General features: G+C 38.8%; 2 protein-coding genes across 2 annotated transcripts; one reads left to right on the forward strand and one right to left on the reverse strand.

Moving 5' to 3' along the window:
- Window positions 1-49367: 49367 nt before the first annotated feature.
- On the forward strand, window positions 49368-88842 carry SLC44A3 (solute carrier family 44 member 3). The gene is made up of 16 exons (XM_021525783.2): window positions 49368-49412; window positions 49570-49677; window positions 52220-52362; window positions 52790-52926; window positions 54385-54478; window positions 55846-56015; window positions 56495-56584; window positions 57202-57326; window positions 58983-59169; window positions 66795-66960; window positions 72822-72978; window positions 75458-75535; window positions 84794-84931; window positions 85399-85635; window positions 87408-87503; window positions 88599-88842. Exons 1-16 carry the CDS (start codon window positions 49386-49388, stop codon window positions 88602-88604), a joined length of 1959 nt encoding a protein of 652 aa, XP_021381458.1. The 5' UTR covers window positions 49368-49385; the 3' UTR covers window positions 88605-88842.
- Window positions 88843-92503: 3661 nt separating this feature from the next.
- Window positions 92504-115833, reverse strand: CNN3 (calponin 3). Its single transcript, XM_021525744.1, has 7 exons — window positions 115622-115833; window positions 97463-97584; window positions 96946-97012; window positions 95617-95754; window positions 95041-95157; window positions 94164-94310; window positions 92504-93613 (listed from the first exon to the last, which is right to left on the reverse strand). The coding sequence occupies exons 1-7, from the start codon at window positions 115676-115678 to the stop codon at window positions 93266-93268; spliced, it is 996 nt and encodes a 331-aa protein (XP_021381419.1). The 5' UTR covers window positions 115679-115833; the 3' UTR covers window positions 92504-93265.
- Between the last annotated feature and the right edge of the window lie 1380 nt (window positions 115834-117213).

A 117213-nucleotide genomic window follows, 5' to 3' on the forward strand; every position in this document is an offset into this window, starting at 1 on the left:
CTGTGTTTGTTGCTGTGCCTGAAATCTCTATACCAATGAAAGTCCCAGTATCATGAATTCCTTGTGAATCCCTGATTTTCTTATTATCTAAACTATTATAAATTATTCTGTGATTCTAAAGCTACCCTCTGATTTTATAAAATCACATGTAGCTTAACAGAAAACATTCAAGTTTCACTGGGATAGAACTAGTTAAAAATTAAAATCCAGTTCTGACATTAATGAATCTTCCTTTCACTTGTTGAAAAAAAGTAATGAATAATAAAATTGATAGAAAAATTGAAATTACCAAAAATTTAAAAAATTTAAATTAGGGGAATCATTTGTTGATAGTAGAAATCCTGAAGTGAGTATTTTTATGTTTTTCTGATATTCTGCTTTCAAAATTTGTGTTGTTACCACGTTGGCCATACACACATCTCCTTACTTATCATATGGATATGTTAGAAAGAGATACTAGCTCAGCAACAAGTCTTCTAGGAGTTTTTGGGTCTGGATGGGCTCTGTGTGGAAATGATGCCTGCTTGGGAGGCAGGACAGGCATCCCAGGGAGGGAGGCTTTGAGCCTTTTCCACTCTGAAAATTCCTGTCAACATTGCTTTGGTGTCAGATGCAAATTCCTGTTTCTCACTCACAGAATGATGTGTGATGCATTTATTATCCTTTTCAAAATCTTGTTTTGCAGCACTATTTCATGATATTTGGTGCATTTTATTTCTCTGATCTTCAGCAATGCCTTGGGGTAAATAAGATCATGTAAATGAAAATTTAAACCAAACTTTGGTTGATTTGGTGCGTGGAGGATTTCCGGAAGTGAGCAGCTGCAGCAATAGCACAGCTGTGCTGTGAGGAGTGCCAGGGTGCTGCTTGAGTACTGTGAACAGCTGGGTGTGTTTACTGGTGAGGCTCTCCTGCTAGAGGACAAGCAATTACAAAAGTAGTAATAAATGTCAGTGGAGCACAACAGAAACTATGGAGATAGAGACACTAAATTGTGTTGGTTCCTTCTGTGCTCAGAGGCTTTACTTTAGCCAAACCAAAGTGTTATAAGATTGAATCTGATGTTTGACACTGTCTTCCCTTTATTCCAGGTGTTCCATCCCAACAGTGAAGTATCCTCTTGGGGTATTTAGCTTACCCTGTGATATCTTAATGACATAAATTAATCTTGCAGTTATTATGCATCTCCCTCATAAGATTTCTTTTTCCCAAGTTTCATTAGACACAAGTGAAACTAACGGACCTTATTTACTTAGTTTTCTTCTCATGCCTGAGTTTGTGAGGAAGAGACCAAACTGAAAAAAACACCCCAAAAAGCAACATAAATATTAAATAAAAATAAATAAAACTTATTTTCAAAGAGTCAAGTACATTAAGAGTAGCCTCCTTTCTTTTCATATTGAATCCAGTCCCAGCTCATGACTTTAAATTTCAGGACTGAAATAAATCCATTTTACTAGACAGGTATTTGTAACTTTTAGTAAAACTTACTCTCCTTTCTTATAGATTGTTAAAAATATGGACTTATTAAGATTTGATGTGGCATATATAACATCTCAGTGAAGGCAGTGCTAGTTAAATTCAGTGTTCTTTAAAAATATTTGGTATGATCACACCTTGAAGGTTAGGCAATTCCATGGATAAAGTAAACAAAGCTTCAGTTTGAACAAATGTGGTCTCTAGGCTGTCATTAAACCTATTCTTAGGAATGGTGAGAGAGGAAAAGGTAAATAGCACTCCATTTGACTTTGCTATTGGAATGTTTAATCTTCATGTAAAATGGCTTTCTCTTTTGGAGAAAATTGATACAACAAAAGCCCCGTTCTTTACTAACCATCAATATGAAATTGAGTTTCTTTAATATCCTGCATCTCTGTTTGACATTACATTACTTTGTTGATGCTGTCTTTTTTTGCTGAGGTGGGAGTCAGAAGATTAAAAATAATTAGCTATTGGAGAATAATACTGTATTTGATAATGGGACATAATCAGCCTGCTACACTAATAGAACGCTATCCAAATGCTACAAGAATGATTTAACTTGACATAATTACTCACAGCTTACTGAATAATTAAATATCACTGTAAAGTGACATTTTAAAAAAACTGTACAACAATGTAAACAAAACATAGCATCTACTCAAATCAGTATACTTGTGCCCCCAGTGTCAGACTTGAAATTTTATTTTCAAGGAACAAAATAAATATTAAAATACATAAAAGGCTAATGCAGCATGATTTTAGCTGAGTTCATCATCATGACAAGAAAGAGTGAATTTTACTTCACTGTAAAATGTGAAGCATTTTACTGTGAGATAAAGAGGGATTTGGTTCTTACTGTCCTTTGGTGCCAGTTAATGTGGACAAAATACTGGCAGAGATCATATCACTTACTAGATATTTTCTGCCACTTTGTGCTACTTGTCAACTCAAATCATACGTCAGTGTAAACAACTTAAAATTTTAGCCCTGACAAAAAATACATGCAAAGGGGTATTACTGCTGCTAATCAGTTTTCTATCTGTCCAGTACACTGGTAAAGAAACATATTAGATCTGATTTAACAGCAAGGTCTGAAGGAGTTTTCTCAAATATCTCTACACTGTTTTTTACAGACATACTCATTCTCTGTCTTTGAATGCAAGAACAATTTTAATTCAGCCAGTTAAAGGGCAAGATGAATAGAGCATAAACTGGTGCTAGCTAAGGCATTACATTCCTGTGTGTGGAGCAATCCTCCCGTAGCAGCCAGCACCCAAATGCATTCTTTCACCGTATCGGGGCACAGAGAGCACAGAGTGCACTTCTGGTGACTGTGTGAATTGATTTAGGAGTTAGTAAAAAGGGCTGAGGAGAAACGTCCAGTAACCAGCAGTTAGCGCTAGAAAAGCGACGTGGTTTGTAGCAAATGGCTGAATGTTGAACCCTGAAAGTCTCAAAGATTTAAAAACAATTGTGTCATTATATTTTGTATTCTGGTGTGTTGGGAGTCAAGTTAGGGTCTCTTGAAAAGCTTGAATGCTGGCATTCCAAACTGCTGTCTTTGAACATGTAGCTGATGGATTAGCAGTGCTTAGAGCTTTGTGAGTGTATTTGAAAAGAATGTTAAGTACATAGAAGAAATATGCTCCTACATTGAGTGTTTTCCTTAGAACAAAAAAAAACAACAATTAATAACACTGATCAATTATTATCAGAATGTATATTTTCAGCTTATTTTATTAACAGCTAGGTAGTCTAGGATTTTAAGTTTGAAAAACTGATTTTATTTTAGTCCAGTTATCTTGTTCTTTCCCCATGATATTTAACTTCAAAATAACATCAGCCCAGTTTTTGTTTCCTGCTATCTGTCTCCATTATCTAAACCACACTCACTCCTGCTGATACCCACAGAAACATCTTGGACTAACCACCTCCAGACTTGGTTCCAAACAGTGTGGTTGGTATCTGATTTGTAGAACAGTTGTTAGAATAGAAGGAAAAGTACCTTTCAAATGAAGAGCAAATACTCCTTTGCAATCTAAGACATCTAGAAAGTCAAAGCCATCCTTCTGTAAGATTCCATTTACAAACTTAGGCTCCTTGGTGCTTTTGTGAAGCAGTAGTAAGAAGTATTTCTTGGTCTACTCTACCATGTACCCAAGTTAGTGCAAAATCTGAAGTACTATTGCTTTTCCAAACACACTTTAAGGAGTTTTATAAACTCAAAGCTAACTTGCATTTAGACAAAAATCAGAACTATACACCTTTAAAATAGGAAAATGTAGTGCAAGACATAAGAAAAATGAAAATTATTTTTAGATTAAAGTTGTTTATTCATTCTTTCCTACAAAACACATTGACTCAGGTATATAGATACAGTGCAGCGTGCCTCATGCTGAATCACTTACCTGCATGTCCAGAACATGTAATCTTATTGGAGGTAATTCCCATTTTCTAGTGCTAGTCCTAGATGCAGGGGAAAGAACTGACTGCACAACTTGCATTGTTTCTGCATAGAAGATGTCTTTGTGCAGATAAAGGGTCAGGGTGTGTATTGGGTCTCAACTCAATCACTACTCCCCTTGCAGGCAGCACATTAGTTTTTGAAAGATATAGAAAGATTTGCAAAGATTTAGCTAAAGATAGGTAGCTTTGCCCTTGTTTGTGAATAATCTGTAGCACCTGTGCTGATCTTTTCTTTTATCAAATACAATATTGTGCAATATTGCAAAACACTGAAGGCAGATAACTGTGTACTGATTCATTAGCAGCCCCAAGAATAGTAAAAAATCTTTGGACCCATTGGTGCAGTCCTTGTTAGTGTTTCTATTTTCCTGCATTTTTTGTTTCATTATCAGCCCTGATCAATTTCCTGAAATGCTTTAGGAAAAAAAAACCCTGTATTATCATCTAGATTATCCAGTTTCAATCATAAATATGACTTAATTTTGTTAATAACTGTTGGAGCTTTAGGATCTTCGAAATATTTCAATTAAACCTGAAGCTTGGCTAGGCAAAAAAATCTTTGATCTGTGTTTTTCAGATGTTTCACTTGATGCTTTCCCTCCCTCTCTCCTCTTATTCTGAGAAGCAAGCTTGACATAGGCACCTCTTGACAAACAGCAGAGGCTTCAGCTGAGATTGTATCACCTTGGAATTTTAAAATCTCAAGAGGAATTTGAACTCGAGGTGTTACCTTTTCAAACATGCAGTACTGCCAGGCAGAGGCAGACATTCAGTGGGGGAGGTGGAATTCCAGCGTTAGAGGACAGAATTGCTGAATTTCAGCTTCCAAACTCTTTTAATATATTATTTAAACTCTTACTGCACAATTCTGCTTAAATCCAGACTTTGCTATCTTGTCTTGAGTCCAAAGCTATGTCCCCAGAATCTGAAAGATTGTATCCAATTCTTCTGTTCTTCTGGCTTCGATATTTCTGAATACTTTATAAATTCTTGTCCAAACCCCAAACTTGTTCAAAGTTCAGTATTTATTTTTGTTACTTTTTTGGAAAGACTGGATGAATTAATTGGGAATTCATGTGCAGTGGTGTGCAAAATACATAACTAACAGTTTTGATTCTTAGCAAGGTTTTTTAATTCATACACTAAGAATTTTCTTTTATTGATTGTGCTAATTACTAAGCTTTCTTACAATAAAGTTTATACTACTTCCATTGTCTGAGAAAGAAGGGTGGAAGCACTAAGAACTGGAACTCAGACACTTTCAGAATATAAATACAGCCTACTTTGCCCATGAATTGATTAATGCATTGCTTGTGATTCACTTGAACCAGGAATCTGAGAAACAAAAAATACTAGACTGAAAAGGCTTTTATGTGCTACTTGAAAGGAAGATAGAGGTCAGACACTTTTTTGGACTAAGCCTTGATGACACAGGAGAAATTCAGTCAAAAGAAACAAAGTATGCAGGGAAACATATTTTCTTGCTGCCAGGAAAGAAACAGGCAAGTTCTGTTCTGCCTCTTTGGATATTTTGCCAGCAATCACTGGTGTAGACTCCCTTTTGAGAAAAGCAGGCAGGAGACTAGCTTTTGTTAGTCTCTTTTGCTACCTCCCCCTTCACTGTCTCCTTTAATTTACATTTATAACTTCATCTAATTTAATTCTGAAGGAACACTGTTTTAAAGAAGGAAAATTGCAGCTAGAATGCTCTTAGGCTAAACTGTCACTATAGTTGATGTCCATAACAGCTCCGTATTTTGCCTTGATCACTTGACAAATACAGCATGTTTTCCACTTTTCCATAGTTGTTGCCCAGCAACTAATTCCCTTACTAGTTGTGGGTTTCAATTGCCTTCACCCAGCTAGGTTCTCCATCTCCTTTCAAGTTTGTTCCACCAATCCTCTCAGTTCTATCTCTGTCAGTAGCAAAGGGGCAAGTAACAGAGACTGCTAAGTGCAGTGGAGATATTGTTAACATGATGTTATTTTTGTATTCTTTATTTATCCTTCAGAAGAGTAGTCCCAGGTGAAATGCTTTATAAGCACTTGCTTTCAGAGACAGGGGTAATTATTATAGGAAAAAATATGCCAAATATATATTTATTACATATGTTTTTAACCTGTTTTTTTCCTGTATAGCTTACTCATGCCAGATAAGTGAACTGACCTGTAATAGCAATATGGCTGGAGTATGCAGAGAACTATACAGAAGTCCTTTGACCAAGAAAATTACACAGGTTTTAATTACACAGGTTTACAAAAATTTTCAACATAAATCCAGCTTCACAGTCAAAATATTTGTCTGTTCATAGGCTTTGTTTTCTCTCAAAAACATTTTCTAATTGCAAAAAATATATTTGAATTGATATACCCAGAGACCCAACTGCAACTTTGTAAATATTTTTGTCGTCCATCTTGGAATTATTCTGCAATGTATAATGGCCTTTTTTATTTTGTTTTCTTTCAAGTGTCTTTGATTTGAAGATGAATGACCCAACCCTTTACTAATTTTTATGTTACACAGCTGGCTGAACGCTAAAGTGTTTACTACTGGGGCAGATCAAAAACTACCATCCATTAGTAAAGGCGCATTAATTCTCTCTAGATCTGAGAGAAGTTGCCAAAAGATTTTTCGTCATTTATAACAAGTCTGAACCTGTAGAACCTGGAACGTTTAGATCATTTATTTCTAATTAACGTGCATTTATTTGTAATCTTTGTGTAGTTGTGCAACTCTATTAAAAGCACATATATTCTAATCTTGTTTACACTGTCTGTATAGTGGTTTAAGCTTTATGGATTTAATTTCATGATAGAAAGGAGAGGAAAATCAAGTTCAAAGTGTATGAGATTTAGATGTGTAAGATGTGCATTTGCCAGCAATAGTATCTGCCTTGTTAGCAGGCTTAAAGCAGGCATACATTGGTTTTGTTTCCTTCTCAAGAACAGTACCTCTGTGTCAATATTATCTTCTGACAGGCAGCTCAGTGGATATCACATCAATCTTGCTTTAAATTTGCCAACAAAACTTTTCTATTTATATCTACAGTTAAAATATTAGAGCATGATTATGTCCATGCAGGAAATAGCTGCACTCCCAACTGCCAACCCTTGTGGGGTGGCAGGGTAAGACCACACAGCACAGTCTGTATCTTGCAGACTTTCCAAGCCTCGTGTTGTCTTGTTTGTCTCTGTGATTACACAAAAATACACAAACCTGCCTGTGCATTTTCATGTTTGCTACTACTAGTAAGGATGCACTGCTACAAGTGAAAAGGAAGGAAACTTTTGTTCTCATTTATTATGGGCTTAATTATGAATCTGTATTTACTTTGGGACAGAACCTGACCCAAGGACCAGCTCTTTTCTGTTTCCTAAGTGGGTACCTATATTAACATAGATTGCACTGAGATATTGCTAAGTACCACTTTCAGCTTGACAGAGGAGCTTGGTGCAAAACATCAATTTCAAATGTTCTGATATTGATACTCTGAAATTTTACAGCACGTATTTTAATGTATTTGAAGAACCACATTTTCTTGCTTTATTCTTCTCAGATTCTAGCCAACACCAGTAATCAATGCCAGAACTGTATAATAGAGTTTTGTCTCAAAACTCTGATGGTTTTTGCTTGTCATTTGATCTCTATTTGAGGCCAAGTAAACTTTTCCTTTCTGTGCCTTTTTTAGAGCTGCAGTGTTGCTTGATGTGCTTCCTCATGTGTAGTAGCAGGTCAAAAGTACATGAGAGGCAGAGACAGGATTTCTGAAGAAGAGGATGTGACATCAGAAAAAGGGAAGTTTGGAAATTGTAACTTTTCAGCACATTAAGACACTTTGTCATGCCTTAATGCAATGCTGGATCCTAATTTAACCTGATTTATGCTATTCCTATTACCATTCCCTCGTGTAATCAACATGCTCTCAGAAACAGTAGTGCATATGCAAACTGCCTATTACTAACTTTTGATCATGAAATTTATGAGTTTGATTCTGTGGTGTCATCACCTGCTTTTTAATGTATAAATGGCTCTACAAGCAGTGAGACATAGAAGAAAGGGCTGTGAAAATTAGCAAAAAAGTGTATCTAGCTGATTGAGCTTGAACTATTTTATGTTTTGCTTTTCTATGAAGAGGAATAGAAGCAGGCTATGAAGTCACAGGAATTTTTTATGTGTTGTGTTGGTGAAAGTCATTTATTTGCAGCATGATTTTATTCCTTCCTTATTTTTACTTCTGTTTACTACTAGTAGTCCTTTTTCTCTTTTCTTAAAAAAGCAGTTGTTAAAAGGCAAAAAAGGGGGGGCTCCTCATGAATAACATCTTGATTTATATGGGTATTTCCAGACGTAAAAATAAACTGATAGAATTCAAAGGCATGAATTCCCAGGAATATATACAAAAGTGACATTATCAACATGTGTGATCAATATTATTTAGCTTAAGACTGTCAAGACCAAACTAATCATTCTCCTTTTAGTAGTACTGTGAATACACAGCTAAGAGCTTCCCTTTTCTTGAATTCTGATTTGATAAAAACAAAGAAAATGTTTTTTAGTGGTATGGTTCATGTCATTGTATTTATCCCACTGCTTTTGGTCTTGCACACTTCTCCAGACTCATGCTCAATTAACAATGTTATTAGCACAGGGCCTTAAAAACCTGGAAGCTGAGCTCATGACTGACTAGGTCTGTACCTGCAGTAGAAGGGATACAGGGAAACCACACATTTTTCAGAAGTTCTTTTGCTAAGAATTCTTGATTTTGAGACAAGTTCTGTTTTTAAATCACTGAGCTAAATATATTAATTTATAAGAGCTTAAAAATCTTTATGTAATATGACTTGTAAAACTCAACCCATTAATTTAGCTATTATTATAGCATTCAGTTTTGAAGAACACACTTCAAAATGAGACAAAAAACTCAAAGAAGAATACCATCACTGAGAATTTTAACTGAGGAATATGACCCCCTTATTAAAAAAAAATAAACTGAGAAATGTGCAAGTAATTTCAGAATGTAATCTGCCCAAATTAATTCTTGCATGTTTTTAATATTATATGAAATCAGTAGGGACACGTTTTTGCAATTATAGCAAGCCTTTACAGGAAGCAATACTTGCATTAAAACAAGCATCATGTTTTCCCTTGTGAGCACTTGATCTCGTAGATTTTGTAGGGATCTTAAGGAATGACTTGCAAACTGCAGAAGCCGTGAAGGGAACATCTTGTGTGCAAATGGAATGATGGATCTGACCCAGCTTTTGCTGACTGCTCTCTCTCAGCATTCCTACTTCTGTGGTATACTGTAGGACTTCACATCACTGGCAAATTTTCTTAGCTCCAAATCTGCTCTGCATTTAACTTTTTTTTTTTGTTTGGTTGGGTTTGTTTGGTTTTTTTTTTTTGTAAAGAATGCCTATCCTATAATATCCACTAGCACTCTCCTCACCCTCAATTTACTGTTAAAATATTAGAGCTCAGTCATATCAGTAGAATTTTCTTGCTTCACTGAGTAAAATGACACAAACTTAAATTGGATGGTAACTTCAAATATTTCACAGTATAAGGAAAGAGCTTCAGCCAATACTGCAGTTATAAGGCTTTTGATTACTTCTAATAAATCTAAATGTTATGTAGGGCAATTTGCTTCTTGAGTGACATTTGTAGTTCCAGTCTTGACATGTTGATAAAATTGAAAACAAAAATTTTCATGACTCTAATGGAAATTGTGTGTTTGTAGTACGACACGGCCAATTGAGCCATGAGATCAAAGTAGCCTGAAGCCCAAGGAATTCCTGATCACCTGAGATAAAATACTAAAGCAGTATGACAAAACAATGAGATTGTGTCTCCCTATGCAGCAAGACAAATAGACTAATAGGAAATGTCTCATCTTAGTAAGATAGAGAAATTATATTTACTTAATATAATGCTGATTTGGATTCATAACTCCAGTGAGACACTTCTGGGTGTGTATTGTTATAATAAATAAACACATTCCATTGAAGAGATTAAAGCTCTTGACACTAATAAAGAAAGTGATCAAGGTAGCATTTATTGCTTAATGACTTGTGCTTGCTGCATCTGTTCAGAGGTACTACCTTGCCCTTCAGTAAAACTTGCAACAGACACTCTAGAGATAAGGGTGGGTGGGTACACGGAATGAGTCTCTCCAGGCTTGCTTCATGACTCGCACAAGGACATGTCACAAAGCCAAGTAGAACATTTTTTTCCAGTGAACAAATAAATTTTTTTTCCACTGAACAAAGAAATGTACTCCAGACAGACTAGGGCTTGTCAAATCCAACTACCCGAGCTTCCCTCACCTTAGGGGACAAGATGAGAAGTAAGGGCTAGTTTCAGAGTCTTGAAAAGATTATGCATCTGATGGTGTGGTGACAACTGCTTGATAAAATGCAGCAAAGTCACACCCTCAACACAGACCTCTATGTAAATTGTACAGTCTAGCCCAAAATGCCTGGTTGCAGTTTGATAACTTAGATTCCTTTTAGCTTTTATTTCCTGGTGGTTTGTTTGTCATGCAGCTCTCTCAGCATGTCTTTGCCTCTCTTTCTTCAGAATAATGTGTTTTGTTGCTTGCTTTGGCACTGATCTCCATAGTTAGTGATATAATTTTCTCTGTATTGGTATTTATTTTTCTTGTACGTATTGCAATTGCAGTAGTTGGTCACGTGTTTAGCCTTCCCCAGAATGATTTTTCCTGTGGGATGAGGGTGTGATGAGGAGATACAGCCATGTTGTGAATTAAAAGCCTGTCTTTTTATTGGTCTTCTTATACATAGTCTGTAGTATTGGTAACTCAGATTAATAGTAGATACTGTTTAGTTAGCTTTATCGTGGTATGTAAACATAAGCAGTCACACCAGCTTATACACCAAATAATCAAGTAGCAAGTAAGGAAAAAATGTAGTATCTAAGTATCTCACCTTTCCTTGAAGTACCTCAGAGAGACTGATAAAGATAGATGAAGAGTTAAAGGGAAAACCAATTAATCTGATGACTGATGAAGCACTGGAATTACAACTAAGGCCCTGAAATGGGCTGTCAGCAATCCAAAACTTGACTAGACTAATTGTAACAAGAAAGGACTTAATGTAATCCTGCTGTTGATTTGATTCCTAATGTTGCCTTTTTCTGCAGTAGTTTATGAATTACCTTTCAGCTTCAAGTATTCAAGTATTCCCTGTTCTTCAGCATAGCCTAATTGTGATCATATACACTTAAGTTAATTAATGACAACATTTTAAAGACACATATTGGAAGTCTAGCAAATGAAATTTTGTTATAACAACACTTTTTCCTTGATTCATAATATCATTTTAATCCTATGTATATTTCCTCTAAAAGCTTTTACAAAGGCAGCAATAAGTATACTTGCTATGACTATGAGCTCATGATGAATATGCTGTTACACAGTGTTAGTATGCTGGGATGTATATCAAAGAAAAGTTAGAGCACAGAGCTGTGGGAATTTGCGACTACTGCAGATACCAAATAATGTAATCGCCCATAAAATACTTAATTATTTGAGGAGCATTTTGTTTGGAATTTTTTTTTCTCACTCTTGGACTGTTCTAAAGTGTGACTAATAATTACTTAATTCCCTTGAGAATCAGCCTAAGAGTACTGATAATCACCTTGTTCTCATTGGCTCTTTTACTCAAATTTGGTTTTAACCTGAACAGCTTTTTTTTAAGTTTGTGTTTGTTTTGTCTCTATGCATGTGGCACAGAGATCATAGTTTGGGAGTTTCCATGTGTTACTTTTAAACAAGGTAAGCTCTCTGAGGTTTTGCTCTCAGCTGGGATCTCTGATTCCCTGATCAAACTATTAGCTCTGTTTAGCACCTGTGGAACCTTCAGCTCTACTGGTGTTAATGTGGATGGCAACTTGCACAAAGCTAATAATAATTGATAATTAATAATTGATAATTCTCTGTTGGAAATAACTCTTCTCATACATCACAGCATCACACATAACTCATCCAGACTGGAACAGTCTGGGAGCCTTAGAGTCTGCTTGCCAATCTGCGATTAGTAAATGTCCTAGAGCTTTTTCATCCTACAGTTTATTTCCAGTAAGACCCTCTTTTCTGCCAAAAGACTGGGCATTTGGTAGGACAAGGATAATTAAACGTCTGTTGGTGATTATGTTTGTTTCTTTATTTCTACAGGTGTTTTTCTTACTTTTTTTTTGTCTACTCTAAAACCATAAAAAAGATTAAAGTAGGATTTAATGACAAGTACTTGTCAATTTACCATTTTATGTAGACATAGTGAAACTGTAGTAAAACCCAATAGGTTTGCTAAAACTGTTAAAAATAAGTGAGATATATTAGATTGCTTTGTCAGAACATTTTTTTTTACCTTGCTTATTATACATTACTTGAACTCAGGACAACTTTTCTGGAGTTAAAAGCCAGTGTTTCTGACAAGGCAACTACAGCATACAGAACATATAAAACTCTGTGACCCTTTTAAATCTAATTTGGGTATTTTCAATTGCTGTTGAAATACAATGTCTACAGTGAATGAAAAATGAAGAACAAATGTATGTTTAAAAAGTAGTGGACCAGGATGGATATGAGGAACAATAATCAATGTACCACAGTCATGAGGATCAGAGAATATTCATGTGGTTTGTCTTTATATTTTAAATATTGAGATTAGGACTTTCACCTCAGCCCCTTTTCAGTCAATGGAGGTAAAACACACTGTGCTCTCAATGGCCCTCCAGAGTAGCCCAACTTAATGGTTATACAGGAAGACAAAAGAGAGAAGCCTCATAATTTAGGCTAAAGTTGAATGCTAATTAATCTAAATACACGTATATGTTAAATCCACTGGTTGTTACTGTAATATTGACTTTGTAATGTAAAGCAGGGCAGAGGAGGAGTGAGTTATGATTGCGATTTTTTGTGTGCAAACCAACTAACTTGGCTAGATGTGTAAGGCATGTAGAAAAGAGTGGGATAAGAATTCAGAAGTTTGGTCTGAAGTTTTCAACGTCAGAATTCAAATACATAGCAGCCAAGAAGGGACTTATTTAGGTAAGATACAAAAAATAGTATCACTATATTGCTAGAGTTGCATTTGTCTTCGAGAAGTATTTATTGTTACTCTCTTAGGTATTCTGGGGAATGTCCATAGAAATTACCTGGAGAGCAGACAGAACATAACATGAAAGCATTTGAAACTAAAATGGACTAAAGTTCATTAGTCACAGAATTTGCAATTTGCAATTTGTCATCACTGGGAAAATTACATCACTTCAGAAATGAGGGAAAGAGAACAACTGCAAGAAGTTTCAGGAAGTTTGCACGGAAAAGAGTTCTTGCTTTTCTTGTGATGATGTGACACTATGAGTGTGGTCCTTCTGCAGGGAAATTGGTTTAATTCTGAAGTTTTTCAGAATTTCAGGCAGTGAGGGACACACACTAGAAGATTTATTTACTAATTCTGGTAACTGATAATAGTTACTGCTATGAAAAGCACTGTGGAAATAATGAAATTGATTTTTAAGCATCTTAGGTAGACTTGCTGCAAGATGCAGTGTGTCTGGTTGTAGACAGAATTCTCTGCTGTAAGTGGTGATTACTATACTGTGACTGATATGCTTCATTGTCTAATGATAAGGAGAGACACAGAAGACAAAGTTTCACTGACTCAGTCTTGGAATATACAAAGAAAGAGGGATAGTACTAAAAAGTGAAATGAAACAGAAATGGGGCTGTAGATATGACTACATGTGCTAAGTGGACTGGGGTTAAGCGTGGCAAGACACATTCAGCTGCTGTCTAGGGAGCACAGTGGGCTCAGAGTAGAGGAAACAAAACCAGGGGATTTAGCAACTGCACAAAAACTTCCTCCGCTACAGAACCTGTGACCCTGCAGCTTACACTGGACAACTTTGTTCTGGTGACTTAATGTGGCAAAGAGAGAAAGCTGTTCAAATATTTAAATTAAAAATGTCTAGATTTTTTTTTTTTAAACTCTGCTAACCTTGGGAGGAGGCTTATTGAGAGAGGTTAGTATGCCTGTAACACTGATCAATTTTTCCTCTAATTAAAAAATTGGAGGCCTTAGAAGTTATTTTATAAACAAATAGATATATGAACTTTTTGATTTTTCCACTTGAAAACAGTAATTTTGCTGAAGGAATTTACTGATCCTCAGATTCCTTTGTTTATAATTAGAAACTAGATTCTTACATGAAGTGTAAACTGTGCAACTGCATACATTATACAAAGGCAATGATGACACTGCCTGTGAGCATTGAGAGTGCTTCTTCTGGGGATAGTTTTCCAAGACCAAACTGAAGACAATAATTTGCTTTCCTGAAAATTATGTCTTAGGGATGGCCAGATCAGTGGAGTCACATCTCCAAACAGAAGAACTGTCAGTTTGACACATAGATTTCTAAATGGGGAAGATGACACAATTTCTTCAGAAATCATTTCAATAGCCATCTTTTACTTTCTTGCAGTATTCTGTCACATAAAAGCAAAATTCTGTCACATAAAAGCAAAAATATTTCAAGATTTTGAAATTTCAAATTTTTTTTAAATTCCCCAATTTTGAAACATCACCAGAGTAGAAAAATGACATAAAATTGAAATTGGTTATTTCCTCATATCATTATCACCTTACTCTCCAGATGAAGTGGTAGTTCCATTGTATTCTGCAGTTATACAACTTCATATGAGCTGTAACTTTAATTCAATATTTTAAATTTAAAATGTCGCTAGAATTTTAAAATGGGTCTGTAGTTTTGTAGTCCTTTGAAGTTCTTGTTATTAAAACATTGGCCATTATTTCTCTTTAGACCTTCCAACTGTCTCAAACACTTGTAATTACTACTGCTAATATATAAGGTATTATGTATTAACATAATGCATAATTTTAACGTATAAGGAAAAATACTAAAAAATGTTTAAATCAAAACACCGAGAACTTTGAAAGAGATATGTCTATTTACCTAATAGTGAACAGATGAATATTAAATGGAGCAGTTAAAAACTAATTGTGCTAAGCACTTATAGCCTTCCACTACTTTGATCTGTTCCATACATGTTCTAGATTAAGGGACGTGTGATGTACAAATGTGTGTAGTGAATATTTTGTTTAGTTTGGATCAAAGTCCAGTCTGACATGACATACAAATTCTGTGCAGAAAGATTTTATGATATTTTCTTTAGTGGATAGTTTGGGCAGAAATCCAAACTGTGTCAGTAAAAACCCAGTGCCAGCCAAGCTGGGTTTTGGTTTTCCCTGTCTTTCTGTGATTTGTGTTGAGGCTACAATCTCTCTGTGAAGCTTACAAGGGCTCTTTTGGGCTGCAAGAATTCCCCTGGCTTGGGCACTCAGAGCTTTTAGAAACGAGTATGGAATGCTGTAAGCAAAAGAACACTAAACCAAATTGTCCCTGTTCTGTTTTCTGTGCCTGGGTCTTCCACGGAGCTGAGCAGCTGCTGACATGTGGCATGTGAGGACAGGAGGCCTCTGAAAGGGAGCAGGAGAGCCTGGTGAGGGGTTCTGAGGAGCCACAAGAGGGACCCCAGGGCCTGTGCTGTGCCTCCTGTTCTCCCACTGGAATTGTATGAATCCTCTCTGAGCTGGTGCACTGTACATTGCATACAGAGCCATTTTTAAAATAATCGCAAGCTTCAATGTGGCTGGAAGAGTTCCTTGCTTCCCGTAATGTCTCACATGTTGTTGAGCATGGAAGAAGCCAGAGGAGGAAACACAGCAGAGCTGAGCCAGGCATGGGGCACCAAGGAGTGAAGTGCTGCAGTGCTGAGATGGAGGGAGGATAAGACAGGGGCATGGTCCTGTACTGAGGTCTGGAGAGGAGGAGGAGGATGAGGAAAATGCTGGGAGGCAGCAAGGTAGGGTGGGAATCCCTATTCAGTCACAAGACCACAGCCACCTCCACAGTTACACAGTTCATTGTGAGTCTGTGGCAACATCTGAACCTCCTTCTCCTGGAGAAGCTTTGTCAACCTTTGTCACCCCTGTGGCAACCCTTAGCATGCCCCAAAGACTCCATTTACTGCATCAAGATTGTTCAGACTTGGCTAGCCCCTCAGATTCATTCTTGGAATCTTCTTTTCTGCCATTGCAAAGCTGAATGTTGCTTTTCACCCCTGAGGCCATAAGAGTAATTTTGACCTAACCTTTTTTCTAAAGTTTTAAATTTTCCCCAGTATGCTATGTTTCTTTAGATTCTATTACATCACTGCTACAAGTACACCAAGAAACAAAGTTAGAATGAACTCACACATCTCTAGCTGCTTGCTGGCTTTGTCTTTCTGGAAAGAACCTAGACCGTAAATCATTTTCATCTGCGAGGGCATTCTTGTTGCATAGAGTTAATAGATTCATAAGAGATGCTTTCATTTGCAGATGTTAGATTCAGATCAAGCCTATAGTGAAACTGCAGCTCCAGAATTACTTCAGCCAAGTTAATTTCGTTTTGCCACAACCCTATTTACTTGCATCTTTTGACATAAACACTTGGTGTAACAATTTTGACAGATAAACTGCCAGAATACTGATAATATAAAATAGTAATTTTCTACTAGCTTAGCTCCTAGAGTTGACTCACCATATATCAGAGCATGGTACCACCATACATTTAAAATATTTTGGTTCTGCACTAGAGGCACAATTAATGCAAGTGATTGTTTGTATAATAATCGTAGTCCTTCCTTCCAGCCAAAGAGTAAAAGAAAAAAGAACAAAGCATTTTGTTTTGTAATACATTCTGTCTCTTTCCTGGCTAGACATATTAACTGATTTGAGTCATAGAATCAGAAAAATTATTATCTCTTTCAATTGTTTTACTTTCTCTAATTACTCAATTATCCCAATTGTTTTTAGCCACAATCCAGTGTCACTTTTAGAAAAAATGAGCAATAAATGGAGAGTTTAACTGTTTCCTTTTAGTGTAATAACAAAAATAATTAGTATAATAACAGAAAAGTTTGGAATAGAAAACTATGCCTTCCCTTGATAGTAACTTTAATGATAATAACTTCTACCTGTTTACTTGTTGATATGAAGGACAAGAAACAGCTGCTGCTAACATAAAAGAAACTGCCTGCAGAAGAAGTGACTCTTAAGTCACAGGCACACTCATGATGCCAGGTAGTGCTTGAAAATTAAAGCTAGACAATCTAGAGATCAGTAATAAGATGCAATTTTTCAATGGCCACTGCATACCAGAACATTAAATATTACTATGGGATTTTTAATGTTTAAGATTATTCAAAATGGCAAAATTTCTTTATGATGCAGATGCTATTACTCAGACACTTCCTTAAGCTGCAACTTTAAAACCTCTAGGATGGTCCAGGCTGCTACCTTCACAGAAATGGCTTTAGAGACACCTCTCATTCAGATAAATGAAAAAAAAATCTGATCATGCATCTTTGCATCTTCTCTATGGACCTAATGAAATTTGTGTTGTTTGGGCAAAGGTGCCATATACAAATAACAAGGCTTCACAGGTTATGGGCAAATCACTCAAAATGGTGTAGAAAGGCAGCTTGTAAAAACAACTGTTGTGGTTTAAAGCTTCATGACCAATACTGAGATCTTGGAAATGTAATTAGTCTATTTTAATCAGTAAGACTAAGTGTGAAAGACTTATTCTTGAGTTAAGATGGCTCAACAAGTTAGTGAATTAGAGTTGTAATGCCCTTTGGCATCCCAGCTGTTTCCTGTGGTAAAGCCCATTAAGCTATAGGCTTTCATCAGTACCTCTTTTTCCTCAGAGTTTCACTCTTCTCTAAATGGGGGTCATTTGTTCAATCTTGGGCAGCCTGAATCCCACCAACCAAGAGGAAGGACAAGTCATTGGAAATCTTTTCTTTGCACCATCCTTAAGAAAGAGCTTAAGACTTGATTATGCTTTGCTGCCTTCTTTCTGCTCATTTTTCCTCTACACTTTGGGAAATGTCCCAGTGCATGTTTCTGTACCTTCTCATAGGTGGGTACATTTTGTTCCTTTTGCATAACTGCTTCTGTGGAATGCTCCTTGACCTCTGATGGGTTTAGTTTACCCATACAGATGAGCTCACATCAGTTCAAGGGATTATACGTTCCAGCTGCATTTGAAGTTGTTTGCTGTATCAGGTTCCTGCACTGATGACTGATGTATGTATTGACATAGTAAATGCCATTCCTCTTGGCATGATCAAGTTTCTTGTCCTTGGCCACATTAAATCTTTGTGTAACTCTACTGTTGAAAATCTGTGGAGTGAATGTATCACAAGATGTCCTGTTCACAAGGATCTCTTCCAATTACTTAATTTCTGCTGAAATTACTCGTTGTGGTTTTAGTTGTTATTTGTGCTGCTACATCTCTCCCAAGATCAAGTGTTCCTCATTAGAGTAAGCAGAAATAGATGGAATTAAGTTTTTCTTCCTGTAGCCTGTGCAATGACAAGGTGGAAAAAACTATAAAAGAACCAACTATAACAAAACTCCCAATTTTTGTATTCCTGTGATCAAATTGGCTGTGCGAGGGCAACAAGGCTCAGAGCTGACAAAGTGTTAGGAGAAGACCAAATCTGGGTGTTAGCAGTCCAGCTGATGAGGTTTTGTATTACTGATGACAAAGGCTTTCAAACTGAAATACAATTTGCTTCTCTTTTCTTCAAAAGTGATCAAGATCTAAAAGAAAGCCATAGTAAAGGAACCAAAGTTGCTTCACTGTAAAAATGAAATCAGATAAATACATGCAGATTTCAAAACTTTTCTAAAATGCATTTGCATTTTTCTGATTAAATAAATTAGTTCACTTTTTGTGCTATTACAAAGAATACAAGCTGAAAACTCTCTTATGGTCAGATATGAATTCATTAAGATTTTTTACACACTTTCCTGTAATACATGTCTTGAATGATCAGTATGTAGTGATACTTCCTTTTCATTCTGCTGTGAGCTTGTCTTTCAGTGCCAGAATTTCCATTTCTCATTTCCTTCTTTTATCATTGCATCGCAGAATTAATGGTGAAAGGCTGACTGCGCTAAAAAAAGGTCTGGAATTTATTATTAATACTGAAAACAATTCTTTCATGTTTGTGAGTTTAGTAATGCAATGGAATTATCTTGAATATTGTTACATATGCAGCAGCTCAGAATTCCTGGGGTACTAGTTCATTAAGGGGAGGACAAGATGGCTCTTCTTCAGGTGATTGACAAATCCACTTTGACTAGTACAGTCTGTAGTCTTATCTTTTCAGTATGCCACAGAACATCCCCCTGGGTATAGAAAATAGGAAAACACAATATTAAGCTCTGCCAGTCAGAAATGTGAGGAGGACCTGAGGCCCTTCCATGCCACGTCTGCCTTTTCCTTTAAGAGAGGTTGTACATCAATAGAATTGTATATCACTGGCTATACAAATAACAAACCAGAAAAGTGTGAATCTGTAATAATAGAAAACACTGTTTTGCTGTGTTTTGCTCCTGGACACTCCATATCTGCCCAACTATAGTGGGTCTTTTTGGTCACAGGACTACTTGAGAACTTGTCTGTAAAACCACTGTAGATATCTGGTCTGCAGGACCAACTGAACAGGTCTGCTCCTACCTCACATTATCAAAGCTGCCTTCTATGCTTGACGGGTCATACTGGCTCTAGATCTGCTCCCTGCAGCAGGTCTCCTGGTCTACATGGTTTCTCACTGTCTCCCTCTCGCTGCCCCAGGCTGTACCCCAGCAGCTTTTCCACTCTGAGTGTGCCCAGTTGCTGTCAGGATGCTCTCTGCCAGGAAACAGGCAGCTGTTCTTCATCTGGTCACAGGACTTGTTTAACAGAATGCTTGGTATGCCTCTCCTTAAGTGAACCCAGAATTCAGATATTACTGCCCTGGAAGCTTTTGGCATTTAATGTAGTTCATAAGCATGGCCAGCAGATACCTCAGTGTTAAGGGGAAAAGTGTGATTTTGCATGCACCTGTGTCTAGGCATGGCTGGAATGGGAATAATGGAGCCTTCTTTGCAAAAATGTTATGGTATGAAGGGGGATTTGGGACCTATACAGCTGTCTTCCAAAATATGGCATTACTATAAACTAACTTGGCAACACCCTTGAACAGAAACAGTGGGGAGCAATGACTAACACCTCTGCCTATAAAGAAATGGACTGGAAATTAGTCAGCCTGAAAGGTTGGAAGCTGCTGACTTTTCTTATACAAACTTCCATAAAATAACATTATATCAGAGGATTTATTGGGCAACTTGGATATTTCATTGTATCTGGGGAAATGAGCAAACATCAGAGAAGAAAAGCACATCTGAACAAACAGAGGATTGCACAGTTGGATCCTTTAAGACAAGGATCCAAACTGTATCTTTAAGTTACATGCCTCTTCTGTGAAGTTCAGCTTTGATGCTGCTAGGAAGTGACTGATTAAAAGGAGAACTGGTATAGGGGATAAAATTTGGATTATACCCAAGGAAATAAATAAAGTCAGGAGATGTTAAGAGTGACCCCACTGGGGCATTTAGGCTCACTGGCATCCTCAATCCTAAGGGACTTTCTGTTTCAGATGCTATAATAACATTCTCATTATCTTGTTTACTGAAACAAATGGAAACATTGATGAAGATGCAGTTTTCCTTTCTAATTCACCATTTAAAATTTCAGGATTAAAATGTTTTGAAGCCAACAGCAGTTGACACAAGAAGTGTCCTGGCAACATAGAAAACATGCTGGAAATGGCAAAGTGCTGAACTGTTAAAACTATCACAGGTACAGGGCTTTTTTCACACTAAAGTGTTGTCACATCAGGAAGGGTAATTTCCTGCTTTTCAAATTCCTAGTCAGGACTGTCTCATTTAGCCTGCTAGCTCTTTTCTGGAAATTATAGTTGTGTGCAACTACATTGAAAATTGATCCTGAAAGCAGTGTGGTCCACAGACATTTCATGTTCCCCATTGTCTGGATGCCAGTTATAAGTGTAGAAGCTTTTGCTGACTATGGAACCAGGGTAGAAACATATATTGATGGTTTTTCTTTTTTTCTTTTTTTTTTTTTTTGTCCTTTATAAAAGTTTGCTAGGGTTGCTCTTAACAGGAGCATTGAAGGTAACTGAAAAACAGGTATGAGGTCTTTGGACTGCAGCACTAAATCTCAAAGTATTTGAAGTACAAGTTTTCCTGGTAGTCAGGCCATTCTAGAAGCAGCTTTGTGCAGATTCCTATTAAGAGAGAAAGGGAGCAGGTTAAAAAAGACTGGGAGAAATCAAGGACTGTGTGGGGGAAGAGAGAAGTGGCTCATGGATGCTTAGGAGTAGGGATGAAATTCTACTAAGAGGGGAAGTTCTGCTGAAAAGGGGAGACAGTAAAGGAGAAGAAGAAACACTGAATGGAATGGACAAGGGAGACTGGAGGACAGAGGGAATGATCCTAGAGCCCAGAGATTAATGGGGAGAAGATGAACAGGAGTCCAGCTGAACAGCTCTAATCAGCAAAAGGGCAAGAATATTCAGAGTATAAATATGAAAAACTGTTAAGCATTGAAGGTGATTTGTGAATTCTGGCATATTTCTGTATTCCACATATGGTATACCCAAGTCCAAAAAAATCAAGGCCACCATTGTCCTGCATCTCATGTTCCTATATATTGCTGTGGAGATGGTGTCTCCTTCCTCCACAGTCTCATTTACACCACTTTTTATAGCTGAGGCATCCTTTTACAGCTGGTTTGAAGGCACCACAATGAGGTCTTGGTGTTCAGTAGGATAATTAGGCACTTAAAAAAAAAAGTAGAAATTATACAGAAAGGGATAGTGTATGGTCAGATGAACCTATGCATATATATGGTATAGATAAAGATATTTTTAGCTATCCACTAGTTATTTACAATGAGATATTTACTATGATATTTCAAGATGTCACACCATAGACTGGATGAAACAGCTCTTCAGAACAACAGAAAAATATACTTATATAGGAGTGTAATTAAAGTATCCTAAAGCAATAGGAGTACATTAGGAAGTACAGGCTTTGTGGAAGTAGTTTTTTTTACCTTCTACATTTTATCCATAGTTACTACAACATATAGCTAAAATCTATAAACCGTGTATTTGTGCTTCTTCAAAGGGGGGTTGTTCCCCAGTTTGAAGGGTATTTTTACTTGGCTTATGCAGACTCTGACTATAATATGAAGCAGAAATAAAGCTTTCATAGAATCCCAGAATATGCTGAGTTGAAAGGAACCCATTACAACCATCGAGTTTAACTTCTGCAGGACTCCCCAAGAGTCACACGCTGTGCCTGAGAGCTTTGTCCAGGTGCTTCTTGAGCTCAGGCTGGAGCTGTGACTACTGCCCTGGGGAGTCTGTTCCAGTGCTCAGCCACCCGTGGGGTGAAGAACCTTTTCCTGACACCAACCTAAGCCTCCCCTGACACAACTTCAGGCCATTGCCTTGGGTTCTGTCACTGGCCAAGAGAGAGAAGAGATCAGTGTCTGTCCCTCTGCTTCCCTCCACAGGGATGTTGAAGACCGCAATGCTGTCTCCCCTCAGTCTCCTTCTCTAGGCTGAACCTATGACTCTGTTTATCCTCAAAAATCTTTATTATTCTCATTAAGTGAAAAGATAAAGACTCAAGAATCTCTCATAGCAAACCAAATTAAGCCATGTCACTGGAGACTACTGATAGCTGTTTTTTTTAGTTCCTGTGTTTATAACCCTACATCACTTAATCCCTGCAAGCATTTTCCTCATTGTACATCTGCAGGTTTTGGATTACTTAACTTTTTATTGTGTGGAAATCATGCAAAACCACCTCAGAAAAATACGCTGAAGAGCCAGCCAGGGCAGTACCTTATAAGGCATTTAATAGCAGTTCCAACATGTGTCACAGAACCCAGCTGTGAGCACAGAGTGCTTTCCACTCATCATCACAGTATGGGAGTCAAATCTGCAATGTCATGGGAGAGGAGCTGCTTCTTAGTACACGTATGAAATTAAAAGGGATTTGAGAGAAACTGCCCTCTAAAATGGAGTTCTTTGTCACTATGAAGATGATTTTACAAGTTTCATTTGTAGCAAAACCAAAAACCATACAGAAAATTCAAACTGGTGTTTAAACATTAGCAAAATATATTCAGATATTTTGTTATGCTACTTGTCTAGGAAAATTCTTTTTCTTACTTAAAAAGAAAAGGGATTTCAGAGATGTCTTTTTTTTTCTAAACCTGAAGGTTTCATTTGAACAAATTGAATAATGTATCATTCCATAATAACAAATTTTGCTTTAGTCAATTGGAATTGAACTGTTACTGACTTGGATTTTCTTTTTTTTTAATTGCAGGCAAGCCATTGGCTAAACTTTTTAGTTCACAGGTGACTCTCCCCTCTCCCCTCCTTCATTCCCCTCAGTGCATTATATGTATGGCAATCAAGTAGATTAAGCTTTTAAAAAGGCACAAATAACCTATACCCTTAAGGTGCCTATTAACTGAGGTGATTGATTCTGCCATTAGTGTGGGGTCAGCTACACAATTCAGACCTCAGTTAGTACATCCCCAAAATATGTGAAGAATTTGGGACTGGAATTTAAGTTTCAGTCCCTTTCAAATTGACGATTTTTCAGAAAAGAGAGGAAGGAATCATGCACTACAGGGTGAAAAGAACACTTTGGAATTGGAAACCTCTGAAGTTAACATTAGTCTTTTTCCAATTATTTCTTCAATGAGCTTTAGACCTTAGTATTTTGTGGTCATTTGACTATGAAATTTTTCAAGGTTTTCTGGTAAAACCACAGTATAACAGAAATGTGATCTCATCAGTGACATGCTGAGAATAATGCAGTAAGCACAGGGTTAGGAGAGGCTCCTTTCTGCTGTTTTAAGAATCATTCCCAGCAGAATCCATGGGAATCTGATACAGAAACCAGAGTTTTTTCTTCAGAACTGTAATTATTAACAGATTTTTGCAATAAAGAATACATGTGGCAAGTTCCAAAAGAAGGTAGAAGGCCAAAGGGCTGAAACTTTGACTAGAAATTGTTACCATCTCCTTCCTACCATTGCCTCCCACACCAACCACTAAAAGCTAAATTTCTTTGTGGGAGCTCAGGGCAGCAAATCTATTTTTATTTTTTTGGGAACTACTTGATTTACTTGCATTTTTTTTTTAAGATTTAACAAGTGCTATTTGAACCAGCCAGGTGTACAAGCTGTTGCTAATTCCTTGAGGAAGATCTCCCTCTGAAAGTGGCTGATAACTTTTGCTGGTTTAAAAAAAAAAAAAAAAAAAAAGTAGGAATTAGATTATTTATAGCTCTAGTGACTCAGGAGTTTTCAGAACACATCTGTAGGCCATCAGGTCATGCCTATACCTTCCAGAAGGAAGAGCTGCTTTCCTAAAAATTGCATGAGGCTTTGTTTCAAAAATGAATGTTATGTTATTTGATTGCTATCCACATAGGATGTTTTATCTATCTGGTAGCACAGAGTTTGAGGACAGGGCTTATTTCTTTTAAAAAAGGTTTAGAACCAAGTGAATTTGTATATGTCCTTAAAATAGAGCACAAATTAATATTAGCAATATATTCCTTACATTTATAGCATAAAGTCAGTAGATGTTGCAGCCTTGATGTGTGCCTATTAGAGATAATCTATTAGAGATTAATAGAGTAAAAAAATTGATGATTTTGGTTTCATAACACTTGAGAAAGACATGGAATATGACATTTCTATTCCTTTCCATTAATCTGACTAGGTTTTTACTGCTTTAGATTTTTAGCTTTAGTTGATCTTATTTTGAAAGGCCAAGTGGAACAAATTATGTAAGAAATAATGTTTCTTCCAACTCTGAATGAAGGCCTTATAAAAAGCAATAGTAGGAATGGTCATCAATTTTGTATCAGATTGGTTTTCACTGGTAAACTGTGATTTATTTAAATGTGTAATTGGCAAAGAATATATATATATATATATATATATATTTAAAGGGCGTGTGATACCATGCAGTACCTTGTTGGAGAACCTTGTCTGCTTCCTTTCTAACTTTTTCAGTTTGTTGCTATGGAGCCTTGGCTTTCACAACTTCACATCTGGGGAATATCTGCAATCTGTTTCAGGAGTGGAGATTGCTAAACTGCCAAGAATGTCTTACTGGTTTTAGTTCCCAAGCATGAACTTTCTCCCACAGGTGTGGTTCAAAGTATGTCCTGGTCTCTAGGACTCAACTTCTCAGCTGATCATGCTTTCGTAGAGGTGAAAAACCATAGCCAACCTTGCACTCTAGTTTGCTCCATTGTAAAAGCAGCATGCACTCCCCAGTATTTCTTCTGGGTATTCTGTTTTCCTTTGGTTCTTTTAGGTGTACAATAGAAATGGCAGGAACATCCATCAAATCACAATGTTTAGCTCTCAAAATTAGGAGGAAGAGAAAGTTTTCTTTCCACTTAATTTCTGTTCTCTTGCTTTTGAATTCTAGATGGTATAGATGGAATTCAAATTCTACTTAGACAAAAAAGTAAAGCTTGTAGACAAAAGATGCACTTTTATTTTATTCATTTAAAACAGTTCCATTTAAACTGCTTGACAGGTTTTGTAGCAAAGTTCCTGTATTTTTGTATCACAAAACAGATTAGAACAATAAGCTGGAGTTTGTGTTTTAGCATGGGTATAACTCTGTGTCTCAACAAAAGGGCAGAAATTAGTTTGCTTTCAGGTTCTTCCTTTGAAAGGTTGAAATTTATTTATTACTTTATGAAATATGTTTTGCAATGAAAATGTTAAAATCTTTTGCCCTCTGGAAACTCTAAGCAGTTCTGTTAGATGAAGTGAACATCTCCTGTATGTGTATTTCTGTTGCACAAACATTTTATACAAACCTGTATTACTTTCCTTCTTATCACAAGAAATGGTGAAGATTTTATTACTCTAATCATCATCATCTGCAAGCAATATGCTGAAGGAAAAGAATGCCAGGGTTGCATTCCATTGCTGTTTCTGACCTCTGAGCACTATTCCAACCAAAATACTGTCAGAGAACCCAGTTCTATTATGTATGTATTCATTGGAATAAGGAATAAGTTCATATTGTGCCACTAAACCCCACAATTGTTCCAAACTGCTTAGGAATAAATTAAAAAGCAATAGAATGGTAAGAAATTAAAAAAAAAAAAAAGTAAATTTTACCTGTGACAAAGAAAATACAAGCATCTCTTGAAAGCATTATGTGCAAGTTTTTCTCAGTGAGTTTATACTGACTGCATTACACATATATAGTAAAGGAGGAATTAATTATGTCAGCCAAAGTAGCACCCAAAATCCCACAGGAGTAAGAACACTTAGAAGCACCTACCTCCAGAGTAAACTCTAAATGTTCTATAATTGGCAAGTGCATCTATACAGGTCTTCTCTACACTGCAGTGTTACTCTCTGCTTTCGCATTGTGGGCAAATCACATAATGGTTTCATGTTCATTGAAACCATTCCAGAAATTTCCTTTGTTGCTTAATATAACAGGAGATTCAAGTGAAAATCTTACCTGACCTAAAGAGGGCTTATCTTAATTCTTGATGAAATGCAGTTTAATTCTTCAGGCTTTACTTCTTGTGTTTTGTCTATTCATGCCTGACTCGACATTTAGACAAGTTGACATGGAGACTCCTGGGCAGTTTGCACATTCTGCAAAAGCTCTGCTCTACCCATGAAATTGTTGTTAGAGACTGTCATGGTGTATCACCTGCTTAGATATCAGTTTCTAAAATATTACTGTGACTTTCTCAGGAGAAGAAACCTGTCAGGACCTAGAACGCGCAGCGGGTAGCTCTGGATTCTGGCATCCATGCTGTTTGCCGGTGTCATTGTGGTTGTATAATGTCATGTCTTCCTGGACCCCTCTAGTGTTTCATCCATCCAGGAGGCTGAGTAAACATTAGGTCTGGATGCTGCTTTTACTACCAAAGACAAAAGAACAAACAGACCCTCTGATCATATTCCCAGAAGAACTGCAGTATTTTGCTGGGCTGCCTTCCACACAGTCATTCAAATGGTGAAAAGCCCAAAGAACATACTGTTTCTTTTTGGGTGCTTTCAATTCCCTGTCCACTGTATTGGGGATTTTCATCCCCAGGAAACCTCAAATAAAAAAATCCAACCAACCATCTGCTGAACAGCATGTGCAAAACACAAGGTTGTCTGACCTTAGACAAAATCTGTCTTGATTCCAGAGAATCTCACACAGTCACAGAGGTTTTGCAGGAGTGGTCTGCTTTCCAAAATACTTCCCCAGGGCTTTGGTATTACACTGCACTCCAAGGCTTTTATTCATCCCCTCAAGTTCCTTTGGGCTACAGATATCTCCCTGCTGTCTCTCCCTCCTGTTTTCAGCAGGATACTGGCTAAACATCAACAAGTGAGGGTCAGAAGGACAGTGTTTTTCCACTGAATGTTCCAAGACTCTTTTCAGGAGCCAGGCCCATGCAGCCGAGACTGAGGTCTATATTACTGGGTACCACAGTTGCTTGGTCACAGTTAATACCTTGCTTGTCTTCCTATGCATAGGCTAGAAATGTACATCATCACAGGGGCAGCCAACATACACACACAGACATGCCAAGCAGCGTTATCTGGTGGATCTCCCCTAGGTTCTGAAGTACAGAATGAAATGCCGCACAAAGAGGCAACCTCTGATTTTGTCATCTCCTGATAACAAGGCAAAAAAAGACCTCTCTTCATCCATGTTCCTCTTGAAATTGGTAAGTCTTCATGTTGTCTGGCAATACTTAGTATAACTTAATCCAAACTGTGCTAAAAAACATTAGCATTTGGGTTTGCACTCCACAAGATGCTTTGCTCTCCCAACTCTCAGTTCATAGCCCAGTACCATTTTCAAGCAATTTTTCATCAGATATTTTGCCTTTTCTAGCTGGAATGCAAACCTCTAGTGGGTCCAAGCTCTGTCTCAAAGATAAATTGCTTCCCCTTTACCACCTCTTCCAGATCCATATGTTCCCACAGCCGTGTTGTTCCTGTTTTCCACTTCAGTCAGGTAACCCAGCCCAAGCAACATTTGTCACAGCTCCAACAGAAAACGTTTCTACCTTTTTTGCTAGGCAGATCAGAAAGAATGAAGTGATTCAGCTGAGTGCATGAATAAAGTAAATAATCTTCTTAGGCCAGTCTAGGGTCTAATAAGGAGGGAATAAGCCTCAGTGCCTGCCCCTGTATCCAGCACCTCTTGCAGTGCTACTGCTGTAGGTGACAGTGGCCATCTCTGAGGACTGGGGCTGTAGCCAGCTTTGGCAGTGTCTCTGGACAGCTCTTGTCCCATCACCCTCTCCACTCTGTCACATTTGGAGAGGTCCCATATGCCCTGCTGAAATTCTCACAGTTAGAGTGCTCTGGTTATTTAACTTTTCATGTGTGAAGGAAATATTTTGAGATCTCAGGTGTTAATGATTTAATAGTGGGCATCACTGTATAAACTTTTTCTTGTTAAAGACAGGTTTCCCATATACACTATATAGGCAAATAAGCAATAAAAACTAAATAATAAAAAAAAATTATGATTGATGGCTCAACTGCTGTAACAGTTCCAAATACCAAAAAGGGGTTATTTCTTCTCCAAAACGGAGTTGTCTTTGAGTGCAAACTTTAAATTAAACAACTGAATGGCATCATTTGAGCATAAAAGTGGATTTTTAGCCAAAATAAAAATTATATTTTGCTCATCTAATGATCAGTCTTATTAATATTTACATATATACACATAATTTAACATGTAAATATGAAAAAATATTTCAAAAAGAAGCCTTAGTAAATGTGAAATTATATTAATTGGTTTCATTAATTCAGTCGTTACTTGTGTTAATTTTTAGTGTGTGTGAGTACATGTTTAGAGTACACCAAATACACCAAATAGAGATTCACACAGACCCATTGAACACAGTTGGCATTTATTGTTTCCAACAAATAGTTTTCAATTTTCCCAGGACATTCTACCTTCTCCTTGCAGAACAGTTTGGCTATGATTTCTAATTGTGTGAGTCAGATGTTCTTCCTTTTCCATAGCCTCCCACTTTTGTATCAATCTTTTCCAGAGAAATAAAGAGCATTTGAGAACTGAGTGATGTAATGAAAGATTCTGAATTTTAAAAAATAATAGTATTTTAATCTCTGAAAATAATCTGGCTAGTTTGTGGATTGAAAGTGTACAACTACCAGAAAGCAAACACCAGGTATTTTTTGATACAAGGAGATTTTATTTCTGTAAATATGAATTTTAGTTTAATAACTTCCCCGTCATTTTCTTGGCATAGATTTTAAGCCACAAATGATATATTTAATTAATTTTTTTTTCTATTCCCTAGCACACAGAATTCCGGTTTTAAAAAAAAAAAAAAAGTAACTCTAATGACTCCCTTGCATCAGACTTGAGGAGCCAGGACTGAAGCCACATGAGTTTCTTTTCCCACACTGGTGAAAGCAAAAGCTTAATTACAGATAAATTATTATGGCAGAATGTGTTTCCCCTAATATTCCCTTAATGCAGTAAGTGTTTGGGAAAAAGAAAGCTGAACAAAGCAATTTGATCCCTTCTTCTGCTGGCTATAGGGCCAGCACTTCAGCTTGTTAGTTCCTTAGAAACCCAGCTAGTCCAACCACAGTTAGATAGACTCAGTTGGTACCAGGAATGTACTGATCTATTGCAGCTTTATTGCAAAAAGAAACCAGATAAATAATGAGGAGGAAGTGCATTAGCAGAAACTTCTGAAAAAGGAAGGGTTTGGGATCCAGTGACATATTTTTCAATTTCTTAAAACGTGTCATCCAAATAGAGACTTGTAAATAGGTAAGTGGACTGATAAACTCTACTGCAGAAAAAAATAGTGTGGCTTCTGACCTGTTATGAGGAACTCTGAAAGCTCTTCTTTCAGAAACTCAAAAAACAACAGCAAGCAGTGGAGAGCATGACACTGCCTCAGGGAGACAAGCCCCACCAACAGGCTAATGAGAGACATCTGTCTCAAATTAAATAAACATGTTGGAAATGAATGAAGACAGATGTTTTTTAAAGTCAAATATATGGCTTAAAATCTTTCCAAACTCATAGGAACTTTGCTCTCAATGTGTGATTCCTGTGTACTCAGAACTCTGCCAGAGGCCTCCCACTCCAACAGTCTGTTCCAAGACCCTACAGGAAGACATTAAGTACTGAGTTTCTGATTCTTCCAGAGTATTTGGAAATAAAAAATTTCAAAACAAAGTCTATTGTAAAAGTTGTGACATATTTATACAGAAAGATCTCTTATTTATTTATTTGGGAACAGGTATGAAACAACTCTCTAACCTTGCTTTGGTGTACAGCCTGCTTTTATTATGCCAAAGGAAATACAAGTCCCAGGTCCAGGCGAGCCAGGGCCTGATGTGCTCTAGGTACCTGTATTGCTTATGACAGATTTGGTAATGTTTCCTTCTGGTCAGGAATTTGTGTGTGAAAGATTAAATTGTGATACAGCATAGCACCCTGGCTGGTAGCTGACAATGCTGCAAGGTGTGGGCATGGGCTGAGCATTCATAGCTGTGCTTGCGTTCAGGGAGTCTGGATACACATTTTATTTATAAAGACTCACTCATGTTTAAACCACTATATAAGCAAAGCTGTCAAAATGTAGTCTGAATATGTGGATAACTGTTTATAAATAACAGATGCCACTTCAGGAGAAGTCAGCATAATTCCCACCAACAAACCCTTTGCAAAAAGCCCACAAAAACAGATTCATGCCTTCAAAGTCAACAAGACTAGACCTTTTCAAAAGAAACCTCCGAGCTGAGAGTTCTCTGTACCGATGACATTTTCATTGGCAAAATGTGCTGGATGATTCCAATTTTCACAATGCTGCATAAAGACAGATATCCTGTAAGTAGTCAGGCTCCAAAATGTCTAGCATGTAGATAGTCTCAAGCACTACCTGAAATAATGCTCAGAAATGAACAAAGTGAATAAACGCCATACATTCTTTATGTTTTGCATCATCAGGCAAACAGACATATCTTACACTATCATTACTAAAACACATTGTTTAAAAATTCAATAGCTTAGGAAAGAGTGTTGCTATCATGCTGGCATGGTAGTGTGGAGAAAGGTTTTAGAAAGGCCTCACAGTGTAAAATGTCCCATGAAATAGAAATCCTGTTTGATTGAATTTAGTGACACATCAAAGGAAATGGCATAAAGTCATGTGCATAATAAGCAAAATTTCTGGGTCAGTGGAGAACAGTTTTTGGCAAAGGGATTGAAATCAACAAATATATGTTGATGGGGAGATTAGAGAGAGTTTCTCTTGCATAAGAGACAATGGCTAAATGTTATAGGACTTAAAAAGTTCCTCTATTAAAATACAAAACTGTGTTCTCTTATTTTCACAGCTGAATGCATCCCAGATTTAGCTGCTGTTTCATATTCTAAGACTTGAGATTTCACTACATTTTTTGGATAAATGTTAGAAAATTGCATTCATGTTTATATAAACCCATTTCAGTATGTTTAGAAGTTATGTACTAGATAGTATATGACCCATAGCATCCACATCTTACTGTGTTTCTGGACATCTTTAGTCTTTAAACTGTTTAACCAACACTAGAAATAAGACCTGGAAGATCACTGATTATACAAATTCTTTTTGTTACAGTAAGATCTGCTCCTGAGGTAAACATGCTATCATCTCTCTGTTCTAGTTTCCTAAAATAAATTATGTGGTCATGTCAATATTCATTCACAAATCTGTATGAATGGACTTTTTAAATCCCAATTTTCACTTTACTGTGCTTTATCAACTTGGATAGGAATCTAAGGTTCACAAGGAATGCAGAACTAAGATATGGTATGTTTTTAGTAAGATAGAGAGCAGCTTCTCCCTTTTGATTTCAATGTTATTTTTCTGCATGAAGTTTTATTTTCCATTACACAAAATTAATTCTTTTGGTGTTTATTTTTGTCTTCCTATCTCTAGGTATTAAACTCTAAAATGTGTCTTTAATGCTGTTTGGCTGTGCAATCCTTTATGTGTAAGATGTTATATGCACATTATAGGACTTACGAACTGGAACATTCAGAACTATCATATTTTGGGTCATATATAGAGCAGTGTGTATATGTATTGAGATTTATGTATATCTATATTATCTATATATCTATGTATACATATACTTGTCACATCCATATGTGTATGTGTAAATATGCATGCACTACCCAAGGGAAAAAGCTCAGTTAGGAATTACCTCTTCTTTCTAAAGAAGGATTACTGCTCAGTGCTAAGGAATGTAACAGTCCTATTCCTAGCAATTTCTGACACAGCGTTTAGTATAACCATAGACATAACAAGCAAAAGAACTGGGAAATATTTGTAGTTCTTAAGTGCTAATAAAGCTGATAATGAGCACAACTGCCACAGACATTATGCAACATGGAGTAGTAAGGTCTGTTTATAAAGGATGTGGTTTGAATGAGTCGAAGTAGAATATTTTAAGGGATAGCATTACTCAGCAAGTTTCATATGTTGGAGTCAACTCTTTCATTTCTCTGCAGGTTTTAGATGCTAAATTTCAGCTTGTCATAGGGACTATATGATTCATGTTTATTTTTTAACTTAGGGAGAGGACGTATTTTGGAGAAAGAAAAGGCATAATAGTAATAAAAGCAACAATAATGATGCTGTGAACTTTTTCATTTCTGTAGTTGAAAATAATTTAGAAATGTAATTTGTCCCATGGCAGATGAGCTATTAAAAGCAGCCTTTCAGCTAAGTAGATGGAAAAGGGGAAAAGGAAAGAATGACAAGTTGCTCAATCAACTTTTCCACAAAAAAAAAAAAAAAAAAAAAAAAAAAAAATTATCAAGCTGCAGTCTCCTGCTTTGCTCCATGGTGCACTGAAGACAGTTTTTGGACCCTCAGACATGTTGTTGCCTCTTGACACAAATCACTGTAGACAGCAACCCATGTTTTGCCAAGTGTTTCCAGGGAGGATCATGGGACAGAGCATGTTACTTCTTGCTCTGGGTGAGTTCTTGCTTTCTCCTCGCTCTTTATCATTGTGTGGGCACAGAACCAAGGTCTGGGCATTTCGACATTCCGTAGCCTCTCAGCTGTGCTGTTCCATGTTCTCAGCACGCCCTGGCCCCACACCTGTGCCAGTCCTGTCCCCGGCCATTGGCATTGCTGGGCCTGGCAGCCGTCCCCCGAGCTCAGCCAGCGCTGTGCTGCAGGAGTGCTGCTGGGGAATGGCTTCTCTGTAGCCCTGCCAGGGACTCGCTGGAATTCTGGCCCATCCTGGTGGCTCTCCTCAGCCCCAAGCCCCACACCTCCATGCCTGCCCCACATCTGAGGTGGTGCCATGAGCTGCACCTCCTTATTATGCTCAAGGTTCATTCCCATGTTCCTCCCTTGCCCCAGGTCTCACTCCTTTGTCCCTGCCTGGCCCCTGGAACCCTGCCCTGCCAGCTGGCTTCTCACCATATCTGGTTCAAATCATCCTCCCAGCCCCTAAGCTTTACCCCACCCATACTCACTCTGCTTCCAAAACAGCACGAGGTCGCAGCTCCTGCATGCTGCCCTGCCTGTCCTACTGCCTTTCTCAGCCTGGGGCCTCAAAGCTCCGTGTTGCACCCACACTGGTACCACACTCCTACCAGCACTCCAGATTCCGTCTCTCCCGTCTCCCTTTCCACAAACAGCTCAGTCCCACTGTCCTATTTCACTCCTGCTTGGTGGCACATAAAAAACTCAACACAGATACTGTCTAAACTGCACTAATTTGTGGTTTATTCTCGTAAGATGAACACTGAGTTTATGCTTTACTGAGTGTAGAAATCTGTTAATCTGTCAGGTGTGAAATGAAATGCAGGAGATTTCAAGTATTGCAATGCTCAGATGGTTCCTGGGATGGCAGATCTCTGCACTGACCAGCTTGTGTAGCTAACTTCACATGATTAAATGTTTTCCAAATTTTACTTTTTATAGCCTGATCTTCTTAGACTTAGACTGAATCCACTGAGAATTGTGGTTATCATTATTCCTAAGCTACAAAAACTCTTAAGCTCCAAGAGACTAATCTTTCTGAAGTTCTTTCTATCATTATGTCATTAAGTAATTTTGACACATTTTTTCCTTATTTCCTTTCCTTTTTTTCCTGTCTGCTTAACTAAGTGAAAGTGTGAAGAATGAAGTCCTTTCAAGTTTCAGATTTGACATCTTAACCATGAGAGTTCTCATATGCTATCTAAGCACATATGTTTTGATCATCAGAAGAAAACAAAAAACATCTTTATTTCTGGCAATAGGATCTCTTCTTGTTTTGATATGTCCCTATGTTACTTTAAATTACGTATTTAAAATTAGGATTGCCAAATCAATTATTAGGGTCGGAAGTGCAGTTCCAGTGGTGTCTGTATCCTTCTTAATAAATAGCTACATTTAGAGTCTTAAATATCAGATGCAAATCCACCATCTCCTTCAAACTCTAAGATTAAGCTGGCAGTTAAGTCTTAGACTATACAGACTTTGAGAGAATATATCCTTACTTTACAAAAACATGCCTGGAGTGAAAATTTCAATTTTACTTATAGTGTTTCATTAGTGCATTGACAGCATTTTCTTATTAAGAAAAGTATTTAATGAATGTTTAACTCTTATAATACTTGGGCTTCAGACATACTTAAACAATGTAGATACATGTCTACTCACCCAGTAATGCAAGAATCAGAATGGAGAACACTATCACTGAAATGTATTTTCATCACAGTGGAATATTGATATTCTCATAGAGTTCTGGGAAAAAAAACGAACCAGAATGACAAAGTACTGCGTTTTGACACCATCAGAAAAAATTCCCACATTGAAATATTCATGATTCTAAAACATTAATATCCGATTGCTTACATTTCAAATTGATTCAGTATGATCACTATTTCTTTCAATATCATTTCAGGGAGATGAAGTTTGAGGAGCTTTCATGTCCCCATTTCCTGCGTTGTCTAGTAAAACATTTCAGTAAAAAAAAACTTCTTAAAATGCAGCACAAAGATTTCAAAGGGCATCATCCTTTGCAAGTTTCATCAGTTGCATCCTGCAGAAAACAGGACTGGCTCTGATGCCAGGGATGAATATGCAGCATCTGCAGTGAACTGCCATCAGGACTGGTTATAAACATGTGTTATTAGTTTGGAAAGACAGTTTGCCTTTGCGAGATAAATACAACTTTTCAGAAGCCAGCATTATTTACACATGCTTCCTCAAGCCTCACTTCTCATACTGTGTTCGGATAGCAATGTCCTGCAAATGGCAAAGCAGATAATGGTTGTGATCATCCTTAGTGTGTGTCTGAAAGAGGGCAGGTCTTGTGTTAGCACCACCTCCCCATCTGAGACATCTATGTCTGCTTTTAGTCAAGTCAATCACTCAGTATTGCTGCAACTTTTTCATATACATTGTGTGATATAAACATTTTGTATTTACTGCTACTAATCATTCATCAAATTGTTATATTTGGCAGTCATAGTCTCCCCAGAGGAATAAACACTTGGAAAAGGCTGGACTCTGTAGTATAAATGAAGGAGAGTTAATGATGTCTCTTGTTTCCACTTTTATGGATTTACTTTATGTTGATTTTAAGCCATTGTCAGGGAAGACTGTTTGGAGTAGCTACTCCCTGAAGTATACACTTTAGAGATGATTGTGAAGTAAATATTTTGTAATGCAAAGATACTGCATAGCTCCTTCCTGCATTGTTTACTGAGTTTCAGCCCCATTGACTTCAGAAATTTTTACACTGTTTTCTATATCAGTCAACAGCTAACTGACAGACAAAGATGATTACTGACAATTCTGGGAATGGAATAGCACTGTAACAGCAAATAGTATAATCGGAAAGAAAAATATCAGTAGGCCAACTCTATGGACCATAAATGATCCACAGTATAATGACAGAGTAACATTTCTAATACTAAAGAGATGTTCTGCAAAAGTACCAAATCCTTGATCAGATCACCTTGGTCAACATTTACCCACATTCAACTGTTCATGTCCGGCATCCTCTTAAAGCCTTAGAACAGAACAATTAGCACAGCAAATACATTTTATACAGTTTGAGAAATGTATGCTCAGTTAGATTACCCAGAGTTACTAGATTTTGGACCAGATGCTACATTTTCAAAGCACAATGGCTTGGAGGAGCTGGAGCATGATGAATCTTTCTGTTCCCTTCCAGAGAAAAAGTCAGGTCCAGGAATATATTCTGGGGTCCCTTCTCTGTCTCATAAGGACTCTTTCAGCACAGCAAATGTTGGTCTTGTGCTGTGCCCCAGCACTGCAGGAATGAACACACTATTTAGTCTAGATTGGTTTTGGCTGCCTTTTCTGGTAAGGTAGTTGCTTGACTGCAATGGGGAAAAGCCATGATGCAACATACTACTATTTGGTATTTCAAGGGAAGATAAATAAATTCTAATTGTTTGGGTAAGCACACTGTTATTTATTGCTTTACAGTATTACGGCTTAGCTGTTCTACACATATTAATGAAAAATACAAGGAATATAGACATAATATGACTTCTGAGCCTGTAGGAGCCTGTAGGCAGTTGTGTGTGCTAGGAAGCACTGACAACTCCGTTAACTGCACATGCTGCTATGTATGTGTGAGGTGGACAGAAGGATAATATTTTTGCAGTAATTTTGCATTTTGAATTTTGTTGTCTTGCTGACCTGCAGCAATGCCTCTCAGTAACAGGCTGATTATTGCCTGCCTACGGTTCAACTGAAAGTACAGGCAGACACACAAGATTTATTTTTAATACTTTACTCCTTATGTTTGTCCACGTCAACTCTTATTACAACAGGCTTCAATCAATTTTAATTTTTATAAAACTTCAAGCCTGGCAGTTCCATCTGTCTGTCCAATAAGCTGTAACTACAGGGCTACTCCAATTTAGACCACCTGAACTCTGCAAGCCCCATTTGGTGGAGCTGTGAAGCTGATGGGGCTGTGAATCAGAGTGAGTCAGTCTCTATCTCTTTATCTACTTTTAATTTATTTTCTCTTTTTCAATATTGGTGTAATGGATTAAAAAAAAATAAATAAACAACAAAAGGAGTATATTAGAGACAAAAAAAGAAGGTGTTACATATCCTATTTTCTGTCTTCCTTATATTGCTTCCTTTCAGAATGAAACCAAGTGATGACTCTGTCCATCTTTCATTGTGCCTGGGCCACTCATTTCTGTGAATCAAAGCACAGATGGATAATTTTGCATTGACTGTTCATATATCCACCCCTCCTTACTGCTCTTCAGTTCTTCACATTCATGCTGAAGGTTCACAATATTGATATCTAACAGTTCACATTTCAGTTTAGAGAACTGTACAAGGTATATGTGGCCATGTAGCCAGCTGGTAACCAACTGGTTTGTCATGTTTGCTTTCAGGAATGCCCTGTAACTCTAAATATCTGGTCACCTGTATCCTCACAGAGGTATTACTTTCAGGTTAAATGTATGGTCCCAGCATGCCTGTAAACTGGCCTATATATCCCTGGAAAAGATGCTGGCGAGTGGGTAGGCCTGAGTCAAAATAAATCTAGGCATCAGTTATTAGGTTCAATATAGTTTTTAACTATCAGTTTTTCAACTGTTTTTAACTATTTTTAACTATTAGACCTGGTCATCAGTGAAGGGGAGAAAGTTAAAAAAAATTATTAGTTGAAAAAGACAACATAAAAATTAAAATAGAAATTAGCCAGTGTAATTTTGTAAATAGAAGAAAGAGCTGAATCGTCATATGAATAATTTTCAATTAGTTTCATTTTAGGAGGAAAATGTACATGCAGTAACTACTCTAACAGAGGTTGAGTGTCTCAGCAGCTGTTATTGTGTGTTCTGTGCTCTGGGAACATCAAAGCCCACATGGCATCAGTAACTAACAGCATGGCTAATTCAAAATCCATTCATAAATAGGCACAAACCACAGAAACAGGGACACTGACTCTCTCTTTCCATCCCTGGAGAGGTCCAGGCATGATGTGGGACAGCTGCAGAATTAATTTGTTGAGACATCAGGAAGGGCAGCAAATGTTAGCAACCAGAGTATGTTCTTCTACATCTCCCTTTCTCCTTTATCACAATGAGAAATGACAGATGAGAATCATATTCAATACCTGCTTTTAGTTTTGTCCCCAAACCTTCCTGTTCCATTGTTTAATATTTCCTAATCCTTTTGAATGCTTTTCAATAGGCAGGGAGGATTAGCCCATTTCTATACTTTGCCACTGAAATAATGACTAGGAGTGAGACTCATGAGATTTCTGAGTTTATTCTGTCTATAATATTCATTCTTACTTGTAAGCAAGAACAAAGAAAAATCACAGGAAATTGAAACTTTGCTTTCTACACTTCTAAAGTCTGTTTTCTCCCTGATGGCTCATGCACTTAATATCATTGTCCTGAGGCACATCTCTCCTCTCTCTCACTTGTTAACTTTTCTGTTGCAGGAGCTTTTGCTTCTGACCATGAAACTTTTGAGACATTGGTTGTTTTGTTTTCTCTGTCTCACTAAATTTTCTGTACTACACTTAGCACTCTTTGCCACATGATATACAGAGATGGAATCTAAAGAAAAATGGGCAACTGCATAAAAGATTGGCCTCTTTAGCCACTATTAAAAAGCTACGTCACTGATCACTAGTAGACAGGAAGTAAGATTTACACATGGGGATTTCTAAATGTTAATAACTTGCAACAAACTTGAAATGAGCAAGGAGGAACTTCCTTCCAGTTACCAAAGTTGCAGATACTTACAAAAATCCAAACTGATGTAGAATAATGAAATACCAGCATTGGGTTCTCATGGAAAAGCCTGAAAAGCAAGTTACAACATGAAAGGAACACAACACCATGTTTGGAAATTAAGTATCCTTATACTTCCAGTTTTAATTACAGATTTTACAGCAATCCACAGCAACACAAACCAAAACACAGAATACAGCTCGTTAATATGGATAAGAAAACTCACAGCTACTTCCAGCAGATCTGTTTAACAGGCTACCTCCATGGCATGTGCTGTTATACAATGGCTGAAACACTATTTACTTTGGCCCCCTGTATTTGTTTCATAACCCTCTTAGAAGAAGAGTGATAAGTAATGCAGACCACACATGCTAAAATTCTGTGGGTTATGTCTTTTTCTCTTTTTAAATTATCAGACACACATTGAATATATACTTCTCTGGGACCAGTGAGAATGGAAATTACATTATTCTATGGAAAGATGGCATTAAAAACTATTGTGTTTATTGCTGATTTTCAAAATAATTCAAGGAAATCTGGATCTAACTGTGACTCCTGATGATGTGGATGTTGAAATTCTTTGCAGATAGCTGGTTCCTGAGGGAAACATATCGCAGTTGAATGTTTTTATTAAGATTACATTATCAAAAATAAAAATACTTTGGTTTTGGTGACTACTACCTCAGTAAAAATGGAATATTTGATTTTTAAAAAGTAAATCAGGTGGAAATATACACTGGACACTAGTTTTAAAATTTTAATACTCTTGTTACATGAGTACTATCAAAGTTAAAACTTATATGCAATATATGTATTTTTCTCCTTACACTGAGTGTGATGCACAGCAGACCACAATCAGATTAATACAATAAACAAAACCATGTGTGGCAAAGCCAGCATGCTTTTATACATAGATTGGAAGGTGCTCTAGGAGATTAGATAAACACAGCTGCTGCCAGTTTTCTAAGTAAGAGGCAGGCGTGGGGCAGGGAGGGCTGAAAATACTTGCCTGACAGCAGAAAGTCAGGCACAGAAGAAAGGGAGAACTATCTAAAGGACATATCCCTACATTTAACCCCAACCTTATGTAAATTCTGCCTGAAAGAATGAGCAACCAAATTTCTACAAATGAGCAATCATACAGGGCCTAGTGTGAGTGCAGGTTTCTGGTGTGTCCTGGTGAGCTTTCAAATAGTCCATTTTGAGCCATGCCAGCCAGACCACTACAATCCATGGGTTTCTATGGGTTCAAAGAGAAGCCAAAAAGAGACCAGAATCACCTTTTGCCTCTAACTCTCCTAGAACTGTTACATACCCAAAGCAATCAGTTTCTAAATAGTTTTTTATATGACATTTATTTTCTGAGCCAAGTGTTGACAGAAAGCTGGATTACTTTTAATTGACTCTAAACAGGGAAACTGAAGCGTAAAGTTCATGTTAGCAAGGTGAAGAGAAGCAAACTCTATGAATAAGAGTTTGCATGATTAGCCCATAGATGTTTGTTTTGTCTTATTCCTTTATTGGTACACAGGAAGGGCCATGGGAATTCCCAGACACATCCACATCCTTTGGGTTATGCACTTTCTTAGTGTTATCAGCAACGTTATGTTGTGCAAATATGTTACGTGGACAGGAAATTGTTATACTGCCATTGCTCATGTCAGTTTGACAACTTCAAATTTTAGTCACTAGAAAGAGGGTCAACATCCTTTTTTCAAAATCTCTTTCCATTTTTAAGCATGCAATGATTGCTGCAAAATGTTGCTTCCTCAAATAGCTGCTCAAAGAAGACATTTTTACCCCACAGTGAGTTTTTTGTATCAAACATTGCCTAATAGTTTTCTCCACTGTAATGGTACACAGTTAATAGGACAAATGTTGGGAATAGCTAGTAGAATGCTAACTCTTTTTTACTGCATGAATGCTATCAAAGCACAGCAGCTATCCCATGATTTTACCCATAACGTGACAGACCAGGAATAGTGTTGTTCTATGGTTTAATCACAATAGATGAGTAACAGCCCTTGGTTTATGTACAAAGATTAAAATAAATCAAAACTGCAACAATATCTAGACATTTATGTACATTTTGCTTTACATAGGTCTCATTGTAAGACTGTATCTCATTTTATGTAACACCAAAAAAAGATTTTACACAATAAGATTGCTTATGACAAGCACTATGAACAGAGTGATGAGATGTTATTGCAGAAGCAGATTGTAACTTGAAATCTCAAAAGAATGCAGTTCTTTAATCTTAGTAATGGAAAAAGGTTAACTCTAGTGACAATGCTACAAGATTAGTTAATATTGATCTTCCCACTATTAAAGGAAAACTGTTTCTTCTTTCATTTTAAATGATTGATGGAAACATTGTCACAAAGTGATTACATATTGTATCAACCTATATATTGATACTGGAAGTACCAGCAGGCAACGGATGAAAGCAAAGTAGGGCTGGCCAATGACACGGAGCTCCATGCTTCTGATTTTAGAATCCAGCTGCTCTGCCTAGCTGAACTTCATGCACTTGTGCATGATAAAATTTTGTAAGAAAGTTTGATACGTACACATGTAACAATATGCTGTATCTTTTCAGATAATGGGAAAAATGTGAATATCGTGGAAAGGACTTTAGATTTCAGGATTCCTCTCTCTGAAAAAGTTGTAATATAAGATTCCAAGAATTCTTAATAGAGTAGGAATAATTTCTCTAGCTATTTCACATTTAATTAGGTTTTGCAGAACTTGACCACGATTCTTACCAAATATTTCAGCTATTGCACTCTTACCCTATAAATAGGTGTGCTTCTAAGAATGACTGCAGAATTTCTATGAGTTAGAGCTACTCATCTGAGAGAGTGATTCAATGTAACTTGAATGGAGATGAATAAACTGTTTACACAAGTCATGCCATTGCATAGTCTGTAACACCACCAGTGTTGCTGGGTCCATGACTGCATTCCACTTGTAAATGTAGATGTCCCTGTAACACACTTGCTGTTGGTTTTTCTTCTCATGACTAATTAAGACAAAACATAAATTGAGCAGGTAATTTATGAGAAGTCTCTGTAAAAAAATGAAGGTAAACTAAAGGTAGTGTAAAGAGTAGGTCAGATAAATAACAGACATCTGTGGGCCATTATCTGGCTCAAGATGATTGGCCACATACTTCTATGATTTTTACAGATGTGCTGCTCAAACATCAGTGTTTGGAGAGCAGATCAATGATTCTTTGACAAGAGACCCTATAGGCACTAAGTAAATAGATAATCAACTTTCCTCCTGCTCTCAACAGGCTGTGCAAAGCAGGGTGTTCAGTATTCCCTTTTCAGGCAATGAAGATATTTAAGTCTTTTAAACATGTGTTGCAATGGAACTTTGGATCCTGTCTAGTTGTATAAAATTTATGCAAAAACACATTATTACCCATGAAGACCCTTTCCCTGGAACTCCTGACTAAAATAATTATTATTCTCATGTAAAGTTATTGCAGTAATTTGCCACACTGTGTGGCGAATATGATGAAATCTACAAATGGACTATTAACTTGAGTAGATTCTGTGCTGGCTGCCTGCACTGTTGTTGGGAGCAACAACATTTCATTACCTTTGAATAAACTAGACAGTCTAATGCCTTCTCTAAATAAAACCTGTGTTGAGGCAGAAAAAGAAGAATAATATATGGTGCTACCCAAGCCTCACTAGATATTGGCAGGCTTTTTTTAAAAAAAGACAATTAACACAGAGATAATTGTACGTGCTGCCAAACCTCTGCACAATAAACATCTAGATGCAATAAATCCATAAAACTAGGCTCATGTTTCCACTAGGGAAACCAGTGAAAAGCACTGGTTCAGGAAAGCTCTTCCAGGCTTTAGGACTTGTGGAGAAGGCTCTGTGTGAAAAATAACAGTAATACAACTACTTGCTTTCACAGTCCATCTTTGTTAAAGGCCAGAAAATGTAGTTAGACCATATCACTCTGGATTAGGAATTTTCTCCATCCAAAGAAAATTAATAACAAAAATTGCATCAGGTCTAAGGCTGAGTTCCTGTTTCTCAGCCCTGCACTGCAGCTCCTGTGCTTTTGCCCTCAGGCCAATCCTTTGCCCTGTTTAGGGTGAAGTAGACCCACTGCTTGGCAAAATCCAAAACGAAAAGCAACAAGAAATGGCGCTGAAGCCTCTTAGCGGAGGCCGTAGCGCAGCGAGGCGCCCTGGCTGCGTTTGCCGTGGGCGCTGCGGGGCCAGAGCTGCCCGAGGGTGACACCCAGTGGGAGACGCGCGGGCAGCCGCGCCCTCTGCACTCGCGGCACTTGGAAGGCCCTACGGTCCAAGCTGTCTCTCTGGATTCAAAACGCTTATTTTTCGCTGGCAAACACTCTGTAGCCGATTCCATTAATGTAAATTGTCCTTACAAGAACTAAACTATCAGTGAAGCATCTTGTGCTTTCAGAAAAGACTTCCCTCTAGTCTTTGTAATGATTCTGCTACTTATCTTAGTGTTGATAAAAACCACATTTCTGTGGTCTCCACCCAACTAATGAAAACATCTCATTGTTTTCATTCAGAACTAGATCTGACTCTGAAGGTCACAGATATTTCTGCAGACTCCATGTGGTCCAGATTGAAGCCTTTTTAAATCCTGTTTGATTTGGGTTTATCCTAGGTTATTTCATTTTTTTTGCTGCTCATCCTTCCTTCCATTTACATAATTTACAGATCAAGCCATCTTTTCCCAGCCTTACAAATCCACTGCTTTCACTTCTCAATTCCTCTGAAACTCAAGCAATTCCCTTCCTTGGCTTTTTGAGGGGATGTTTAGAATAGCAGTGTTACCACTCAGATGTACTGGCATGTCTGCTCTTTGGACCAGAGAGGGACATTAACAGCCCTGAAACACAGAAGTTGTTCCAGTTCAAGCTCTTTCATCTTGTACTACCCATGCCATTTACCAGTCAGACCCCTGGGCACGTCATAATTCTGATTTCCCACAAAGGTACACCTCCAGTGTTGTCTGGCTTGGTAGGTAATGTACCGTGTGATCCTGAAACATTGATTCTCTTGCTTTGTTCTCAGCCCTTGAAATGAGTCACCTGTAAAGTTTATTATCAAGTTCAACTCAGCAAACACTTTTCTAGGGTCAGGCTGTGCTCTAGCTTGTGTATTGATGGGAATGAAAGGGCTCTTTGTGCAGATCTCTGCATGCTTCTGTGGCAAGTGGAACAAATTAACTTTGTGGTATTATACTCATTCCTTGAATGATTCATGTGTTTGGTAAATCACAGGAGGGATGGTGGTTTGGAGCAGTAATTTAAAACTATAGAGGCAAGAAAGATGTGCACAATCAATTCTTCTAGACCACTGGCTAATCTACTCAATAATCTTTATCCTGAAATAAAAATAGACCTTCTCAATGCATTGGAAATATCCAGAAGACTTTCATTAATTAATTTGGCTATTAATTTGTTAAATTCAAGTGAGAAGACTGAGAAATGAAACACCTCAATAATCATAAAATTACTAGAAAAAATACTGCTTATTTTATCTTTTGTGCATTTTCATCATTATACTTATAACAGAGTATTTAGAAAGTCCAGCTATAAATATATGATCAGGTGGGGTTTTCTAGATGAGCGAACAGAAAAGCAAACATGGAGCATCATAAAGAAACTAAGTCAAGTCATCAGAAGGATTGGACTCTCTAGATGCTGGGACAGAAGCCTGCCAGTGGATCCAGTGGAGCAGTGACAGAACTGGCAGGCTGATCAGAAACCTGGCTGGGAGCTTTGGGTTATTAGCCAGCCCTGAGTCTGCCAGGGCACTCTCAGGCCAGCACAGGGTATTTGCTGACAGGAGAGGAAAGGTGATATTCTGCTTGTGAAAGGGTGTGGTGGCAGACCCAGATTCTTTTGATCATTCCCCACAGTCTTAATCTTTTAAGTACCTTCAGGACTTGTACTATGGCTTGTTTATGTCCACACAGCTTTCACTATCTACACTCTTCTTCCCTGGACATTCTTATGCCTCTCTATACTAGTTCTAGCCTCCCTTAGCTCTCAGGTTCCTACATTTTTCAATCTTGGCCTCCTTTTTTCAGCCATTTCCTCCTGTCTCTCTGTTTCATCCACATCCAGCCCCACCCATCCCTCAAATCCTGCATGCTGTCCCTTGCATGCCAGACCTCCCTCCACCTCCTCTCTCCAGCAGCCATTCCCCCACTGTCCCAGACTTCCATTTAACTTCTGTTTCTGGTGTCTCTGCCTAGCCAGTCCTGGCTTTCAGTCTGTTACTGTGGCTCAACAGAGGCATAATGGCCCACTGTCTACAGCCTTAGGTTAATGCTTTCATAATACTCACTTTTTGAATCCCTAATCCTTCTCAGAGAGCTGCTAGGTCCTGATTTCTGTATCAACCATGGTATACTCCTTATCAACTCCAGGAACCTATTTAGCAGCTATACCCAGTTCTCCTTTTTCTTTACATTCATCTCAAGACCAGTCTTTGTCCATTGTGCCTGCTCTCAGTCAGGACAATCACTGATGTGAAGGCAAAACAGTGAAAGTACATGACAAGTCAGAAGCACATTTCAGGGCTGCCCAGACTCTCAGCCAGCCCTGGGTGTGCCATGCAGGCACAGCCTACAGATCCTTTAGCTATGAAGCTCATCAAGTTGACTGAGCATACACCATGGTTTATCAAAGTGGTTTGGATAAATATGGATTAATTTTCTCAAATATGAGAAAAAGCTAGAAACATTTCTTTCTCCTTGTCCATTAAAAATCTCTAATCCAAATAATGTGTAATAATTTCTTATGTATGTAGGTATGCCATATTGTCTGGTTCTTTAATTTCATTCTTAAAAGTGAGTGAATAATATATGCTGATGTTTTCCAAAAAACTTCAGCATCTGCCATGAGAAATTTCATACTGAATGGTTCAAGTGAGATGAGGTCATAAACACCTGGGCTTAGAATGCAAACCTGACCAGCAGCTTGAGCATAATAGGAGGCATTATGTTCAGTTTCTGGGTGTTACAGTTCAGGATTTTCCAAGCATAGCTACCTACAGAGAACAGTGCCTGCCTGCTAAGCTTTTGTGCATAAGCAAGATCATTTGAGAGCAATGGAAATTATGCTCAGCTGCACCTTCTCTAATTAGGCAGAAAATGTTTGCTTTTAAGCTGAGTTTCTCAGTTGCTGTGTCCTGTTATTAAAGTAATTGGTCTCTGTTCCTTGTCTGACCCAAAAAAGGGATACAGATAGGGATAGTCATCTCACTTAACCAGTCTAGCAAGGAACTGTCCTGTTTTCATTTAGCACCTTCCTCTCCCAGTCCACATTCCTGCTCCAGTTTTAATCAGGTAAGTTTCTTGGTGAGAAAGTTGAGCCCTAAAAGCAAGCAGCACCAGCATTCATTCTCAGTGAATAAACTACACTCATAAGAAATAATTAGAACTTTGTTATTAAAGCTTGGAGTCAGAAAGCTTGATTTCATGTTTGATTTTTCTGTATATTCTATGTGACTTCATGAAAAACAGAGTTGAAAAATGCCCATGAATTTACACAGCTGCTCATCTCTGTTGCTGATGCTGGTAAATATGTCTGAAGATGGTTAACATGTGAAACATCCTTTAAAAACTACAAGTAGTCTCAGAAGTGTAAATGTTAATCTCTCTTGTTGTGGTTCCCCCACTGCAACACACCAAGCAGGTTGAATGGTTAGAAAATTAAAAGATGTCTTAAAACTCAAATAAATCACTGTGAGTTCCTGGGTACTCTAGGACTGTAAATATTTTCTTTTCCTTTACAAGAAATGTTACATTCTTGAGAGATCAGTGCAGACTTATGAGAGAATGTGGATCCTCATTATACTAATCTCCCATGGAAGTGGCTCTACTTGGATACAAGATTGAAATTAAGTTATTTATTTTATAAATTCTCAGTCCCCTTGTCTATGTAGACCAGGGCACTGAGACCAAAGGCTCCAGCATGGGCTTCTCATCAGAGAGAGAGAGCACAAGACCAGTTGTCTAATCCGATACTCTTTCTCCAGAATTCATTTTCATCTCATTTATGTTTCACACTACAAAATATCACTTCTAAAGCTCTCTGCTCCTCACTGGGTGCTCAAATGACTCAGCTGCAGAACCAGGCTCTATCCTGTGAAAGTGGTAAGACAGAAAATCTGAAATTGATCTTTTGGGCAATTTTTGGCAGGATTGGACAAATAACAAACGAGAGCTTTTGGTATTACACTTTAGATATGGGTGTTTAAATATGTTATCCAATCTGAGCCTTGTCTCCTGATATTTTCTTAAACTGTAGGATGAGGATCCTGATTTCATACTGGCTCACCATGGTGTGAGGCTCTGTGCACCCATTTCAAATGCTGAGCTGGAGCTCGAAACTGGGAATTGAGCCCCACCTAGTGACATATGATAAAAGCACTCAGCTGCTTCTAAGTAGAATATATGTTTTATTTGATCATGTTTGGAATTCAGGAAAAAACTTAGTACAATTAAGATATTTCATTTACAATATTTTTTAAAAAATCCTATTCTGATTTAGAATTTAGAATTCTAGCATTTCTAGGATCATTGCTCCTAGGCTAGCTGAGGAAATAAAAGAATTTTGATTGATATTGCCCAGTAAAATCAGGCCTCTACTGCTGATTCCATTTTTTTTACATGCACTTCAGTTACCTGGATTCTGGAGTTTATTAAAAAATATTTGTTCCATTTGCTGTTTTCCTCTATTCACAGTAAGAATGGAACACAAAACTTAAAGAGGATCCTTCAAAAAGTGCCAGACCAACAGCAAAATATTAGCATGTGATGACAGCAAGTCATCAGATTCTAATATAGGCCTTCATCACTGGCATTGTTCTTCAAGATGATTTTTCTTAATCAGATAATGATCCTGTCACAGAATACTTTTTGTCTAGGTTAAAGGTTATTAATAATTTTGGTTAGTTTTCTTGATACAATAAAAAACTGAATTTATCTTATAAAAAAAAAAGGTTAAGTTTCATGTGAAATTTCACATTTGTATTTCAAGGGAAAATGACTTTTCCCATATGTTTTTAAGCTGCAACAACACAAAGTGAAGGAAAAACTGTTTTCTCTATTTATGTTTTATAAGCACAAAACTACTCTTTCAGTTTTAGAATTATATTTTAGTTTTCATCCAAATTCTGAAAACCCCCCAAAATTGATGGATAATGGGCATTAAAAGATAGAATGCTGATAAAAGGCAACTATGAGCTGTCTGGAAACTAAATGGTTTAATAAATCCTTTGTAAGACAGTTTTTAGAAATCTTTCCTGCTGTGTTTCTTCAGAACCACTTCTTGGGAGGTGGTGAGGGTGGGGGTGTGTGTAAATTTAAATCAGAATTGTACCAGGTTCTGTCAAAACAGTTAAAATGTCAATTTCAGAAACATTTTATGACTTACCCTTTTGGAAAAATGTAGTTATTTCCAGTCAGCTTAGAAGGACTTTGAAATATTCTGGGGCAGAGATGCATTCTTTTTTATAAAAGCCCAGTTTCTGATATTGCCTATTTGCTTCCATCTATGCTAGTTTGTCATCAAGGTTTCATGCTACATTTTCTCCAGAGATCTGGAATACATTGACTTTGTTTTGCTTTCTTTTTCTGGAAAAGACTAGCTTAGTACTCTGTCTCCTATACAAGATGGACCAATTCTCAGTTTTGCAAAACAGCTTCCATTTAATTCAATTTTATTTCAATTGCAGATGTTGTGTTACTTCTTAAAGAGAATATTTATTTATTCCACTGACTGTCAGGAAGACGACAAAATGATACTTTTAACATCCTTCCAATCTCTAATTTTCTCTAGATTATTGAGCTGAATTTAGTGAACATAAAAATAAATTTGCAACAGGGACAGCACATAAAAAGCATGCTATTAAAAGTGGCTAATAACTCCTGCATTCCTGAGTCATCTGAGTTACAGGGATTGACCTTATTCGGTGTTATTCCTGTTGTTCCATGTATTCCTGTGCACGCAAAATGCATATGGACATAGATGAGAGTATGTATAGCATAATACAGCACGTCAGCGTGATGTAACTGTGCAAACAACAGCCAAAGAGAACCTGAAAAGGATCTATGACTGACTGAACATCGATAATGCAGCTGGAACAGCCAAGCGAGTACCAGCGTCAGTGGGCTTTACAGGACAGAACAGCCCCCATTTTGCGCCGGGAGTAACAAATCTTCAGCTATTCCCAGAAATAAGCTAATGAAAGGTGAAATATAAGCCCCCCACCCTGGCCAGGGGCCCTGTATGAACCTGCGGCTGCGGAGGAGCTGCCGGACCGCCGAGCGGCTGTCCCGGGAGCGGCAGCGGAGCGCCCCGGGGCAGCGATGCCGCTCTGTCCCTGCCGCCGGCGCGGCGGCCCCGCGGCTCCGGCCGCAGCGGCGGGCGGAGCTGCCGGAGCTGCCACCGCCCGGCCCGGCCCGGCCCCGCGGCGCTGCAGCGAGCCCCGGGCAGCCTCTCCCCGCCGGGCCGGCTGCGCCCCGGGCCCGCCCGCCGCCCCCGCGGAGCGCGGCCCGGCGCGGCGCGGGGAGCGCGGCCATGGAGCGGCGCGGCGGCCGGCGGCAGGTGAGCGCGGCGGGCAGCGCTCCTCGCTGCGGGTGTTCCCACCGAGGCTGCGGAGTTACGCGACTGCTGAAATCTCCGCCCCTTGGAGCTCGAGTTAATTGCACAGGAAGTTTCACAAGTCTGCTGTTTTCTTGAAACTTTTTTTTTTTCTATTTAGAACTCTGGAGATGGTGTTTCTGAACTACGGGAATGGCGACCAGCCATTTACAGAAAGTGCACGGACACTTTCTGGCTGCTCCTCTTCTGTCTTTTCTGGGCTGGTTTGGTAAGCACTCACGTTTGTTTGTTTCCTGGAAGGACAGATCAGATCCAAAGTTAATGGGGTTCTGCATAGTGTTATACTAAATCTAAACTGAAATTGTCCCTGGCACAGGTCCCCATGTTTGCCCAGGGATAGATCTTACCTTTGTGGTGGCGCAGTGCTTTATTGTAGTGTCAGTCACACTTCTAAGTTCTGTCCATGTGCTTCTTTAAATACCATATATACACAGGGCTCCGTCATTTAGAATATGCTTTTTTGTTGTTGTTGTTTTTTTGTTTGTTTGTTTTTGTAAGTTAATCCAGGGCTCTGACTGGGCTCTTTTTTCTACTTATTAATTGTAACCTTGATATCTTGCAATGTGTATCCATCTGATGCTACATTAAGTCACTATCTTATATCAGAGCACAGGCTTTTGGGAGATGCCTTTGTCTTTCTGAAGAATGATTGGGGTTTTTAATGATATGTCTCCGTCTACTCAGGATTCTCATAAGTACACTTTTTAATTCCATGCATAGTAACTTTTTGAATGGAAGCTAATTCAGAATATACCTACACATTTTGGGTACTGCATAAATGGATGGTGAACTTTGTGAGCAGGATAGGGGTTTTTTACCTGCTGTCTAATGCTTACTGCTTGGATTAGTGGAGGGGATGCCACAAATGAAAGCTGTCAAATGGTAAGGATTTAGGATTTTTCTTTGGTTTCTCTCACTGCTTTTATTGCTCACTTTCTATGAAATCACTTATTACATGCTTATTACATTTGTTTTCTTGTGTTTGATCTTATTTTTAAAATATTTAAGAAAATGTAATGACACTAATCTGTTCACATAGCGAAAAAAATTGGAACCACATTAATGGGCTCTGTGGTAATGGGTATCATAGCCATGTACCCCTGCAGCTATAACTCTGTTACTTAACAAGATTTATTGCTTTTATCCAGTATTCTGCACTTAAAGAAAAAAAAAAAAAAGTTATCTACACAGTAGACCTATAATGCCCATATTTAGAGGGCATTTTCACCTTGAACCAGAATTTTTCTAAAAGCGTGTTTCAGTTGAGTTACGTTGCCAGCTTCTTTCTTGTTTTCCTTCTGATAACATTTTAATTATTAAAAAATACTTGCTCAGTAAACAAACTGGATCTGGATATTTTTTGTTATTGTAACAAATCATCCACAGGTATCCACTAACATCACATGTTAGCTTGAATTGAGGAATCTATACAAAGATGCCCATATTGAGACAGCATTAGTATGCCATCATAATTTTTAAAAAATTCTGAACTAGTTAAGACTGAAAAATAAGAGTCTACTATAAGCAAAAAAGAGATTTGTCTCAGAACTAAAGAAGCACATTGGTACACGTTTGTGTATGAGACATGTTTTTGCCCAGATCCAATCTTTGGTCACAAGTACTAAAAGTAGAAAAACAGATAAAGGCTGTAAAGCTGAAGTTAGAAGGCAGTTGTGCTGGTCTGTGCAATGTCTCGAGCACAGCCGATGCTCAGCTGCCTTCATGCAAAGCAGCAGTGGTTCCTGTGGGACTGGGAAACCTGGCTGCAGCCAGCCCTTGGCACACAGCCACGGAGCTCAGGGGCTGTCCTTGGTGTGTGTGAAATGGGACTTGCACCCCATGGGACAGGGGAGAGCCTTGCATCACTGAGTTCCTCAGTAGCTGGAGTGACGGGGAGATAAGCCTTGGGTAAAGCAGTACTCAGGACTTTAGTGTCACAGAAGAATTCCTGCTTCTTGGCACTTGCAAAGGTTCTTTCCAATGATTGTTTTGGCCCTCACAATGTACAGGAGGGTTTAAGCTGTGTTGCTGGACAAGGGGTTTCATTTTAACTAAAGATTGCTGCTACTTGGGCAGCAGAAGTACTTAGCTCCCTCTTGGGTTTAGAAGATGATCTACTGGAACTTTGATCCAGCAGCAGAGCTAAAATGCGTAAGTGCAGGGCAGTGTCACCTAAGTGCACAGTGTGGCTTTCTCCAGCTATTTCACATGTGTTAAAGAGTGCTCCTTCCTGAAATTTCAGGTAATCTCCATTTGAAATGTATTTTGTGTTTTAAAATACTTCTGATTAAATTCATAGCAGCTTCAAGGGCCCATCATAGCAGCAGTTCTATTATCCAAGTGTGTCTTGAAGGTCAGCCTGCATCACTGAGATGCAATGAGCACATGAAAAATTACCATTTGAGTGATCTTGCCTCATGAGTGACACACGTGAACATGACTAGGGACAGTGTTTAGCACCTTAGTAATGCTTTCCTCTTATTTTAATCCGGACCTCTACTATCTTTCTTCTCCTGTGTTATTCTGCTTAATTTATATACTTTCAACAATAGATGAAGGAAAGCTCTAAGGAAGCAATAGGGCTAAAGTTGCCCATGTGACTTGGTCTGGCCTTGTGCAGAGGGCTGAATTTTAGATTTAAATGTTTGCAACCAGAAGGCAAAAATGTATTACTTAAAAGAAATAGTTATTGAATGGGAAGGAAAAGCCATGGTAGCATGCTTTCATATTTAAAAAAAATATTTTAACAGATGTTTATAAGTGGCTATGCTGTGGTGGCTGGTGCTGCAGAAAGACTTGTGCTTGGATATGACAGTTTTGGGAACATATGTGGTCGGAAGAACACTCCTGTAGAAGGGGCAAATCTTTCTGGATTGGACATGACTAATAAAAAGTAAGTGCATCAGATAATGTCTAAATAAATCAAATATTTGAGAACTTAGTAAAATACACATCTTCTAGTTGTCAGTCATATACATCTATGTATCTATACACTGTTGTATTGAAAGGCAAAAAAGGTGGGAATAGTGCAGAAGAGTGAGTGAAATTAAAAAGTTAAGAGAGAATTTGAAAATGTGCTGAATTGTTATGCTTTATGCAGCTGCCTTCTTAAAGAGGATCTTAAATGGGACATCAGCCAGAAAGGCAGCAAATCTTTCTGCTTAAGGGTGTTGCACATTGAAGTTCCCAGTCATTCCACTGACTCATTTGGAAAAAGTGTCACTTGCTTTGTAGCACTTAAAAAAAAATGATTAGAATTTAAACTTATGAAAAACCAAGAATGCTTGTTTTTTGAGAAGAGGATCTTTTTTTCTTTCTAGGTATGTGTTCTTTCTGAATTCATGCAGCCTGGAAATACAAAGCCTCAAAGTCAGTTCACTTTCCTTGTGCGTGTCAAGTTGTCCACAACACCAACTCAACTCTTTGGAAGATCTACAGAATTTTGCAAGGAATAATGGTGTGCCACAGGGAATATGAGTACCTCAGTGTAACTGTAGAACAGTTGAGCAGATTCCACTTCGTTTTAGTTATGGCTCTTACACTAGGGAATCATATCTTGCCATTGATTTCCTCAATATTCATGCTAACAGAAAATAAAATGTCTTGTTTCTGCTTTATTTCAAAAACATAGTTTCTAGAAATGTTACAGCTCTCTTATGTAAAATAGAAAGTTGTTCATTAATTCCTGCACAGTGCTGAGATAATGTAGCAGAAAACTGACTATTGATAAAGAACTAGTGAAGTTTGGTAGGAGTGCCAGTAGGTGACCAGAATTCATATGTTGCTTGTGACTCTTATCCAACTGATTCCTTTAAATGTAATTAAAACTATGGTGGAATTCTTAATTCCATGAAGACACAAGTAGATTTATCCCTCTAGACATCAGATCCCAATGTTTGTTATTCCATTTTGTTGTAGTTTAACCCCTGCTGGCACCTAAGTACCACAGCCACTCACTTCCCATCAAAACCAGGACACAACTTGAAATCTTATTTGATTCTGGTGTCCAAGATGAAATGCTGTCAGAAGTAGCTGTTGTGTGAAAGGTTTATTCATGTCCAACATGTAAATAAAATAATTAGTAGCCTAAGCCTTATTTCATGGGGTATATATAAACTTCAGACCATATGAATATTAATGGCTATTATTGTTGGAGGTTAGTATCCCATTCTTTTTTTTTTTTTTTTTTTTTTTTTTCTGTTTTATTTGGCAGGGATCGCTATTTAAATTGACAATATTTGTTTTAATTTAATTTTGAGGTAGTTGGACGTAATTTTGTATCTGCAGAAAGCTGTAAACACCTGTGAGATAACAGAAGTATTTTCAGTCTAAGTAAACATAATTGCATCAAATTCCAACTAAAACTGCTTGCATGTTTATGTCAAGGCAGGGAGAAGTCTTGCATTTTGAGTGGCTTGGATGTACCCAGCCTTTCTTTCCCAGAAGTGCTATCTAATGGAGCAGAGTGTTGTTAGCAGAGTACATGGAAATATTTCACCTAGATCCCAGCATATGTTCTGGATACAGATATATTCTGTATATATCTGGCTACAGATATATTCTGGAGGATCTAGTTCTGTTGTAGCTTCCATCATTTCAGGTTTTTCTCTAGTCCTAGTGAGCAAGGATTAATAGCCAGGTATAGCACTGTGGAGCAAACAGTGTGCCTGCCCTCCAGGAATATAAGTGGCAACTGTAGTTAAGTCAAGAAGGCAAAATATTCTTCAGAGATTGGTTTAGATTTACTCAACTACCTACTTTGCTATTCACATTTCCACTGGAATATATCGGGGACAAAAATGGCCTGGTAAGGGATCAAACCAGAAGTGCCAACAAAACTTAGCTGTTTTTTTCTCTCAATTTTTTACTAATCTTAAGTTACTATTTTTCTTTTTTTTTTTTTTTTCTTTTTTAGATTCTTTTCTTTGTGTTTACAACCTGAATGTTTCCAGTTACACACTAAATCCAAAGGCAGCTCAGCTGTGTCCCACCCTGCCAGTTCCACCAAGGTAAGAATGACTAGGTGTTTTACAACCTCCTTCAGTCCAAACAGCTTCTTATGGACTGTTGCGTTCTCACATTTTGTATTTGGCTTGATGCTTCACACTCAGGATGGTTTTGCTTTGTTTATTTATTTTTGTCCATGTATCCTTACAAGTTTTTTTGTGTGCCCGTGAACATGCCAGTGTCCTGTCCCACAGAATAAACAAGGACTGCATTCCTTCCATTCCTCTACTCTTTATTCCTCTACACTTCCATTCCTCTTCCTTTTCCAAATTAGGAAAAAGCACTCCATATGAGGAACAGCTTAGCCCCTGCACAGATTTTGTTTTCTTCCTCAATGCCAAGGATGTGGTCTTTGGCCTTGCTTCTTCTCCTGAGCCCAGAAATTTCCATCAGAATAATTTTATAGCCAGATGGCTTGAAGGACGGATCTGTGGATGTTGCTGTCTTTGTCAAATTTGGCAGTTGTGAGTCAAAATTCTTAAAGCCATGATTTTAAGCTCCATTGTATCATGAAAATGCAGCAGAGAAATGGAATCTTTGTGTTTGCTGAGCTAATTCTGCTCTTCACAGCAGAAAATAGAAGGACAAAGTGAAGAGAAGAGAGCGGGAGACATGTAAAAACATTACATACAGTGGATCAAGTGTGTAAATTGATGAAAAAATAAGGCATGTTTTACATATTTCCTCAACTTTCTAGGCCTTTTTTGGTTTGTCAAGGAACTCAGCAAAGTTATTCATCTTGCGTAGTAATATTACATGGTAGAAGCAAAGCTAGTTAGTGACATTTTTAGCTGTTGATAAAAAAATCTCTCCTTTTCAGGTATGAATTTGCCATCAGCTGTTGTAGGGCAGCACTGCCAAAGTGGTACAATAAATATGTGCAAGAAGCTTGGCTGGGAGTGACAAATAATTTTGTATAAATATTTGGTGCCATTAATTGTACCTTGCAAACCTTGTTTTGGTGTGGCTTTTAGAATGCCTAAATATCATAAAACCAATACAAAATGATTTTGATCTAGAATTATCTACAACAGCATAGGTTACAGCTATGTTAGCATGAACTTCATTTTTACATAAACACATGGGAGCAGGTGAAGCCAGACTAGAATGGGAATAGGAGCTATGTGCTGATGGTGATAGTTAATGAGAGAGTTGTTAATTTCTTTCCCCAGGCTGATCTTGAATGGATCTATTCTGGTATAGTGATACAGGATTGACACTATTAGGAGTTTATTTTGAAGATGATACATAAAACTACTCTTTATAACAGAATACTATTTGTGGAGAATGGCAGGATGCATTTCTGTGGATTTTAAACTGTTTGTCCGGTAATTAATACTTTTTACCACTTTTATTTTCAACCTTTCAGTAAATCCTTTCCATTATTTAATCGCTGTATTCCACAAAATCCTGAATGCTATTCCAAGTATGCATCTCTCCTAATAAGAATGGTTAATGAAATGGATGTTTTTCATCGAATTTTGAGTGGAATATTGGCAAGAAGAGATACTGTGATAGGACTGAGTATCCTTGCACTAGGTAATATTATAAGTTAATAGTGAATAATGATATTCAATTAAAGGGTTGAAATGTTTCTTATAAGTCTATATGTTTAATTCAAAAGTGGTGTTTTTTCATATTTTCTGGGGACAGTTATTTTTTAAGGAAGAGTGATCAGATTTTATCAGAGGAATTTAATAGACTGGTGAAATGCAGATCTCTATCAGATTCTGTGTTCCATGACATGGTTATATACCTCATTTTGGGGGACTGTAAGAAATTGTTGATGAAAAAGATGACATCAGCATGAATACTTGAACTTAACTCTTACATAAAATGTTACTTAAAATGTAGTATTTCCCATGGTGAAATATATCAGCTATAAGTTTCTTATTATTTAAGTTAGAGGTAACTGTGTGCTTTAAATGTTAAAAAGATTGTCAGCTTTACTAAATGCTGTTGCTATTTATATTTAAAATAAAAAGGGTTGTAACACTCAAATTTAATGTATTTTTCAGCGTTCTCTTTGATAGCGGTTTTAGCGTTCAGATTCATTCAGACCCTCCTCATCCATACTCTGATTGCACTGGTTGTATTTGGGTTGTTGTGTAAGTATATTTACTGTTTCACTGTACTGAAGGATTAGCAGCTGAACAAAAAAGCTATCCTTTATTTCCATGGCCATCTTCAGTAACCTTCAGCTTACCACAGTCATTTCCAAGCTGAGGCCTGCTTGCCTTTTGGTGCCAAGGTCTGGCTGTGCTGTTCCAGCTGCTGAGTGTTAGGATGATGGTGATGTTTATTGTTTTATAGATGCCTGGAAACAACATTTCTTTTGGCAGATGAATGCAGTTATGAAAATGCTACTGTTTCAAAGAATGCTTAGTGAACTCTTACGCTGCCTGCTTTAGGAAGGGAGAACCATAGGAATGTGTCTGGCTAAAGCTTGTCATTCCGTGAAAGTTAGCATTGTATCTCCACAATGAAATGACATGCCTGAGCCTTAGGAGAAGTGCAAGAAATCCAAATGTTCTGCTGCGGTTTTACCTCAGACTGACAGGCCATTATGGGAGGTTTCTCTGTGCTCACTGATCCTGTGCCTCACTTTGCTAACTGGCAGTATTCCCAAGCCCTGTGGGATGGTGGGGAGGGCAGGAGACTGGGAAGGGAGGCCAGGCAGCAACAGCGTGCCCTGCCCACCCTCACACTGCTCTGCTCTGCTCAGTTGTCTCAGGTGTTCTCTGGTGGCTCCATTATGACTACCGCAATGACCCCAGCACTGAACTGGAAACAGAAAAGGAAAATGTAAAGTTCCTACTTGGATATGCCATCTTCTCAACAATCATCACTGTAAGTAGCATTTTGCCCTAAGCAATGGCAGAGGCTGTCACTTGAACACTAGAACTACAGTGGTTCTGCAACAATAAAAATAATTCCTAATTCTTTTCAAATTGGAAAATGAGAATAAATTATAAGAACTTCTTACATTCATTCACATATAATCATAAAATAATAGAGTGGTTTGGATTGGAAGGAACTTTAAAGGTCCCTAGTTCCAACTAGATTTTTAGGCCCCCATCACAACTAGAAAAATAATTTTATATATTCATTGTGAAACTTGTTTGTCAGCCTTGCCATACTTCAAACCTGTAAAACTGTGTTAGTGTTGTTGGTGTAAAAATGCAAGAATTGTGTTCCATCCCCATTTTGTGCTGCATCAGCCTACTGGAGAATCATGTTGAATATACACAGGGGCACTAGCTGAGTATGGACATGAGATCTGTGAATTCATCCCACCCTGTCAACAGCTCTTCGAGACAATGAAAGAAAGGGGTAGTGAAATGAAGGCAGCAGTGTCTAGACCTCAAGTTATAGGGTAAAATTCTGTTTTTCTCTCACTGACCTTGTTTTACAAATGAAAATCTGAGTGTAGCTAGCAACTTGAAATGATTTTTTCATTCTGATGTTGCAATGTTAAAAGGAGCCATTGCTCAATTTGAGGCTACAGTCAATTTGTACTTCATGAGACATTTGTCAAAGCAGTTGTCCTGTTGTCTTAGAGATGAGTAAGATCCATATGGAATTTGCCAGATATTAACAATCTGGCAGTTTACAGTGACAAATATAAATGTATCACAGATCAGTTTTTTTTTAATATCCTCTATAAGTTATGACCTTTTTACATCTGCTGATACTAAAGAGGTAAGAAAAAGTTTCTTTGAATGCTTGTATGTTCCAGTACAACTGACTTGTTTGCAGAACTGTGGGAACACCCACTACTGCAGGTTATGCTTCTCTTCAGAGCTGGTGGCTTCTTTCCAGAGCAGGCAAGAAAACCAGTGAAGGAACTGCCATTGATTGTATTTATTGTTTTAAAGATCCCAACCTCCCTTTTAATTGCTGTTCATAGTTCCTTGTCAAATACAAAGAACTGGGGAAATTGTGTGATTTTTGACTCGGGGTTTTGTTATGGCAGGTTGGGTTTTTTACTTTGGGAAGACAATAATTTATTTAAATAAGTTTTCATTTTATGTCTGCTTTGCTCCTATGCATACATAGCTCAAAAATTAATTTGGTTGTGAACTGCAAGAAAAGACTGGTTCTCCTACCATTGTGAAAGTGAACAGTGGTAAGCTGGCCTGAGTAGAAAGAAAGTTTAAAAATTCATGACATGCAGGGTGTGTGAAAGCAATGTGTAGTGTGTAATGTACATTTATGTTTGCTATAAAGCAGACAGTTTCCATTAGATTAATTAAAGTCTTATGAATCCTATTTTATTCAAAAAAACCAACAATAATTATTGTAGGAAAATAGATTTTAATGCACAGGCTCCTTGAGAACCTAGGCAATGTCTTGGAAGGACTTTCTAATGTGTAGTAAGGTGTATAAATTGCTTTGTTGTCATGTCTTTGAGAAATCTGTATCCTCTGATCCCACATTTGACAACTCTGATAATTTTCTTGAGGTAAAACCCCTAACAATTTGTCTTTTTATTTCCTGAAACAGGTTATTCTGCTCTGCCTTATATTTGTACTAAGAAAGAGGCTTCCGTTCTCTGTACAGCTCTTTCGAATTGTTGGTAAAATCATTGGCAGAATTCCTTTCCTCCTGTTCCAGCCCCTCTGGACCTTTCTGATTCTCATTGTGTTCTGGGTATTTTGGGTTGCTGTACTGCTTAGCTTAGGAACTGCAGGTAAGTATATGCTTTTCATATTTTTGACTGAGTGCTATCCATTTCTAAGTTCTCTTCTTAAATGTGGGACCTCTCAGTGTTGGCGTACAAAATGTGGGCCAGCATTGTTACACAGCTGAGTTACTTTTTTTTTTTTGTTTTATTTTATTTTCCACTTGTTGGAGTCTTTTACATTGGCCTTTTGTTTCCATATGTTGACTTGAGTTTTGTTCTTTCTCATTTATTTGTTAATAGATGGTTGTAGGTACAGTATATATTTGGTACCTAAATGAAAAAAATAGCAGGAAGGAAGAGACAGCTTTTAGTGCAAATGTTACAAAATGAGGATGTTCATCTCCCCTGACTATAAACAATGTTGAATTGTCACTGAGGCAGAACATTGCTTTGGAGCAGTAGTTCAGTGACAATTGCTATAATTTGGACTAATGCAACAGTACTTGGATTAATCCAGTGGTTATTGGAGTTGCAGAGGAGGTGCTCTGTGGAAAGAGTCAAGCACTATAAAGGATCTGGCAGAACAGGTTTTTAGTATGGAAATGGTATTACTGATGGATATATTCCTGTAAGATCTGTCACTGATTGAATCAGGGTAATTTGGATGTTGTTCCTTGGCCCAGCACCATGCCATCCAAGTGAAAGACAGGTTGTCCTTCTGTGGAACATCACTCAAAGAAGTGATGCTAAACTCTGTGTATCTCTGGGGGTAACTCCTCATGTACACATCAGCCCCTGTTCATGAAAATACTTAGGATTTGGGGGCTGGTATTTTTTCATTTTAATTTTCTAGGGCCACTATTAGGAGCCAATTGCTATCTTTTGGGTCAAAGCTGATGTAGAATTAATGTCGACAGAGACTGTTGTTTATGGGTTTTCTCTTTTCACAAACACAGTGATTTCTGTGTGGAAAACCAAATGCAGTCCAATTCTTCAAATGCTTGGGTGTTACTGTTCTACTTTATGTTTCCACCACTGCTTGAGACTGTGGCTGCAGAAACTCCTTAGGATGGGCTGACAGATCCCTACTAGGCCAGGAAAGCCTCTAGCCTTGCCATAGCTGAGCTCATTTGGCAAAGCTGGCTGTATTCCCTACCTCTATGGATCAGATACCTCATTCCTTTTCCATCACAAGTGCTTCCATCTCATTGATTCTGGATCTTTACAAGACCCACTTCACTTTTAACATGTGAAGCTGTCCGAGTCCATGCTGGCATTGCAAATCACACCCATTGCTTAGGCTAGTCTGGGATCTGTTTCCCTCCAGCTTTCATCGGAGAGTAGTGCAAATTTGCCAGTCCCTGTTTCTGCTGCCTGGAGTAGCTCATGTCTGTCAGGAATGGCTGCTTGAAGCAGCTGCTAATCTGCTTCTTCTGTAAAGGGTTCAGATCTAGCATGGCCAAATGTCTGAGCTTCAGTCTCTTTGTGAATTGTTCCTCCTCACTAAACAGTCAAGCTGGTGCCCTTTGCTTCAGATGTCATGCATATTCCTTCTCCACACTGCTTGGAGTTAGATTTTCCCACTATAGAAGCAGCATTGTGTGCTGGACACAGTTCTGTGTTTGCTTTTCTGCAAAATCTTTATGCCATTTATGTATGGATCAGCCAGGCAGCAGTAATTTTGAAACACCTTGTGGGATACCTTATCCCTGCTTCAGACCAGGCTTTATAGAAAGGAGCATCTCCTGAGCTATCAACCAACTGTTCCTTTCATGCACCTGCTTGGAACAGATACAATTTAAGATAAACATTAACTGTAGTAAATTTAGTAATAGGACAATAGAATTAATTACAACACATTGGTTTTCTAAATATATCATTAACAAGAACTATGAAAGCAAATATTACATCCTTGGTGTTAAATCAAGCTGACTTGATCTTAATATGCACACATAAGAATGTAAAGCTTGCCCTTATTATATCTATATTTAGAAAATGCCAGCTGAGTCTGTGTATTCAAAAACTTTTGGAAAGTTCAAAAACTTTTGGAAAGTCATTAGAAAGGTAGAAATATTTTAGCTCATGTAACAGAAGAAACCTGATTATAAGAGCAGGATAGGAAACCATTTGGTATTTTCTGGATGTTTTTGCAGACTTTGCGGGAAAATAGTGGCTTGCACATTGTATCCAAAAGCAAATTCCACATATATTCACAAGGGAGTAAAACCCAATGAAAACTGCTTTTGAGATGCTTTTTATGCTTTTTCCATGTTGTGTTATTTTCCTTTATTCGTTATGTTCTGTGTTTCCTGCTAGGCATTTTCATTCAACTTTTTTTCTTTTTCCTCTGCCTACTTGGAGAGTAGGATTCAAACAGTTTATGACCTGCTATTACATTCATAGTGCAGCATACAACTCCTGACTCAAAGGTATTTTATGTTTTGTCTTTTCTCTAGCTTAAAAGGAATTATGATATTTCCAGCAAGTGATTCACAGTACAGAGGACAGCATAAACTTGATGCACAGCAGAGTGATAATGAAGTTTCAGTTTTGAAAGAATTGACTTTTCTCAGACTTAGCATAAGAAAGGAAGGTCAATATATTGCTTTTATGAGCAACCTAGTAAATCATAGGTTTTGACGGAGGTATTCTGGCAGGGCATTTTTAGTGCAGATGTCAGTCCTTATAAGATGTTCCTGTTAGAAGCATGTTCATGTTTAGAAGAGTACGTGTGCATTTGATAAATAACCCAAATCCCTTCTCAGTTAAAACCTGAGCCTGAAGGCAGGTGGGAAGAGGCCGCCCTGTGTGGGGTTGTGTCCCTGGGTGGGTTGGGCGCTGTCCCGGCCGTGTCCGTAGGGCGCAGCAGCGCCCGCGCCCGCCAGGAGGCGCCGCAGCCGCGGGGAGCGCCGCAGGCTCGCCCGGCGGGGGAAGCGCTCCGGGAACCGCGGAGCGAAGGGCGGCTCGGCCCCGGCCCGCGGGCTGGGCGCACGGACAGCGCCGCGTCGGCAGGATTGCTGCTGGGACTTACAGCCCCTTACCCTGCTCCAGATGTGTTTTGTGGTTCGAATCCTGGACGACAAGCACTAAACGAGATTTGGTATTGGGAATATTCTGGTAGGCTTTAGCTCAAAGTTTCAACCCAAGTATGAGTCCTCTGAAATGCTGTCTCTTAAAGCTGCTCACCATCAGATAAGCTGGGGGTTGTTCTGCCGTTCTAGGATGACATACCAACATATCCTGTTGTATACAAATGCATACGGTACTGCACAGTTAATCAGTTAATAATGCACTGACAGGACACCTTTGGATTATTTATTAGTTTTCTACAACTATCCTGTAAGTGGAAGACTTTTTTTTTTTTTTTTTTTTTTGTGAGTTTTGCAGACTTTTACACCACTTTGAGAGTACTTCTCTGAAGATCTCCAGAGACACCTTCTCTTACAGAGCAATTTGTGGTTTTTTTTCATCGACAAATAATTGCCTGTCTAGGATTCAGCTTGTAAAATATAGGTGGTGATTTTCTTGGGTTTGACACTTTGACATTTTCTTCTCACAAATATATTTTCTGTGGCTGTGCAGGCTGTATTTTAAATGCAAATATACCAAGAAAGATGAAAAAATGTAATGTTTACAAAGACACTAGTCTTTTGTCTAATACAGAAAGATGGGTAAATGAAATTGGCTTGCTGCTGTGCTGCACCTGTTCTTAACATTTTATTTGAATCTGCACTAGTTATATAATATTTATGGTGTCTCTGCATCTTAACAGTTATGGAACACTTGATCCTTGCTTCAGCTGTGGCACACCTGATCATTATGTGACCATGCAGGCACCTTATTTACATCTCCTCCAAAAGTTAGTGTTACCGTGAGAAAAAAAACCCTAACTTCTTGGGAGCTATAGAAAGCTACAGCCTGCACTTGAAAGGTACTTATGCACATGACTAATTTGAAACACATGAATAATCCTATTAAAATCAGTGGGACTACTTATGCATTTTAAGGTAGGCACCTGCATAAGTACCTTGGTAATTCAGAATGTGTAAGACTAGCAGAAGCTGAGTGAATTCCAGACCCAGAAAACTAGGAGAAATGCCAAGACTTCATGAGACTTTAGGTAGCACAAGCACTGGCACCAGTTAGAACCATTAGCTGGCTAGGAATGGAATTCAGCTGTTCTTTGGAAAAGCTGATATGTCCTAGGGTTATTGAGTTTCATTGTTTGCACTTTCCAGAGTGCAGGAGCTGTGAAGTCCACATGGTGTAAATACTGTGAATGTAAGATGAGAAGGTGGTGTGATTTTTTTTGTGTAATGAAGGTGCATCCTACATTCTGCAAATGAGCAGCAGAACTGCCACATAAAGCCATGCTACAGCAATATGAGCAATAAAAATGTATTTCCTGCAGGGACCTTGACATTCCAATTACAGTCAGGTAGCTTACCTGTAAATACCTTCACATGAAAAAGTACAAAATAAGATAACAATAGATAGTGTTGCAGGAAGCACTAAGATCCAGTGTATGATTCCAGAACCTTTCCTCACAGTGGGAGTGGCACAGCATATTTTCATGTTAACAGGAACTGATAAACAGGCTCTCAGTATTTTCTTGTCAGTGGCTCTTTGTTTGTGATAAGGAAATTGCTGGACTAGACTTCCCAGGAATTTTTGTCTCTTATAACAGCATGTTGCTGCAGGCATCAGCAAAACCTCAGAGCAGCAGCTGCTGAATAAAAACATCTGAACTGAGTCTGTCAGTCCCCAAATGTAGCTGAAGGTACCACACACACCCACCACTGACTGCTGTCCCAGTGTGTCTGTGCTGGCTGCCAGAGCAGCACTGCGCTGTGAGTCCCAGGGAGAAATTCTCCTGGGTTCTGCTGCAAACACTTGGCCTGTTTGCATTGTTAACATCACTTCTTTTGAAGTATTGGCAGCAGATCAACACTTGTACTGATCAAAGGCTTCCAGATTTGGTGATTCAGATGTAGGCACTTCAGTTCTTTATTGAGTTGTTAATGTCATTGCTAAGAGTGTATGGTACACTGGGAAGAGTCATGATTGTGCAGTTGGAGAAAAATATTCTGTTGACAGACTAAACTATATTTCAGGGCTTTGTTGAGAAAGTTTAGTTTGTATGAACAGATAGACCATAGTACAGTGATGAGGAAAATGGCATATACTTTTCTTGACAGGTTAACTAGGACAGCTTTAAAGTTTATCATAGATATTGATATAGAAAAATAGCTTTGCATGTAGTTCTGTTGACAAAATCAGGCATGTCTGGTAGGCCTGGAAGACAGGAAATCAAACAGAGATAGTTATATCATTAAACAGATTTTTGTGAAATAACAAAACTAGTTTACAATACCTGACCAGCAGAGTGATCGAAGGTCAAGTGACAGGTGGCTCTGCCAGGTTTCTGAGCAGCTGAGCACAGCACTGTGCACATGTACAAGTCGTCCAGGAAAGACAAAGCCATTACTGTTATTACTGCAGGTGGTTATTTCAGTAGGCTGGAAAAAGCAAACAGGATTAGCTTGCCATATGAACATGTATCAATCTTCATGACAACACCACTGAAACAAAGCTTGAACAGGTCTATTTTGGAAAAAGAAATGTTCCAGTTGATTGTATGATAGAAAATGTCCTTAATTCTGCTACCAAATGGTGTAATGTCTTTGCATGAAAATGGAGAGGTAGGACACCTTATGTCTCACTGACATCTTGTTTGCCTAAATTCCCTAAGTGAAGGCTGCAGGCTATGGATAATGAATGTATTTGGCTAGTTGTGAGTGCTGCAGGAAAAGGCAGTTTAGAGTCTTTGGAAGAAATATGGGAAATGAAAAATCTCTTGAATTCAGAATTATATAGTGCCTCACTTGTTTTAATGACTTAAGTAAATTATTATATCCTCAAAAACTCCCCTTAAAAAATCCTCAATTTTGCAAACTTAAAACCAGTGAAGCATTGATGGGGAGGAATGAGGGAGAGTTTGTGAGAAGAGATCTGAGTAGTAGCTTTTTCAAACCATCAAATATCTTAACGGAGTCAAAATTTATTTGAATGTATTGGAGGCACACAGTATTTCTATGAATGATCAGCCATACAGCACTGGAGAGAGCTTGCCTGTTCAGCCAATATTGCTGAACCTCTCAGAAAAGAAAATATCTAGAACATATGTCTGTATTTATGTACCCATATAGCATTTTTTTATCTTTCAAAGACCTTTACAATAATGCTACAGCGCTACTAGGGGGTGGATGGATATTTTTCTTAATTTACAGACTAAAAGACCTTGCTTCTGAAAACTTAAAAACCTTGTCTAAACCTGATGGTATTGCTGAAACAAATCTTTACTGTTTCTACTTTTAGTTATTCTTGAGTAAGAAGTCTGTGGCTGTGGAAAAACAGGCCAGAAAGGAACCATTTCCTAGATAGCCTTGTGTATGTGGTGGTTTTGAACTTGACTGTGGTGTGTTGTCCTGTAGGAGAACACAGAGTCAAAGAATCATTTAGCTTGGAAAAGACCTTTAAGATCATCAAGTCCAGCTGTAAACCTAACACTGCCAAGTCCACAAAATGAATACATGAAGTATTAAAGCTTAAGTTATATTGCTGTTTGAGCAGTAATAGCCAATTCTGTCTCGCTTTGTTATTTCTTCATGGAGTTGGAATAAGAAACTACTCACCTCCAGAGATTGTTTTATTTGGTGAACATGTTTCTCTTTAAGGTTAGTAGACTTAAGGCTTAGTTAAATAAAATATTTTTTAAAATAGCATGTTAGGAACCTAAAGACCTTTTACTAGGACCAAATTGTCCTAATCTCATTATCCCCTGACTACCCTTCAGAGTCAAGTACCACAAAGAGGATTGCACAGAAAAAAAGTCTGATTGTTGAGGAATCTGGGTTGCTCCCACCTTTTGTGAAAAGCCATCTATGAATACAGAACAAATTCTTTGTTGGTAACAGAAATGGAAGGAATGTTTTTAGCTTGGATAAGTTAATTTATCCATGCTCCTAGATACAGTAGTAGAATTGGAGCATGTACTACCATACAGATGTCTGCTTCTTCCCCCCCCACCCCCCCAGAGAGAACCTACATTTATCTGCCTGTATTTTGCACAATGATTGCAAAGCATAGAGAACAAAAAACTAATGGCCATGGTTGTGATTAGTAATAGCAACAAAAATACTGTTTTGTTTTGCTGCAACAGTAAGTTTTGTATCCTTAATACTTTTCTGCAGTCTTTCTGCTTCTTACAAAAAAACACTAAAGCATTTCATAACTATGCAGTTATTTAAAATTTGAATAATGAAAATCAAGATTTCCTTTACTTCTGACCTATTTGATTACTCAAGTCTTGAGTAATGTCTTCTCAGATATCTTTACTAATATGTAGCTTTCCTCTTCCCTTTGTTGTGTCTCAATCCCTATTTAACAGTCTTTTGCTTTTAATGAGATTTTATTTTTCAAAATCCAAGTTGAATTATAAAATGTTGTTTTTCTAACTTTGTTAGAATAGACAGAATTAAATAGCATCAAATTAGTTGTTTGTTTTTTTTTTTAACTTTACTGAAGAGCACAGAAGCATTTCCATGTACTTCTTTGTCCCTGTCTCCCTTTTTCCTTTCCCCCCTTGTCTGGCATGTTATAATAACACAGTGGTGTAATCCCAACTTCAGGTACTGCACAGTCCACTTCAGAAGGACAAGTAGAATACAGAGCTCTGTCTGGAATTTGCTACATGGCATGGTATCATTTCGTTGGCCTTGTCTGGACTAGTGAATTCATTCTTGCCTGTCAGCAAATGGTGATTGCTGGGGCAGTGGTTACTTGTTATTTCAACAGGTGAGTGCAGAATTGCCCTCGATAGTTTGGGGGATTTTCCAGCATTTACTTTCAATCATTTTCTAGGAAAAATAGTCTCAATTAGACTGCAATTTATGTCAATATTGGGAATCCAGTTTACTATAGAATAATGTTGCATGTTGCAAGATCTTGAGTAAGATTTTACAAAGTGCATGATATTAATGTGACTTGCCCCTGCTCCTGGAGATGCTGGGCCAAACTGGGCCTTGATATAAGCCATTGGAGCTCTGTTTGCTCTAGGAGAATTACCATTTGGAGGCCACAGGCTGTGTTACACCCTTTTCTAGGAGACTGCGTTAGCTCCAAATGAGAGGCAATATATTGTTCCTTGGTAATTTAATGTATTCATGGGCAGTTTGATCTCTTTGTAAGTGTTCATTGCTGCTTTGGGTTTCCATTTTTCTGCCTGTATAACTGCTGGTCTATTTTTTTTTTTTCATTCTGTGCAGATATTTTCAGTTAATTATAAATGCTTTAACACTGTAAAGTGTTTAGATATATACAAACAAACTTCCTTGAATATTGTATACCCTGGAATGCAAATGTAGATGAAACAAGGAAAAGTAAAAGGAAATAAAATTTGGGTTATGCACTTATTGCAGGGGAAGATTTAAATCTCACAATATGTTTTTGGGCTTTTTGACAATGAAGAGAGCATTTTCCTGATAAAATTTTCCTTCATGAGTATTTTATGAGCTCTCTCATCCTCAGTGCCCTGTTATTCTATGGCCAGTGATGAGATTTTCTGATCTGTGGAAAACTCTGGCATTTTAAGGCATTTCTTCATTTTGTATTAGAGGAATATAAAAATAACCTCAATTTGTTGAAAAATTAGCCTTGTTGGAAATTAACCTTGAGGAAGGTGATGTGAGATTGAGGTGAGGAGCCTGGCTGGAGAGAGCCTGGGGCCCTTGGAGTGGGGGTTCTGCTGCCTAGGGCCATATGTCTAGGGCAGCTGGGAAGGATAGCTTTGGCCTTGTCTGAAAATTAGAAAGCAGGGCTCTGTGGATGATCTCCAGAATGTATCCTTGGGAGTTTCAGTCACTGATCAAGAGGTTGCTGCTGGAAGGTCTTCAAATGGTTTGTTCCCCAGTGCCCAGCAGAGACATTAGTACAGGCTGTGCTTGCAGGACTGGCTCCATAGGGTTTTCCTGCAGCACCTGATTGAGCTGTGCTGTTGCAGCCAAAGCAGCAAGGCTGGGAGATCTAGGAACAGCAAGTTTCCACCCCTGGTTTAAGCAATCTTTTATCATCCCATCCAAAAAGCCAAGGCAGGACAAGGTTTAACATGTGTATCAAGGAGCCTGTCCTTGAGAGGATTAACAACACAACAGCTGTGCCACTGAACTGGTGCTTAGGTAAGAGCAAATAAAACCTAAAATGATGGATTTTTAAGCACTGAAATATTTTTGAAAGAGTGACATAGTCTCACCCTTCTATTTTACATGCTATAATAGGACCTGGATAGAGAGGAACTCTCATTTCTGATGTCATTGCGTTTTTTCCTACTGAAGCTCTGGAACTCCCATGGCTGTGCTGCTGTGGATAATGAGCTGCTCTTCTCTTGTAAGCACATTGATGTACCTGAGTTTTAGTAGCTGAATGCTGAGGCACTAAAGGTTCATTTAAATTGTCTTGAGAAAGCACAGGAAAGTCAAGTAGTTCTGCTGAGTTCCTGAGAAGTAAAGTAGTTCTGCTGAGTTCCTGGGCTTGCTGCAGTGCATTTTGGTGCAATAAATCCCCAAGGCAAAGGCACTGTCCATATCTTGTTCGTGCAGAGCAGGGAAGCACCTGTAGAAACTGCTGTGATGACATTTACTGCCCTGCTAGGGGCTTCCGCTTTCCAGCTATTTTTTACTGCTGCAGGAACTGGCTGCCAAGTACAGAAGGTTCCTGCTCCCAGTTGTATTGGTATGATTTTGTACAATACCATGAAGCTCTCCTCTTGCTTGCCAGGTGACCTGTACTGTGTTGAGAGAGTTGTGTTTACAAGGGGAAATGCAACTTTTCTGAGGGGGTAATCCCTTGTCCTGGCCTTTAGGCTGTCAGCACACATCCACAGAGATGCAGGGCAGTGCAGGAATGGGGAGAGGGTGTTTAGCTGCAGGAGCAGCCACACCAGCAAGGGCAAGGGTTATCTCGAGCTGTTCCAGCAGCTCTGAGCTTGTCTGCTGTGTGTTTTTAATGTATTCCCTGGGGCTGCATCATAAAGGCATGTCACAAGAGTTTGTTTATGGGATCTTACAGACAGGCTTTCTTCTTGTCCTGTAAGCGCTCCGAGGAAATGGCACGGCCTTCCCATGCGGAAATCTCCCACCACAGCACACTCAGCAACGCGCTGCACGGCCAGCAACCACTGCTGAGCTGCAAATGGGGTGGCAGGGGGTCATTCTACCTGGATTAGCTTCACAGGTTACATATATTTGGCCTGTAATACCACAACTGAAAATGGATTTGGCCTTCTTTTTTTTTTTTTAGATGAAATATATGAATACACAAAAGATTTCATTAATTTAATAAAAATAAGTAGATTTTCTTGCTTAATGATTACATTTTATAACTTGTGGAAAGGGCTTGGTCTTTTAAAAAGCCTTCTTTGTTATAATTGGTGTTTCACATGAGGGTTTATTCTCACCTTGATGTGCTTAGGTGTTAAGTGTCTATTTAGCATTGCAGGGAGATGAGCCTTTCCCCCTCTCTGGGAGTAAAGGAAGGTGATATGGTAACTCTATTTGTCACAGGCATCACAGTTCTGTCTATGTTTGAGCTTCTTTAGTAGCTCCAGTGCACATATATCACTGCACAGATTTTAGTTTAAGGATTGGGGTTATCTACCTAAGGTGTTGAGTGCCACAGTTTCCAAGAGAAGTGAACTACATATCTCTCCCAGTAAGTCAAAAATGAAGGTTTATGGATGTGCACCAAAGTCATTGAGAGATGAACTAGAACAACTTTTAAAGGCTTTCTCTTCAAATGTATCTGCAATATTTATGGACATCCTTTGCCAGACTTACATACTTGACCTAAAAGAGCCCCCAGCATGTATGTAGTCAGACTTGTTCCATGTGGCTTTGAGATAAGGTAAAAGGGCAGTACAGTCTGTGTGGTCTCTGTTAGTCTCATAATGTCTGTTTTGTTATGAATCTTGTAATTTATTGTATTTGTTTAAAAATTGAGATTCATATTTACTTGAAGAATAGAAGATTCATTCCATAACATTTCTGAAGTATTTTATACTAAATTTATTTTTAGACAGTCTTTGAAATTGGGAAGACATGAGTGAGGAAAACTGTAAGCATACCTCATAAGGGAAGAGAATTTTAAAGAAATTTTCTCCCATTCAAATGTTTATGTCTGTTGAGTGTGTCAAGATGACATTTTTTTCTTCTCACAAAAAATGTTTTTCAAATGAAAGCAAAGATGCATATTTGATTCAAGGAACTTAGTGTTAAAAAAAGATACTGAGTGTCACAGAACTCACAAGTAAATGAAGGCAATTGACAGTAGTGAAGAAATAAAGTTATTAAAAGATAATGTGGTATTGAATAGAGGTCCATAGGATTTTGGAATAGTACTGTTGTATGTAATCAAACAATCTCATGATAACTTAAAACAGAAATACCAAAGAGGAAAAGCAAGCTGCGGCGCTATTCAGTCTTATAACCAATCAGGCAGATTCCCAGATTTCCCTGATACCTTGTGCACATGCAGTGGACTTCACATGCACAGAATCCACTGAATAATGACTCAATGCTTGTGCTAAAGCCACTTCAGGATTGCAGCCACATAATGCACAAAGGTGGGTGAAACTTCAGTCTTGGCAGCAATGGGAGTAGGTTTGATCAATCTTAAGCTTGTTTACAGTCATAACCATCACCTGTTGCTGTGTTTAGTTTCTTTCTTGTTTCCTACTCTGAACCAGATTTACAAGGAAAATCTGTTCTTTTTCTCATCTGTTTGGAGGCAAAGCAAAATCCTTGTCAGATCCTGTGCTAATTCCTTTGCTGGGGAAAAGAGGTGTGGAAAAACATTCAAATATGTAAAAATTTATCTAAACTAAGCTTTAAACTTTAATATTTTTTTTACATGTTAAAAATATTAAAACCCTTCTTCATTTTTGTCTTCAGTAACAAATACATTATTAACACAGGAATAAACTTTTTCCTTTCTGTGTTTCTTATCACTAGTTAACCTTTAACTTGCAGAAACTTAATAATATGTGTTCTGAGATCAAACTGACACTGTCATATGTAAGGAAGTGTTTTGGGGAGGAAAAAAAAACCAATGGCTCAATATGAATAGAATAATTCATGCACACTACAATGCATGTGTTTCTAGCACAGAAACCTGATGACTAAAAAAACCCAAACTGCCTTATTCAGTATAAAATTCCACTATCCCCCAAGCTGTTCCCCTGGTTATAAGACAAAAATAATAAATGTAGCAACTGCTTTGCTGGAATTTCCTATTTCAAATAATGTGGTATATTCACATATTTAAATACAATTTCTCCAGTGCAAAGTTTTTTGTGTTTTGAATGAACTGCAGTGATACTTTCAGGATTCTTGCAGAACTATAATCCCACTCCTGAATATAGTGTGCATGATTTAAATCCTTGCTGAAGTGAGGATTTAATAAAATTATATTTTTAGAGCTTCTTAGCCAAACCAGTCACTTTCTTATTGGTGTCATTTTATTTTTTAATTTCTTGTGCAAACTCCTGATTTTTCAAGATAACAGAGGTTTTGAAGAAATCAGTTCCTAAAGCAGGGCTTCTTATTTTTGATATTATGTCGGATCTTTATGTAGCTACTTAGTCAAACTGCTGCTGGTTCTGTTGCCTAACTAAATATTTCAGGATTGGGACAGTTGCTTAATAGTTACTTTATGGAAGGTCTAATTATGACTATTGATCCATATGTTTGTTTTTTTTTTTTTTTTGTATTAAACATTTTTAAATGTTAGAGTGTTAATCTATTTTATTTCTTTTTTCAGCATTTGACAAGGGGTGAGGGAGTGTCTTTAAGTTGATTTCCTGAGGTTTATTTAAATTCTTGAGATCTGTGTCATATTACTGTCTGCAAATGACTGACATTAAACTGACCTTTATAAAGGAAACAAAGTAATAACACTTGTATTTAAGCCATTTTTTTGTCTTTGGTTTCCGATTTTGGCAGACATTATTTTTCTAAAACAAAAAGGATTAGAAATACAAGTTTTTTAGTTCAGATTATAATCCTAAACATATAGTATGATATTCCTTTTTCCTGTATTCCATTTTAAAAGAAAGCCTGTTCTGTGGGAAAAAAAAAAATAATAATTTTAAACCAAATTTGGCCAAATTGCAATTATAAAAGTAGATAGTAGCTCTCAATTTTATATGTGAGAACTTATTTTGTTTTCTGTTTTTAATTTTACCACTGAAGAAGAAATAGTGGATTCATTCCCTCAGACTAAAATCTTGCAGAACCAAGAGCTAAATAAAAGATGGCAGAGAATGAGAGAAGTGACACAAACTGGAAAGAGGTGTTCAAGGAGTATTCTCAGATATTGTCCACTTACTTATATATTCCATTGTACTTTTTTCCTTAGATATTTTTCCAATGCAGAAAACAGTAGTTTCTTAAGAATTAAACTAACTCAGAAGTTATAAATTTGTCTGCTTTTCTTTGGACTAAGTTGAACATTCAGATGAAGTCAGTAGAAAAATTGGATTAGTTTAATTGGAAAAGGTGATAACAACTTAATTCTTAAAATTTCCAAATACTGAAAAGACACAATGCTTATCTTCTTAAATGAATTGCTAAACCATTTTAAAAATTGTTTGTTTCTCTTTCTAGAAATAAAAATAATCCACCACCTCACCCAGTCCTGTCTTCCATATCAGTTCTTTTCTGCTACCATCTAGGAACTGCTGTAAAAGGCTCATTTCTAATCACAATACTGAGAATACCAAGGATTATTCTCTTGTACCTTTACAATATCCTAAACCAAAAGGTAGGTAAATACTTCTGTAGCACTATAAAAATAGTTGTTTAAAGATGAGATCATGGGGCAAAGAAGTGAAGAATATATTTCTTGCTTAAAAATAGATTGTATTGCTATTACTGTCTATTATTAATAGATTGATTTTATATTTTAAGATGTTTTCTTCATTAGGAAAGCTTTTTTTCCTCCCAACTCAATGCTTCCTTTTTATTCTCAAGGCCAATAATTTTAAAAGCAGCAAATACCAATATTAAACTCACCTTTATTTAGTGTTTTTATATAAGGTTTTTCTGAAGGATAAAGAAAAAAAAAATGGCAGACAACTTTATTAAATTTTTTTGCATCACAAGTATTTAAGAAGCAGAATTATGAATACTATTGTTCGATTTAAAATCTGTTACAGAAAATGCTTAATCTGCCTTGTAATATGCTTCTATAGAAATAATATGTTGAATAAGAACTGTTCCTAGGAGTCGTGTAGTATTCAACATCTTTTAAGACACATAAAGCATAGATCTGGGCTGTTTGGAATATTTTTTGCCTTCTTTTTTCCTTTCATGCATCTCCACATATTATCTTCTGCTGGAAGCACACCACTGTATGTGATTCTGGCACTTTTGCAAGGAGGGAGGACTGTTAGGAATGCACAGTTCTGATTTTAGGAGAAGATTTAAGAAAAGGTTTTAAATGTAGGTCATTTCCTCTAGGGTTTGCCTTGAAGCATGTTATGTATAGTTATGACAGTGTATTTACATTGACAGTGTATTTACATTGACAGGGTATTTACTATGAGGCATGTGTTGGGACTAGGCTATGAATGCTTAAATAAAAACTCCTTGTAATAAAACACTTGAAAGGCGTGGTCTGGATTTATGTTGCTTTCATATGAAAGTCTTGGTTATAAAACTTGGTGAGTTGTGTTAGCTAAGAACATTGTATAAAGACAGTAGGATGACTTAGAATATTTTCTGCCTTTAGAGAACGCAGGATAAGTGGGCTTGCTCCTTACATGGTTTTATAATCTGAATGACTGTAGATTTAATTGCCAAATAAAGATTATTTACGCAGCACTGTGCTTGAGGCTCCTTTCTGTCCATTTCCCAAGCATTCAGTGACATGAGCCACAGCTGTAACTGCTGCTAAGGAGGCTAGAAAGTGCTCTGGCCAGCTCATGTGCTCAGTCCTTGGAAAGATGCCCTCAAGAGTAACCTTGCCCCTTCGCATGGCAGGGAGGACAGGCTATGGCCCCTTTCACTGAGGACCAGAGTAGTTGGACTAAAGGATGGAGAAGTGACCCTGCATTCTTGTAGAGTTCACACAGACTTCGCCACCCTTACAAAAAATGTTGCTTTCTCTATGAACAGAGAAATAGTCAGGGGCCTGCAAGCTTGCAGGTAAATTTACAGATGTTTTCTACACAGCAGTCTTCAAGCAGAATCAGAGAGGAAATTGTAGGTGAGATCACTTGCTCTAGGCTTTTAGGAAACAGTCCTTACTGAGATGACACAGCTTTAGTAAAATCATCTCTCCAGCACTACGTAGCAAGAGTAAATTATTCTCTGTCAGGAGTTTGCATGTACAGTCACTGTTTTGAAGGAGTATTTTCATGAACCTTTTTGGAAAAGATTAGGTTTGTGGTTTCTGCTTGAACAATAGTAGTTGTTGGGACTTGAGTTTTCTATAGGGACTGAAAGATCTCTGCTCTCCCAAACAAGATAAAAACATTCTGACCTCTGGAAAATAAGATTAAAAAGACCAAGTATCCCTGAACTGAATTTCCTTTTGTTGAGAAAAACAGGCACTTAATTTTGGAAGGCTACTGTAGATACCAAGATGTCATGTTCTTATCTTGCATCATGTCCATGCTGAGGTGTTCTGAGCTCATGATGTGATGGGGGAGCATGGAACAAACCTTATGCTTTACTGCTCAGTTTTTGCTGTGAAATTAATACAGCTCAGTAGTCCATAAATAGCCTATTCTAATACAAGATTTTTCTTGACCTGAAAAATGAATGTAATGCTCTGAGTCAAAACACATGTATGTTCAAATGAGCCCTTCTACCCATTCTTTTATTTATGTTCAGTAGGATACCAGTCATTTCAGAACTGTGAAAGGTTTTTAATAATCAGGTTAAAAATCTGTCTCTGTACTCCCTGATCACTGTGAAGTGCTTTAAGGATTACTGACTTGCCTGCCTGTTTTTCTCCCAAGGCAGCTGTTAGCTCACAAAGCTGCTTGGAGCACTTATTTTCTTTTCCCAGAGAAGAATCTTGCATACACAGGAATAAAAAAAAAAAAAATGCACAGCTCTCCAGTCATTAATATTGAACAGTCTAAATTTAAAACAATTCCTAAAATCCTAATGGAAATATCTGCTCCCTAAGTGAAAATTTTATTAGAAGAGTCAGTCACGTGTTTTTGTAGAATGGTGGGTTTTTTTTGAGGCTAATTATGTGCCCAATAACCAATAATTTTATTTTATTGCAGAAGAATGCAAAGCATCTGTTCAGCTGCTGTTTCTGCTGGGTTTGCTTCCAGGAAAGTTGCTTAAGATACTTTAACCAGGTATGCTCTGTCATCTCTGTCCCTCAGCCTTGTCTGGATACCATGGTTGGTGCCTGACCAACCATTGCTAAAAATCGCTTAGCATGGCATGCAAGCCAAATTTTCCTGCTGGTCACCTAAATTAAACAAACAAAAAAGCCTTCAAGTGCTCAGTGGAAAGAAACAGGGAACTGACAAATATGCAATGTGCTAGATTTTAGAAAATTTGTTAATACAGCTTGAGATAGTCGGCCCTTTCAGAGGGCCACTTGCTATTTCTGTAGGTAAGAAGACTTCACGTTTTCTTGAGTTGTGCCACACAGACTTTTGAAACACAGAGAGTCCAGTAGGAGGAAGCAATGAAGAATTAGGAAACATACCTGGAGATGTGACACTAACTAGTTACAGTGTCTTCCCCCTGAAAGTCCTGAATAAAGAAACTTAAATTCCTAGTGATTGCCAGTCTCAGTAGATCTGGAAATACAAACCATGATGATAGCAGTCTTGTTTAAAAGATGTTTTTATTGGAAATGGATGATTTCTGCCATACAGCAGATTTACAGGTACTTGATACCTCTTTTTACCTTCACAATTCTTTTCGCCAGATGCATTCCAGAGTTACATACATTATTGTAAATAATTAGTTTTTGTCTTTGGCATTGCCTTGTTCTATCTCTAGGAACTGTGATATTCCTAATGTGAAAGGGAATCATATTTTCACACTGATTCCACCCTCTGACTGCTGAATTCTTTGTTTTCATTGCTGAGGGTAGTAGTGAAGTAAACAAGATAATTCTGATAATGGCCTGACTTCTCCTCTTAAATTGGTGCATAAATTAGCTTTAATCTTGGACAGTTATGAAGAAAAAGTTTTCAATTTAGTTTACCATAGAGTAAATACTTGTGCAGTGAAATTTCTGAATTTTCCAGGCTTACATTTTCTAGGTAGGTCTTATAGTCAGTGACTTGGTGAGGAATATCAGAGTTCATTTTGCCTCCAGGCTTTCCATTTGTAGTCACCCTTTCCCCTTGGCTTGGCTTCCTGCCTTTCAAAGAGATATCCAGCATCCTAGTGTTTACTTTCTCCAGCTGTTGTCTGCTATGTGTTTGTTAAAAGAATTAATTACTGTAATGTTCTTCCTTTTGTTTCAGAAGGCTGTATTGTAGCTCTTTTCCCCTTTTAAGAGTTCCTGTTTCCTATTCTATTGTTGGCAAATTTCTGGCTTTATATGAGTCGTGGTTTTTAATCTAATGATCATAATAAAGTGTTCACTTTTGTTTTGCTTTTTAAATCTATTTTTAGCAGAGGTAATGGTAGTACACATGTTCCAAATCCACGGCAATTTGGGCAACAGTTAGAGAAGAAAAAAGCAAGAACAGGCAGGAAGATTTTAGTAGAACTTCTATCTGTACAAAATTTAAACATTGGTCTTGAGTTATTGCATTACATAGAGTAATTTGTGGGTCTAAGTATTTATTTCATTTTTCCCCTATAACTAATGTGTTCAAGACTATTCATTAAAAACATTTTTTTGACTATGATTGAAAGTCGTAGTCTTTGATTCTGTAAAATCTGTGGCCATATGTAGAAGAGAAAAGAAAAAAAGAAGGAAAAGATGTCTACAGTTTTAAGCAGCTTTGCCATATTTCTTAATTAACAGAAGTAGTGAGCTCTTAAGAGCTCCTACTGAGATTGGTGGAAGCTGCTGGGAGCAACATAGAAATTTCCCACATATGTTGAACAAGACCTGAGAGTAGGACTTGGGAAGGAGGAGTTAAAAAATTGTACCTGTGTTTCTAATATTTTCTTAAGGAATTATTCTTTAAGTTCAGATTTTGATTATTTTGTTCTCTAAAATGTGGAACAGCTGTTGTAAAAGTTGGTCCAAAGATCATTGTGTACATTAGCATTCCTTACTATTTCCTACTCTTTTGCTTTTTATTCCAGCATTATTTTCACTATAATGAGAAGCATATAATTACCTGAAGCCCTAAAAAAAATAAATAGAAGATCCAATAACTTCTGCACTATTTTCTTCAACCTGACTGCTTAGGTGATTTAAATTCTTTCTGTTCCTTCCTTCACAAGTTTAATCAGGATTAAACAGAGCACTTTGTTTTCCCTCTGAGAACTTGGCAGATGAGAGACAGGTGCTAGAGAAAGTAACCGTGGTGAAAGAATGCAAGCTTCTTTCTTCCCATGCAGAATCAACCATGTGCTCTATTATGTTATCTAAGGGTACTTTCTGGGCTGCAGTACCACCCTAAATGTGATATTTAATACTGACTTTAATAGTTGCAAGCATCCCTGAAGTGACTCATTCTCTGCAGGCTCAGTAATGTTTTGTTCAGCTCTCCTGGAAGTTGAGTGGAACAAGCCAAAGAGTTACCCATCATGACAGAGTGCTGTGCTAGATGCTGGCAATTGTCATATTTGCAGGGGTGTTTTTTGGAGGAGGGGTAAGGTAAGCCCAGTGTCCTGTGCAGATTGCAATATAGACAATTACATCCAGCCTTTCTCTTGGATTTGCAACTGGATCCTGTGCTAAGCTGTGGTGTATTGTTGCTATGTGCTGTAAAACAGTTCACTCCTTAAGCTGTTCCACTTCAGTCATGGGCAAAGTGATTCATGTGTGTGTATAATCCATTAGCAACAATTGTAAAGCACTCAGGGTTCTGTGGCTGAAAAATGCTTTCTGAATATAAAGTCACTATCCTGACTTGACAGTTCTGTTTGCCAACACTTGTCAGAATTACCAGATTTTTCATCTGGCTCTGATGGTTTCAGTATGTTCCAGATAAACATATTCAATCATCTTAAACAGGAGATTGAAATTTTTCTTCTGTAAAAAATATACTGGCCTTTAATGTGATTTGGGAATTATGAGAGCTGTGTCTCTCCTGCTTTCTTAAGTTGTAATGCCACTCTTAACTTTAGACACATCTAAGTGCTCACATGTTCTCCCTTTACAGCCTTATTGCATTTTAAAAACAATACAACTGGATAGTTTTGTTTTTCTGTGTCTGCCTTAGGTCCATCTGCAGCCAGTTGGCAAAGTGACTCCTCCAAAGTGCAGTGCCTGGGTTTCTAAAGGGGTTGCTGAGCAGGGTGTGGTTTCTGTGTTCATCAGCGTGGTTGCTGCAGTGCAGCCTTCTGGGCTGTCAGTGAATTCAGCAGGGTGTGAGCCCCATTTCCTGGGACAGAGACCCTTCCCAGGGACTGAAAGCCAGCAACTGTCCAGTGTAATAAACCAAAAGCAAATCTGTCTAATGGCTGTATATCCATAGCAGTTGGATATACTTTGGATGGAATCCTATCAGGAGGTTTCAGTTAAATGCCTTGCGGAGAATTCACCTAGATAAAACCAAAATTCATGCATGCTATTGTAAAGCACAGTTCTCTCCATGCCAAACACATTGTGCCTCACCCCGTCAAGTACTTCTTTTTCCTCCCAAAAACAATAATGCATTTTAATGTTACTGGCAGTATTGCTTTTCATATAGAGCTAATTTTTCAACCCTCTTGAAAATACAAGGATAAAAATGTTCTTCTGCAGTGAAATAGTATTTTAATTAAGTTTATCTCCTCTCTACAGACTTTATGTACATGATAATAAGAAACAAAAATGTTTAGATCTTGACTCGTCCTGTAGGATGAACCATGTAGGGAATAGAGTTGAACAAAGTTGGCTACTTCTTGCTTTGATGCCTTTCTCTTCTTCCCTATCCTATTAAGAAGAAAACAAAGTGGGGAAAAAAGAGAGAGAAAGAGAAAATAAAAGGCAATTAAGCAAGTGGCAGGTAATTCTGTGCTTTTAAGCAGAAAAATTAACAACTCTTTGGAAATCTTCAGTTTTATTTATTTCAGAAATCCTAAATAAGAACATTTTCTCATTAAGTGCAGAAGCACTGAAAGCAACCCCAGTAATGATGTAATCATCATGCAATGCACACATAAAGCAGGATCCTTTTGATCCAACTCTATCATGGAAATGGAGCCCACATCCTGTGATGTAGCAGGAAAGGACACCCAACTACCCTCCGAGAAGAAAGCTGTGTTGGTCCTACCCACTGGATGACAGCCATGGGGGGAGTAGATAACACAGAGAGAATGAAGCAAGAAAACCTGAAAATTTTCTCCAATAACTCCAGATTGAAAATATAAGGTGAAATTTAAATAAATGAAAGTTGTGCTTTTTGGACTGCTTGGGAAAATTCAGGAGGTTGTTGAAGGTTTCTTACAGGTAGTAATTAGCCTAGGAACAAAAAAATTAACCATTTCTGTATTAGCTGTGTGCTAATTGATTAGAAATAGAGGAGAAAAATATTCTCCATGTGTTTGTCAGCCACAGGACAATAGCCTTTTTTAAACAAGGCTGCAGGAAGCACAGAGTCAGTCCTGTATGCTACGAGATGAAACACTTGCATTGGAAAGAAGGGGATAAATGACATTGTACAAGTTGTTGGTTTTGTGCTCAGGCTTATCTCATGGAGGGGACTGGAATATCCTGTGACAAATGAAGGGTAAGAGCAAGCTCATTAGTCATCTATAAGACAGCAGGGAGGGGTAAAAGCCTGACGAGATCAGCAGAAAAATGAGTAGATATAAATTGTTCATGAATAAATGTCATCTGGAAGTTGGAAGAAGGTTCCTAAGGACCAGTGGGACAACTGTCTGGAACAGCTCTAAATGTAAGGCCCGGGAGAGGGGAAGTCCTAAGTGATTTAAAGAAGGGGTTTTCCACTTAAGAGAAGATTTGCATAATATGCTAATCTGAAATAGGCACTGAAGTCCCTTCCAGTCTTGTATATCCTCATCTCTTCAGTGGGGCCTCACGAGGCCCATCTTGCTCTCTTCTCCCACCATCTGAGAGTCATGATACAACTCTCTCACCAGACCACTAACTGCTGCATGGCAGCCACGCTCATTGCCTCTTGCTACCACTGGATTTTGCTTTCTGAAGGGCTTCCACTGGCATCAGTGACACTTGCAAGCTAAGACACTTTAAGGTCCAGCCTGAGCTGCACTGCACTGCACTGGGGATATGTGACCAGGGCAGCCCCTAAGAGAGCTGGCAGCAATAAAATCAGATTGGGATGAAAACACCAGCAGAGCAGAAAAAGCTGAACTGGGATGAGAGATCAGTATGTCTCCTTCTTCCTTTTTAAGAAGATTCTGTTGCTATGGCAATTTTCTCTACCCAAAGCTCATTTTATGTAAGCAAGCCCCAGAATGGAGGACTTAATTCAGCTGTTACACAAAGTAGCAATTATTCTGAACAATTGGGGAACTTACAGCCTGGATCCAAGCCACAGCGGCTTTCTCATGAAACTACCAGGTCACTTTTTCCAAGACCTTTGACATTCTGTGTTGTGAGGCACAGAAGGATATATTCTTTAAATAGATTTTTTTTTTTTGCATACTGTGGTATTTGGAAATATGTAAACATTCACATTCCCTATTTATTCATCGTGACACTGAGAAATCAGTGTCTAGTTCCCAGGCCCCAAGCCAGAAGAGGCTTATTTTCTTCAGAGGGGTGGTGATACGAGATCAACTTGCTGGTGCAAGGATAAATGCTGATCCCAATCCACTATCCCCTGTGCGTTCTATGTTGACAATGCCATCCTTGCTTGTCACCAGATTAGAGACTACCATTGTAAAAGGTCAATTCATTAGGCAAAGATAAAAATATAAGAGTTACAATGGGTATATAAGGATCAGACTGAATCTCTTTCTAGCTCAGTATCCCATCTTCGGCAGTGACTGTGAGTAAATGCTAAGGTAGAACAAAAGGCTATTTCCCTGTCTCTGTGCTGTTTCTGAATCTGTTTTCAAGCTAAGAATTTATTCAGCTGTGTGTTTAATAACTCTTAACAGATTCTTTTTCCCTGAAATTCTGTCTCCATTGAGCTCATGTGAACTTTTAGCAGCTAAAGCATCCTTTGCCTAGCAGTTCACAGTTTACAGCTTTATGGTGAGAAGGAATAATGTCTGTTTTCAAATTTGGCTCCTACTGCTTCACACTGTCCTGCCCCTGCCTGGCCTTTGTTCTGGAAGAAACTGAGCCATCTAACCCTACACAGCCTCTCTGCATTTCTCATGAGTCTGCAGCCCTCTTGCTGCATCCTCCTTCAGTCATGTCTCTTCCAGACAGAAGAGCCTCATGTTCCCCAGACAGAAGACATTCCATGCCTTTTGGATCATTCCTGCTCCCCTTCTCTCAAACATTTTCAAGTCTAATAAAGCTTTTGTGCTTGGAAAAAATATAGTCTGTAGAAACACATATTTAAATAACCTGTTTCTAAATGTTAGCAGGTTCTAAACTGGCCATGGTCTACCATCTTAGCCTTCATAACAATCTTTAATTTGAAAGGCTTTAGATTTTTGCACGTATCCTGCAATTTTAAAATTAATGGCCTATATAAACTTTTTTAATTCAAAGCAAAATTATTTGCAAATATAGGTAATAACTTGTGTATGTTAGATGTTCCTTGATGAGTAAGAATAAAAAATCACTTGAGCTCATTCGCATGCAGTGCTGAGTTTCATGGAGATGTAGGTTAGCTTAAATGTTTGATGTGTTTTGTTAGTGAAAACATGTGGCTGGATGGGATCAGGGCATGGGGTCTGTATGAGAAACTTGAGAATTGTGAGGCAAGTGTATGGAAAAAGATTCTAGGCTGAACAAGAAACCCTTCAAATATTTTTTTTCCTCAGAAATGTATTTTTTGCTAAAAGGTAGAGATCACTTGGCTAAATCTTCCAATTGTGCTGGTAATATTCCTTCCTCACATATCTGACTAGTTTTGCAGCCTTCAGCAGTTCATTAATTTCTGTATCTCTCCTATTCATTCCAGAATGTTAGATTATTACCTGGCTGCCTTTATTTCTTGAATATTCTCATTAGGTAATACTTACATTGTTTTAAGTTGTAACTGCTGTAAATGCCATTTTTTATCAGCTGGTTTGTAACACAATAAATGCCTGTTCAGGTAGTGTACTGTCTCCAACATAATTTTCAGTCTTTCCAAGGTAACCATTCTAGTTAATAAATATCAGAAATTCTTTTCATTGCACATTCTTTGAATACCAAAGTGGCTATTTTGGGAGTGCAAGCAAATGTGTATTTATTTTAAGTTTGGAAACAATGTTTGTACAAGCCCACGTGCTTTTTCAGCATTCTTTTTTATTTTTAAAACACATTTTTTGCAATTTATAATGAATACAGAATCACTGTTTCATTTACTGGCAAAATTTATACTGACCTCACCAGATCAGGATCTGCTCTGTGAGTTTAGTTCTTAGGGGACAAAAACAAACTTAGAAAACACCTTCCTATTTTGTGTCTCAGTGCCCTGGGAATGATGAAACAGACTGAACTCACAGCACGTTATAAAGAGAAATCTGTCCATGTCTGACATACACAATGACAGCTATGATTGGCAGACAGGGAGTGTGAGGTGAGGCCATCTCTGCCTGTCCTGGGCCAGCAGGGCTGGCACTGGCAGCTCTCCTGCTGCTGCATCCTGGGATGCTCTGCTGTGAGGGCATCCTGCCAGGAAGGGAACACCCTCAGGATAAATGAAAGTTAGCAGAGAAAGCATTTTTTCCTATTTAGGAATTAAGTGAACTTGCTTGTTTAAACATATTTTTATGCAGATACTCTTTGAGTTTCTGTAGAGTTCATTGCTGTCTCTGATGTTTTCATAGAGTAGGTAATAAATCCATGGTCTTTATTTATACTTTTTCCATCTATGGATGTATTTGTTAATATGTAAGTACAGTATTTACTGTACTTACAGTAAATACCAGTGACAGAATGTCACTGTTTTTTTCTTTACTATCAGGAAAAAACCCTATTTTTCATATAAATAATATCCACAATTAAGAGGCAAAAACTCTTTGATTGCATTTAATTCCTTCCTTCCTTCCTTCCTTCCTTCCTTCCTTCCTTCCTTCCTTCCTTCCTTCCTTCCTTCCTTCCTTCCTTCCTTCCTTCCTTCCTCCCTCCCTCCCTCCCTCCCTCCCTCCCTTTCCTCCTCTCATACAATGTAATAGCTTTTCTATGCTACAGAAATTGCTCAGAGGTAAAACTTAACTCTACAGAAATAAATTTTGTTTGCTTCAGATATCTGAAATTGTTTTATATTTTGAATTGTAAGTAAGAAAACCCAGATTTTTGAACAGGAAGGGTTTTCAGTAGGCCAGTATAATTCACTTTCAGCAAACCCCTTATGAGCTGTTTTTTTTTTCTTAATTTCCAGGTGAAGCAGAAAGCAATTGTAAGCATCACATACATGTTTGGGTTTATAAATTCATTTAGAACAGTAATCCTTTGCACACTGCAGCTCTTACTGACCATATCAGATGTGACAAAAGCTTTTGTGGTGTAATCTGCCTTCTAATAGTTTGAGTAAAGGGAACCTACTTGTAAGAATTGCTGGTAAAGCCCAGTAATTAATGTATCATGAGTGCTGCTTTTCTTAGCTGATATTTTGGACATAGTTTCAAAACCTTGCTGAGGAGTTCCATAAATGGGACATACATGTTAATTTATGCAGAAGTGCAAAAATAATCACATCCATGAAGGTAAATATTCTATCCTCCCCACCTGTCCAGGCATGTTTCCACCAAGAAATATAATGTAAAATTCTAAATACAGTGAAAAACTGGGAGTGCCCCAATTATCTGTTGTTCTGAGTGGGGTGGGGCACATGATACAGTCACTGGTCTAGTCCAGAATCCTTCCCAAAAAGGTTTGCTTAATGGTTATGACTATAAGCTTGAATTTCACTACAGTGTTTGAAAGAGTCATGTATAAAAGCTTTTTAGTCATCAACCTTTAATGACCCAGTAAATACATAACTTCATTTTTCACTTACATAGTGGCCAGCAGTGTTGGAGATATATAGCCAGTAAGTTTGGACAGTGTGACTCCAGGTGTTCTCTGGTACTTGTGTCATATTCATTCACAAGTGTCAGGGTAGAGAACTTTGGTGATTTAAAATGAACTGGATAAATGTGGCTTCAGGAATTTATTTTGTTACTATTGTAACATTTGCTAATGGTGGAAATTATGTAGAAAAACTCTTTGAATTTAGAAGCATGACTATTATAGTAATTTAAAATAAAATTGCCATATTATGCAAAATAACTCTTTATATTCATAAAGTCAATAATTCCAAATAGAGCTTAAGGCTTTGTGTTTTGCTGAAGTAAAATCTAGATTATGAGTCTTTCCTTTCTCACTGCATTATTATCTTATGTCATTTCAGCATGCATACACAACTACAGCCATAAATGGGACAAATTTTTGTACATCAGCAAAGGATACTGTCAGTATTTTGGCAAAGAGTTCTGCTAAACTTGAATCCATTAGCTGCTTTGGAGATTTTCTCCTATTTTTAGGAAAGGTAAGAGTAAATAAAAATATTTGTTCTGTAAAAATGAGGTGAAAAATCAGGTTTGATTATCTTTTCATATACCTAAAGTAAAAAGTTTATCTTTGTTAAATTCAGTGTTGTCAATGCTATAAAATAAGCTTGGGAGAGAATATCTGAGGAATTGAACTTTGCAGAAGTATTTTGTTGTAAGATAGCAGTGTCCTTGGACCCACTCTGGCAGCTCCAATTGCATAAAGCCTTTGGTAAATACATGGCTAGAGGTTTCCTCTGCCCCGTGGTATTTACACATGGAATTGAACACAAAGTGTCACAACTTTGTGATGCTGGAAATTGCTTAGCTATCTCCCAGATGAGATGTGCTCTTAAAATACTGGCTGTAATATATTTGCCTCAGTGTTTTGGGGATTGGTTTTTTAAATAAGAAACATTTCTGCATGATTACTGAGGCTGCCCTTCTCTCTCACTGCCCTTTACAGGTGTTTGTTGTATGCTTTACTGTTTTTGGAGGCTTGATGGCATTTAACTACCACCGGGAGCTGCAGGCTTGGGTAGTTCCTCTCTTGCTGGTTGGATTTTTTGCCTACCTGATATCCCACAGCTTTCTGTCTGTGTTTGAAGTGACAGCAGATGCCTTGTTCCTTTGCTTTGCTATTGATATGGAAACAAATGATGGAACTCCAGAGAAGCCATACTTTGTGGATCAGGAGCTGCTGGTAAATCCCACTGATTACAGCAAAGATATTTGAGACATTCTAAGCTTTTAAGCACTTTTTCTTTCCCCAAGACCTAGTAATCTGAACCCACAACCCATGCTATTTCCTTTCCAACACCTTAGAACAGGATGAACTCAGGGATACAAGTACATTAATTTATAAATTGAAGTAAATGGCTTCCTCTGACTCCTGTGCCTTAGCTATGACCTGCTGCCTTCTTTTAGATCATATTCTGTAAGTAATGGCTGACTATTTAGACCTAATTAGATATATCATCAATATATTGTTGGTAAAAGATATAAATAAATAGACAAGCTAGCTGCTGAAATGGATCCATGGGGTGCCCTAAGATTAATACTTATATTTCTTGTGACTAACTGTACACTGATGAGAAAAAATTAACAAGTCAGGGATCCATTCCACATCCTACAGATGCTGTAGTTCTGAACATATTTCATGCAAATCTGAGTTGCTCTGCTCTATACCTTTACAGATTCTTTTGCCAAAACATTTTCTTCTATCTCTTGATTAAACTCTTCTGCCTCTGGACAGGTTGTTCTCCATTTTTACCCTTGTAATTACTGCATTGTATTACCTTCAGTACTTGGCTAATATTGATGCAGTACTGTAACTGAAGCCTTTGAATATATATGTGTCACCCCTTTCTAATTAAGAGAATATCTGAAGATGCAAGTATTTTTTTCCTTTGTGCTATTTTTGACATGTCTGTCTTTTCCTTGACAAACTACAAAAGAGAGAGAACCTTAGCAATCCATGAAAATTAATAACCAGCAGCCAGAGTAGCTCACATGACACAAATATTCTGAATGGCTTTCCTCAGGACAATGTCAGAACTGCTTTGGAGTTTTGGATTTTATTTATTTCTTTAATGCTGCTGTTAGAGTTCCTATAATATTAATAGAATTTTGTTGAGAACAACAATAGCACAACAAAAAGGCAGCCTAAAGATAGGTGTAACCCTTTGTACAGAAGAAATCAGATATATATTCTTTGGCTTTGGTTCAGAATAGTACTTAAGCACATCGCCTGGCTAGGAATATAAAACCAAATGAAAAACTCTGAAGCCTTGACCTCTGTTCTTCCCTCTCTGTTTTGCCAAATTCTAAAATACTTCTTGAGACAATTTTCCTTCATGAAACAGAGGCTCTCCTTTCTCCACGTCCAAACTTTGTGGTAGTTTCTCTTTAACTCTGCTCTTAATTCTGTGCAATTAGCCATGCCCTAGAGCTGTGGGTGAAGAGAGGATTTCCCACAGGGACAAGGAGTCTTCCAAGCAGGACAGGCTCTGTACCCTTCTATGGAAAAACTGTGGGCAGCACATCCAAACTCCTCCTCATTGTATGATCAAGAGTAAGTTTGCTAACACAGACAAGAATTTGGAGTTTCCCAACACATGAAGGCATTTGACTTGTCTGTGTTACAATCAGGTTACAAACATCCCGGGGGTGGAAGGGAGGCTCTGTGGCCCTCAGGACAATATGCAGCAGTGGGCAGAGAGCCGGGGGAGGGATTTCATACAGCTGGAAACCTCATTCCTGCAGTAGGAGATGTACCAGAGATTTTTAATTCATTTTTCTCAGCTGCATTCATTGCTTTTGCTGCCTCTGCAGTCCCTCACAGTATCACTGTCATCCAGCCAGGAACCAGCTACAGTTTCTTAGCCCTGGGCTAATTATCTTCCTTCACCAGGTATTTTTATTAGCATAATGGTTTCCTTTCACAAACGATCTCACTCTGGTTTGTGCTTGTAGACCTTTGTGAGTCAGAGTTACAAGTTAACAGAAGGGCGAAAGCACAGAAACACAAGACCATTCCAGGATAATGACGGGACAGAGCTGCAGCCTATGGTGAGTGTGGGATATGTATTTACCTGCCAGCTAATGTGGTTTACCTTTATGTTCCAAGAAGAAGGGATGGAGGTTATCATGTGTCTCCTGACATCTCACAGCAACCAGCATGCTGTACCCAGTATCCTGTTCTATTGCTTTCCCTCCTCAGGAAACCCTCTGCTAGTACAAAATGGATGGATCAAATAATTATTCTCTTTTTTCTTCACATTCCCCATTGTGCCTAGCAGAAGAAGAGGAAGTTTGGCAGTGCCAGAGGGGTGGGAGATAAATCATATTCAGATAGTCTTTCACCTGCAGGCTGTATCAAAGTCAGAAGAGTGGTAGGTTGCTTAATTTCATGCCAGAACTGCTAAAGTTCCAGACCTCTAAGACCAGATCTTAGAGTCTTTTCCCCTCCCCCTCAGCCCCATTCTCTTCTCTCCTCTTCTCCTCTCTTCCTTTTTTATCAGTATATATATTTATTTATTCTGTTCTGTGATGGGGTAACAAAGCTGACATGCCAGAAGGGAGTGTTTCCCCACACCCAGGCTTGGGAAAGTCCTCAGAGTCAACACTCACTCACTGACATCTGAAAAAGTACTGCAAATTGCCCAGCCTGAGAAGCTGCCCCAGCAGGACTTATTTTCCCCAAGCACTGTGGGAGACAAGCTAGGACTGCTAGAGGAAGATTCTGCAGGAACAGCTCCTCTGGCACCAAACTTGCTGGGTACTACTACAGATCCTCTCCTGTCACAGCTACTTACACAAGTGTAACAGATGTTGGTGATTTTTCTTCTTCAAAAGGTACCAGGCTCTAGTTACCTCTCATTCAATCCTGAGGACCTTCTACTACAGGCAGAGCACTCCTCCAGTTTATTACTACAGTGAGGGGTAGTACTAAATATTTTCATTGTTTGGGTCTGTTATTGCATTCTTCAGTAGTTTTTTTTGCTGAGCACAGAAACCAGAGGCTGGGTGGGTGTTATTCCCTGCAAGAACATTGTGGATTTGAGATACAAAAGAATCTTAATAGTTTTCCCAGTTTACCCTTATGACATTTAAATGCAGAAACAGTGCTACACATTATTTGACTCCTGTTTTTTCTCTTTGTAGACTTGAATGTGAAGTACACCAGGAAGAGTGGAAGAAGAGCAGCAATAGCAAAAATGGTCATATCAGTAAAGGTTACCAATAGCCTAGGACAAAGTATTAGCTCCCTAAATCTGTTGTATCTTCTGCACTGGTACAATGACACACAATCTGTTTGTATGAATAAAATATTTTGTGTGTCATCACATCTAATTTTTATTACTACACTTGGTCTGAAAGTTGATAATAAACTCACTCTGTAAATTTCTATGTTGTCAGACAAAATTAGTAAGTCAAAAGGGTCATGGAGTTAACACGATTTTTTCAGGCTTCTCTGGGAATGCTGTGCCAGTCATCCCTAGAACAGTAAAGGCAGAAGTATTTGTAGAGGAGGCACTCTGAGATGACTGTGTCCTGATTCATTCTGCATACCTGAACAGCCAATTAAGGAACAGACTAAGCTCACTGATGGAAATTACCCTTGACAGACATTCTCTGTAGTCAAGATAATTATCACTTATGAGGTAGGTGTCTTTCTTTTAAATATACTCTTTTGGGAATGTTTTTTACAAGTTCATACCATAAACTGTCCAGCTCCTCACCAAAGGGCAGATGAGGAATAGTCCCTTCCTTCCTTCTTTCTGCAATTGAAAAGATGAAGCAGAAAAATTTGCATCTATATTTAGAGCTTGGCAAAGTAGCAAGTGACAGATAAAATAACAGGACAGACATGAGATAAAAATGTTATAAATAATACTTTATAGAAATGTTAGCTGTAGCATGGGTGTGAAATACATCATGCAGGAAATGGAGCAACTGTCAGGGCTCTAGTCAGAAGAGGAACACAAGTGTAGACACTTAAAAAAATTAACTTGGTAACAGTCTGCCAGCACTTTCTTGTGAGCAATTTTAAAGCTCGTTTAAACTTTCTACCTGGATCCTGACTGTAATACACTTTTTAGTCTCCACCTTGTTCTGAATATGGAGTAGTCTCAGACTTTACTCATTGGCCCATTTGTTCAAATTTTATCTGAGAGGTTTGTGGTGGGAAAATAATGCCAGCCAGGGATGTCAGTAAAGTATCAATAGGAAGTGAGACATCACTGCAGGTATGTGACTCAGAATTGGCTTAATGAATAGATTGATAAACCCTTGATTAGTCACAGCTTGGAAATGATGTAGAGAAAAGCTCACTGATGCCTGAATAAGAAATATGTTTCATTTAAATACTGTATCTGGTCTCCTGTTGTTGAAAGGAGACTAGTTATGTAGAAATACCAAGACATACTTGTTTTTTATCCATCAGTTAATTACCTTCAGTCTACTTTAGTATGAGCCACTTCAAGAAGTTGTGGAATATAGGATAAATGATGGAAAAAGGAAAGAAATAGATTAATTACTTTTTGCCTAGCAGGTGAAGATGATAATGTACTGGCTGTGACTCACCACCTCTCCTTATTTAATCTGTACCCTTGGATACTTTTTGTGCTCAGCTTGTGGATATTGTGGGAACTTCTTAAAAGTCCTGAATAAGCAATAGCTCTCTAACCCCGAGGAAGTGTGCAGATATGGTACTTACAAAGAGGCAAAACTTTTCCTCTGCCATGGGTTTGCCAAGATTGCTTCCAAGAAGCAGTGTCTTCTCAATGTAAACATGATATTTACCAGTTTACAAAGCAGAAGTTTGCTTTGAAGTTAAAAAAAAAACCCAGTTTTTTATTACACATTCAGGGCTTTTTTTCCTGTTTGTATTTGGTACTCACACTTTAAGTTTTGGCCTTTGACTCAGGAACTCTGATGGAAAAAAGGGAGGGAAATTTTTATCTAAGTATGTCCTTGTTTTTAGAAAATCCCTAGATGACCTTCAGAGGTCCCTTTCAATCTCAACAACTCTGTGGTTCTGCTCATTGCAATTATGATACAGTGTCATTTCCTTCACTGCAGCTCCAGAGTAAAGATTCATACACTTCCTAAAAATTCCGAGTTAGATTTTAAAGAAGGAAGGTACTGAAAAATGCCAGTTAAGCTGTATTTGAGTGTATTCTGTTAAAGGAGTCCTGTATGGTCATTAGTCCTGAAGTTACATTGTAAAGTAAGTTTTGAGAACTGAGTGTATTTTTAGAGAAGACTTCCAAATATATAGCTTTTAATTACATTTGTACAGAAAGCATAGCTTTATAGCTCTCATTTACAACTCAAGACCTCCCAATCTTACATACATTGCACTGGCAATTGTGTCAACAACCTCCAGCTGTAGCATTCCTGTGTGGCAGGAGCCTCCACCTGAGTTAGGGTAAGACACTCCTACAGAAAGCTGATGCTATTTAGTGCTTGCTTCTCAGGGCTGCCCTCCCCTGCAGGGTTACTGTAGTCAGGCAGGAAAGGAGGCTGTATGGAGGCACAGCTCCTGGGAATACAGCTCCTGCTGGTTCTGAGGGTGGGCTAAGCCACTTCCAATAATTTGACATCTGCCCTGCAATGTAGCTCAGTAAGTGTGGACTCACCTTTCCTGCAGCTATGGAAGATTAGATTCAGCAGAATGAAAGGTACTTTTATAACTATGTTCATTAAAAACAGGAGACAGGGACTACTTGTGTCTGATAACCAGAAAATGGCTAAGTATTGCAGCCTACTGTTTTAAGCAAAGCAGCTTGATTTTGGTCTTGGTGTCTACTTCAAACTCTGAATTCAGTTGCGATTCCACTGGCTCTCTCTGGATGAAATATGCATACCAACAGCAGCTTGTGTGTTGTTTGTTTCTTCTGTTTAAGTACATAATAAGGGGAAAGTAGTTTAAAGCCTAAGTTTTGGGTTCAGAAGGAAGGAGAGCATGGTCAGGCTTTCAAAAAGAGATTGCTTTCACCCAAACTATAAAAACAAAAAGCTTTAGCTGTTGATTGTAGAACTTCTTTTCAGCATTCATTACAATAGTTCTAAATAATTAAATACTGTTATTTTGAAGGGGGAGAAACAATATCATTCAGGAAGAGCAGGTCTTAACAGATCTGTTGCTAATAATTCTCTTGCCTCAGAAGCAGGACTTGGACCAGTGACCTCTAAAGAGCCTTTCTAATTTAAATTCTGTAAAATAAATAAGCTTAAGACTTACACAACAAATAGGTCGGCTGAAAGTCAGATCACCACATCACATTCAATTCAAAGATGACAGAAACTATTGGGGCACACACAATTTACAGTCTCGAGGAAAAAAATCCTTCATAAATCCAGAATTTGCAAATGTAAAACATTTAATATGTGAATGTAGTAAGTTTAAACTGCAGTGAACACATTTATGATAACCTTGAATTATTTTACAGAAGTTAGAAACTACAACATTGGCCCCCAACACATGCTATTTTTTCTCCTTTTAAAAACAGTGCAGGTAAATTAGTGTAGCTTCTCTGCACTCCATGCTGAGGAAGAAAGCATCCTCCACTTAGGAATAAAGCTTTGCTATCAGTAACTGAGAACCAGGATTGCAGGAACTCAGCAGGCACAGACTGTGTTTGTCTTTACATAATCTAAAGCAAGAATGTTCTGCATTCTCCAAGTGATGGTATAAAGGCAACAGGCTGAAGCAGAGGCAACAATAAATATCTGTGATCCTTGTTTGCCTTGAGAAAACAGCAGGGATTTAGTGAACAGCTAAGGATCTCTAGTCATAACCTCAGAGTCATGATGAAGGGAAGTGAACCCAGCTGTGAAGGACCTACATTCCTTTCCTATTAAGTCAGCGAGACTCATTCCTGAGAGATTTTTAAAAGATTGTTAGATTAAATCCCACGGAAAAAAAATGAACCCAAACTGCAACAGAACAGAGTTCTACATTACCCTTACAATAGGCAAAGGTGATGCTTATCTGGGAATAATTCTTATGACATCTCCTCTTTAAGACTGGTAGCATAACAAATGAGACAAGATCACCTATGTACCTTTAAGAAAAAAATATTTATTTATAAAAATACAATGGGATCAGTTTCAGAAGTGTGGCAATAAATACAGTACAAGGAAGAAAAAAGCATTTCTACATGGATATATTATGGCACAATAAAAGGTAAATGCACCATCAATCATGGAACTTCTCTTGGCTCAAGACTTTGTACAAGCTCCCTTTTTAGTAAGACAACTATTTCTAAGTTTGGTCAGTGTTGATAAATGGAATGAATACACAATCACGAATGCACACTTATGTCTAATGCAGGACTTAACATTAGCAAACAATACCTTAAAAACATAGCAATGATATTAAATCACTAATGAGATATCTTAAATTTAATTGGCAAAGACCACATGTAACTTTAAGCATGAAATTATTTTATCTTCTCCAGAGAAAAGCTGTAAATATGTAAAATGAAGGCTTAACTTGGTATGTAAAAACCTACTTAAGTAGAGATTGTGAGAATGTATAGCTCCTTACGAAACAACCTGGCTGTTTGAAAGCACTCCCCCTTTCACAGTATTCCTTTTACTTCATATGCAGTTATTGTTTATGCTGTAGACTATAACTGTTACAGCACTAAAGGCAACTAGACAGGGAAAGGGCAGAGAAAGGAGAAAGGAATGTATGTAAGGCAGTATTTCTTTAGGTACATTAAGCGTAGTGTGTAGGAAAGACAGGTAACAATTCCACAAGGCTAGTTTCGTTCTTACTGAATAAAATAATCGACTAATACTGGACTTCCGATGCAAAGCTAATAATCAATGCCCTGGTCACTGTACTGACCATGGTAATCTCTTTGATAGTCATCCTGGTACTCTCCGTGGTAGTCATCTGGGTACTCTGCCTGATAGTCGCTATCGCTGATTTCTGACCCGTTAGTTCCTGTTCCTTGGCTGCCGTTGTGAATGACAGGTTCTGTGGGTGCAGCACAGTACTTGGGGTCATACACTTGCCGTCCGAGCCCATACGCACTCATTCCCTTCTGTGTAGCTACTTTGTTGGTACCCATTTGTAACGAAATAGTTGAGTTATCCACAGGCTGTAATATGTACTTCTGATCGTAGATGTCTCTCCTGGTACCTGGTGCCAGCATACCAGCCTAATAAAACAGGATTGTAGAGGTTCAGTAAGAAGGTCAAGAGCTGTGATTACTAGATCTAGGATTTCAACTAGTATGCCTCACTGAAAGTGCTGAAAAGTAGGAATTAAAATGTAACAAAACCCAGCACAGTAACATCTGCTCACTAGTAGGCGAGTCACAGAAGAAAGTCCTTGCAGAAAGGTCCAGTTTATGTTCCTCTTTGGGAAGAATATACTAAGTATTCTAAGGTACTGCCCGTAAGCAATTTATTTTTTGCTTCTGTCTAGTTAATGCTTATAATGAAGTTACTGTTTTCTCCTGGGATAACACTGCCAGCAGAAAATTCTGTAAGCACTGGGACATTTTTTTGCCTTAAGACTCTCAGCATAGAACATACTGGCTAAGATAAGAGATTCAAGTTCCTCAGTTACTGCATAAGAGCACAGCTCAACTGTACCCACTCACTGCTGCCTGTCAAGACTCTGCTACTGGGCACCACTCCAGGCTCTGCTGTCCCACTGGGCTGAGACCTGTGTCCATCCTGCATGTCACACACAGTCCTGCTTACCTGACTGGCTCCTTTGTTAGTGCCCATCTGTAGGCTAATCGTTGTCTGGTCAAATGGCTTATCAGTTTGCATTTTTGGATCATAGAGGTGTCTTCTAGTTCCATAAGCAGTCATGCCTGCCTGACTGGCACATTTGTTGGTGCCCATCTTTATTGGGGGAAGGAAGAAGTGGACAGAAGAAATTATTTTTATTTGTACATTAAGCATAGTCTAAGGAAAAAAAAATATGCTTGGTAACTGTGATAGCTGACAAAAAGTAATTTCAGTGTTTGTTTTCCTCATGTAGTTTGACTACTACCTGTAATACATTACCCTTTCTCCTTTCAAAAGTTTCAAAGGGAAAAATAAAGGCAACTGTCATCCTAAGGCATTTTAGTGACTGCCATTTGCCCAACTGCATTGCAATTGGAATGGATGTATGCCTCAAAATGTAAAAAGTACCTTTTACCTTGGACAGTAATAATTCATTTATACTGCCACAATTTCTCTACCACAGGAATTTTAAGATTTTACTTTGGCTTTTATAATTACTAAGGAAAGAGGAGAGAAAAAAAAGTTTCTACCATACAAAGAACTTTATCCACTATTTTAAAACCACGTTAAAAGACAGAGATGATGCTGCTAATATTAGCTGCTCCTTTCCTCCTTATCACTCTTACAGCAGATTTAAAACAAACAAACCAACTTTCCAGGCAGTGACTTGAGCTTATAAAGCCAATCAACTGCTCACAGGAATTAAAACCTCATTCCTCCTTCCACGATAAAAATATATTGTTATTCTGCACCTGGTTTTGCATTAACAAAGTATTAGTTAATCAAAGCAAGAAAATTGTTCTCAAATATAACAAATTACTGCAAACTTGAATTTCATACTTACCTGCAAACCAATTACACTTTGACCAGCTTTTAGTTTTCCTGCATCAAAACTTCGTGCTTGTTTCTCTGCATATTTGACACCAATATCAATTGTAGTGTGAAAACCTTTAGTTTTTGCCTATTTTGGGAGAGGGAAAATAGAATATTCAGTGTTTGAAGTGTATTTTCTGTTTCCACTCTCTAAGCCTGGGCTGCCACAAGCAGTTCTGTCTCCATGAGACTGTGTGTCAGGGCTGAGAGAAGGTACCAGTTCCCCACACCATTTGAAGGTGGCATTCCAAAGCTACCTGAGTCAGAAGGATATTCCACAGGGATTAGTGTTCTCCTGTGAGCCTGCCCTGCTCTCTGTATGCACATGGAAGCAGTCAGGAACCCTCACTCTGAACTCTAAGCCTTCCCTGGGGCATGTGAGAGCACACAGCTCTCTGAAGTGCAACCTCTGCAGTAGCTCAGACTCTCAGTACTGTCTGTCCTCTCCTGACAGGCTGGATGCTGTTTTCTGCATTTTCATGGGTTGTAAGGGTGCATCTGAACTGGCATGTAGATTTGGGCTAGCTCCAGGGGTATAAATACTTACCAGACCTGCCAGTGCCACTAGAGTAGTCTGTACTTGAGTCATATTTCCATTTTCAAAAAGATCATTTGCTTCAAAAATGTCATGTGGCTTCATGCTGTAGAGTTGGATGGCTTTGATAAAATTCCCAATGTTCTCCAGCTAAATAGAAACAAAAAAGCCAGTTTTCTACAGTGTTTCAGATCAGAAATTAAGTAATTTTAAAGCCTTCTGGTGTTGGTTGGTTTGTTTGTTTTATTCAAGTTCTTTGCCTTGTGCAAACTGGACGAAACAGCTGGCTTAACCATCTTAACAGATGGTTAAGAGTGACTGGTGGAAAGTTTTTGTTAGTTCCAATACTAGTTTCAGAAATCAGACTATGAGGTTATCCAGCTTGGCATCCCTCCATCAGTGAGCACCATATACTTTGTTAGAGTGGGCTTTGATAAGACTTCTCTCAACTGTCCCTTCCAAGAGAAATTCTAATCTAAAACTTGCTTCAAAATTAGAAAATCTGACATAGTATCCATGCTATTTGACTTCAGCAACTGATGATTTTGAATAAAATAAAACTGTAACTATGTGGATGGGATCCTTGTATGGACTGAAGGCATTATCTTGCTCACCTCCTGGGACAAATAAGCCTTGGAGTTTATTAGCACTTTTTAGCACTATGTGCTGTAGAAATTGGAAAGCAATACGGAATACAAAGAGTAAGGACTGAATCTCTTCTTTCCTTCTGAAGTCTTAAGAGGTATTAAAACTTTAAAAAATCCTCACCCATATTTAGCAGTGTTCAATGCCAAGAAAACAAGGAGGCTGACATAATAGTATTAAGCTAGACTCAGCAACAGCAAAGGCAGTAACTCTTGGCAGCAACCCTTCCAATGCTTGTTGCATCCTCTCTAGACACCTTCTCAGGAGGATGCTTCATACAGAGATGTCTAGTTACAGGCAGGCTGTTGAACTAATACCCTGCAGTGCTGCCTGCATGTAAAACTCAGTTACTCAGTTTTGATTCAATAAAAAGAAAACTTTTCTTTTTTTTTTACTGGGCAAAGGCCTTGCTATAGGGCTCTAGATTGTTCTTCCATCTGACACTTCCCTGAAAGCTAAAGCACTGCTATTAAATACAGGTACTCATCTGCCATTGATGAACCATCTCAGCTGTAGCTGCACTATTCGTGTCTGCAACATCCTCAACTCACGGATATGTATTATATGTAAACTTGGTGCTACTAAGATTTATGATGTACCATTTTCACAGCAGATTTGTTAATACAGAAAAAAAGTATTGTTGGGGGTTGGAGGGGTTAGAGGTGTAGTTCTGAGGTTGTTTTTTTTTTGTTTTACCTGGTGCCAATTTAGTTTTGATTGATTAATTTTCTTCACTGATCCTGGCTGCAGCTTATTTATAAGCCTGGGGAGGTGAAAAAGAGGGAAATGCTTAAACAATAAATCTCATCCTTATACCATCCGTGCAGGCATTATATAATACTTTCACTCATGCTTTATTAGTTGCATTAGTTTCATCAAAATGGTTAATTTCTTGGTTGATACAGTGGACTAGCTCAGTTCTCAGGTCTCACAAGTCTAATAGACTGTTAAGAATTTTTGTGTGTCATTTGATTACTGTTGAAATGAGCTATGCCATTAAATTTAGAAACACTTAGAAATCTTAGCTGAAATATAAAGGAGATTTAAGTGTTCATTTTTCCAACAGTTTCCAAGAAGTTGTCTCCCACCCTACAGTCAACTATCTTTGACTGTAATTGTTGACATCTTTTCAAGGGGAATCTTCAGAAAGTCCCTTCTTAGTTCCTTGAAAGTAGAAAACTCCTAAAAATAAGGTTACTTAATAAATGCTTACTCGCATAAGATTATGCCATCTTTTAATCCCAGCTGAAAGTTTGCACCAATACTCAGCCCTGTAACCTCTTCTATCCAGTTACGCAGATCTTCTTCTATCTGGGGGTCATATTTCAGAGCAATCTGTAACACAAGCAGTCATAAAGTTACTTCAGGAGAGAAATCTCCAACTCTTCCCCATCCCAATTCCATTTCAGAGTATGCTATAGTTGTCATCCAGTAATTTTATTGCTGGATTTTTAAACTGTATTTTATGTATCAGAGTACAGATGTAAGTACTTTATCCCTTTAACTATAATTTTCATGGCTTTACTAAAGGTCTGTTTGGAAAAAGCACTTTTAAGCATGTTGCAGTTTTTCTTTGAGTAAGAATTCCTGGAGCTCCTGGAAAGTCTTTTGACAGCTACAGAGGAATGATTTTTGAAAAAATATTCAACTCAAATTATACTTTGGCAGGAAGTAAGGAAGGGAAATAGTATCTTATGAACACAAGAATTCTGAATTGCCATGCCATCATGTACTACTGCTCACATGTAAATTTCTACATGAGAAATTTGATATAATAGATTTTCAGTTATTCAGCTGAAGATTATAGTGAGTTGCTTTTATAGCTAGTTTATGATTAATGGAGATGACCTACTAAGTTTTTTCCTTGTTCCTATAACATGAAGAGCTATCTTGCTGGGGATTCTGGGGGCTGTGCCTGTGTCTTGGTTTATCGTTAACCTTTGGTATCCCTGCTATTTCTCTTCCCTTTGACCTTCCTGGAAGACTCTTTTGGAATAAATTGTGATCTCCTATTTTAATTGCAAAGGAAGAAAGCCTGCAATAATCTATTGAAGTTTAAGGCATCAAGCAGAGGCCTAGAGTTGCTAGCAAGATGACTTAAAAATTTATTTTCCAGGTGTTCAGACTTCACTACTCTGTCTGTAAGTTTATGCTTCAGTCACTAGAAATCAATCCATGTGAAGGGAATGCTTCAAAGCAGTGAACTTCAACAGCACCAGCTGTCAAGAGCATTGGTGTTCTTTCACTCTGCCCTTTGTTCCCCTCCCCTGAATGCACCAAAAAGCAGCTCTGACCTCCTTCAGGCTAAACCTTTTCAATCCTTTTCAATATTGGCAAGTCGGACAAAATGGATTCTTATCACTGAAATCATCACTATGTTTTCTGCAAACAAAATAAGTTATCTGAGCACAAGATTGTGTGGAATAAATAACCTGCACTGGTGCAGAGGTTGGCAACACTTCCACCTTCATTAGATGTCCTGCATGGATCAGTGAGAAGGGTGAGAAGTGAGGGAGCTACTGTGAGAAACCTGACGGGCCAGGACAGAATGTACCTGCAGAATTTCTAAAGCTACACCAGTTGCTTACAAATGCCCCAGGAGAAACTCATGTACAGCCATTTACATAACATCAAAATGTAGATCTGAGACTTTTTACATATAGTTTTAAGACTTCAGCCAAGAAAGGCCAGCTATTAGCCACTATATTTATACTGAAGGAGATTATAATTCCAACATATCTGAGTTACTTGGATAGAGGCAATTGCTACATTTTGGCCAGCATTAATAATCCCTGACTCCAAACTGACCAAACTACAATTTACAGTACTCTGTTCCCTATTTTTTTTCCTAAGGGGAATGGAAAATTCTTGTATCTCTGGCTTTACTTCAAAACCTTGTCTGAGTAATACTTATTTTGCTTAGACTATTTGTAATAGCAGTGCTATGGTGCCTTAGTTACAGATCAGGATAATGGACTAACCCATTCCTACATTTAGATCTTGACTAAGGTGTAAAATTCTGTGCAGCATTCTGTACAAGACAACAAAGAAAATATAATGACTTTATTTTTTAATCACACCTTTGGGATATTAGCTAAGATTAGAAGCAGACTAGAAAAGCTTCAAAGGACATGGCTGTGGTCTCATCTCATGGGTGGCAGAGAGCACCCCTTGCAATCCCTTAAGTTAGCACAGCAGCATCACAATCACATTCATTTCCAATGATGCCAATAATAGCAAGGGATGGGTAACATCTTGAAAATGGTGTATGAAGAAGTCAGCTGTCATCTTTCTCCTTCCTAACCTGGTGATTAGCTTACAAATGACTTTTCATGGATATTTTTATTTCCTATGGAAGCAATGCTTATGTGATCACAGCCTTAACTGTCTCCCCAGTAACATCTGGCAGAACCCAACTAGCTCACTCAAAATGATAGAAAAGAAGCAGTCTTGGATAGAATTGAGCCAGTTAGATTTTGTGTGAAAATAAATATATGTGCAAGGGAGAAAGACACTAAAACATCTCCCCAAAAGACTGAATTGTAGCATCATACTCTTCTTACACATTAGAGAAGCTATTAAAATCTTGCAAAAGTTACCTCACCCACAAAACCTTAAGTTACATGTACAGGCAAGACATATAGTGTATAATTTATTTCCTCAATTCAAGTGAAGGAACAGGATTTATAGAAAGGCCAAAACTTTCTATTCTGATGCTCCAGTTAGAAGACAGCAGATAATTTGGGCTGGTCATTCATATGCTGACAGCTCATACTGTGATAAAATCACCACTCCAGCATGCATGTGGGTACAAAGCAGGGGTTGAGCTAATGTCCTCCACAATTCTTTAGTTGCAGACATAATGAACATTGTGCTTTCTGAAAATTTAGGCAGTTTCAGTGTAGCTTAAAGACAGTGTTAGCCATCCTGCAAATGAAATTGTCTGGAATAGAACTGGACGTGTGTTTCTATCACTTAACTTATTTTTAAACTCTGCCAAAAAAAACAAAAAGTAAAAAGGAAATTAGGTTTGTGATCATACCACCAAGAGACATAGTTTAAAGATTAATCTTTTTCCTCCCAATATTAAAAAAAAGTAAATATGGAAGCCAGTAAGAGTGAGAGCCTGAAAGACTTCTGCAAGTGTGGCTATTTTAAACTTCCTTGGAAGGCAAAAGAAAAAAAAGTCAGAATTTTTCCTCATTTAATAATAAGTGCATTCCATATGTGAGATTACAACTGAACTGAATATTCAATTCTGACCTCACTGCTTGGGCAATCAGGTGGAATTTTATCACTTCTGAAGAATATTTATTTTATGTTGGAGTACTTTACCATGTTTCAAATCTTGAGCTTTTCAAGAGGTTTTAAGTTGCCTTGGGATATCATTACAGTGGTTATCTAGAGATAGGAAGTAAAAAACACCTATATGCATGAGGAGAGTTCTTATTGCCACTAAAAGCATTATTTTTGTTCACATTTTTGAGCTGGTGGAAAACTAAGTTAGAAAAAGTAAAAACTGGTGCTAGTTTCTCTGCAAATTATATTCAATCTACCTGAAAACCTAGAGATATGAAATCTTTCGAATCAGGTTTTAAACATGTGAGAAGAAGGGATTAAACAAGGAGAGTGACGGGTCAGATACTACCAGAATTAAGGCATTATGCTTATTCTGAATTCTTAGCTGTTCTATTCCCAATGGCACGACCAGAAGTTATGTAGCACTCTTACTGAATATTTAATATTTTCCACATGTGGATATCAGAGAGGTTCCAGTTTTCCTTTGATTGCTATCTGTGAGGTGAAGCCAGAGGCTTTGATATAAATGTAAAAAAAAATACGTCTTTTTCCATTACTATTAATCAAAAATATGCCAACATCTGATCCTTTATAAATAGGGACTCTTCATGGAAGATACTTAAATCTTACAGGTCTACAGCAAAAGAAAATATTGTCTACTGAATATGAAAGCATTAGCTAAGAAGCTGCATTCAAAGTATCATAAGTGCCATGAAAAAAAACCCTACAGTTTCAGAATACTGTAGAAATTATTCAATTGTAGCAATGGATATAAGATTTTACAGAAGTTTAATATAAGATAGCAGGAAGGCAACTGTTCATTTCTTTCTTCTGACAAATGTTGAAAGATAGATAAAGTTGTCAATGTTGCTCTTTCTGTCCATGCTTCAGAGATACAAGTTTAATAGAAATATCTTTTAAAAGAAATTAATGTTTATACAAGTGGTCAAAATTATACGTGATCCAAGGTTGTGGAAGGAAAAGGTTGGGTGTTACTTGCCTATGACCAACTGATATTTATGTGTTTATGCCAATGTATGCCTCAGGCTGGAATCCTCAGGTTAAACTTGATTCCTCTGGCAATTTCACACCTGATCCTCACATCTAGTTCTGTTCAGGTAGGACTTTCCTAGCCAAGTGTAAAAACCCTCTTAGAGTGTAAAAACCCTCCCTCCATGTGTAGTACAGGGACAGTAACAATCATCACTGTTTTTATCAAGCTCATGAGTTCCTGGAAGCTAGCAAAGTTCTGCTGACCAACTTTAATGATCTACCTGTGTGTCCCTTGAAGTTACTCAGTGTGCCTGTAGCATGTTTAGTTTGAGTGATGATGTTAACCAGTACTTCACACCATAACTGATATCACATCAGTTATGTGAGTTGTCCTTTTATACTGATCTTTTCCAAATTACACAGTACACACTGTACACTGAGGGCTATGTGTATGCCAAATCTCCAGTTTGAGAGTTCAGCTGGCTGCATTGCTGCTACTCTGGAAAATTACTGTAACAGGATCTCAAGGAAGAGTTTAAGCACACTGCACTACTTTTTACACTGGGACTAGCAAACAAAGATCTCACTAAGTTAAAAAGCAGGTATAAAAGATAAAACTTTTGAAGTTAAACATCATGACATAACAGCTTGCACTTCTTAGTTCTGATTAAATTTCTGATTAAAGCTGCAGGCTTCCTGCCTTCCCCAGCAGGAGTCAAAAGTTTAATGTGCAGTAAGCTAAATTTAAAGTACTAGTAAGCATTTGAAAAAACTGCTCTCTTGTCATAAGTTTCAACCAAGACAGCATGTGCTTCTCAAAGTACATCAACAACTCTATTTAGGAACTGTGTTTGTCAACAAAACTTAAGACATATATACATATAAAACTGCAGCAAAGTAGGTTGTACATTTTGGTTTTCCGAAGTAAATAAAGTACAGGGCCATGTACAGCAAGAGAAATAACCAGGACTTCACTCCAAGATAGCACAGGAAGAGGTTACATACATGCTTTTTCACCAAAGTGGACAGAAAAACAGATAGAGCCCTAAGTTTTGGATTTTAATGTTCTTCATGGGGAGAAATATGGTATGGCCCATATCCTTGCTTAAAGTGACACAAAATTGCTGACTTTTCAATTAAAAAACAAGATTGAGTAGAGAAAGCTTACTGCATTTTTAGTAAGTATAGGAGCATGTTCATCTTTTACAGAATTTAATCCATGTTTAGCCAGGGGTTTTAAACTACGGAAAGCAAATAAAAACAAATTAAAAACTCTGGGTTTTAAGACTTAAGCTTGTACAGTTTCAATTTTATGCAGCAATTTGTTCCTGTATCAACTTTTCAATCGTTATTAATTCAGAACTGTCTCAGTGAAATTGAATTGCTGTGGTTTCAGTGTTGCCTTTGCAAATATCCTTTGCATTGAAATAAACACTACCTTCTGCAGCGATTTGTCCTCCTGAGGCCAAAGATATCAATGCTGGTACTTCTTTTTCATTTCTTGGCACTCATTCGTGATGAAATTTTTTCCTCCCTCTTTTAAGGATTTATGATGGTATGGGGAAAGATGAAAGCAAAATTCTCTCCTGGTATCAAGGCAGAAGAAGCTCTTGACAGCTCTTAATGCTCAGAAGTGGGAGTCAGGCAGACCACAGCCAGTCCCAAATTGTTATCCAGAATTCCTGTTCATCACCTGATATCCTAGAACACACTTTTCAATCACCTATCTAAAATTTACACAGATAAATACCTGGGAGAAGGAAAGTGTTAAGAGCTTAGTGGCTATGTGAATAACCAAGAAAAGGGCACTAAAGAATAAATTCTACCCATTAGAGGGACAAGGATTTTTTTTTTTTTTTTAAATTATACAAGCAGGCTAGAACTTGCTGGTTAAAATTGTATGTTGTAAACAGATTACATATCTAATCTTCAGCTTCAGAGGTGACAGAGTGGCAAGGACATAATTACTGATTATTTAGTCATATAATAAATAAATAGGACACTCTAAGTTGAGATAGGGAACCCAAGACTGGAAAAATATAAAGTTTTGTTTTTTATTGAAAGTGGGTAAGAAGATGAAGTGACAGGGTACCAAGGTGATTGTCAAGGGAAGTTTGCCATTTGAAGTACCAACCCAATGAGCACTCATCATAAGGACAAATTAAAATTGCCTGTTAATTCCATGTATGTTGGCATGGATTGCATGCAAAAGCAAATGTCATAGTAGGCTTATTTGTGCCCAAGAACCCCAAATGTAACAGGAATGTGACAATGCAGATGAAAACCAAAGAGGAAAGTACTTCAAAAACTCAAAGCCACCATTCAGCATGCCCTGATATATGAAGATGCATTTTTTTCTGTCATTATGGACTGTTGTACAGAAAGGCAGAGAACACTGCATTAACATTACCACTGGAGGATTGCACTACATCCCAAAATGCTACTTAGCAAAAAATTTTACAGCTGTATCCATTTTGCTTAATATTCAACTTCTTTTTTTTTTTTTTTTCATGTGTAGCGTAACTGACACCCTGCCAACATCTCACTGTTTTCTCTGTAAATCAAAATTTAGACTACAATCTTTTAAGAAGAAATGGATGAGCTTTAATCCAAAATTCCTGGCACTCTTCCCATAGGCACCAGTTTAAACTCTGTGAAGTGAGAACAAACCATGCCTCAAAGTTTCCAAGTCATCTCACAAGTACAGATACCTGCAGTCATGCATGGTGCTTGTTGCCAGATCAGCTGGCTGGAAGAACTCAGTGTTCTACTCCCTGGCTATCCAGTAGGATTTTATGACATTTTGCAAGCTATTCAAGAAGCCAGTGCTACCATCTCTTCCCGCAGGGTGCACCAACAACTCAGACACACGCCTGCCCTTGGACTGAACGCTGCTTCCCTCTCGTACTCAGCAGCTACTGCACCACCCTCACTTCTTCTAACATGTTGTCAGTTTTTCTTGCACTTTTTGCTCTCATCATGTTTTGCCAGAGTCACAATTTTCTGGCTTGTAACTCCAATTTTCCTTAGCCATCAGCTTCCACTGTCAACTGTAGCACCTTCTGGTCACACCACCATACTTTATACTTCTTGGTATGCAGTTCCTTTTATCTGTTTATTTAGTCTGTGTATTGCGGAATTATTTATATTCCTTCAGAGAACACAATTCCAGTATCCAGTAGCATCCACTATTTTAAACCACTGCTGGTCTTTGTTTCAAAAATCCACTGGGATATGATATTTGTTCTCAGCTAAGTCACGGTTGATCCAACCCAATGGACAAAAGCCATTAGTCCCTGATGGGACTGGAATTCTCCTTGCTTTGAAACCCAACCCCAGTATGACTGATATGACACAGCAAATCTGGACAGGCTCTGACATCACAAGCAGTAATGTCTCCTGAGACAATACACTGAGTGCTGCATGGAAAATCCTGGTAACCTGACAGACCTCAGTGATGCTTATTTAATGTTCTTTTGTGGGGGAAAGGAAAAAATCATACAGAACAATCTGGTACATAAACAGAAAAAAAATTCCAAAGCATCTGAAAACAATTCAGTTTTTCCAGCAGTAACCCAGGAAGGATCTCTTGAGACAACTGTTACTGTAACTCTGGTGGAACAGTAGTTCTCAAAGCCTAAAAAGAGCCTGTAAACAGAAACAGTAACATCAATGTTCACTCAATCTTTCTCAAATGCTTTTCTAATTTATTGCTACCACAGAAACCAAATAAATTAGATATTCTTTCAAGTTTATTCATTTTTCTCCCCAATAGAATGGCTTCCTAATATGTAGTTTTATAAGCAAAGCTGTATTGTGACTCGGTAGCCCTTCCCCAAGGCCCAACTATGTTGACAAGTCTTCCAAATCTTCCTCCCAAATAGTACTGCAGAGTCTGATTATTTCCTTCTCTCTCCACACCTTATTTCTTCTCTGCAAATCCTCTTCACTTGCCCAGAGCAGAGTAATTATGTTCTACAGCAGCAAGCAGATAACTGGTAACTCAAACATACCTCCCAGAAAAGAAAGCTGAAGTCTGTCACTTCAAGTGTTGCTATAGAAGTTACTCAAAATGCACATTCCTTCTGCCTCCCCAACGAAGGCACAGTCCATGCTGCATTTTCTCAGCACTTTTTCCAAAGGTACACCTGAAGACTCTAATCTCACCACTCTAATTTGCCCCCACCCAGTAAGCTCAGGTACTTGATTCCTTGCTGTGATGCCAGGCACAGCCCTGACTGGGAAATGCACAGATGACAGGGCAGCTGCTGAGTTTCCCATTTTCCCATTGCATTTCCCAGTTAATTGGGCTCAGTGCTTCCCACCGACTCACTGATAGCACCCGGCTGCCTGTCAGCCTGCACTGATTTAACTCCTTGAAGCCACATTAGCTGAACAGCCTCACTGAGGTGTCTGTGATAGGTATTCATAAAGAAAACAGATTCCTCTCATTCTTACCATCCTTGCACATAGGAATTCAATCTGGCTTTTTTTTTTTTTTTTTTTTGGTAATTTAGGTGAAAGACATGATTTCTTGAGAACTTCCTTAGCTACTTCCAGCTACCAAGAGCTGCCTAGATTTATCTTTCATAAACGTAGTAGATTAAAGTCTTTCAATTCATGCATAGCATGTTTTTCTGGTTGAGGTAATTCTCTCCATTGCTAGTTTTCTTAGCAGAAGTACAAGTACTGCAGATTTCACACCCTAAGCTTTAGAAGACCTTGTCTATCAACAGCTTCATACTCTTGTTTTGCTTTACTGCCAGCAAAAATATTGCAAGAATGAACTTGGCACAAAGAATGAAAGACAATGATAATCTGCTGCTCCTGACCCTTTACCTCACCCCCTCCTGGGTATATCTCTGACCAATTAAAGTTCAGTAGGTGATGCATTTCAGTAGGTTCAGAAGGTTGATTATAATCCAGGAAACATTCAAAAATACTTTGGATTTGGCCACCCAGACAAGTTGTGCTTTAAGCCCATATAAAGTATTATAACAATATTTTTTTTTAAAAGCTGATGACCATAAACATGTTAGAAAATGTTTACTGAAGAAAGTCTAAGAAAAGTAAGATGAAGTGGAAAAAATTACAATTACATGAGCTTGTAGCTCAGCCTTTTATTTAATGAAAATGTAGTTTTAGTAATGTATAAATCAAGCCATAAGGCTGCTACACTGGAGTTTATGAGTAAAGAAGAGAGAAAGACAAAAATACGGTCAAACTCCAAATAACAGGCTCTGAGTCAACACCCTGTAGAAACTTTTAAAGCACTATTTTTCAGCAATTCAACACAAGCTAGGGGTGGGTAGGAGATGTACATACACACTGCATCCAAAACTCAGGATGCCATAAGGCAAGCTGTGGTGTCACTATGCTGCACTCCTGAATTGAGAGTAGGTTTGAAATACGCACCCAGCAGAATGTGTGGGCAAGGCTGTGCTGCAAATGACCGTGAGAGGTCTCAATCCTCAATTATTTAAGGTTCCATTATTGTTCTGAAAACAAAATGCTCAAGTGCACTGACTGAACTTTAACTTTGTTAGTTACATTTTGTTCCAATTCTGTTCCATCCACTCAAAGACCAGTGCTTTATCTCTGATATTTAATCTCACAATTGTTGTTCACTCTTTTATTAAAATCAGCTAGTTTCTTTCAAAGGGAAGTAGCTTTCCATATCAAAGACATTTTCATGCCATCAGTTATTGATGATAAAGGCTGCCATCAAGACAGACCATAATAAAAAGTCTTAATGGCATTAGTCTTTATTTTCTTCAAAAATTACTTGTACTTTTTACTTGTATAGGACATGATTAATACAACATCAGAGAGGTAAGAGAACAACTTCTTGCAAAATTAAGCAAAAAGCATTTAGTCTTAGCACAGCAGAAACGTGCCTGAACTACACATGCTTCACTGACTTAACACAGTATTGACTTGCAATTATGATATATAATGGAACTTCTAATTGATTCCCCACAGAGTTATGAAGTGAACCAAAGCAGTGGCAGCTCAGGCTGGTCACACAGTGGGAATCTCAAGAGGAGCTGCAGTGCAGGTCCTGCTCCAACACATTCTTCTGCTTGGTTTGTCAGAGCCTGAGCTCTGACTTGTGTTCTGCCCATGCTCAACACGGAAGGGAAATATTCTGCTGGGACCCAAAGCAGCAGGAGCTGCTTTTCACCATTAATGTTTAACTATAACCAAATTCCTTCCAATATATGCATATATGTATTTGATGCCTTACCTTTGTCTGTGAAGGCTTTAGTATATAGTCAAGTGATTTAGGACAACAGAAAAATACTTTTTAATTAAATGATTCATATTCAAGCAAAACCAGGGATACTAAGATAATGCTGTCTATAAATAAGAGGCTGTGGCAGTGGAAATATCAGCAGGAAAGCAATGTAACGGCAGAGCTTTCTTAGCAGGAAAGCTAAGTAAGATTTTTGCAATAGTAATGTCCTGTTTTATCCTTGGGAAGAGCCATGGTAAAAACATGCAAACAGGGCAAGAAGATTTGTTTAGAATCCATCTGTAATTCAGACAGCTAGGATTTTCAGTAGATCAGATTCCATCTTCATGCAAGCAATTCAGAACAGCAAGAAAGTGCAGAAATATTTAGGCAAGTACTTGGTGTTCAGGTTTTGTGTGTATGCCCATCCACATACTGATTCACTTCACTGTACCTCTTAAGGACTACTCCATAACCAAAAGGTTGTCTAAATAAAGATCTGCCTAAACAAAGTCCTCAAGAAAAATCCTGTGTTGACCCCAGAATACAGGGCTGAGTCTCGGAAGGGAAGCAGCAAAGGCACTGAATGGTTGAAGTCTGGTTTCCATGAGTGAATGGGTCTCAGTGACCAGGCTAAGCCCAGGCTCCCAAGGCTCCCAGCCTGCTTGGCCCAGCTGCTGGCACCAGGCAAGGCGCTGGGGACAGTCCAAGCAGGGCACTGGACCGTGGCTGTGACAGCAACACTTCACCCTCTCTGCAGTGGCCCTGCCTCACTGCCAGCTCCTGCAGGGGCATGGATGCCTGCCAGCCTTTGCCAGTTACACATCCAAAGCATCCACTTTGGGTAAGAGAGAGTTTTGTACAAGCTACAGGAAGCTTAATTGTGTTTCCCCTCCAAATATCTACTAAAATCTGCACTGGTTTGAGGAGGAGTGGAAAAAAAAGGGGGGGAGGGGGTAAGTGTGGGTGAGAGGAGGAAAGGGTTATTGCAGTTTTAAAAACAGAATTCCCAAACATAGAACAACCCACCTAAGAAAGTCAAAACTGTTTTTGAGAAAATCACTGTCATTCAACCCCACTAAACAGAAACAATGACATAAGTTACTATGAGGCATTACTGCAGAACCAAATGTATTTACTCAAAAGAAAGTATTTGCTGCTGAACACAGCTATACAAGTTAACAGTTGTTTAGAATCAAATACTAACAAAAAGCATTTTTAAGCAAGAGTCCCTCTTAAAGAAAAAAGAAGGATTTTCACATGATCTCACTTAGAAAAAATCTGTTTCAAATTGCCCTACGTGTCCTGGCCTGGAGCCCATTTTTACTGAAGGCCTTTCCTGTACAGTTCCACAGGGGATGGGAATCTCTACAAAGTTTGCCTTAAAAGGACGTGTCAGATGCCCAGTGTATACCGTGTTATGCAGCTACAGAAGCTAATAATTCTGAGTACAAAGGAGTTTCCATCCTTTATTCTCCAAGACAAATTATAAACTACTTGCAGGCAAGATAAAGCATCCAAATTAATGTTCTGTCAAAAAAAGACAAGGTGAGACAAAAATCAGTGACGTATTGATGTCCCACAAGAATGTGTGCATGCATTCATCTTTTCTGGGTATTGACTCAGCAACAGGATTATAGTATTTTCCTCCAAATTTTAAACTAAGTCTAACTCTGAAACCACACAAAGAACACATTCATTTGTAAATTTTAAACAAGCAAGCACTGCTGTAATGCAATTCATAGTTTTTATTTTCTGAGGCTGCTAATCCCATTTAATTGTCATGACTGTCAAGCTCTATTTCTTTCTTCAGAAGTGTTCTAGTCATAGGAGGTACACTGTGAGCTTGCATTTAAAGGATGCAAAATCATATCTCATATCCTTAAAAATTAACTGTAGCAAGTTTTATGATTTTTTAATGCCAGTGCAAGATTTACTGAAGGTTTATTAATTCACCATAAACGAGGTCACTGTAATATATTTTATACATGGAGGGAAAATGCTTTACATTTGGAAGTGCAGACACAGGGTGCTTACTAAGGTTAAACATACCAGAAGTTTCAGCAAACATGCTCACTGCTCATTTACTGATGCCCGTGCTGGTACAGCACTGTCTGTGCTGTCCCACACATGGGAGCAGACCCACGTGGGGCTCCACTTCTGCCTTGAAGTTCATGAAGCAGCAGTAGCTAATCCTGGCTATGCTGTGCCATTCATCACCTTCCTCCTAGAAAGAAGGATGTAAGATGAGAGGCAGAACTGGAAATGGCATCCCTTGGCCAGGGCTTAGCACGGGCAGTGACACCTGCCTGCAGCTCCACGCCTCGGGTCTGGGGACTCCCAAAGCCAAGTGTCAGCTTGGCAATGAAGCGTCCAGGTTTGGGCACCGGAACTGCTGGGCAGAGGCAGCCAACTCCTGTGTCAGTGGTTTACAGCAACTGCTGCCTGATGTGCCTGGGACAGCCTCTCCCACACATCTGTCTGATCTACTCAGAGCTCCTGAGCTGTGCCACTGGGGACAGGGCAGATCTGCCAGGTGGGGCTGTGCAAGGGCTCCCAAAGGTGAGTCTTGTTGTTTGCAGGCTCAGGCAAGTGTCCAGAACAGGAAAGGTGCCAACATCAAGCTGCTGGCAAGAGAAGTGTTTCCATGGCAAACCACTTCTGCTTGTGGTAAGAGATGGATCCTTGCTATGAACTGTCGACCCAATGCTATGAAGGTTCCATCACCATCAGTCCGTACCTCTTAGCAGAGCTACTTCTTACTGTTGTAGTGTTAATACTTCTCTTGAAGCAGCCACAGAACTGGAAATCCAGACTTGATTGAACAGACTTGCCCTGAGATTGTAACAGGGAAAGTGGTAAATGGATTAGACACATCAAGGTAGTGTAGACACACAGAGATAGACAGTAAAGGATGAAGGTGAGTGGTAACGTTGTAGTTAAGATTCTCCACACAACTGACATTTAATACTGTCAGTCAAAGTGACAAAGCATCAGGAACAAGTAACCAGCAGAGAAATTGTAAACAAATCAGAGAATTCTCATAAATTGGTTGCTGATACATTAAAAAAATGCATCTTAAAACTAACTGACAGAATAGATGGTTTCCTTTTTTATATCACTAATGTGTTTTTAGTGATTCATGTATAGTTATTGTGCCAAACATTGATTGATTGTAAGTTTAGCTATGGAATTATTCCATGGTCATATTTATGTTTCACGGACAGTTTTGCTATTGACTTAATTATCAAAACTGTACAATTAAGTATAAAGTTAAGAAGTTCACTTGAACTGTAGATCTGTTACCAATGCCTGGATCCAGCTGGAAGAAAGTCACAGTTCTTTGAAAAAAATACAAAATTTGGACACAAAGAGAAAAGTTTTAGCACTTTCCACAGTGAAATTGATATTTAGCTAGGAAATGTTAATGTCAAGAGACATGATCAACTATCAGAAACCATGAATTAACTGGAGCAAACAGACATTTAATGCTTGCTTCTATAAATTCTTCTGCTAGTTCCTCTGAAATTCCCTTTTCAATAGCTATTTCTATGACAATATTTCTATGATCACCAAAATATTAGATTTTTTTTATTCCCCAAGTAACAAAATGAAGATTTATGTAATGCAAATGGTCATGCAGACTGATTTTATTTTATTTTAAATTAAACATCTGAATTTAATTCAAAACTTGTAAATTAAAGATATTACTTCCTGAAAAGTTACATGGATGTCTACATACAAGAGAACAGGAATGCAGAGATCTTGTACTGTCATTTATAATGACAGAAAATATACTCCTCTGCTCTTAAAGCCTAAGTTTTCACTGTCTTTATCCAGTACAGTCTCAATTTTTATTACATCCTTTCAGACAACAGTAATAGAAATGCACTTTTATCAGCAGAAAACATTCTCACCTAGGGTTCACAAAATTCAGTGAGCAAACCTAAAGGTTTGTTAAAGGAAAATAGTCTAGAGGAAGCATAGAATGGTAAAGCAAATATATGATAAGAAGAATTGTATTTTAAGAATGGAAGAGAGTATTATTTCTGTTTTGAAAGGAAGGGTGAGAAAGAGGAAGGAGAGGGCCTAACAGTTCAACCACAGGCAACCAAAACTTATCTCACTATTAAATCACTAATTAAAAACTCTGAAAGTTAATTATTTTAATTTGGTTCCCAGATAAAGATATTTATTTTAAAAATAGTTATTTCTGGACTAAGCAATTAAATCTATTTATTGGCTTGTAGCAGGTAAAATAGATGACAATAATTTTCTCCTCAGCAATTTCAAGAGGAACACAATAATCATACCTAGGACTGGTTTGCATTATTCACCACAGACTTCAATTCTTTTTCATTAATCTGTATTTGCCCTCAAGAACGAAAGCAGGAAACACTACTGCCCTCCTGCACGCTTGCAAAACAGGGAGATATTTTGTTTACAGGCTCCATTTTTCTAACATCCTTCACTTTATAAAGTTTGTTTCCCTTCCTCTTCCATTTAGCTAGGGCTTGACCTTTCCGGGTGGCAGCTGCAGGGCTGGGATAACACCGCAGTTACTCTGCTGCCTTTAAAAAGTTTGGGAAATGGAACTGCCCAGTGAAAGCCTCCTGACACAGGGATGGCTCAGAGGCAAAGTCAGGGACATGCAATGGCCAATGCTATGCAACATTTAACTCCCCACATAAACCACACTCCTGCACACCCTCACTTTCTTATGAAGATGAAACTGGCACTGTATCAAACATAAGAGGAGGGGGAAGATAAATGCCTGCCCAATACAAATAACACTTCCATGGGAAGGGTGGAGCCACTAGGAAGAAGCTGAATGGACTGGAACCTCTGCTCCTGCTGCACAATGCTCCTGTTTCCTCCACACCTTCTGCAGGAAGACAATGGAGCATAAATCAGAGACAAATACAATTTCGAGTTTGCAGCTTTAGCTAATTGCATTATCATCTCATGCTATGTCAACCTCACGCACTGCAGAAACTCCCCCACTGCTCAAGAAGAAAATTTATTTCTTGCCTGCAGAAGTAACCATCCATTTCAATCAGTTTAAAGGGCTCCCCACTGAATATTTGTTTTGGATCAATTATCTTCTGTGATCTCAAGTAAACAGGGAATCAGCTTCAAAGGGATTACGCTAGTTTGACTACCTACATACCTCTCATGCAGACAAGTTTCCTTGCAGCTGCGAACTAGTACACAAACACTGTGCTTTCTCTGTAGGAATGAGGAAAAGAGATCCCTAACAGACTAGACACCATGTAAGTGTGAACTAAGGTAAGGAGCAAAACAACCGAAGGGTGGAGCCTGAAACAACAACAACAAAAACCCAAAAACAAACGAAAAAAAACAAACCCAAAAAACCCCCCAAACCAGACATATTTTAAGGTTAGAGACAGAATCCTGACCTCAATTAAATTCTTAAGAAGCATAAGGACAGGTTATATTCATCTATTCTAAGACCACAGCAAACAAAAGGTCTCTCTGAACACTAGCACACTGTCAAATGAGAAAATAAAGAATAAAAAACAAAACCAAGGGATTCTTTTTTCCAGCACAGCTGGACCCTCAGGCAGCATAGCTATGAAGCTGTCTGTTTACTGCAGAAAAACACTGCTTGGGGAATCAGCACTGAAAATTTCAAACAAGGGTATTTAGCAGTAACTATCATTCAAGCAGGGAGGTTCTACAGCTACTTACAAACATTATCCCAACAACACATGAAAAAAAACATAACAAAATAGTCTGCACAAAGTGATTATAATTGGCAACAAAACCTGATATTCCAAGAGTTGTAAACTAATTTTTCAAACCTTCATGAGACAGAAAAATCTGGGAAAAGGAATTTTTGATCTTTAAAGAGGCATTATCTGCTCATCCTCTGGAATTACACAGATGAACAGACATACATATAACCCACAAACCCATGCAAGATACTAGATTGGAGGTGCACGATATACCTTTATGTAACACAATTGCTTTGAAATTTGATCTCTTAAAATGAAGACAACATTCTAAAAACTCAAAGCTACATCTCTTCTGGAGATTTTGTTGTTCACTGGAGGCTCTTTTTGTTTGCTTGGGTTTTTTGAAAGGAGATGAGTGAATTCGCCTTTGGTGCACTTGAATTGTTTTCTATGGCACTGCTGCACTGACATTTTCAAAGAACGCAACAGAAACCTACAAACGAGTAAACTGGAGCTGCCCCAAAACATCCACTCCTCTGCAATACTTGCACTGAAGGCAGAGAATGTGAGCAAAACTCAGCGAGATGAAGTAGAAGGCCCTTTGCATAAAGGTGTGAATTGCACCAGTTTCAAACCCTCTGCTAATGCACATGCTTGGAACAGTTCCTCAGGAGGCCCTAAGGAAGCTGATGGCAATAAGAAACAAAGAAAGAACAAAGAACTTCTTCCCATCTTGTCCCCATTACGGGATCACTGTTAAACCTACATCTTTTTGTCAATAATCTTTAAAGTAGAAGAGCATCTACTTTCTTCCCAACTCACATGCAGTAATAACGCAATACATTTTAGTCTGTTTTTAGGTTTGGGTTGTTTTTTGGGGTTTTTTTTCAGTGTGTAATGGTGTAGATAAATCACTAAATTGAGATGCTGGAAGCAACCACTCCGGAAGGCATTTGGTTACATGATGTCATCAAACTTTGCAAGAGAATTCACAAGCATCCTGAGAAAGCTAATAAAGAAAAAACTCAAAGCAAAATGTTTTGTAAGGCATAAATTATAATGTTTAAAGTACTTTTCTCCCTGGTCTCCTTTCTACTCAGCTACAAGTCAAACAGGATCCAGGGATCTGCTGAAGCCTGAAACCAGACATGCGTGTGAAACAACCGGTTGTTAAAGACCACGTTTCGATTTTAAGCCTGTGAATAACGACACTGAGCACCAACTTATCCCCGCTTGTTTAGCGGTGTAATTTTTATTGCAAAGATTTTCCTTCTTATTAGGTAATTGTTCGTTGCAAGGCAGCCGCCAGTCTAACAGGACAATGCGAGACACCTTTTGTTCCTTAGAGGAAAACCTCAGCAAAGCCGCACACAACCGGCGCCCGCCGCTCCGGCCGCGGGGCCCGGCTGCTGTCAGCGCCGCCTTTTCCGCCGCTTCCCGGCGGAGCCCTCGGCGCGGCGGCGGCGGCCGGGCTGCCGGCGGGGCTCCCCGCGGGGCGCGGGCCCGCCCGGCCGCGCCGCCTTTGTGCGCCCCCGCGGCCGGGCCGGGCCGGGCCGTGCCGGGGCGGGGCGGGCGGACAATGCGCGTCTGTGCGGGCCCGCGCCGATTGGCCGCGCGCCGCCCGTGCCCATGATGTCATGCGGCTGGAATGCGCCGCGCGGGGGCCGCGAGCCGCGCAGCGCCCGCGCAGCGCCCCGCTCGGCGGGCCCGCCCGCGCCGGGCCCGGCTCTGCCCGCCGCGCCCCGCCTGCCCGCCGCGCCGCTCCGCCGGCTCCGGGACGGCTGCGGGCCCCGGCGCCGCGCCCCGCCCGATCCCGGCGGGCGGAGAAGGCGCGAGCGGGATGTCCCGTGCCAGGGCTGCCGGCACGGGCAGGTGCAGCCCGGGCCACGGCGCGAATCGCGGCTCCGCACGCGGGTCCGCCCGGCGCTGACAGCTCTTCGGCGCCCGCAAGTTTTCTGAGCGGAGCCGCGAAGGGCAGCGCTGTCCCGGGCCGGCGGCGGGCGCATCTTAACGCGCCTCCACCGCGCGCGGCGGGCGGGACCCCCGCGGGCAGCCGGAGGCAGCGGAGCCCCGAGTCGCGCCTCGTCCCGTCCCGCCCCGCCGTCCCGGTGCAGACAAAGCCCGGCGAACCCCGCGCCGCCCGTACCTTGTTCTTGACCTCGGCGGACAGCCCGTAGGAGGGCCCCTTGTTGAAGTGGGTCATGTCGGTGGTGTCCCGCGGTCTGGGGGCGCTGATCGCAGGCGCTGGCGGCTCCGGGCTGAGACGACAGTCCGCCCGCGGCCGCGGAAAGTTCTAGTCCCTCCCCTCCGGCCCGGCCCCGCGGCCGCCGGAGCCGCGGCGCGCCAATCGGGGCGCGGGGCCGGGGCAGCCCCCCCGCCGGGCCGGGGAGGGGGCGCGGGGCCGCGGGGAGGGGCGCCCGCCCCGCCCGGGCCCGCCCCGCCGCCGCCGGGCGCCGCCCGGGGGTCCGGCCGGGGCGGGGAGTGGAGCGGAGCGGAGCGGGGGGACGTCAGCGGGAAGGAATCCGCGGGCACCGAGCGCCGCCGCCGCGGATTGCTATGGCCCGCGGCGGCCCCGGGGAAGGGGAGGGGGATCTCGGCGAGGGACCGGCGGCCGCGGTCCGGCGCTGTCCGGCCGCTCCCGGGGGTCTCCCGCCCCGCAGCGAGCTGCTGCACGCTTTGGGAAGCTCCCGCCGGACCGGGCTGACGGCGCTGAGCACACGGAAGGCGGGGGCACGGCGGTGGCTCTGCGCTCGGGGCGATGCTTGCGCTCGGGCCTTTCCCGGCTGGTGCGGGACCGGCCGCCGGAGAGGAGGGCTCGGGAACCCGGGCGTAGGGACCGGCCGCGGGCAGGGCTGGATGCTGGGGAAGCCCTCGGCCGCTCAAGCAAACCGCCCTCTTGCGCCGTGCCGTGCCTGAGCTACTTGTGAAATTTCTTTCAAAGGTTAGAAACTTGGAACAACTTTGGGAGACGGAGCAAGAGGGAGGAAAGGGGCGCGCAAGTTGTCGAAGTGAGATGTAGCGGGACGACGGGGTCATGCTCGTCTCGATCTCAGTTCTCTGCACCATGTGCTCCTGAGCACGGATCCCGCGGGAGCCCGCACCTCCGCAGTTTGGTGCGGGCCACCCCCGTCCTTCCCTGCGGCGTAAGGCACTAGGGACAGCGCTCCGCTGTGTTAGCGGCCGCTGGGGAGCCGTGGGAGCCCCGTCCCTCTGTGGAAAGCACAGGCACACACGAGGTTTGCGTGCTGGGCATACCAGCGGGATTACACCGGATCCTGCCCAGGGAGCGCTCGTTCCCGGAGCCAGCGGTGGACCGCGGCTGGCACCGGCGCTGAAGCCACTCTGGAGAGCGAGTGCGCAGGGAACACATGGTCCATTGAGTGAAGTCCTGACCCGAAAATACAGCAGTGTGTTTCCTTCAGTGTTAGAGTAACCTTAGGCACGCAGAGTAACCTTTCAAATACGGTTAAATTTTAACAGAATTGAATATAAAAATCATAAGATGAGCCACTAGTAGGACTAGTTTTATAAAGCACCGCCAGCTATAAAGCTGGCTGCTGGAGCTGTGGCCCACTTAGCCACCTCCTTGGCATCCCACGAAGAGAACAGTTCTGTGCTTCAATTTCATAGCAAAATATCAGGACTAAGTGGTCTTAACTGTGGCTGAAGCCAACGAAGCTCTTTCAAAAGGCTTGTGGTGGGGCTGTAACAGTCCTGAGGAACTCGCAGGGCAGCCCG

Source organism: Lonchura striata, chromosome 9, assembly GCF_046129695.1.
Source record: "Lonchura striata isolate bLonStr1 chromosome 9, bLonStr1.mat, whole genome shotgun sequence".
In the NCBI taxonomy this organism is placed as follows: Eukaryota; Metazoa; Chordata; class Aves; order Passeriformes; family Estrildidae; genus Lonchura; species Lonchura striata.

Bases quoted from the DNA above. Each gene is read 5' to 3' on its own strand.
- SLC44A3 (XM_021525783.2), top strand. From the start codon at position 49,386: ATGGAGCGGCGCGGCGGCCGGCGGCAG. The intron at 52,927-54,384 runs GTGTGCCACAGG...TTTCTTTTTTAG, and splicing joins GAATTTTGCAAGGAATAATG to ATTCTTTTCTTTGTGTTTAC. The intron at 56,016-56,494 runs GTAATATTATAA...TGTATTTTTCAG, and splicing joins ACTGAGTATCCTTGCACTAG to CGTTCTCTTTGATAGCGGTT.
- CNN3 (XM_021525744.1), bottom strand. From the start codon at position 115,678: ATGACCCACTTCAACAAGGGGCCCTCCTACGGGCTGTCCGCCGAGGTC. The intron at 95,158-95,616 runs GTAAGTATTTAT...CTCCCAAAATAG, and splicing joins TAGTGGCACTGGCAGGTCTG to GCAAAAACTAAAGGTTTTCA. The intron at 94,311-95,040 runs GTAAGTATGAAA...CCCCCAATAAAG, and splicing joins AAAGTGTAATTGGTTTGCAG to ATGGGCACCAACAAATGTGC.